Source organism: Loxodonta africana, chromosome 4, assembly GCF_030014295.1.
Source record: "Loxodonta africana isolate mLoxAfr1 chromosome 4, mLoxAfr1.hap2, whole genome shotgun sequence".
Classification (NCBI taxonomy): domain Eukaryota; kingdom Metazoa; phylum Chordata; class Mammalia; order Proboscidea; family Elephantidae; genus Loxodonta; species Loxodonta africana.
Genome location: NC_087345.1, coordinates 155235709 through 155370632, shown reverse-complemented (window position 1 = coordinate 155370632; position 134924 = coordinate 155235709). Strand labels below are relative to the sequence as shown.

At 41.0% G+C, this 134924-nt stretch overlaps 2 protein-coding genes and 1 non-coding gene across 7 annotated transcripts; 2 read left to right on the top strand and 1 right to left on the bottom strand.

Moving 5' to 3' along the window:
* The first annotated feature begins 16361 nt into the window (after positions 1 to 16361).
* On the top strand, positions 16362 to 90415 carry NMT2 (N-myristoyltransferase 2). Of its 2 annotated transcripts, XM_064284883.1 has the most exons (13): positions 16363 to 16505; positions 49570 to 49705; positions 50116 to 50158; positions 54260 to 54404; positions 58067 to 58185; positions 58282 to 58373; positions 58494 to 58610; positions 59952 to 60122; positions 61491 to 61599; positions 69693 to 69863; positions 85072 to 85239; positions 86457 to 86594; positions 86791 to 90415. In XM_064284883.1, exons 1-13 carry the CDS (start codon positions 16478 to 16480, stop codon positions 86809 to 86811), a joined length of 1458 nt encoding a protein of 485 aa, XP_064140953.1. In that variant the 5' UTR covers positions 16363 to 16477; the 3' UTR covers positions 86812 to 90415. The 2 variants fall into 2 exon arrangements, with proteins under 2 accessions (XP_064140952.1, XP_064140953.1); XM_064284882.1 differs by lacking the exon at positions 50116 to 50158 and having other exon boundaries at positions 16362 to 16505.
* RPP38 (ribonuclease P/MRP subunit p38) lies at positions 90091 to 96213 on the bottom strand. Of its 4 annotated transcripts, none has more exons than XM_010590707.3 (3): positions 96103 to 96213; positions 93648 to 93704; positions 90091 to 91030 (listed from the first exon to the last, which is right to left on the bottom strand). In XM_010590707.3, the coding sequence occupies exon 3, from the start codon at positions 91018 to 91020 to the stop codon at positions 90172 to 90174; it is 849 nt and encodes a 282-aa protein (XP_010589009.1). In that variant the 5' UTR covers positions 91021 to 91030; positions 93648 to 93704; positions 96103 to 96213; the 3' UTR covers positions 90091 to 90171. The 4 variants fall into 4 exon arrangements, with proteins under 4 accessions (XP_010589009.1, XP_010589008.1, XP_010589010.1 ...); XM_010590706.3 differs by having other exon boundaries at positions 95921 to 96196; XM_010590708.3 differs by lacking the exon at positions 96103 to 96213 and adding an exon at positions 94815 to 95914.
* A 35813-nt stretch (positions 96214 to 132026) lies between these two features.
* LOC111750879 (U6 spliceosomal RNA) lies at positions 132027 to 132130 on the top strand. Its single transcript, XR_002785936.1, has one exon. It is a non-coding gene; the product is annotated as a U6 spliceosomal RNA (small nuclear RNA).
* Positions 132131 to 134924: the final 2794 nt, after the last annotated feature.

Genomic DNA, 134924 nt, shown 5'->3' with positions numbered 1-134924 from the left:
ATAAAACAAGACCATTTGGGAAACGTTTAAAAGCTAGAAAACATAGCTGAAAGTGTTGAAAGTGGTTGCTTCTGAGGGAAAGGTCTAGAGAGATTGGGATGGGATAAGCAGGGCTTCAAACTGGTTCTTCACAGTTAAGTCATGGCCAAGGAGGCAACATTGGAACAGACCCAAATTTTTAAACAAATTTTAAAAATTTGGGTGACCCAGAACCATAGCCAGAGTGGGAAAAATTACAGGTCAAAGCCCTGCTGGAAACTTAATCTCCCTCTTAGAAAACAAGGGCAGTACAACCGTGACATAGCAACCAATTCTCTTGCCCACAGGATTCTGTGCAGAGTCAGAAACAGCAGTGCCTGGCTCAAAGACGGCAGCTGAGCAGGCTGCTTGAATGTGTCTTACTATTTTCAGTCCTGGCAATAATCCAGTCTCACTTATAGGGCTCCTGAAAGGGCTCACAATGCCTCTTCTGAGTCTCCCATTCCAGGGCTTCAACCCATAATTTTCCTATTCCAGTTATGCTTCCAGATCACCCAAATTTTAAAAATTACGGCCCCTTCCTGTTTCACTTCATCAGCCACGACTGAACTGGTTCGAAGCCCTGGTGATAAAGCAGGGAAAAACCTTTTTTTGTGTGTTTTTTTCTTTTTTGTTGTTGTTGTCATTGTTACTAGAAGCCTTTAGAGCTGTTTAACTTTTAAAATGATACCTATGTTTTAACAAAAACGAAAATTAATTAAAAAATGTTTTTAAAAGTCCATTTGGACGTTTGGTCTTCAACAAGGCTGAAAAACAAATAGAGATAAACTGTCAGTCTATTTCACTGAAAAGCTCGCTCTGCCATGCTTGGTATGGCACTGAGCCTACAATAATTCTATATACCTGTATTGTGCTTTAACGGGTCAAATACTCTTTCTTACACCACCTCTTGTATGAGCTGAACAGGCTCATAACAACCATATGATATAGGTATACCATGTCAATTGCCATTGAGTCGATTCTGACTCATGGTGATCCCATGTGTGTCAGAGTAGAACTGTGCTCCGTAGGGCTTTTAATGGCTGATTTTTTGAAAGTAGATTGTCCGGCCTTTCTTATGAGGAGCCTCTGGGTGAACTGGAACTGCCACAACCTTGCTTGCTGAAAGTGAAGAGGACTTGAAGCACTTACTGATGAAGATCAAGGACCACACTCTTCAGTATGGATTGCACCTCAACATAAAAAGAAAACAAAAATCCTCACAACTGGACCAATACACAACATCATGAGAAGTGGAGAAAAGGCTGAAGTTGTCAAGGATTTCATTTTACTTGGATCCACAATTAACACCGTTGGAAGCAGCAGTCAAGAAATCAAACAATATATTGCATTGGGCAAAGGTGTCACTTTGGTCTAAGATTCACCTGACCCAAGCCATTGTGTTTTCAATGGCCTCATATACATATGAAAGCTGGACCATGAGTAAGGAAGCCCTAAGAACTGACACCTTTGAATTATGGTGTTGGCAAAGAATATTGAATATACCATGGCCTGCCAAAAAAACAACAAATCTGTCTTGGAAGAAGTACTGCCAGAATGCTCCTTAGAAGCAAGGATGGTAAGACTTCGTCTCACACACTTGGACATGTGCAAGGACCCTGGGTCCAAAGGATGCACTCCTCTCCTGGTTTTTTTTTTTAATTGTGCTTTAAATGAAAGTTTACAATTCAAGTCAGTTTCCCATACAAAAACTTATACACACATTGTTATGTGACCTTAGTTGCCCTCCCTACAATGTGGTAGCAGCTCCTCCTCTCCACCTTGTATTTCCTGTGTCCATTCAACCAGCTTATGTGTCACTCTGCCTCCTCATCTCGCCTCCGGACAGGAGCTGCCCACATAGTTTCGTATGTCTACTTGAGCTAAGACGCATACTCCTCACCAGTATCATTTTATGTCTTATAGTCCAGTCTAATCTTTGTCTGAGGACTTGACTTCAGGAATGGTTTTAGTTTTGGGCTAACAGACAGTCCAGGGGCCATGTCCTCTGGGGTCCCTCCAGTCTCAGTCAGACCATTAAGTCTGGTCTTCTACTAGAATTTGAGTTCTGAATCCCACTTTTCTCCTGCTCCATCAGAGATTCTCTTTTGTGTTCCCTGTCAGGGCAGTCATTGGTGGTAGCTGGCCGCCATCTAGTTCTTCTAGTCTCAGGCTGATGGGAGTCTCTGGTTTATGTGGCCCTTTCTGTGTCTTGGGCTCATATTTTCCTTGTGTCTTTGGTGTTCTTCATCCCCCTTTTCTCCAGGTGGGTTGAGACCAATTGCTGCATCTTAGATGGCCACTTGCTAGCTTTTGAGACCCCAGATGCCACTGGGATGCAGAATGTTTTCTTAATACACTGTTACACCAGTTGATCTAGATGTCCCCTGAAACCCCCGCTCCTGCTACTCTGTCCCTGGAAGTGTTTGGTTGTATTCAGGAAACTTCTTAGCTTTTGGTTTAGTCCAGTTGTGCTGACTTCCCCTGTATTGTGTATTGTCCTTCCCTTCACCTAATTCTTCTTTACCACCTAATTAGTGAATACCCCTTTCCCTCCCTCCCCATCCTTGTAACCATCAAAGAATGTTTTCTTTTGTGTTTAAACCTTTTCTTGAGATCTTATAATAGTGGTCTCATATAATATTTGTCCTTTTGCGACTGATTTCACTCAGCATAATGCCTTCCATATTCATCCATGTTATGAGATGTTTCACTGATTCATCATTGTTCTTTATCATTGCATAGTATTCCATTGTTGAATATACCATAATCTGTTTATCCATTCATCTGTTGATGGGCACCTTGGTTGTTTCCATCTTTCCCTCCTGGTTCTTCACTCTGTCGTTCAAACAATATCGTAATGTACACCCTTGCACACATATCCCTGGGAGCTTTTAAGAGTATGTCCAGACGGTATATTTCTAGCATGAGATTGTATGATTAAGAGAGCGCATTTTATATTTTGATAAAAACCCCTTGCCATCCAGTTGATTCTGACTCATAGTGACCCTACGACAGGACAGAGCTGCCCCATAGCGTTTCCAAGGCTATAATCTTTACAGGAGCAGACTGCCACATCTTTTTCCTGTGGAGTGGTTTGTGGGTTCTAACTGCCACTTTTTGGTTAGCAACTGATCACTTAACCACTGTGCCACCAGGGCTCCTTTGTATTTTGATAGATTCTGTCAAATTGTTCTGCAGAAATAGCCCTGATTTATACTTCCGCCAGTAATGCAGGGAAGTATTCGTTTTCCTACATTCTCATCTGCACTACTTAGATGTTTTTCAAGCTTAAAACGTGAAACACAGCTTTGATTAGAAAGACCAGCTCACTGGTTGAAAGTCAAGATGAACGCACCATCCTAGACATTTAAAAGGGGCAAACACCAAACTTTTCTGTGTGTGTGAAGGTTGGGGGGAGGAAAGGAGAGGGAACAGAAGGGAAGAGAATAAGTGTGTTTGTAGGAACACACTTAGTAGGAACTATTACGCTAACTGCCTCATGGCCAGGATAAGACTGGAGCTCTGGGGCGTGCATCCTGAAATTAAACTTCTGTGGGTGAGGTAGAGAGCCAGCCACCAACTAAGGTGAAACCGAGAGCTCTAATCTTATCTTCAGTGATGATAATTAGCTTCAGAAATGGTGTTGGCACATAAGAGAGCAGAATGTTGTCTCCACACTGTTATTCTTATCTACCTAGATAAAAAAAGGCACCCTTTAAACAGATATGGGTTGATTCGGGATCTGTTACATCCTCCAAGTACCTGGGCATCTCCTGTAACTTCTCATTTCTGGAATCCTGTCCTGTGTCTTTATCGACTAACAATGTTCAATTCCCCAGGGTCCCCTCCCCTACGATCAAGCATCAGTAGTATCTGCAGGGGAGACTTGTACCTCTCTTTTCCAAGTGCTTTTATTTTCTCCCTACAGTGTTTCTTATTTTACACAAGTCCTTCAAAGAGACCATGAGGATATATTTGAACTTCTAGTCAGACTAAGCACTCTGATAACCATTCACTGTGTATACAAGGGTAAGCAGTCACTGGACTTGAAGGACATTTTCTCTCTCTCTCTCTATGCCTTTATTAGTCAGGGTTTTAGCTAAGAAACAGAACCAGCAGATACATGTGTGTCTGTTTATATACATGCGTGTGTGACACACATACACACACACACACAAACATATATATTGAGAGAGGGAGAGAGATTAACTGATTGCAAGGAACTGGCTTGCACAATTGTGAGGGCTGACAGCAGAGCAGCCTGTTAGGAAGGACAGCGAGGGCTGACACTGCAGTCTATAGGCAGGATTTTATCATCCTCAGGGAAGCCCTGGTTTTGCTCTTAAGGACTTTTAACTGATTGGATGAGGCCCACCCATATTATCCAGGATAATCTCTCTTACTTAAAGTCAACTAATTGTAGATACTAATAACATCTATAAAATACCTTCAGAGCAACACCTAGATTAGTGTTTGATTGAATAACTGGGTATGATACTGTAGCCAAATTGACCCATAAAACTAACCATCACACTGCCTTCTTTGGGCAAATTCTGAAATGATAGCTGATAAGGTCAGAGAATACTTTTCATGTGGTCTAGTGGACCCAGTTCATAAATTGGGCTGGTGGAACAAAAAGAAACAATCTTTGATGGTTACGAGGGAGGGGAGGGGTGGGAGGGAAAAACACTAAATAGACAATAGATAAGTAGTAACTCTGGTGAAGGGTAAGACAGGACACAGTACTGAGGAAGCCAGCACAACTTGTCCAAGGCCAGGTCATAAAAGCTTCATAGACACATCTAAACTCCCTGAGAGACTGAATTACTTGGCTGAGGGCTGTGGGGACCATGGTCTTGGGGAACATCTAGCTCAATTGGTATAACATAGTTTATAAAGAAAATGTTCTACATTCTACTTTGGTGAGTAGTGTCTGGGGTCTTAAAAGCTTGTGAGTGGCCATCTAAGATACTCCACCGATCTCACTCCATTGGGAGCAAAGGAGAATGAAGAAAACAAAGACACAAGGGAAAGATTAGCCCAAAGAACTAATGGACCAAAACTACCACAGCCTCCACCAGTTTGACCCCAGCACAGCTAGATGGTGTCCAGCTACCACCACTGACTGTTCTCACAGGGATAACAGAGAGCTCTGGACAGAGCTGGAGAAAACTATAGAGCAAAATTCTAATTTCAAAAAAAAGAAAAAGACCAGACTTACTGGTCTGACAGAGACTGGAGAAACTCCGAGTATATGGCCTCTCTCGACACCCTTATAGCTCAGTGATTAATTCATTCCTGAGATTCACCCTTTAGCCAAAAATGAGACAGACCCCTAAAACAAAGAGACTAAATGGGTACACCAGCCTGGGGGCAAGGACGAGAAGGCAGGAGGGAGCAGGAAAGCTGGTAATGGAAAACCTATGGTCGAGAAGGGTAGAGTGTTGACATGTCACGGGGCTGGCAACCAATGTCACAAAACAATATGTGTATTAATTGTTTAATGAGAAACTACTTTACTATGTAAACCTTCACCTAAAATAGAATAAATTTTTTTTTTTTTTTTTTAATGAATTGGCCTGGTTAGAGAGACTGCTGCGCTGAGAGGGTAAAAAATATGTCTGTTTTTGTTTTTTAATTTTCTGCATCTTTATTTTAGAAAAACACAAACAGTTTTTTGAAGAAGAGCAGGTCCCCACGTGTCTGTTTTTAATCTTAGGTAAGGGATATAACTTCTTCAGACTTAGTGTCTTCCCCTGTTAGAAGACATGTTAATAAAGGCATTAGCTGCATAGCAGAGGAGCTCTAAGAATAAAACAAAAAGAGGAAAAGTGCTTTGAAAAGAAAATAAAAAAGCAGAATACACCTATACTAATCGTATCGGCAAAGGGTTCCGCTTAGTAACTTTGAAAGGAACATCTTTCTTAGGACCCTTTAGAAAGCAAAACAGGAAAAGCCTGTAGGCTTTTAAAGACAGGCAGGCTTGGGTTTGAATACTATTTCAAGTATTTGCAGAGTGAGTTTGATAACTACTTAATTTCTCTTGCTCCCTGATTCCTCACTTTTCTGAAAATGGGGAAGAGTAAATCATATTTTTCAGGCTATCATTATTGTTGTTTTTGTTAGTTGCTGTTGAGTCATTTCTGACTCCTAGCAACCCTACGTACAACAGAGCAAAACATTACCCAGTCCTGCGCCATCCTCACAAATTGTTGTTATGCTTGAGCCCATTGCTGCAGCCACTGTGTCAGTCCATCTTGTTGAGGGTCTTCCTCTTTTTCACTGACCCTCTACTTTATCAAGCATGATGTCCCTTTCCTAATAACACGTCCAAAGTACATGGGATGACGTCTTGCCATATTCGCTCCTAAGGAGCATTCTGGCTGTACTTGAGGCTATCAAGAGGATTAAAAATAATATGTATAAAGTAGGTGTTTGACTCATCAGGAAAAAAATTGAATAATTGGTAGTTATTATTAAAAATAGAAAAGTTGGATATACAATCTCCTTTCTTTTTTAATTATCCTTCAGTTAGAACAATGCGCAGTTTAGCAAAAATTTGATTTTACAGGAATTCTTTATTATGAACAGGAAACGGTTGCTCATTCCAGATTTTGTGAGTAGTTGGTTTTAATGCAGATCGAATGAACCTACCCTTCCTAAATTACAGTTGACCTGCTCCCAGCAGTCTGCAACTGAAGCTCAGCCTAAGGGTTCTCAGTGGGGAACTTCCTCCTGGACCTTGGCCGAGCTTTCAGGCCTTCAGGAAGCTATACCCCATAAAGTCTGGGTTTGTACCTAGGCAGCATTAAGCATTTGTTAGCTTTAATTGCTGAAGTTTAGATAAAGGAGTTTATTTACTCCTCAGTGAGTTTAAGGTTTGATTAATTAAATTTTTTTTTTTTTTGCATTTTTGTTTTTTTTCTGCCTAACATTTTATGAGGACAATTTTCAACCACAGAGAAAAATTTAAATAATTGTGGAATGAAAACCCATATATCCACCCATTAGATTCTACAAGAAACATTTTTGATATATTTGCTTTATCACATATCTGTCCATCTGTCAGTCTTGGAAGAAGTATAGCCAGAATGCTCCTTAGAAGTGAGGATGGCAAGATTTCATCTCATTTACTTTGGACGTGTTATCAGGAAGAACCAGTCCCTGGAGAAGGACATCATGCTTAGTAAAGCTGAGGGTCAGTGAAAAAGAGGAAGGCCCTCAAGAAGATGGATTGATGGCTGCAACAATGGGCTCAAACATGGCAATGATTGTGAGGATAGTGCAGCATCAGGCAGTGTTTTGCTCTGTTGTACATCACAGAGTTGCTATGAGTCAGAACTGACTCGATGACACCTAACAACAAATCCATCACTCTGTTTACCCATGATTGATTGATTTTTATAACACGCAGCAGCAGCAGAGTGCTGTTAAATCTTTAACAACTGGGTGTCTCGGAGTTGGGGAAGCTCTAACTTGTAGCATCTGCCAATTTCTGTAGTGTAAATACTCCACTATGGCCCACATCAAACTACCAAAGTGATGTCACTGAACTCAAGAGAAGGGATACAAGCAATCAGCTCTCCTGAGTTTGTGTGTGCTGACTCCAGTTCACCATTGTAAAATGTTTTATGCTTTTTATTGTTTTACCATTCTTATTTTTACTGAGGTTAACACCTTAAAAAAGGACAGTTGAATGTCTGTCTTCCCCACTCCCTTAATGGTGTCCTTCACCTTTTTTCACCTTTACAACAATTGTCTGAGAAGAGCTGACAGTTCCACCTGTTCTTATCAACTTAGTTGAATTGCAGGCTCAGACTTCTCCCCAAGGGAACAATAAACTCAACCCCAAAGACAGTGTAGGGGACCTACCAAGATGGTATTGCTATCTTAAATAAAAATGGAAACTCCTAACAACAAGAAAACATTCTTTCCTCTTTTACTTTTTCACTAGGTTTCTGTCCTTTCCCCATCCCTGGCCTATTTGGGTTTTTAAGGAGTTGGAAGGAGAGTCAAGTGCTCACGTATGATTCCTGGGAGAGATTTCTGTTCCTTGAAGAAATAAGTTAAACTCAATCTCTTCTTCCTATTACTGTGCCTTAAGTTTGATGAAAATCTCTGGTAAAGGGAAATGTAGCCTGAATGCCTCTGCAAAGAGACGATTAAAATGTCTTGGGCTTGCATATAGAGAGAAATGAGGTATAAGGTACAGTCATCGATTCATTCATCAGCTTTCTATTAAGGGTCTTCTGTGTGACAGGCACTGTTTGGGTGATAGGGATATAGAAATGAGTAAATTAGGTATGATTCTTCAGGAGCTGACAGTCTAATTCTGGGATGATGGCAGGCATATAAACAGATTAATTACTGCATTGCTAACAGAGGCATGAGCAAAGGACTGTGGGAGCACAGGAAACTAAGCAGCTATCTGCCTGTCTGGGAAGCTTGGCAGGGAAGGGAACATGGACTGTGTCATAAACGGTGGTTGGGAGGAGGGGCAGAGGGACATTCTAGGCAGAGGGGCACCAAATGAAAGGCCCCAAGAGAGGCCTGGAGAGGGGAAACGGGCAGGAGTATGGAGCATGGGGAGGACTGGGGTGGGTGAGGTCAGAGGGAGGATGAGACTACTAGATGGCCTTGAATGCTAACCTAAGAAGCTCTGACACAACGCAGAAGGCAACTGAGAGCCACACAATCTCTAACTCAGGGGACGATGTGACCAGATTGCTACAGAAGGATCATTCAAGCAGCACTGCTGAGAGTGGTCTACAGGATAGAGACTGGGCGCAGGGAGACCACTCACCTGCGAGGCTCTTGCAGCCAATTCCTTCCACCTTCCTTGCTTCCCCTAGCCCCACTACCCTCCTTTCATTTTTCCTCCCTCTCTTGTTTCCTCTCTACCTCTTTCTCTCATACCTACTCTCTTCACTTTCTTTACCATTTCCTTTTTCTTCTATCCTTCCTTCCTGAAAGGACCAAGAAGCTCTAATCCTAGACAAGTTAAAACATATCTTTTTGCTTCCTCTAGTTATTTGTAGTAAAAATTTCTGATGATACCACGTGGTTCTGGAATACACTGTCTTTATTAATAAAATAAATAATGAACTTTGGCAATCCACTATGCAGTGATGCTCTGGTGATGCTATACCAAGCCTGTATATATTTAAGGAGTTTGGCAAGCAATGTGGTTTCAAGGTGGCCTTGCTTATGGAATTAAGGCAGCTTTTAGCTCCTAAACAATTGCGTGCCTCTATCTGCTACGTCACCATCTTGGGCCCCCTCCAGCATTTTCATCAGCATCACCCTCAAACCCCAGATTGTCCTACAGGGGCATGACAGACTCATCCACAGCATAAAACACTGGTCTGCAATATCTCCTGAGGCACCACCCTGCTGCTGTAAACAAGCATGAAAAGCTTTCAGCAGAATAATAAGCAGCAGAAAGGTGAAAATACACGGAGGGTGATCACAAGCAGTGCTTCCCAAATGCGCAATTCTAAAAGGTGCAGTATAGCCTCAAGGTCTATGACAGAACACTTTGTCCCTCAACAATTAGAAATGGAGTCACTTTTTTTTTTAAATAAGATTAAGACAAACACGAGTCTGAAGTAGACCGGCTCTCAGGAACAGTCCGTACAATACAAAGGTAACGGGCATTGTTTTGGGGAACACAAAGTAGAAAGTGCAAACTACAGGCTTGGCATGAGTCTTTTTCACATTTACACAAGTATACAGACGGTCGTCACAACTGATAGTAAGAAATGAATCAACCTCTAAGACTTGCTTTTTGGTCTTTGCTTTTCTGCAATGTATCAGCTATTGCTGCACAATTTGTTGTTAAGTGCCATTGAGTTGATTTTCAACTCATAGCAACCTCATTGATACAGGAGAATGACCCCATAGGTCTTCTAGGCTACAATCTCTACAGGAGCAGATCACCAGGTCTTTTTTCCCACGAAGCCACCGGGTGTGTTCGAACTGCCAACCTTTCAGTTAGCAGCTGAGAGCTTACCTGTTGGGTCACAATTAACAACTCCAAAACTTCATAGCTTAAAACATTACAAGGCTTAACACAACAACAATTTATTATTCCTTGCAAGTCTATGGGTCAGCTGGGCAGTTCTGCTGAGCTGTGTCAGACACTCACGTGTGTAGTCAGTTGACGGGTTGATGGAGAACTAGGGATTCAGGAAGCCTTGGCTGGCACAGCTCAGCTCTGCTCCATGTACGCCCAGCAGACTAATGCAGGCTTTGTAATGGTGGTGAGCGTAATGTTCCAAGAGGAAGAGGGTAAGCTCTCAAAGTCTCTCAAGGCTAGGCTCACTTTAGCATTTTCATCAGGGTACTGCCAAAGTTCATTGTTTCTTTTGCTAATAAAGATGATGTATTTCCGGCCAATGCACCTGATGCGAAGTCACCACCCACCTATCACTGGAGGCTTCCATGTTGCTATGATGCTGAACAGGTTTCAGGGAAGCTTCTGGACTAAAATGAACTAGGAAGAAAGGCCTAGTGATCTACTCATGAAAATCAGCTAAATGAAAACCCTGTGGATCACAATGGTTCAACCCGCAACCATTCCTGGGGCTGGCGCAGGACTGGGCAGTGTTTCATTCCGTTGTGCATGGGGTCACCACGAGTTGGGGACTGACTCTATGGCTGCTAACAACAATTCCAAATACACACCCCGTGTTATCAGAAACTTTTATTAAAAGCACTAGACAAGGCAAAAGGATATATTCTATGTGCTAGAACCGACACACTGTCACTTCCACTATATTTTATTGATCAGCCCAGAATCAAGTGGCAGGGAAATAAGTTCCATCTCTTGATGGGAGGAGCTACAAAGAGAGGAGGGCAGAACTGAGGCCATATTTTTGCAATCTACCAGTCTGCCCTTTGGCCACAATTATTCACACCCCTCCTATATGAAAACAAAAATCCGCACAACTGGACCAATAAGCAACATCACAATAAACAGAGAAAAGATTGAAGTTGTCAAGTCATTTACTTGGATCCACAATTAACACCCATGGAAGCACCAGTCAAGAAATCAAACGACACATTACATTGGGCAAATCTGCTGCAAAAGACCTCTTTAAAATGTTAAAAACAAAAAACAAAGATGTCACTTTGAGGACTGAGGTCTGACCCAAGCCATGGTATTTTCAATCGCCTCGTGTGCATGCAAAAGCTGGACAATGAATAAGGAAGACCGAAGAAGAATTGATGCCTTTGAATTATTGTGTTGGTGAAGGATGTTGAATATACCACGGACTGCCAAAAGAAGGAACGAATTTGTCTTGGAAGAAGTACAGGCAGAATGCTCCTTAGAAGTGAGAATGATGAGACTTTGTCTCACATACTGTGGTCATGTTATCTGGAGGAACCAGTCCCCGGAGAAGGACATTATGCTTGGTAAAGCAGACTGTCAGCAAAAAAAAAAGGAAGACCCTCAATGAGATGAACTGACACGGTGGCTACAACAACGGGCTCAAGCATTTGGTTTTGGGCATAACAAGCTGTTATGGGACAGCACCCTTTTGATTTCTCGAATCCCTTCTGTCTGTTTGGAAACCCTGGTGGCGTAGTGGTTAAGTGCTCTGGCTGCTAACCAAAGGGTCGGCAGTTCGAATCCACAAGCCGCTCCTTGGAAACTCTATGGGGCAGTTGTACTCTGTCCCACAGGGCCACTATGAGTCGGAATCGACTCAACGGCACTGGGTTTGGTTTTTTTGGTTTGGTTAGGCACCAAACTAATTCTTTCAGAGATCTTAAGAAATACAGTCTTGAGGTGATCTTCATCTTAGGTCTGGTTTTACTTTGATACTCTTTTACTGACTGAGAAGATTAAAGATGAGAAACAGCTTTGTCTTCCAACACAGGAAGTTCTGATCCCACTACACTCCCTCTTCACTTGCAAACTGGTCAGTCCTTTCCTTAGCTCATCTCTTTCTTGCTAAATCTTATCATACGTAGTAAGGAGCAACCAACTGACACTTTAAATATTCAGCCTGAAAGTCATCTTTCTCAATCTAAAAATATATTAGGCATGTTTTCTATCTTACAAGTTACCAAGTACAAGAGTTTTACCCAAATAATCAACACTACATAACATGGGGCACTTTTTCCCAACCTTTTATAGTTTCCTTACCATTTTTCCAGTTTCTGCCTCCTTCCTTACTGCAAAGTCAATTCCATACATTCAGTGTGGCAACATCCCACTTCAGTGTACTAATTTCTGTATCAGTTATCTATGGCTGCATAACAAACCACCCCAAAATTTAGTCCCTTAAGATAACCATTTACTCTTTCTCACAAGTCTATTAGTCAGCTGGGTGATTCTGCTGACTTAGGCTGAGCTTGGCTGATCTTGGCTGAGTTCATGTAACCCTCTACAGTATGATGGGGTTGGCTGGCCCTATAACAGCCTCGTCTAGAATGACCTGGCTCTGCTCCACACAGTCTCTTATCTTTCCAGCAGGCTATTCAGGCTTGTTTTTGTTGAAGTTGCAGGGTTCTGGTGGGGATCAAGGGGAGAGGGAAGGTAGGGGAAGAAACAGAAAAAGAAGCTACACAAGGCCTTTGAAGGCTGTGTATTCGGGCAAAACACACTATTACTTCCATCGCATCCTAATGGCCAAAACCAAGAAACCAAACCCCTTGCCATCAAGTTGATTCCAACTCATAGCGACACTACAGGACTGAGTAGAACTGCCCCATAGGGTTTTCAAGGAGCAGCTGTTGGATCCAAACTGCCAACTTTTTGGTTACCAGCAGAGCTCTTAATCACTGTGCCACTAGGTCTCCCTAATGGCCAAAGCAACTCAGAAAGCTAATCCAAATTCCAGGGCTCTTGATGGGAAGAGCTGCAAAGTCAGATTACAAAGGACATCGATACAGGCAGAAGTAGAGGACTGGGGTCATTTTCACAATCAATCTAACGAAATGCATCTAGATTTTAAAAAAAAAAAATTACCTTGCTCAGAACTTGGTACATTTTATAAATCTGAAGGTTCATGCTTTTAATTCTGTAAAATTCACTGCCATTATCTCTGGAAATACTGCCTTTTCCCCATTCTTTCCTCCTGGAACTCCTATTGGATGAGTGTTGAACCTTTCATTCTAACACTCATATCTCTTAACTTCTTCAAATTTTCTCTTTTTATTTTTCTGAACTGCATTCTGGGTCATTTCCTCAGATTCATCCTTCAGTTCACTAAGTCTCTTTTCAGGTGTATCTAATATTTGCTATCTTCTGAAAAAATGAAGAACAGTGGGTTGGGTCTACCATCTAATAGCCCTTCAAAATGACCCTTTATATTTCTGGCATAAATAACAGGAGCTTCTTTGGCCTTTCCTTTGGAGTCCTCCTGTCAAGTTCCCTTAACTGCTTCTTTCTGTAATCCTACCCCCTGGCCCCCACTTCTTCAGATCATAGTATTCAGAGATCAAAACAGGGGATATTCAAATGCGTGTTAAAGTACTACGTAGTATTACTTTATGCTAATGCATTAGACTCTTCTACAGGTAGACTGATTTATGTAAAAATTTTTATTATTGTAATTAAAAAAAAATTAAACCACCTCTAAATTTGTTACTCCATATTCTCTTATGGATTAACAGTAACTACCCCCAGTCTTTCCCCGCATTGTATGTGATTTTTAAATTTATTATTGTTTTGGCCTACCAAGTATACTTTATAAGCAGAAACAACAGTTATATATAACAGTCTAGTTATATCAAGAGCTTATAATACTTGAAATGAAACAAAACTAATTATACAACTATGGTCTTACATCTATAACAGGAGATGAGTCAGACAATATAGGAAATTCCAAAGGGACTCTTTTAACATACTGGGAACCACTCTATAATACTGTCTTCCTCCAAATAAACTTATATCTGAGATTCTAGAAGATGCCACTTGGTTCCAATTCCCCAAACTCTGGCATTAAACCAGGGAAAAAGCAAACAATTTTAGAAACATAGTGAGTTTCTACACATGACAACATTAAACCAAATCTGTTGCTGCTGAGTTGATTCTGACTCTTAACGACCCTATAGGAGAGAGCAGAATTGCCCCATAGGGTTTCCATGGAGCAGCTAGTGGATTTGAACGGCCAGCCTTTTGGTTAGCAGCCCTAGCTCTTAACTACTGCACCACCAAGGCTCCACACATGACAATAGGACTTAGGAATCCCCAGGGTCATCAGTAAACCTTTTCCTCCTTCAAAATATGAATGCTGAGAAACATTTGTATTATATAATACTTTAATTCAGTACTGTAGAGACGTCTGGGCCAACTTCTTTCCATTCTGGGGAACAGATGTTCTCTGTTTTTTCGTTGTTTTCTAGTGTTTAATTGGCTTTTAATGCCTTCATTTTACTTCTCCAGGATTGTTTTCTTATTCTTTTTTGGGAGGTTCATAGTCAAAGCTTCTTGAAAATCTAAATAAATATATGTCTGCTGAGTTTCCTTTGCTTTACTATTATTTTTTAAAAATGTTCAGAGAACCCTTCTGAAAGGTTATAGTGACTGATTTGATTGGCTTGCTCCTGGTCGGGATCCTATTGATTACCCAGGCACAATTGCCCAATTATTCATGTTCACAGGGATGAGCTTTAGGAAGACTTATCGATCCGTATTTGCCTTTATAAAACCAGAGGCCACATAAGTAACTTTCTGCCTCAAGAAACAGTGCAATTGTGAAAGATAGTATTGTGTTTCTTTCATGATTTGGCACCATTTTGCACTTCTTATAGAACCTGTAGCTGGCTCAACACCAGTCATAAACAGCTGATGGACTTTAAAATTGCTCTGCAGTTTCTCCTTTAGATACTTATATCTCATCACATCTTAAGGACATATTTTCCCTTGTATGTGTGTGGCGGGGTGGAGGTGGGGGTGGGAGCCACAAAATGTTCCCAATACCTTCTGCAAAAAAAATACCATACCAGAAATTTCAAGTGGCTTTTTAAAGTCTAGTTTTCTTCATTGAACAGTTTCTGATAATTATCTTTCCACTTTACTCTGCCTTTGTAAAAACACCGCTACTCTTCTTGTGGCTTGACAAGACCGTTGAACACTACCAATCACAGAAGAGCAGAGGAAAGGGCTGCTATGTAAAGATGGCAACAGCACTTGAGAGAGTCTGAACTTCACCTGCCTTTTACTTGGCACTTCCTTTGAATGACTTCCCCTGTTCTGTTCACTGGGACAGAGGAGGGTTTCAGTCCAAAAGGTGGTTCACATTTGCCTGGAGGTCTAGGTCATGACCTACATTTATTTGGGTGAAGCCAGAGAGTGGCCGACCTGAAACTATCCAATCCCCTAGCATCACGGACAATGTCCCCATTTTCCTCAAGATGTTCCTTCTGGTCTAAGCTGCCTGTGGTGTCCAGTGAAAACAGAGGTTGCTCCAGAATTTTTCTCTATGGAGTTTCAGCAGGGCTAGACTGGTTGGGAGCCCTGGTGGTGCAGTGCTTAAGAACACAAATGCTAAACAAAAAGGTTGGCAGTTCGAATCTACCACCAGCTCCTTGGAAACCCTATGAGGCAGTTCTACACTGTCCTACAGGGTCACTCTGAGTCAAAATCAACTGGTTTTTTTTTTTTTTCTTTTTTTGAGTCTGGTTGAAATGGGGAGGTGCAAGATTGGAAGCACTGTCTGACTTTGACTTTATATACGAACCAAAACCAAACCCATTGTCGTTGAGTCTATTCCGACTCATAGCGACCCTATAGGACAGAGTAGAACTGCCCCATAGGGTTTCCAAGGAGCGCCTGGTGGATATGAACTGCCGACCTCTTGGTTAGCTGCGTAGTTCTTGCCGACTTTATATATAGATACAGATGAAATATAATAATAATTAAGTGTGTGTAGGGGGGATATGGAAATCATTGGCCTTGGCAGGCCTTCCACTGAGTAAAAATCCTCGTAAAGGCTTAAAGTGTTCTCTAACATGTACAGATGTAAAAGCTGTGGCCTGTATTCCAAAAATAAAGACTCAGGATTTTGCAACCGCATGATCCCACCTTCAGAGACGAGCCCAGGACTGGCGCACGGCGTCGTCCTCGCATTCCGGACCTCGGCCCCTCCGGTTTGCCGCGGCTTCCAGTCACCCCCAACCCAGGGTCCTCCCGCGGCCGAAGTGGGCGGGCCCCAGCTCGGCGGGGCGGGCGCGGCGGCCCCCAGGTTCCTCGACGCGGAGGAGGACGGAGGGCGGCAGCTAGAGGGCGCTGCTCGCGCCGCTGCCGCCGCCGCCGCCGCCGCCGCTGCCGCCGCCGCGCCCGCCCCTCCACGCCCGCGACTTGGAGCGCCGGCCTCCTCTTTGGCTCGCGCACCGCCTCCCCCAGCCCGCGCCGCCGCGATGGCGGAGGACAGCGAGTCTGCGGCCAGCCAGCAGAGCCTGGAGCTGGACGACCAGGACACGTGCGGGATAGACGGGGACAATGAGGAGGAGACCGAGCACGCCAAAGGGTAGGAGGGCGGCAGCGGGCGCGACAGGCGCCGGGGCCACGCGCGCCCCGCGGCTCCCGCTCGGGCGCTGGGTCCTGCGGGCGCGGGTGGGGCCGCCGTGCGGCCGCTCCAGCCCCTCGGGCCCGGCCAGCCCACGCCGCGCTCTCGGGCCGCTCCGAGACTGGCCGGGCCGCCGGGCGAGGCGGCGGGTGACGGAACCGGCGTTAGTTTCGCCCCGATTCTCCGACCATTGTGAGATCCGGATCGCGCGGCTCGGATCGGAGACCGCGCGGTGGATGCGAGGCCCCGGGTGGGCGGGGAGGCGAGGGGCCCCCGCGGGGGACCGGCGACGTCGCTGTCGGGCGCCTGGCGCCCCCGGCCTCCCGGGAAGGTCACCTGCCGCTCGTCCCCGCCCACCCCTCGCCCCATCCCCGCCGGCCGACCCCAGCCTCGATCCCTTAGGTTTGATTCGTTGCGGTTCCCAGCGTGTGACTCTCTCCGTAGGAGCCGACAGGAGTCACGAAACCCTTCTCTTTATGGGCAGCCCCCATCTTCTGCCAGCCGCCCCGCTGCCCAGGCAGCCGTAGCACGTTTGTAGGAAGTCGTCCTCTGCTCCTTGTCATCCTCTCAAGTCTTTCAGATCCTCATCCTCTTCCTCCCACTCCCAGCCACAACAAAAAAGATACAAGACTAGCGGATGGTGGGGAGTGGCTTTGCAATGGGCCCGTGGTCGTTCGGTTGCTGCTTACTGTGAACTGCGGAAAGTTCTGCTTTTCTGGCAGCGGCCCCTGGCCCACCGCGTGCGGGACTAGGGGCGCGGAGGGAGGTGCAGCTCCCGCCCTGGGCCAAGCCCTCGGGCTCCAGCGCTGTCAGCATAAATGCCGAGTCGGGGACTGTCGCTCCTTGCGCAGCTTAGAGCCGAGGGTGGTGGAGGGGTCCCGGACTCGGCTTGCAATCGCTCGGCATGTCTGCGGAGGTATCTAGAGCAGGTCTGACCTCCTGAATTAAGCTCTCATAGGTTAGTCTTGAGGTGCAGGTCCTGCAGACCTGACCAGCTCCTGTTTGCAAAGGTGGTGTTTGATCTCCAAAGCAAAATGCACCAAGCATTTTAACACTTAATCAGGTTTCTTATCTTTTTTTACTTGTCCCTTTTTCTCCTCCGCAGACCCGATTTGCTCTTTTCCTCTTGGAGAAAAGATTGCTTCAGGTTAAGCGTGGTATTGAAGTTCTGTTTTTAGAGGCAGCAGGGGTCATTTTAATAAAGACTGGCATTCTTAAAAGGTAGTGTTTGCATTACCCCTTTACCCTGTTGGATTCAAAATATGCGCTGGCACAGAGGAGTTTATTGCCGCCTCTTAGAAGTGAGATTTTATGAACCATAGTGACTGATACTGAAATGGGTCAGCTGAAAAAATATGGTAGGGAGGCCTGAGTCACAGCTGGTTTATGTATTCAGTACGTGTAGAGGATTCTTTAAATGATCGATGATTTAAAGTGTAAAGTATATGCATTCTATTTAACGTCTGCTTTCAGATTTATTTAAGAAAAGAACTTTTACCGAGCCTTAATGTGTTATAAAATATGAAATGAGAGATCAAGAAACAGAAAAGCTGCCTAGATGTATCTCCCATTTGTGGGTTGCCTTTTTTATTTTTTCAGCGAGTAGTTCAGTGGCAGCTGCAAGTGCTGAATGTTATGATTCAAGTCTAGAATTTTTTTTTTTTAAGAGAGCAAAATGCCACAGAAATCTGAGACTTAGTTTGGTATACACAGTGATAGAAATTTAGGTAGCTAAATATAAATATGTTTCTGAAACAATAGCACTATTGCTAGAAATGGGCCCACATGGAAAGGTGATGGACTACCCAAATAACTTCAGGACCTGTCTTGTTACCTTCCAGGTGAGACTATGGAGTTCTCTTTGCTGTTAATTTCTGTTTTCTGTTCTTTGGTTGATTGGTACTCTGGGTTGGGGGTTTGTTTAGGACTTTTTACTCACACAAGAATATCCAGGGCACAAAGAATTACTTACCTTTGTTCCCATTGATCTTAACCTGTCCCCTGAAGCCTCACTGTCCTCTGTGTGAAATTCCCAGATTAGTACCTAAAGGCTTCACAATGCCCTCTTCAGAGGTTTTCAGTTTTGTACATCAGCACGTTAATTATATGTCAGCACAGTTAGTCAAAATGTAGAGATGCCCAATGGACTGAAATGTTTTAAACAAGAGCAGATGACGTGATAGCAGCTTCTAGTGGGAAAAGATTGCCGTAATAGATTTATCGTAGTCTAGGGATTTTTTATTTTTTTTTTTTTTAGGGAGATAAGTAAAAATCCAAGTTGCTGCTCTCATTGGATTGCCCTTTTGGATTTGCATTTAGACAATGTGTGCTATATTTTGGGGAGTAATTGTGGCTCTTGTACTGATGATAGTTCTAGGCAGAAACCTGGATTTCCCTTAAGTAGTTCAAGTTTGTAAATGTTAAAATTTGAAGGACTGTTCTTGTCTATTCTTGGCCTCTTCATTCTCCACCAGTTTAAATAAGTAACAAACAGTGAGCCTTTAGAGGAATAAGTGGGTGTACACCTAACCTCTTAAAGGTGAATTTTCACTTTGAGGTCACTAGTAGCGGTCAGAGCACAAGTCAGTAATTTGCTAAATGATACCCTTGTGACCTGAAAATTATGGTGTTGGTGAAGACTGTCGAATATACTGTGCACTGCCAGAGTGAACAAATCTGTCTTGGAAGAAGTACAGCCAAAACGCACCTTAGAAACAAGGATGGTGAGACTCTGTCTCACATATTTTGGACATGGTATCGGGAGGTATCAGTCCCTGGAGAAGGACATCATGCTTGGTAAAATAGAGGGTCAACAAAAAAGAAAGACCCTCAACAAAATGAATTGACACAGTGGCTGCAACAGTGGGCTCAAACATAGCAACGATTGCGAGGATGGTGGAAGACCACGTAGTGTTTCCCTCTGTTGTGTATGGGGTCAGAACCTACTCAACGGTACCTAACAACACCACCACCCTTGTGGCTAAAAATTAATTTACCTCTACAAGTTGTGTACAATGTATTTACTGATTCTTTAGACATCTTTAAGTTGAAACTAGAGCCTCTGATAAAGGGAAAATACTCAATTTAGATTCTTAATTTGCGCAGAAATTTAAATATTGTTCTGTGTGTGTGCGCTTTTCTTCTGTTTTCATGGAATTTTCTTTACTAAAAGGTTATTTCATTTTGTGGGTAATGCCCAGAATCCATGAATGTGATGTTTTATGTTTAATTAAGAGCAGTGGCTTTTATGCTTAATTAAAATCAATGGCTTAAGTATGATAAAGTACAGGTACTTGAGTCTCACTATTTTTATATCTTACTTTTTATGGGAAATGTGTTCTTTGTTTAATTTTGGCCCATCCAAGTTGGAACTGGCATACCACTAAAAAATTTAATGAATCAAAAAACATGGGGAAGGGGAGGGATTGCCAATTTTAATAAGTGAGACTACGTTAGGGAAAAAAAAAGTTAGTTTTATTGTTTTCAAACAATATACAGCAATCAGACCCACTGCCGTCGAGTCAATTCCGACTTATAGCAACCTTATAGGACAGGGTAGAACTGCCCCATAGGGTTTTCAAGGCTCTAAAACTTGATGAAGCCAACTGCCACAGCTTTATCCTGCCCAGTGATAATTGTAGTAATAAAACCCAGACCAAACCCATTGCCATCGAATGGATTCTGACTCAGAGTAAAACTGCCCCGTAAAGTTTCCAAGTTTGTAATTTTTGTGGAAGCCACGTCTTTCTCCAATAGAGTAGCTGATGCGTTCGAACCACAGACCTTTTGGTTAGCGGCTGAGCACTTTAACCACTGAGCCCCACACAGCAGTTAGAACTAGGCCAAGAACAGATTCTCCAGAAAGATCATGTAGAGAACTGGCTTCGACACTTGATTTACAATTGTTGTCGGGACACTTGATTTACAGTTGTTGTTGGATGCTGTACTGTTGATTCCGGCTTTACAATAAGGGTATCAATTGTACTATAAGTAGGTCTTTTAAGGGAGCTTGAAAACTTTCAAGCAATTTAAATGTTCTAAAGTAACCTTGTTTATACTGTTATTTGCTTATCAAAGACTTTCTGTATAGATAGAAGTTAACTTCATTTTAGCTTCCTATATGAATTATCAGAAATAATCGAAATTACTGAAAATGTCTATTGTCTTGTAAGTGGCAGCATTACTAAAGAGGTTACCCAAAGGGTATATGTCCCTATAGGATGACCTCCCTAGGGGCTTTCACAGGTTAGAGGGCGGTAGATTTTCGAGGATGTCTTATACTCCTCATGACCTTAGTGTGTTCCTTTGGCCAGATACATGCCTTCTGTTCATTTCTGAAGAGATTTAGGGAATTGCGGTGCAATGGATCGCTTTTGTGTGGCCTTTCTAGCCATGGTCGTGTAACTGCCACCCAAGTGATTGGGCATGACTGTGTGATAGGGTAATTGTGGCACACTAAAGGGATTTGTCAGTTTTGACATCTCACTGGGCTTGAAATGAGTCACCCCAGAGGCGGGAAAGAGAAGATCCCACCACCACCAAGGAAGAACAGCCAGGAGCCAGCATGTCCTTTGGACCCAGGATCCCTGCGCTGAGAAGCTCCCAGAAGAAGGAGACAGAGAGAGAAAGTGAGAGAGCTAGAGAAGCTGTGGCAGAGGAATGATGGCAGAATACCATGCAGTAGGCTTCCTGGCCTGCGGATTAAGAAAGCTGAGTGCCTAGGGTTCCTCTGGGGACTTATCAGCAGAGCTAAAAGAGCTTTGTAACACTTGCCAGAGTAGGGCAGAGGCTGAAGGCCAGAGAGATATGCCTGTGACCAGGCTGAGAAGACGCTGTCCTGATGGAAAAACTGTATCCTCAGCTTTCCTGAACCTGAATTGTAATCTGTTACTTCCTAATAAACCCCACCCATAACCCCATTGCCATCGAGTCAATTCCGGACATAGTGACCCTATAGGACAGAGTAGAACCACCCCTGTAGAGTTTCCAAGGAGCTCCTGGTAGATTTGAACTGCCAGCCTGTTGGTTAGCAGCCATAGCACTTAACCACTACACCATCAGGGTTTCCATAAACCCCATTATCGTGAATATTATCTGCGTTCTGTGTGGCCATTGCAATGAATTATGGAACCCAGCAGAGAAGTAGAGAGTGTCGTGGGAGGGACAGCTGGGGTCAGAATTGGTAAAGATGGCAGAGAGAGGAGGCACGTCTGACCTCCGCCTCATAGGGATCAGCCTTGAGCTGTTGATCTTGATTCTCCTTGCCCTTGTTAAGCTGGAGGAGGTCAGACACTGCCCTCATGTCATTTTTACAGGAATCCATTGAGGACAAGGCACATTGCCAGTTAAACTCTGTCTTCTGATCCTTGCCTCATTGATACGCATCTTCTCCACTTGCAAAATGCATTTCCTGGTGGCGCAGTGGTTAAGGGCTTGCCTGCTAACCAAAAGGTCAGTAGTTTGAATCCACCAGTCGTTCCTTGGAAACCTATGGGGCAGTTCTACTCTGTCCTGTAGGGTCGCTATGAGTTGGAATCAACTCAATGGCAACAGGTAGTAGTGACGGTCATTACCTCTTATTCAGCCTACCACTCCATGTTAAACATTGTTTTGTCCAATTTTGAAAACTTGAGTCACACAGTTGGCCTCAAAATTAGCATTTAAGTTGGTTGGAAAACCCAATCTCTTTCCTCACTTTACTAACACTGACCTTCAGAATACGTGTTTCTAGGACAAAGTGATTTTTTTCATCCCTTTTCCACTAAGAGAGCTTTTCTCAATATTCACCACCACAGGATAGAAGGCGGCTATTAAGAATATTTATATAGGGAATAAAGAAATGTGAAGTTGCCCTTGGCAGATAAATGATTAATTTAATCCCTGGGGTACATATTCAGTAGTTGCTGTATTTGAGGGTTATTCCCAGACATTCTTAAGAATTTTTTTTTTCCTTAGAAAAATTAAAGACCTGATATTTGGCAAAGACTTAAGAGTTCAGAGTTCTTTTAACAAAGACATGAACATAAACTCTCTTCCCCCATCCTCAATTTAGAAAAAAATATTGAAGTTATCCTCTTGTTTGGTATGTTACATTGTTACTTCTGCCTTGTCTGTGTCTTGTGGGGACTAGCTGTAGGAACTTCCCCTCAGTATGGAATCAGTGGGAAAATGTAAAAACTTATCATAGATTTTTCTCGTTACAGAAAAACTTACGGGTGCAGAACTGCCCTTTCTGAAATGTGATCTGTTAACAGCTGTAAAAATCTAAATGGAAAGATGCATTAAACAGCTTTTTCCAAGGGAACCTCCTCAGTTCAAGAAATGCATTTTGAAATTATCAAATAACGACTAAGATTTAAATTTGAGATGGCGATAACACTCGTTGGTCCAGAACAAACCTTTTCCAGAGCCTGGCTCCACTGTGTTATGGACTTTCAATAAAGAATAATTTGTTTGATGATGGTTTCAAGTTTATCTCCTGTAAGTCACAGATGACCAACCAGAGCACTTTTGGAGCCAAAATTTACCGGTGTCATGGGCACACTAAGTGTTAATAAATTTAAAAACACACGAATATATTTCCTTGTTTAAAAAATCTTGCAAATGGATTATAGAGAGCCCTTTTGAGTTTCTCTTTAGGTCTCTTAAACATAATTTAATTCAATATAATTTGCAATAAGATTTTTTTTTTTTGTATGCTTCTTTCAGGCAATACTTCTTTTGTGGTTGGAGTTCTACATTTATCCCATCTTTTTCCAGTGGGTCTCAAGTTGACTCCACCTGACTCATGGTGACCCTGTGTGTGTCAGAGTAGAGCTACTCTACAGAGTTTTCCGTGGCTGATTTTCCAAAGTAGATCACCAGACCTTTTATCCGAGGTACCTCTGAGTGAACTCAAATCCCCAGCCTTTTAGTTAGCAGCTAAGGGTTAGTGCATTAACTGAGTGCACTAACTGTTTGTGTCACCCAGGGATTCCTGTCCCACCTTTTGCCTCATGTGTATCAGCATTCCTTTCCCTTTTGCGTCCCCCTCCCCTAGCATTGCAATGATTCAGGATTCCACAAAGCCATTTTCCTGTAAGAAGCAAAAGGGGCCTCAGGCATCTGATACTGAACATGAGCAAGATCTCTGGGAAGATGGCGCCTCTAGGAGGAATCCACCTGAGCTCACCTGTATCCTACCCAGCGCTTCAGCCTGAGCCTGTTGAACACTTGAGATGGGTAGTGTGCTTCGTGGCTGCTTTAGGTTTCCTATAAGTTGGTGGCCTCTCAGCTTGAGGAGAAAACCCAATGTATAAGTTGCTTGGTGGGGATCACAAACTGAATTAGGATTTTAACTTCACAGTTTCTGTTTTGTTTAGCACACTGGGCTCTGTTACTGGCTTAAGCACACACACAAACCAGGGAAATAAGGGCTCATTTATTTCCACAGCTGCGCACACTGTGTTAGAGTTCCCGTAATACTTCCCAGAGAACGATGTTGATTTCAGTTAATATGATCTCCCATTGCTTTAGGAGATCATATTAAGTGATCTTTTTTTTTTTAATGGGAGGAGTGGATTTGCCCTTCTCTACTGATTGAGTATTTGTTAACATCTTAAAGAGAAGGAAGAACCCATGAAGGCAGAGTTTTTTTTTTCTTTTTCCAAATGAAGCTTTTTTTTTTTTTTTTAAATTGTTTTTGCGAAAGCATATTGTTTTCACTATAGAGCATTCAGAATATATTGTCAGGCAAAAAGGTTGTGCCTTCATACATACATTTTTCTGTTCATAATATATTTACAAAAATGCAGATATGCGATTCCTACTGACTTGTAAATTCCTTTTTTTTAATTAGATACGTCATGAACACATCATTGTGTAGTCTAGTCTTTTCCTGAGTGGTAAAATGGCTCACTATCCTACCATATGTCTCTGTGTAGAAGACCACCATTTATTTAATCCTCTTTTGCTGGATGTCTGTGGCTGAGACTACTAGTGGGCTTCCTTCTGAAGTAACACTTTTTCTTGACACATGGAATGTCTTCCCTCCCCTTGCCACTGGCTGGGATGTGGATGTAAAGATAAATCATCTTGGACCAGGTGAACAAAGGATAGTGGGGAACAAGATAGAAGGAACCTTGGCTATGCCATCTTCTTAGAGCAGAACTTCCCCACTAGCTGAGACTTTACAAGAGAGACAAGTGAGCTGTCTTATAAGCTGTGGTTATTTTGGGGCTGTATCCCACACCACTTAACCTATGTGCGAATGTAACACCTGTGTAGCTTTGGCTTTGTATGTTGTTGTCGTTAGGTGCCATTGAATCGGTTTCGATTCACAGCGACCCTATATACAACAGAACTAAACACTGCCTGGTCCTGCACCATCTTCACAGTCATTGCTTTGTTTGAGCCCATTGTCGCAGCCCCTGTGTCCATCTCATTAAGTGTCTTCCTCTTTTTTGCTGGCCATCTACTTTACCAAGCATGATGTCCTTCTCCAGGGACTGGTCCCTCTTGATAACATGTCCAGAATACATGAGAAAAAGTCTTGCCGTCCTTGCTTCCAAGGAGCATTCTGGCTGTACTTCTTCCTAGGCAGACTTGTTCATTCTTCTGGAAGCCCATGGTATATTCAATATTCTTTGCCAACACCATAATTCGAAGACATCAGTTCTTCTTCTGTCTTCCTTATTCATTGTCCAGTTTTCACATATATATGTGGCAACGGAAAACACTGTGGCTTGGGCCAGGTCCACCTTAGTCTTCAAGGTGACATCGTTGGTTTTCAACACTTTAAAGAGCCCTTAGCAGCAAAGTTGTCCAGTGCAGTATGTCGTTTGGTTTCTTGACTGCTGCTTCCATAGTTGTTGATCGTGTATCCAAGTAAAATGAAATCCTTGACAACTTCAGTATTTTCACTGTCTATCATGGTGTTGCTTATTGGTCCATTTATGAGGATTTTTGTTTTCTTTATGTTGAGCTGTAGTCCATACTGAAGGTTTTAGTATTTGATCTTCATCAGTGAGTACTTCAAGCCCTCTTTGCCTTTTGCAGGGAAGGTTGTGTCATCTGCATATTGCAGGTTGTTATTGAGTCTTCCTCCAATCCTGATGTCCCCTTCTTCATATAGTCCAGCTTCCTGAGTTATTTTCTTAGCATACAGATTGAATAAATATGGTGAAAGGGTGCAACCCTGTCACACACCTTTCCTGACTTTAAACCACACAGTATCCCCTTGTTCTGTCTGAACGACTGCCTCTTGGTCTAAGTACAGGTTCCTCAGGAGCACAACTAAGTGCTCTGAAATTCCCGTTCTTCGTAGTGTTATCCATAATTTGTTGTGATCCACACAGTTGATTGCCTTTGCATAGTCGATAGAACACAGGTGAACGTCTTTCTGGTATTCTCTGCTTTCAGCCAAGATCCATCTGACATCAGTAATGATATCCCTCGTTCCACATCCTCTTCTGAATCCAGCTTAAATTTCTAGCAGTTCCCTGTTCATGTACTGCTGCTACTGTTTTTTAATTATATTAAGCAGAATTTTATTTGTTTTTCGCCAATACCTTCAGTGCAGCTTGGACTTCTTCCTTCAGTACCATAGGTCCTTGATCATATGCTACCTCCTGAAATGGTTGAATGTCATCCAGGTCTTTGTGGTACAGTGACTCTGTGTATTCCTTCCATTTTCTTGTGATGCCTCTTGTGCTGTTCAATATTTTCCCCATAGAATCCTACAATATTGGAAGTCGAGGCTTGAATTTTTGTTTCAGTTCCTTTCAGCTTGAGAAATGCCAAGCGTGTACGTCCCTTTTGGTTTTCTATCTCCATGTCTTTGCACGTTTTACTTGACTTTGTCTTCTAGAGCCACCCTTTGAAATCTTGTGTTCAGATCTTTTATTTCATCATTTCTTCTGTTTGCTTTAGTTACTGTACGTTCAAGAGTAAGTTTCAGAGTCTCTTCTGACATTCATGTTGGTCTTTTCTTTTTGTTCCTGTCTTTTTAATGACTTTTTGCTTTCTTCGTGTATGATGTCCTTAATGTCATCCCACAACTCATCTGGTTTTCGGTCATTAGTGTTCAGTGTGTCAAATCTATTCTTGAGATGGTCTCTAAATTCAGGTGGTATATACTCAAGGTCGTACTCCGACTCTCGTAGACCTGTTGTAATTTTCTTCAGTTTCAACTTGAATTTGCATATGAGCAATTGATAGTCTATTCTGCAGTCAGCCCCTGGTCTTGCTCTGACTGATGATATTGAGCTTCTCCATTGTCTCTTTCCACAGATGTAGTTGATTTGATTCCAGCATATTCCATCTGGCATGATCCATGTGTATATTCACTGTTTATGTTGTTGAAAAAAAAATATATTTTCAATGAATAAGTCATTAGTCTTGCAAAATTCTGTAACTCAATCTCTAGCATCGAATAATCGTATTAACTGGTCTTCCTTGTTGGCACATGGATATTATCCTGTCATTGACAGCGACAGCGTTGTACTTCAAGATAAATCTTGAAATGATCTTTTTGACAGTGAATGCGACACCGTTCTTCTTCAATTTGTCATTCCTGGCAGCGTAGACCATATGATTGCCTGATTCAAAATGGCCAATAACAGTCCATTTCAGCTCAGTAGTGCTTAGGACATTGATCTTTATGGGTTCCATTTTGTTTTTAATGACTTCCAATTTTGCCAGATTTGTACTTTGTATATTCCAAGTTCCAATTATTAATGGATGTCTGCAGCTGTTTCTTATTTTGAGTTGTGCCATATCAGCAGATGAAGGTTCTGAAAGCTTTACCCCATCCCCATTGTTAAGGTCGTCTCTACTTTGAGGAGGGAGAGCTCTTCGCCTGTCGTATTTTGAGTGCCTTCTAACCCGAGGGGCTCATCTTCCAGCACTATATCAGACAAAAATCCACTGCTATTCATAAGATTTTCACTGGCCAATATTTTTTAGAAGTTGATTGCCAGGTCCTTCTTCCTAGTCTATCTTAGCCTGGAAGCTCTGCTGAAACCTTTCCACCATGGGTGACCCTGCTGGTATTTGAATACTAGTCACATAGCTTCCAGCATCACAGCAACACACAAGCTACCACAGTGCAACAAACTGATGGATGAATGGTAGTGGCTTTGTGTACATCTTAGTTTATTTTTATTAATTATTGTTTTCTTTCTTTTCAAAAAATTTTATGGTGGTAAAGTATATATAAACAAAAAGATTTGCCATTTTAACCGTTCTTATGAGTACAGCTCAGCAGCATTAATTACTATTAATTATATTCACCATGTTGTACAACTGTCATAGTATTTATCTCCGAAAGGTTTCATCACCCCAAACAGAAACTCAACACTCCTTAAGCAGGAACTCCCCACTTCCCCACTCCCTTTACCCTGTGTTAACCACTAAAATACTTTCATCTCTGTAGATTTGCCTGTTCTAGATATTTCATGAGTGAGATCATAAAACAATTCTTCTTTTGTGTCTGACTTATTTTACTTAGCATGATGTTTTCAAGATTCATCCATGTGATAGCATGTCTTTCAGACCGTCATTTCTCTTTATGACTGATTAATATCTAATTGCATGTATGTATCACATTTTGTTTATCCGTTCATCTCTTGATGGGTACTTGGGTTATTTCCATCTTTTCCTATTGTGAATAGTGCCACAGGGAACATTGGTGTACGAGTATCTATTTGCATTCCTGCTTTCAGTTCTTTTTGGTATATATGTAGGAGTGGAATTGCTGGGTCATATGGTAATTCTATGTTTAACTTTCTGAGGAACCACCAAAATATTTTTCCACAATAGCTGCACCATTTTACATTTCCATCGGTAGTGGATAAGAGTTCCAGTTTCTCCAGATCCTTGTCAACACTTGATATTTCATGTTTTTTTTTTTTTTGATAATAGCTATCCTAGAAGATGTGAAGTGGTATCTCATTGTAGTTTTGATTTGCATTTTGATGACTGATGAGTTTGAGCATCTTTTCATGTGCCAATGACCACTTGTGTATCTTCTTTTTTGAAATGTCTGTTTAAGTCCCTTGCCCACTTTTTAATTGAGTTTTTTTTTTTAATTGTAGGCGTTCTTTATATATTCTAGGAGCCTTGGTGATGCAGTGGTTAAGCACTCAGCTGCTAACCGAAAGGTTGATGGCTCGAACCCACCAGTGGCTCCATGGGAGAAAGATGTGGCAGTCTGCTTCCGTAAAGATTACAGCCTTGGGGCAGTTCTGCTTTGTCCTGTAGGGTTGCTATAAATCGGAATCAATTCAATGGCAATGGGTTTTATATATTCTGGATAGTAAACCCTTATCAGATACATGGTTACCACATATTTTCTCCCATTATGTAGGTTGTCTTTTCACTTTCTTGATAAAGTCTTTCTTTTGATGCACAAAAGTTTTTAATTTGATATAGTCCAATTTATCTATCTTGCCTTTTGTTGGTTGTACTTTTGATGTCATATTTAAGAATCTGTTGTCAAAAACAAGGGCTTGAAGCTTTACCCCTACATTTTGTTCTAAGAATTTTATTTGTTTAGTTCTTACATTTAGGTCATTGATCCCTTTTGAATTAATTTTCGTATATGATATTAAATATTGATCTAACTTCATTCTTTTCCTTGTGGAGATCTAGTTCTCCCAGTACCATTTATTGAAGAGACTGTTCTTTTCCTATTGAATGGACTTGGCACCCTTGTCAGAAAACAATTGGCCACAGTCGTATGGTTTATTTCTGGATTCTCAATTCTATTCCATTTGTCTATGTTTATCCTCATACCAGTACCAGAGTGTTTTGATTACTGTAGCTTGATTAGTTGTCACAATAACCGCAATGATGGACTCAAAAGTGCTGGCAATTGTGAGGATGATGAAGGACCTGGCAACATTTGTTACTTTGTGCATAAAGTCTCCACAAATCAGAGTCAACTCCACAGGAACTAACAACAACAGCACAGTATGTTTGAAACTGGGAAGTATGAGTCCTCTTATTTTGCTCATTTTTTAAGGTCGAATCGACTCAATGGCAACGGGTTTGGTTTCAGTGGGTTTTGCAATTCCATATAAATTTGAGGGTCAGCTTTTCATTTCTGTGAAAAAGTCCTGTTGGAATTTTTATAGGGACTGCATTGAATCTGTAGATCACTTTGGGTGCTATTGACACTTTAACAATACTGAGTCTTCTAATCTATTAACAAGAGATGTCTTTCCAATTATTTGTTGTTGTTGTTAGTTGCTGTCGAGTCAGTTCTGACTCATGGCGACCTCATGTGTACCTTTTGACCTTTTGAAAGCAGATTGCCAGGCCTTACTTCTGAGGTGCCTTTGGGTGGGTTCAAATGACCAACCTTTGGCTAATAGTCGAGTGCTTAATCATTTGTGCCACACTTTTTACTTCTTTCAGTAATATTTTATACTTCTCGGTATACAAGTCATTTCACCTCCCTTGGTAAAGCACTTGGCTGCCAACAAAAAGGTCAGCAGTTCGAACCTACCAGTGGCTCCGCAGTAGAACGATATGGCAACCTGCTTCTGCAACCGTTTACAGCCTTGGAGATCCAGGTGGGGCAGTTCTCCTCTGCCCTACAGGGTCGCTGTGAGTCTAAATCGACTCGACAGCAGTGAGTTTGGTTAAATTTATTCTGAATAGTTTATTCTTTTAGTTGCTATTATAAACAGAGTTGTTTCCTTAGTTTTCCTGTTCAAGCTGTTCATTGCTAATGTATAGAAACATAACTGATTTTTGCATTTTGTTCTTGTACCCTGTAATTTTGCTGAATTTGTTCATTAGCTTTAGTAGCTTTCTTATGGATTCTTTGGAATTTCCTATAGGGTCATGTCATCTGTGGATAGAGATAGTTTTACTTCTTCCATTCAGATATGGATGCTAATTTTTTAGTAGGTAACAAATATAAGCGCGTTACAAAATTGAAAAGGATATACAGTGAAAAGTAAGCCTCGTTCTTCCAGCACTGCGTTTCCTTCCCCATAGGCAGTTCCTATTACCAGTTCTGTGTATTTCCTCCAGTGTTATTCTAAACATATGCAATCATAAGAATGTGTGTGTACACACAACACATGTATACATGTATTTAACACAAATGCTAGCGTACCCTGCACTTCTACACCTTAATTTTTTTCATTTAACAGTGCGTTTTGTAGATTAAACAGTCATGTGCCACATAACTTCTGTTCAGGCAATGTCCGACCGCGTTATATCTGTGGTTCCATAAGGCTGTAATAGAGTTGAGAAATCCCGATCAGAGTCTGGAATGGAGCAGACATAACCAGGCATAATGAACACAACAGCTTCCTGCGTGCAACTCATGCATCTCATGTCTCTTGTATACCAGAGTGATGGTGCCGACAGGAATATAATGGTACAGTAAATATATAACCTATAACACATATGTCTTGATAGTTATAATAAATGCCTGTTAATGGCTTATATGTATGTACTGTACTTTCTATCATTATTTTAATGTGAGTTTTCCTTACTTACAAATAAAAGTTCACTGTGTTAGGCAGCAGCATCCAATTTCATATACTGTGCTTCTCTTGAGTGTCATAGTGTTATCTCTTTGTTTTTCTTTTGAAAATATTACCATGAAGTGCATCATGGCTCCCAAATGCAGCAAAACCAGTGCTAGTGATCGCAACAGCAAGCGCGAAAGGAGAAGTATCGATCTGAAAGTGAAACCAAAGGTATCCCATATAGCTTTGCTAAGCATATGGTGTTTGTACAACATCCAAATCATATAAGGTTCTATTTCACAGAATGTATCTGTGGACACTAAACAACACATGGCAGTGTACCAAAACACATAGCTGTAACCTCATTTTTTAAAAAGCTGTATGCTATGTCATTATATGGATGTAGCATTATAGCGGCACAGTGGTTAAGAGTTGGGCTGCTAACCAAAAGGCGAGCAGTTCAAATCCACCAGTCACTCCTTGGAAACCCAATGGGGCAGTTCAAATCTGCCCTTGTAGGGGTCGATGTGAGTCGGAATCAACTCGACAGCAACGGGCTTTAATGGGTGTCCCCTATTAATAGACAGTGAAGTTGTTTCCAGTTTTTCATGCTAATAAACAGTGCTAAAATTAGTATCTTTGTACATATATCCCTTGCCCTGAGTATTTCTTAATAAATATTTTTAGATCTTTTTCAGTTAACAAGTTTTAGGGGGACAGTGTGGTGACTGAAATGAGTATTAAACCAGGAATCAAAAAACTTCTGTCACTCACCCACTTTTGATACTGGACTAGTCAGTGAACCTCTGTAAGTATCAGTGCCTTCATATGTAAATTGAAGAGGCAACTTTAAATAATCCATTTTGGCTTTAACAAGGACCTGTGTTGTCCTGGGCTCAGTCCCTACCCTGTCCTGGGCTCAGTCCCTACCCTCAGGGAATAACAGAAGGCAGGGGAAAGAGCCTGGGCCTGAACAGTCCATCCACAAACCTGGGAGAGGTCTTAGACTGTCTGCATCAAGAGGGGTGCTCTCCTTCGATTAATTTTTGGGGGTCACTGACCAAGGGTAAGGGGAAAAAATAAATTTTGGCAAGAGAGAGATCCCGGTCCATGCTTCTCTCCTGGCTTGTGTCAGCTCTAAGCTGTCCCTTCTAGACACTACCAGTTCTTCCTTTCCTTTGAGGCAACTCCTCTGAGCGCTGGGGTGTTTCTGTGCTTTATTTATTGTCCTTTTTTCTTTCCTCTACCACCCCAAAGTGGACTTTTAGCTCCCTTCTGGATTTGGGTAGTGCATATCCTTTTGTGTTTGAGGGCTCCAAGTTCAGCTCTGTGATTTCTCGTGAAAAGGGCCATTTGTGCAGCCTCACTGACTTGGCCTGTGACCATTGACACCTTGTCCATAGAAATTGTGAGGCATTTTGTTTTTTTTCTCTCTGGCCTTTGCTCTTAGGCACATATCACAAATTCATCTCCCAACCTTTCTACCCTGGATCGAGCTATCTCATTTTCTCTATTTTGATGTTTTTCTGTTTGTTTTTTTTTTTTCTTCTTTAAAAACCATCTACAGCTGTACTCTTTCTGAGCCACCATCCTCTGAGTTCCATTAGCCCTCATAAACCATGGATCTGTTTCTATTCAGAAACTGACAATTACGTTATTATTATTCCACCCTCCTTGCTCTTCCTCTGAGCCCATGTGGTACAGTGGTTAAGAGCAATGGCTGCTAACCAAAAGGTTGGTAGTTTGAATCCACCAGCTGCTTCTTGGAAACCCTATCGGGCAGTTCTGCTCTGCCCTATAGAGTAGCTATGAATCGGAATCGACTCCATGCAACGGGTTTGGTTGGTTTGGTTGTTCTTCTTCATAGGTTTAACCCTGTAAGATGACAGTTTTCTTGCTACACCATACAGCCTTGCCCCTTCACAGAAATTCTCTGGAGGAAAAAAAAGCACACTGTTTGGCCATACCCTGTAACCACAAGGATTTCAGCCAAATACGGAACCATGAATCTAATGAAAGAATCGACTAGTTCCATGATCACCATTGGGATATGTAAAAGAGGAAGTAAAAAAATGAAAAACTGATACGCAAGGGAATTTAGAAATAGAAATATAATTTGGAAAAGCACCTCAAATTATTAACCTTGCTGACACACGTTAATATTGTTAACTATAACAGTGCTAATAAAATATTAAAATGAATCTCAGCTGGAAAAAAAATTTTTTCGTAATTATCTTCATTTGCTAAACTTTGAAAGGCCCAGAAATGGGGAAGAGTCATATGAGTCAGACCTAGTGTGTATCAAGCTAATCAGAATAGCACTTGTGTTCATGGATGACAGAAGACTGTAAGAAATAGAGTAATTTTCACCAATTTGTACTCTCATGGAGGATATACTCTGCCAGCTCCCTCAAGCCTTTTTTAAAAATTTGGTTTTTCTACTTATTTTGTTCATCATTTCATCTTTAGGAAGAGTTTTGCTTAAGATACACTAAAGAAAGCCTTAAAGAAATGTGTTGAATGGCTGAACAATTTGTATTTAGTCGTTCAATTATATATAATGATCTTAAAGACAGAAAATTTTTTTAGCATTTTAAATATTCCCTTCTTTATTCTGATCTCGGACTACCTGTAAACCATTTTTTACTTCACAACCTAAACTTCACACTGTGCTACCCATGAATATTGATAGCATTTTATTATATGTATAATTTAATATTAACTCTTATCAGAAGTGGGTTTTTATGTGAAGTAGGAACCAAAATTGTTTGATAATACTGAGGTAACTTTAGAAAGAGAAGACTAGTGAAATGAAAAAAAAGCCCATTACCATCTTGTCGATTCTGACTCATAGCAACGCTATAGGACGGAATAGAACTGCCCCATAAGGTTTCCAAGGAGTGCCTGATGGATTTGATGAAGGAAGACTTGGGGCCAGCCACCTGACTCAGCCGACTTCCCACAGCTCTGGGTGTGGGTGCTTTTCCATCACATAGTGCAGTGTGATGCATCTTTCAGTTACCTTTGCGGTTTTTCAGAAGCTGTACCAAAACCGCTTCATGTATTTTTCTCCCTTTTAGTACCTTTCCTTCTAGTAGAGTGATTCGGTGTTCAAACGGAACACACACGTGCACACAGAACACACATATACACACAATACTAAAGATCTCTTACAAATAATCAAGTAAGCTAATAACAAATGTTCAAAGATCACAAACAGGCAGTTCACAAAAGGAGCCATAAAAATTGCCAATAAGTAGCCAAAAAGATGTTCAGCTAGTAGAAATGCATAAATGAGAGGCAGTATAGCATAGTAATTACAGGAATTCTGGAGTCCAGCCCTGGCTTTGCCATTACTAACTGAGTGACCTTTGATGAGTTACATAACTTCTCTATATTGCAGTTTTGTATAAAATGGGAATAATAATAACAGGACTTAACCCCCCAAAAGAAGCCCTAGTGGCACAGATGTTAAGTGCTCGACTGCTAGCCAGCGGGTCCATGGCTCGAACCCAGCAGCTGCTCCTCAGGAGAAGGATGTGGCAGTCTGCTTGCATAAAGATTACAGCCCTGGAGATCCTGTGGGGGCAGTTCTGCTCTGTCCTGTAAGGTCGCTAAGAGTTGGAATTGACTCAATGGCTACGGGTTAACCTCTCAAAATTGTTTCAAGAATGAACAAGGTTGATATTTGTAAAGCACTTAGGAGAGTACCTGAAATGTTAGCTGTTATGATGATGATGACGATGACGAAGGCAATGATGACAGTGACTAGGATGACAATGATGACCACAGCGACACAATGCCAGATAGTTCTCCAGAGAGGTGGTACGTTTACATTTCACTACCTGTACAAGTAAATGAGACTTGTTTTTCCTCATATTGTTCAGATATTAGTAGACTTCAAAATGTTTGTTAAATCAATGGGTAAAAAGGTTACCTGAAAAAAAGAAAATAAAAAAAAATTATTTTTAAGGTATCTGAGGTTGTTTTAATTTTCGTTTTTCTCCTTGCTGGTGAGATTGAGCATCTTTTCATAAGTTATTAGATACTAGAGTCTCTTGTGAAGTGTTCACATCCTTATCCTGTTCTTCTGTCAGTCTTTTGTTTTTTTCTTATTGATTTCTCATTCATTCAGCAAATATTTATTGAGGACTTTTTATATGTCAGACACTGCTTTAGGCAGTGGAAATACAATAGAAAGCCCTGTCTTTTAGATCTTATGTTCTGATAAGAGGGAAAGCAACAAATACTATGATCATAATAGCTAACATTTGCTGAGTGATTTCTGTGTACCAAGTACTACACTGAATTCTTATCCTCACGTTTTTCTAATATTCTTAAAGAAAAACTTCATCCTTTTTCCAGATAGGGAAACTGAAGCACAGAGAGGTTAAGTGATGTACTCAGTCCGAATTCAAACCCAGGTAGTCAGACTCCAGCTAAAGCCTGTAATCCTGGCCAGGGTATTATGTTGCCTCTTTATACCATACTGGAGATAAAATGTGAAAGGGAAAAGAGCTTTTTATGTTTTCTGGCTACTAGTATTTCATTATGTGTGTTATAAATAAACCACTTGCAATGAAGTCAATTTCGACTTAAGGTGACCCCATGTGCATCAGAGTGGAACTGTGCTCCATGGGGTTGTCAATGGCTGATACTTTGGTGGTAGATCCCAGGCCTTTCTTTGAAGGTGTCTCTAGATGGACTTGAACTGCCAACTTTTTGGTTAGCTACCAGGTGCATTAACTGTTCGCACCACCTTGTGGCTCCTGGGTTACAAATATCTTATGCCTTTTTTTATTTAAAGATTTTGTTTATAAACACTCTGCCATAAAATATTTAATTTTGATGTAGTCAAAGTTATCACATTTTATCTTATGGCTTACACTTTTGGATCCTTATTTAAGAGATTCATCCCTAACTGACATTATGAAGTTGTTGTTTTATTCTTTGTTGTTCATTCAGCAGATATTTACTTGGCATCTACTGTATGCCAGACACTACTAGGCACCGCGCACATGTGAATTAAAGAGACAAGAATCACTGTTCTCAGTGTTAAGGTTTCATTTTCCAAGTTGGGGTCTTGAATGCATCTGGAATTTGTTTTTGTGTGTAATGGGAGGTAGCAAACTAACTCATTTTTCTTCCTATAAGAAAGAGTTTTTCTGATAACAATTTATTAAGAAGTTCATTCTTTCAGCACTGATTTATGATGACATCTTTAACATATATCAAGTTCCTGTATATCATGGGTTGTTAGTGGTCTATTTATCGATCTCGCCTGTTCCTGAGCTTCACGTATATTTCAATAATGCTTTAGTTACAAAGATATTGTGGTTATTATAGACAGCTTAGAAAATTCATACAAATACAAAGAAGATTAAAATCACTTATAACCCCACCATTTTCTCTGCAAGAATTTGGAAATCAAAGAGAAAATATTTGTAATATAATTATATTATCAAACTACTAAGGTGTTTTGATCTCACTGTGGGGGAAAGCTAAGTGATCTCGCTGGTGGTACCCTGTAAAATCTAAATTTTTTTTTTACCTTTGGAATTCACATACCATATGTTGAGTGCCTTCGATGTTTCTCTTAATTAATGTGTTAGTTAAGACTAAGTTGCTACTACAGCCAGACCCTAACTTGTAATGATTCAACAGGATGGAAGTGTCCTTCCTATTCATGTAACAGCCCAGAGCAGGTGTTCAGGCTAGGGGACTCTTCTTCATTCGTCAGTCAGACCAAAGGCCTCTCCATCTTGTGGCTCTCCCATCTCCTGTGTCTCATCCTCAGTCTGCATCCAGTCTGCACCACCAGCAGCGTATGAGCATTTCAGTTCCTCCACATTCTCACCAACACTTGTAATTATCTGTCTTTTTGATGATCGCTATCCTGGTGAGTGTGAAGTGGTATAATTGTCAGTTATTATTCCCAAATTCCAGTCTTCTTAAGACTTCTGGATATGGAAAAGTAGCTCTTCCTCATTCAAGGGTTGGGGAGTTCTGCCTCTTGCCACTATATGCTATCAGATAGGTCTGGGAGTGAGATCATGGAGAAGCACACACAAGAGGATGTGTGGCCAGCCTGGAAGTACCATAGATTGCTTCCACTCACATTACGTTGTCTAGAACTCAGGCCCCACTCACTGCAAGGAAGCTGGGAAATGTAGTCTACCTCTGAGTCTGAAGAAAGGGAGAGTGGATGTTTGTGGTTACCTAGCAGCCTCTGCCTCCGTTGTTTTTCCCAGAAAAAAAAACTGGATATTCTGTTAAATCCTGTCTGTAAATTCCGTGAGAACTTCTTGCAAGAGATTTTCTGAATGTGCTCATTAAATATTTAATATTTCCATGGCTGAGAAGGGGTTCTTTGATTTATACCTGGTACTTGCCAAAGATTCTCTCTAGTCACAGACTGAAGTATCCGTACTTTCTGAGGCAGTCAAATTGAGAACTTTTTGAATCTTCACAAGACAAAATTGTGAATCTTTCTTATGAAAGCTTAGGGAAGAGGGACACAGAACTTCCGTTCTTAAAGATCCAAGGGATCTTTTTAAAAGGGCTACATGATTTCCTTGGCTAAATTTTTATGAGTCAGTGATCAGCTTCAGGCATTGAGTGCCCGAATCAGTTTTTCTCCATTGGTTTTTCAAGAAGAGTCTCGAGCATGGGTTTCCTTTATTACCCTGAAGCCTTATCTGACATCTCTCCAACCCAGGTGATGAGACATCTCTTTCTGTCACACAGGTCTTCCTCCAGAGCACCTGGGTTCCGTCAGGAGGCAGACCATTAGCTAGGCAGCAGTAGCCGACGCCTGGTATACTCAGGTCTTAACACCATCTTATTCTCCCCGCCGCCCCAGGGATTTCACCTGTTGGATGTTTAACAGCTTTAGTGAGATGGAGTTCACACACCATACAGTGTACTTATTTAAAATGTACAATTCAGAGGCTTTTTAGTAAGTTCACGGAGTTGTACAATAATCACCACAACCAATTTTAGAATATTATCACCCCCCAAAAAAACCCATATTCCTTTGTTGTCACTCCCCCAGGCCTCCTATCCTCACACTCCCTAACAACCACTAATCATTTTCTTCTGTCTTTATAGATCTTCCTATTCTGGACTTTTTATATAATGGAGTCACACAATACATGTTTTTTTGTGATTGGCTTCTTTCACTGAACATAATGTTTTCAAGGTTCTTCCATGTAGTCAGTACTCCATTACTTTTTATTGCTGCATGACATTCCATTGTAGGTATAAGCCACGTTTTATTTATCCACTCATCAGTTGATGGACTGATGATGTGTGGCCAGCCTGGAAGTGGCGTGTATCACTTCCGTTTGTATTCCGATGTCTAGAACTCAGGCCCCACCTCACAGCCTTAGTTGGGTTGTTTCTACTTTTTGGTTATTATAAATAGCTGCTGTAAACATTCATGTACAAGTTTTTGGGTGGACATACATTTTCATTTCTCTTGAGTATATACCTAGGAGTGGAATTGCTGGGACATATGGTGACTTTATGTTTAGCCTTTTGAGGAATTGTCAGACTGTTTTCTAAAACAGCTGTGCCATTTTACATTCCCACAGCATATGAGGGTTCCAGTTTCTCCATGGCCTCACCAACACTTGTTATTATTTATCGTTTTTATTATAGCCATCCCAGTGGTTATGAAGTAGTGCAGTTGTCAGTTCTTATTCCCAAATTCCAGTCTCCTTAAGGCTTCTGGGAAATGAAACAGTAGCTCTTCGTCATTCAGGAGTTGGGGAGCTCTGCCTCTAACTACTATATAAATGTTGTTGTGTCCAAGCGAGTTGGATTATGTAAATATTATACCTGTAACAATGCCTGGTTAAAAATGTATCTCACTGTGTATTTGTTGGATGAGAAAAGGAGTATTCAGTAAGTAGGCATGTCAGTCTCCCTTATTACATTTGCTTGTTTTTGCACAGTACAATTTGAACTCTATAATAACATAGGGGCTCCATTATATTTATAATGTATTTTTGAAAAGTAGGGGCACATTACTTTGTGTTGTACACATTTTAATCCACATGGGTTAGAAAGCAGTTTTTTTTTTTTAAGCCATAAAAATAAAAGGGTAATTTTGTAATAGGGAAGGCCTTTCTAGATAAGATTTAAAAGCCAAAATGCTGCAAAGGAAAATTTTCAAATATTAGACTACATAGAAGTTTTAAACTTCTGTCCAGGAAAAGATACCATCAATAAAATGAAAACTAAACAAAATAAACGGGGTAAAGCGTTTCAGCATAAATAATAGATCACAAACTAGGCAGCGGTTTGGTGGTGTGGTTAAGAGCGTGGGCTCTGGATGTCCCATTTCAGATCCCAGCCCCACTGTTGGCTAACTCGGTGACCCAGGGCTTCAGTTTTTTCAGTGTGAAATACAAGGATAAAGTACATCCATCTCCTAGGGCTGTTGCAAGGACTAAATGAGATCAAGTATGCAAAGTAAATACTTAATAATAGCTGCTATCCATACTTTTATAAGACATGACCTGCTGCTGTTGAGTCCGTTCTGACTCATAGCGACCCCATAGGACAGAGTAGAACTGCCCCATAGGGTTTCCAAGGAGCGGCTGGTAGATTCGAATTGTCAGCTTCTTGGATAGCAGCTAAGCCCTTAACCATTTAGCCACTAGGGCTCCAAGAGTACCTACAAATCAATTTTTTTTAAATGGCTTTTAGAAAAAGGGTATGAATGAGCAATTCACAGAAAAAAATATAAGTGTCCAATAAGCATATGAAAAGATGTGTAGCCTCACTCCTGATTAAAGAAATGAAATCTACAGTGAAATTTTATTTATTTACAATGAGATTTATTTTCTACCTACCAGACTGCCAAGGATGAAAAAGAATATTTCAGTGCTGGCAAAAAAACGTAGGGAAACTGGCGCTCTGATTTACTGGTGGTGGGAGTGGAAATGTATCTAGGAAAGCAATCTGCATGATTTACTGAAACTAAAAATGCACATGCCTTCTGATCTAGTTTTCACCTTTGGACATACTTTGGGCGTAGCATGAATGCACAAAGATGTAGGTACTAGAATGTATCTTCTCTTTTTTTATTGTGCTTTAGGTGGAAGTTTACAGAGCAAATTAGATTCCCTTTCTGTAGTTTCAACATAGTGTTTCACAGCCCTTGACTTCATTCCTTGCAATGTGTCAGCACTCCCCATTTGGGCCTTGGGTTCTCCATTTCCTTTTTGTCCTGATTTTCTACCCCTTTCTGATTTCTCTTCTTTGCTTTTGCAAATACTGCCCTTTGGATCTCGTATAATTGGTTGTTATAAGGCGGATGTTCCTTGAGGGTGTTAGTGTTTATTTTATGGGCCTGTCTGTTGTTTGGCTGGAAGGTAGTCCCTGGGAATGGCTTCAGTTCCAGGTTAGAAAGGTGTCTTAGGACCATAGTCTTGGGGGTTCCTCCAGTCTCTGTCAGACCAGTAAGTCTGGTCATTTTGGTGAATTTGATTTTTTGTTCTACGTTTTTCTCCCTCTCTGTCTGGGACCCTCTGTTGTGATGCCCAGTCAGAGCAGTCAGAAATGGTATTGGGCATCACTTAGTTCTTCTAGTCTTGGAATCATATAGGCTGTGGTTCATGTGATCCGTTAGTCCTTTGGACTAATTGCTCCCTCGAGTCTGGAAGACAGACCAATAGTTGTATCCTAGATGACTGCTGGTAAGCTTTTAAGACCCCAGATGCTACTCACCAAAGTTGGATGTAGAACATTGTCGTTATGAACAATGTTGGGCCAGCAGATATAGATGTCCCTGAGCCTGTGGTCCTTTGCCTTTGAGCCCAGGAACTTTATCCTGTGAGGTGTTTGGTTATGTTTAAGAGGTTTCCCTGAGCATGCCCCTTGTGTGCTCTCTTAGCTATGTTAACGTATGAGGAGCACCTACAGTCAGGTATGTAGAAATATCCACCACCAAACCTGTATCCGCCAGTGAGTGTTCTCCCTTATGCACACGTCTTGGCGTATCTATCTACCTGTGTATCCATTTGCAAATTATTGTTTGTTAATACTGTTGATTCAGGATTGTCTATGCTATAGTAGTTACCCTGGCAGCGAAGTGGTGAAGAGCTACAGCTGCTGATGAAAAGGTCAGCAGTTCAAATCCACCAAGTGCTCCTTGAAAACCCTATGGGGCAGTCCTACCCTATCCTATAGGGTCGCTATGTGTTGGAATTGACTCGACGGTAATGGGTTTTTTTGTTTGTTTGTTATAGTAGTTACCGTAGTTGCCCTTTATTCTTGTGTTCCTCTCAGTGTCCTCTCTTGCCTTGGTCAAGGTGCACTGACTTCTCCCATATTGTGTATTGCCTTTCCCTTCACCAGTATTAACACGTGTCTGCTACCTATTTGGTAAATTTCCCTCCCTCTCCCTCTCATCCCTAGTAGCCATCAAGGAATTTTTTTTTTCTGTGTGTAAACCTTTCGTTGTTACTTTATAATAGTGGTCTCATACAGTATTTGTCCTTTTGTGATTGACTTATTTCACTCAGAATAATGCCCTCCAAATTCATCTGTGTTGTGAGATGTTTTTAGGGATTTATCATTGTTCTTTATTGTTATGTACCCTTCCATTGTGTGTATGTACCACAGTTTGTTAATCTGTTCGTCTGTCGGTGGGCTCTTGGGTTGTCTCCATCTTTTTGCAATTGTGAATAATGCTTCAATGAACATGGGTATGCATATGTCTATTTGTATGATGGCTCTTATTTCTTTAAGGTATATACCTGGGAGTGGGATTGCTGGATCATATGACATTTCTAACTTTTTAAGGAGGCACCATATCATTTTCCATACTGATTGTACCATTGTACCACCAGCGATGTATAAGAGTTCCAGTCTCCCCACAACCTCACCAGCATTTGTTTGTTTTTTGTTGTTTTGATTACTGCCAGTAATGTCAGGGTGAGATGGTATCTCATTGTAGTTTTGATTTGCATCTCCCTAATTGCTAATGATCACGAGCATTTCTTCATATGTTTGTTAGTAGCCTGAATAGTCTTCTTTGGTGAAATGTCTTTTCATATCCTTTGCCCATTTTTTAATTGGATTGTTCATCTTTTTTTTTTTTTTTTAAGATGTTGAAATTTTATATGAATTTTAGAGATTAGATCCTTGTTGGATATGTCATAGCCAATTTTTTTTTCCCAGTCTGTAGGTTCTGTTTTCACTCTTGGAGAAGTCTTTTGTTGAGCATAAATGTTTAATTTTTAGGAGGTCCCGTTTATCTAGTTTGTCTTATGCTATGTGTGCTTTTTTGGCTATGTTTGGTATTCTATTTAAGCCATATATTGGGGTGCCTAGCATTGTCCCTATTTTTTCCTTCATGATCTTTATAGATTGAAGTTTTATACTTAGGTCATTGATCCATTTTGAGTTAGTTTTTGTGTATGGGTCCCGTTTCATTTTTTTACAAACAGATGTCCAGTTTTGCCAGCACCATTTGTTGAGGAGACTGTCTCTTTCCTATTTAAGAGACTTTGGTCTTTTGTTGAAAATCAGCTGTCCATGCGTGGGTGGATTTATACTTGGGTTCTTGATTCAGTTCCATCAGTCTATATGTCTGTCATTGTACCAGTACCAGCATGTTTTGACTATTGTGGCTCTATAGTAGGTTCTGAGGTCAAGTAGTATGAGGCCTCTTACTTTGTTCTTCTTTAGTAATGTTTTACTTATTCCAGGCCTCCTTCCCTTCTATATAGAGTTAGTGATTAGTTTTTCCATGTCGTTGAAGAATGCTGTTGAGGTTTGGATTGAGATTGCGTTTTATCTATATATCAATTTGGGTAATATCGACATTTTCACCGTGTTAAGTCTTCCTATCCAAAAGCATCGTATGTTTTTCCATTTATGTAGGTCTCTTGGTTTCTTGCAGTAGTGCTTTGTATAAGTCTTTTAGGTCCCTAGTTAGATTTATTTCTAAGTATTTCGTCTTTGGGGGGGGCTATTGTAAATGGTATTGTTTTCTTGGTTTCCTTTTAAAAGTTCTCTTTGTTGATGTAAAGCAATCTAACTGATTTTTGTATGTTGGTCTTGTATCCTGCCATTTTGCTGAATTCTCCTATTAGTTCTAGTAGCTTTCTTGTGGAATCTTTGGGTTTTCTGTGTATAGGATATAATCTGTGAATACAGATAGTTTTACTTCTTCTTTACCAATTTGGATGCCGTTTGTTTCCTTTTCTTACCTTACTGCTGTCACTAGGACTTCAATACAATGTTGAATAAGAATGGTGATATAAGGCATTTTTCTGTGGTTCCTGCTCTCAAAGGGAATGCTTTTAGACTCTCTGTTGAGGATTATGTTGGCTGTTGGTTTTGTATAAATTCCCTTTATTGTGTTGAGGAAGTTACCTTCTATTCCTATTTTACTGAGAGTTTTATCAGGAATGTGTGTTGAACTTTATCAAGTGTCTTTTCTGTGATTGAGATGATCATGTGATTCTTTTCCTTTGCTTTATTTATGTGGTGGGTTGTGTTGATTGACTTTCTAATGTTGAACTATCCCTGCATGTCTGGTATGAATCCCACTTGTAAAGTATTATTTTTTTGATATGCTGTTGAATTCTGTTGGCTAAGATTTTATGAGAATTTTTACATCTATATTCATGAGGAATATTGGTCTGTAGTTTTCTTCTTTAGTGATGTGTTTGCCTGGCTTTGGTATCAGGGTTATGCTGACTTCATAGAATAAATTTAGGAGTATTCCTTCCTTTTCTATATTCTGGAATAGTATGAATAGAATTGGTGTTAACTCTTCTGTAAATGTTTGGTAGAATGCTCCAGTGAAGCTATCTGGGCCAGGACTTTTTGTTGGTGATGGGAGTTTTATTAATGACCTCTTCAGTTCCTTCTGTTGTAATGAATCTGTTCAGATTTTCTAGCTCAGTTTGTGTTAGTGTAGGTAGGTGGTATGTCCATTTCCTCTGCGTTTTAAAATTTGTTGAAGCAAGTTTTTCATAGTGTTCTGTAAGGATCCTTTTTTATTTCAGATGGTGCTGTTATAATGTTACCCATCTCATTTCTGGTTTGGATTATTTGTATCTTCTCCTGTTTTTTTTCTTTTTTTGTCACTTTGACCAGTGTTTTGTCAATTTTATTCATCTGTTCAAAGAACCAGCTTTTAGTCTTGTTGATTCTTTCTATTGTTTCTTCTGTTCTGTTTCATTTCCTTCTTTTTGGGGGGGGGTGCTTATTTCTGGACTGTCCATTCTGTTCCATGGGTCTATTTATCTTTTTTTTTTTTTTAATTGTGCTTTAGGTGAAAGTTGACAGCTCAGGTTAATGTTTCAGCACACTCCCCCTTTCCATGCCAGGTTCCCTGTGTCCATTTGTCCAATTCCTGTCCCTTTTTCCCTTCTCGTCCTGCTTTTGGACAGGGGCTGCCTATTCGGTCTCTTATATCTGATTGAAATAAGAAGCATGTTCCTCACGTGAGTTATTTTTTGTTTTATAGCTCTGTCTAATCTTTGAGGAGTGAGCTTTGGGAGTGGTTTCAGTTCTGTGTTAACAGAGTGCCCGGGGGCCATAGTTTTGGGGGTTCCTCTAGTCTCTGTCAGACTATTAAGTCTGGTCTTATTATGTGAATTTGAATTCTATTCTACATTTTTCTCCTACTCTGTCCAGGACTCTCTGTTGTGTTCCCTGTCAGGATAGTCACTGGTGGTAGCCAGGCACTATCTAGTTCTCCAGGTCTCAGGTTTCTTCTTTTACATTTTGTTGAGTGGATTTGTTAACTTTCTTTGTGGTTACCCTGAAATTTACTTTTATCATCCTAAGTTTAAAGCAGTCGTTTATTTCTTTATATTGCTTTGACTTCCTCTCCATAGGGAAGTTGTAAACCTGTACCCTTTATTCCACCTTGATGTTTTAAAGTGATCGTCACTTACAGATTGACGTCTCTGGTTCCCTGTTTTCTGTCTTCTAGCTTTATTTTATTTTTGAGAGTTCTTTATCTGGGTTGATATCTGGCTGATGTTGTCATGTGTTTTAATATCAAGTTGTTGTCTGGGGTTGTTAGTTTTCGGTCTGAAGGACACCCTGTAACATTTCTTATTAAGTTCATCTGGTTTTTACCAATTCCCTTAACTTCTGTTTATCTGGAAATGTCCTAATTTCATCATCATATTTGAGGGATATTTTTGCAGGATATAAAATTCTTGGCAGTTTTTCTCATAAAGTTTTATACATGTCATCCCATTGCCTTTGTGCCTGCATGGTTTCTGTCAAGTAATCAGAGTTTAGTCTTACTGATGCCCCTTTGTAGGTGATCTTTCGTTTTTCCCAAGCTGCTTTCAGGATTCTTTCTTTGTCTTTGGTTTTGGAAAGTCTGATAATGATATATCTCAGTGTTCTTTTGGGATCTATCCTGTATGGGGTTCGTTGTGCTTCTTGAATGGTTATCTTCTCGTCTTCCATGATATTAAGGAATTTTTTAAAGCAAATCTTCAACAATGCTTTCTGCTTTTTATTGTCTCCTCTTCTGGGATTCCAATCACAGATAAATTATACCTAACTCTTAAGCCTTCTTCATTTTTCTTCTTTTTTTGATCCTCGAACGGATTAATGTTAAAGAATTTGTCTTCTATTGTGCTGATCCTGTCTTCCATTGTTTCAATTCTACTCCTTTGACTTTCCATTGAGTTGTTAATTTCTGAAATTTTATTGTTAAGCTTCTGGATTTCTAATTGCTGTTTTTGTATGGTTTCCAATGATCTATTTTGTCATTTGTTCTTGTATTGTTTTCCTGAACTCCTATAGCATTTTGTCCGTGCTTTCCATGGTTTTTGTCTGTGTTTTCCGTAGTTTTGTCTGTGTTTTCCTTGATTCCTCTGAAGACTTTATACATAAGTCTTTTTAATTCCACATCAGGAAGCTCTATTACATTCTCTTCCTCAGGGAGATTTTCTGGTTCTTTATTTTGATCATTTGCTGGGGCCGTCTTGCCCTGCTTCTTTAGGTGGTTTGCTGTTATCTGTTGTCTTCAGAACATTAAGAGGTTACTGTTTTTATTTTTTAGTTGTATAAATGTTTCCTGGGTCCTGTTTCTTTTTTGTTTTGTTTTGATGATCCCTGGCAAGCGTGGCTGGTATGGTGGCCTGGTCACTGGACTGGCCATGCTGGAGTACTCCCTACCTGCCACCAGGCGAGTGAGGCAGTGGGTAGGAGTTAGAGCTCGGGTCTTCCAGGGTGGCTGAGGGTAGGTTGGTCAGGCTTTGGTCTGTGTCTTCGGTTCAGTGGTGCAGTTGTGGGGAGTAGTGCTTTCCTTGCAGGCAGAGCAGCCAGTGTACCAGGCGAGTGGAGGTAGGGTTATCACCTCTCACTGGTTGAAGGGGGAGTGGACAGTAGAGCGGGGCTGTGGGCAAAAGTGCACAGAGTCTAACTACCTCAGCCTACTCCTGGTTTGGGGGAGGGAGGAAGGAATAGCAGGTGGGTGTGCACTCAGTTGCTCTGCATCCACCTATCAGTGGGTGGGGTGAGTGAGGAAGATACAGCAGGTGAATGAGTGCACATTTACTCCATGTCCACCTTGTGGTGAGCGGGGGAGGGAGGAAATGCCTCATGAGGGATACATGTGAAGTTGCAGCTCCTCCACCCCCCTCTGGGCAGGTGAAGAGAGGGAATTGTGCCAGGTGGATGCGTACACAGTGATGCTGCCTCTGCCTCTGTCTTGTGCAGGGCTGAGGGAAGGAAGAAGAGGTGTCGGGTACACACGCAGCCACATCTCCTCCACTCCTTGCTGGTTGGGGGAAAGAAGGAAGGAGTGGCAGGTGGGCTCTTTCACTGTCTTGCTGCTGGTGCCCCCACTGGGCCCTTGGGGGGCTTGTAGGTGGCAGGTAGTGCACACACTGGAGCACACCTGGTATGACTCGTCAAATGGGCAAGGGGGGTAGTGAGCGGGGTTGTAGGGGGTAGGGGAAAGAAGAGAGGCTCATGTTATGGTCCCCTGGTCAGGCGAGGCGGTTGGGGTATGGGATCCACTACCACCTGTAATCAGGAGGATGGGGTGAGGGAGAGTGTATCTCCCTGGATGGATACATGGTTGCCGGGGGGCTTCGCATTCACTACAGCTAGCAAGTGGGACCTGTCCCCTCTCGAGTGTCAGGGAGGGGGGAACTCCCAGGGAGTTGGGTAGGAGAATTCTGCGGGTCTACTGCCCTCATGCGTGACACTCACCCCCAAGGCCAGGGACCACTGTTCCTGAGTATCTCCAGCTCTGGATCCTGGCTGCCTCCCTGCCTCTGCTTCTCTCCATGTGTGTCTATAGAGTTTCCCTGTCCCTTTTGGGAAAGTCGTGAAGTTGCCTTGCTGTTTGCTTCACCTGGAGTCACTGCTGGTTTTGTCCTAATATGGCCACAGCAGGCCAGGATGACTGGCTGAGCTTCTCCATTCCACGTTACTCCTCATTCTCTGCGTTCACTTACTTTTACCTTCTAGTTCAGTTCAGTTCTTAGACCTTTTTTTTTTTACTATTGTTTGACCAAGCAACTAAGCACCAGAGCCTAGCCAAGTTGACACGTAAAATTAACCACCACAAGGCCAGTTAGATCTCTGTCAGAAGCAGTTACGAGTCTACTTCTCAGAGATAGCTGTTGTTAATGTGCATATGCACATATATACAAATATACACACATGAACTTATATAAGTATACATACACGTATATATTCTCCTATATTTAAAATGGGATTATATATTATTGCATATACATTTTCCAGTATTTTTTCACTCAGTTGGATCGGGAACATTTTCCCAGGTCTGTGAATGTACTGCTATAAAACCATTTTAATGGCCATATTGTATTGGATATGGGCATTTTTTTTTCTTTTTTATTGAACTTAAGATGAAGATTTACAGAACAAAATAGTTCCTCATCAAACAATTAGTACACACATTGTTGTACGACATTGGTTAATGACCCCACGACATGTCAACACTCCCTTCTCAACCCTGGATTCCCTATTACTACCAGCTTTCCTGTTCTTCCTGCCTTCCAGTCCCTGCCCCAGGGCTGGTGTGCACCTTTAGTCTTGTTTTGTTCCATGGGCCTGTTCAGTCTTTGGCTGAAAGGTAACCTCAGGAGTAGACTCATTACTGAGCTGAAAGGGTGTCCAGGGGCCATACTCTCAGGATTTCCTTTCTTCTGAAGCATCTCTGAGTAAACGTAAACCTCCAGCCTTTGGGTTAGCAGGCTAGTGTGTTAACCGTTTGTACCACCTAGGGACTCCAGTTTTAATAAAGGAATGGCTAAACAATATATGATGTATTTACACAGTGAAATGCTATCAGAAAAAAGTCGATTCTGGCTCATAGTGACATTATAGGACAGAGTAGAACTGCCCCATAGGGTTTCCAAGGAGCTCCTGGTGGATTCAAACTGCCGACCTTTTGGTTAGCAGCTGTAGCACTTAACCACTACACCACCAGTGTTTTAAGCCACCAGTTAGAGTGCTATACAACTGCTAAAAAGAAATCAGCCCAGCATATCCTGACATGAAAATATACTCAAGGTACATTAAGTAGAGGGAAGAAAAGCAAGTTGATAAATAGTATGTTGAAGATTCCATTTTTATTTAAAAATCACTCAGAGTAAAAACAAGGAAATGCTTTAAAAAATCAGTTTGAGAAGAATCTATACCAGAAAAACTGTCGGTAGCTTTTGAAGGACAGTATTATAAAAGATGTTAATATATATTGTTGATATTTATATCTTGTATGATGAACATGTGTTTTATAATTAGGAAAAAATTAGGAAGAGAAAATTGGTGGGGACACAGATCTGACTGACTTAGAATAATCTAATGGGATTGGTTATAGTAGTTTGGCCTACCTCAGGCAATAATAATCTCTGACTCTGAATTTTAATTTACTTCCTGAGAATTTTTGTGGGAGAGTAAGCCCAAGTAAATGAAAAATTTAAATCTCCTTATGGTGTTTTTTTGGTGTGTCTTTTTGCTTTCTCAGAGTATAACAGTCGTAAGATGACAAGGATTCCGAACTGAAATGTTCTAACAGTTAATATTATTTTTACGTAGAGTTTTTTGTTAGTCCTGCTAGTAAAAAATCTTTATCAGAAAAATATCTCCCTCTCAAGAGGGGCAGTTTCTTTAGTTCTGTTGCAGCAAGATTGATGGTTTGTTATACCCAAGAGACGTTTTACAGTGGAGTTTTTTACAAGATATAAAGCCTCCCTTACGAGACTGACTGAAACGTAGATTAGTGAGGTAGTGATATCCTAACTGTGAAAGTCGTTTGACTTCAGTTATAAAATATGGTTTATATTACAGGCTTCCTGCATAAATGACATCTAAGCATCCTGCAGTGTGACTGAACGTGGACTAACATTCTCTTCCATTGTCTGTCTGTCAATTTCTTCATCCGACCAAGTTTCATCTTCCACTCACATCCTCACATAGTGTTTCCACTCTGTGTAACATGTGTTTTTCTGAATGATTACTTTAAGATATTTTATATAACAGTTACTTGTTGTTCTTGTTTACCCCTTTGAATTTCCTGACAGAAGTCCTGGAGGGGATTTGGGAGCCAAAAAGAAAAAGAAGAAACAAAAGAGAAAAAAGGAGAAGCCAAATTCTGGAGGCACCAAGTCAGATTCTGCATCTGATTCCCAGGAGATTAAAATGCAACAGCCTTCAAAAGTGAGAGCCTTGTCTTTATTTTAACCTCTGTGGTTTCTCATGCATGTGAGAGTGGGTTTATATAGCCTAACACTCGCTGAGTCAGGTGTGTAGTTAGGGTTTCTGTTGTGACTGCGCGTTGAATGGCACTGGTGAAAGGAGGGTATTTACGGCCTTCCTAAAACTGCCTTCGGCACTCGAATAACCAGTAGGTACAAACTGAGCTTTTGTGTGTCTGTGGGTTCCTCCCGTTCTTCTCCTCTTTCTCAGTGAGTTAGTATTTAGACTGTAGCCACAGAAGAAATCTCAATGTAAGCGTGTTAGGTTTTTTTGGTTTTGTTTTTTAAGTTTCACTTAATATTTGATGACTTTTAGTTCAGAAGATATTCACATTTTAATTTCTCTGGGTGTCTGTCTAATTACCTGAATAGCACAACACCATCTGGCAGCAGATTTCAGCCGGAGCAGCCATGGGTAAGTCTTATATTGACTTTGAATCAGGCCAGTCTTCGGTGGCCATTCTTAATTATATTTGCCAAGGGTGGGACATATATCTTCACATTCCTCCTGAAGAAACACACGTTTTAGGCCAAAGTAGCAGTTATCCAGCTGGGTTCTGTGTTGGCAGATTGCCAGCAGGCAGAGGGTTGGTTTGTGTCCCTTGGGCATCTGTAGTACAGACGGCAGCCACCCATTTTTTGGAGCTAATCCCCAGTCATCCTTGTGTGCTGGGAAGCACAAAGCCCTCTTGATGCAGGAAGCTTCAAGGTGAAAAGGGGCAAGATCACAAGTACAACAAGATAGAGATTATTTTGATAATTGACTGTAGGTCGGAGTACGTGGTTTACTGGAAATAGCCCAGGAGGTAGAAACCTTGGGTTTAGTCCTGGCTTTATTACTCACAGGCTGCGTGCCTTTGGATAAGTTACTGACCATCATTAAGCCAGTTTCCTTATTTGTAAAATGAGGATGATACTTTCACCCCAACTCACAGGGTTGTTGTGAGGTTAAAATAAGATAGTTTTTATGAAATGATTTTTTTATATCGTAAAGCACTGTGTAAGGAACCCTAATGGTGCAGTGGTTAAAGCACTCAGCTGCCAACCAAAAGGTCAGCAGTTAGAACCCACCAGGCGCTCTGTGACAGGAAGATGTGGCAGTGGAAACCGTATGGGGCAGCTCTATTCTGTCCTGTAGGGTCACTGTGAGTCAGAATTGACTCGATGTTCATGGGTTTAAAGCGCTGTGTATATTGCAGTTATTGCCATCATGCAAGTTTTGTGGGGTTTAAAATCTTTTGTATAAAGCTTATATTGCATCCCCTGAGATGAGTCTTGCAGGTGCTTATTCCTACTACATCTGCAGTCTCTGAGAAATGAAATGATTTGCCCCAGTTTTTCCCTGACTGACTTTGTGGCTTGAGGAGGAAATGGAGCCTTCCTCCTTAGCTGTTCCACTTGGTTCTCATGTAATGAATATTCTACCAACTAGACGTAATTTGCAAGGTAACTCATAATGAGGACGCTGCTATAAGCTTGCAAAATATTTCTCTCGTTTCTGAACCTTGCTTCATCAGGTAAATGTGGTGTTAGCTCATACGCAGTTCGTGGACATCTCCTTATTGCTTCTGCCATCTCCATCAGCTTCTTCCCATCCTCTGTCCCTCTGATGATTCTGATCCTTACTCCACCTCTGGTCGCTTGTGAGAAACTAGAGCCAACCAGGGCAGGAGGAACTGTTAGCATTAGATGGTAGAGAATTACACATTTTTTTTTTCTAGTTCAAACCAAGTCAAAATTATTTCAATGTGAGCTTTTCTCCACTGCATTTTTAAAAAACCGAGGCTCCTTCTCCTTAAACTGATGTCCACTGTAGATAATACCATGAAGTACAGTAGACTGTGTTTGGAGCATATTCTGGGCTATACTCATGAACCAAAATAAAAATGATATTTGTTTGTGGATTCTTGTATACTTCTTAGTGGTAGATGACTTGACCTTTTTTTCCAAGATGGCGAATTTGGAGAGTGTTGAATAAACAGTATAGTTGCTGTTTAGTGTTCCACAAGGTACAAGTATGGAGGAGAAGGGGGGTGCCTTACTCTTCCATAGGAGTATAATAAAACCAAAACCACTGCCGTCGAGTTGATTCCGACTCATAGTGACCCTACAGGACAGAGTATAATAAAAAAAATAATAGTGCGAGCTAATTCAGGGTCAGTGTACATTCTCACCCTTCCTAACACTAATTCATTTCTCCCCAGGTGGTGCAACTACGGAAGTTGTTTAATGGAACGGATAGGTTTAAGAATTTATGTAGCTTAGTTTTCCTTACCGCTTTGTCTCTATGGATTTGAAAATTGTGCTTACTTAAATCTTCTTAAAGGATGAATTTAAATAGTGAGCATTGAGATATAAATATTTCATGAATAGCCATTTCATGTAGACAGTGTTGGTTGACTTGATGAAGCTTATTATAGGTGGGATATAAGCCACTCTGAGGTCTTCTTCATGGAGCTGGGATATCATTGGCTCCTTTGGAACAGAGATGCTGAGTCACACGTTTTTGAGTTTGATACATTAGTGTTAAAGATCCTTGGGAGATACAAGCAGTTTGCCATTGGCTACTAACCCGAAGATTGGCAGTTTGAACCCACCCAGCGCACTGCGAAAGAAAGGCTTGACAATCTTCTTCCATAAAGATTACAACCAAGAAAACCCTATGGGGCAGTTCCACTCTGTAACACGTGGGTTGCTGTGAGTTGGAATCGACTTTGGCAACAGTTACATTAGTGATAGAGGATTTAACTCAAATATCTCAAAAGAAAAATTGCCATAACAAATTGGGTACAGACACTATGGATACATTTTTGTAAGACTGAGTTTTTTTTTTTTGCCTTTTTAAGATAAATGATACGTGTGCAAGTATTTTATTAGTTGATTATGCTGAGATCTCAGTTGCTATTTAAGTTGTAGATTATATTGTTGGGGTTAAAATAGATATAAATTTCATTTTGCTAGAAATCAAGTATTTTTACGTTGGAAGTTCACGAGAGACTTGAACAAGAGAAATAATTAAAAAATACAATACATTAGGAGAGTCGCAGTAGTATTTTGTTAAATTGGCTTCTGTGATTAAGACATGAGCCTTAGGATTTTGATCTCAATGAAAATATAAGATAAGCAGTCTCATAACATTGTGGTAAGTCTGGGCTGTGGTATTAGACTTATAAGTAGAGACAGCAAGCCTGCTTCCAGCTAGACTTCAGCACTTTGTTTCCTTAAACCATCTTAGTTGCAAGAATTGTAAGGAAACCCAGTGAGTAGAGCAATCACAGCAAGTTCTATATTAAATAAATCCAATTTTGTGCTGTGTCAACTGGGTCAGCTTCCCAAGTTAAGTTGCTGGCTCCAGACCTCAGACTTAAGATTCAAAGTTGAACAAAAGTCCAAGGCTGCTGTTTGTAAGCCATGGAAGATCGAGTGTACCTTTCCTTGGGCTTCATGGTGTATCCAGGAAAACTGAAGGGCTCTGAAGTTTTTTCTAACCACTTCTGAATTAGGGCTAAGAGCAATCTCTGTATGGTATCAAAATTCTAAAAATTGTCTATTATTTTGTGTATTTAAAACACACACAGGTTTTCATTTTAAATCCCATGTCCTGCCTTCTCATTTCAAGTACGGTCTCATTTCCCATGTATCATTACCTTATTTGAGGGATTTTAAAAAAGGGGAGGCTGGGAAATCTTTAGAGATGACAAAAATACGGGCTTTGAGGAAGCAACTTTAGAATGTAAAGGTATTGTCAAGTTTATAGACTGAAAATATATTTTACTGAAAAAGGAGGCTGTGTTGCAGCACTTGGGTTGGGGAGAGCAGGCTGTGGTTGCCAAGGATCAGATTTGTAGAGGAGACAGCTTGTCCTTCCTGGAAGGTCTCTCTCTCTCTCGAGGAGCGTCAGCTTTAGGAGAAGGGCAGGGCCAAGTCCGGAAGAGGAGGAGTCATTGACGTTTCCTTCCTTGATGATCACTTCCTTCCCAGCTCAGCCCTAAATTCAGATTTCATTTTGTTTCTTCTTCTTTTTTTTTTTAATGAACTAAAATTTCCCTTTTCTGCCTAGTTTCTATTCTGGAAGTTATTTGCCTTGTCGCCCCGTTGCTATTCCCAAGCATTAACCCTAACAGTGAAACCCCCATAGTGGCTGAGACTGGCTGCCCTGGGATAGTAATGCACGTGTTGCATGTCCCTCCTTTTCCTGCCCCTCCTGGACGAGTCCCGGTGAAGAGCGTTTGCAGATGGCTAGGAAACTGCAGCGACGGGTGGAGTGATTGACTTGAGTTTCCCCAAACTGCCACAGAGCCCCATTAAACTATAGAACCGTTGTTATCTTTAACGTCATACATTTGCTTATACTTGGATCTGGTAACATAGTTGAGCCCAGTACCTTGACCAGGCTTAGATGAGAATGACTAGTTTCCAGGTGTCATAGTCTCCAAGGCAGAGACGTGTGTGCCCTAGGTGTGAAGGCAGTGGCAGTGTCCTCATATTCTGTGTCTGTATGTCTTTGCTATTATAGAATCCCACCATTCCAATGCAGAAGTTGCAGGATATTCAGAGAGCAATGGAGCTGTTATCCGCGTGCCAGGGCCCAGCCAGGAACATTGATGAGGCTGCGAAACACAGATACCAGTTTTGGGACACGCAGCCAGTACCCAAACTAAGTAAGTGCTTCTGCTTTTTTCCACAAACAATACTGGATAAACAACAAAAGAGGCTCGACTTATATAACCTGTTTTATACCTCATGTTAGAAATTAACTTAAAAGTAACTTTTTTTTCCATAAATTATTGTATTTTTTGGTAGTGATGTTGACTTTAAATAATACAATTTTAGTCTAATTACTGTCCCTCTAAAATATCCCATTTGTCCACACCTGAAACGTTAGTGTATTAAAAAAAAATGTATATGTAAAAGAGGGAGTCTCTCTCCCCCCTTCCTACTTTTTTTTTTTTGCTTGCTTCTGAACATCATAGAGTTCATTGTTTTGCCTGTGCATAAATTTTTCATAGTTTTCTGCCTCAGTTGTTCCAAAAGACACAGAGAATTTGCTGTATTAAATATTACTGAAATGAAAAATTTTGTACTGTTTAATAAGACGATTCTGAACACTCACCAGTGGTGTTAATTAGTATCAATTCAATAATATGACAGTATAATAAGGGAATCGGGACACCTCGTGAAGGCCTTTGTAAGGGGTTTTGGTTTATGTTAGAAATTACCTGTAAGTAGGCCTTCTTCCCTTGGTGCTTGTGCCTACTTCATCAGATTTGTGAGACCACTTAGACTTTTACAAGTTAAGCTGCCATAACATAATTTAATTGTTCCTCTTTTTGCATTACGCTAAAAAGATAAGTCCCATAAGAGTTTCTAAAAATGTATTATAACCTAAACCAGCTTTATCTTATACGTATATGAAGATAGATTGCCATATAATTATTTGTTTTTTTCTTTTTTGATTGATTAGGTTCCAGAATCTGTATAATATAAAGGGGTTAATTGCCGTGCAAGCTTTTAAACAGCCCAGCTATGCACAAATAAAGGAGCCCTGGTGGCACAATGGTTAAGTGCTCAGCTGCTAATCAAAAGGTTGGCAGTTTGAACCTACCCAGTGCCTCTGCAGTAGAAAGACCTGGTGATCTGCTCCCATAAGGATTACTGCCTAGAAAACCCCGTGGGGCGGTTCTACCCTGTCACACTGGGTAACTATGAGTCGAAGATCGCCTCAACAGTGCCTACCAACAACACCATGTACAAATCATCAGTTTTATCAAATATAAATAAGAACGACCCTTTTCTGTGCCTTGGAATAGTGGTTTTCAAACTTTTTAAAGCTCCCGCTCCTCTTCCACCCAGCCCTACCCAAGTAAATTAAAAAGAATGAGCTTCAGTGTTGAAAGAAAGAAAAAAGGGAAAAAAGGAAGGAGTTATCTTAGCTTGCCTTTTTTGTTTCAGATGCTAGATACGTATTTACTGGAAACCCTAGGAAGACTCTAAATGAATTTCTGGGATTTTAAATGACATTGAACTGAGTTACCAAGCCAAAACCAAACCACCCATTGCCGTCGAGTCGATTGCAACTCATAGCAATCCTGCAGGGCAGAGTAGAACTGCCACATAGGGTTTCCAAGGCTGTGAATCTTTACCGCAGCAGACTGCCACATTTTTCTCCGGTGGAGCAGCTGGCAAGTTCAAACCATTGACCTTTTGGTTAGGAGCCGAGCGCTTAACCGCTGTACCACCAGGGCTCCTACCATCAGCTAAAGGAATCTAAATTTGTTGATCTCAATGTATTGGGTTTAGCAGACTCTAGTTCTTTGAGCTGCTGGAAGCTGTTAGGTCACTAATGATAAAAACACTTCCTTCTGGCACCCAACTCCAGGGTACTCTTTGAGAAGATGGCTCAAGTGTTCACCACATTTTGGTCCTTATTCTAATCCTTGCATGATTCTCCAGTTTCTAGAACTCTTGGTATGACCTCAGTTCAGGCAAAGGCCAGAGCAGAGGGGACAGGTACACCGACTCCATCCTGGGTGCCTGCCCTCCTCCTGCTCAGGTGGGAGAAACCTCTTCATGTCCCACTTGGTTGGGGAAGAGTAATTCTGAGCCCTGGGACAGCACTGGAAAATCAGGGAGACTGCTTGGCTCCAGTTCTGTGTATCCAGAGTAATGTCTCGGCTCAGTCTAAACACACTCATCTCTTTAGAATTGCTTGAATCAGGTTGTCCTGTGGATGTTCTGTGAACACCCAGGCCCTATGCAGTCACTCAGAAGGGACTTTATGGAGCCACTGAGAATTTGGCCAGTTGGGCTGACCAGGAGAACCTAAGGTCTTCATATGGAGTTCTGGGGAGATGGGCTGACAAACAGAGATAAGAGTAAAGTTAGGGGTTAGAAAGAAGAGGAAATGAGATCCTTAGAGCTCCTTGGAGCTGGTACAAACCCTGTGCCTTCTACCTGGAGAAACATTCTATGATGTTAAGAATCAGTACAAGAGGGTCATTTGTCCAGTAGATGTTTGTTGAGTGTCCAATACGGAATGACAGGCACTGGGGTGCATACTGGGAGTCCTTGGTGGTTTGAAAAGGTTGGTGATTCGAATCCACCCAGAGGCGCCTCAGAAGAAAGACCTGGTGATCTACTTCCAAAAGGTCACAGCCACTGAAAACCCCGTACAGCTCAGTTCTACTCTGAAACACATGAGTCGCCACGATTCGGAATCTGTTTGATGGCAACTGTTCTGGGTTTTTTGGGTGAGAGTACGTTCTGAGCAAATAGCGGTAGAAAGAGTAGGGTAAATGGCGGCCAGGCAGCAGGGTAGAGAGGGCATACTTTAGGTAGGTAAAAACTTTAGTCCTGGAAAGATGCTGTGAGGAAGGGACGTGTAACCTTGTGTCTGGAAAAATGGAAGCGGCCAGCTCCATCGACAGCAGAGGAGAGGGCCTCCAGCCAGAGGAGAAGCACCAGCGCAGGTTCTGAGATGGGGCCAGCCTGAGGGAGGCCGGTGTGGCTAAAGCTGGATGCAAGGGGCAGGCCGAAGGCGCGGGAGGAGGGCAGGGGCAGGCCCAAGGCGCCGAGGGCGAGGGCAGGGGCAGGCCGAAGGCGCGGGAGGAGGGCAGGGGCAGGCCGAAGGCGCGGGAGGAGGGCAGGGGCAGGCCGAAGGCGCCGAGGGCAGGGGCAGGCCGAAGGCGCCGAGGGCAGGGGCAGGCAGCGATCGCGGTAGGAGCCTGGATTTTATTCTGACCACATTGGGAAGCTCTGCAGAAAACGGAAGCAGACATCTTTGGAGAAAGGCTGGAGACTGTGATGACTTGGACTAGAGTTCTGGCACTAGCAATGGAGAGGAGTAAACAGATTTGAAACTGACTTTAGATTTTGCTAGAAGGGGTCGCAGGTCTCTGCAGCCCTTTTATCATCCTCCCACTACCCCCCATTTTGTTGAAATGCAGCGCAGAAAGAAATCTCTAAAGCTTGCCACATCAAACCTATGTTGCATGTAATGGTGCTTCATGATAAATATGTTATCTAGGGGTTGAGGCTGAAAAATCATTGTTTTATGACATCAGTTGTTTCGCTTGATGACCAGGGATTTCTACTTTTATTTAATTGGTGAAACAGCAGTTGTTCCTCACCACACCTAACTACCCTGTTTTACTCCAGAGATAGATGAAATAATAGCGTATTTTTAAAGATTACGTTGTACCCAAGGGTCCCAAATATGACTTTGTTTATGTAACTGGACAGTTTGGGTTGTTAGGATACTTTGTAACTTAATGTTCTGTCTTTTTTGACTTCTCTCTCTGCTTCATTTTCCCTCCCTCTCCAGATGAAGTGATAACATCTCATGGTGCAATTGAGCCGGATAAAGACAATGTACGTCAAGAACCGTATTCCTTGCCACAGGGTTTTATGTGGGACACTCTAGATTTGAGCAGCGCTGAAGTGGTGAGTCAGACTCTATAATCCAACACCCGTGTTCACACCAGTTGCTTCTGAGTTGGTTCTGAGCACCATAAATAGGACACTTGTTTCATCTTGTAGCTCAAGGAGTTATACACGTTGTTAAATGAGAATTATGTAGAAGATGATGACAACATGTTCCGGTTTGACTATTCACCCGAGTTCCTGTTGTGGTAAGCCTCAGCCTGGCGTGATGCTGTGGATGGTGTTGGTTGGGTTGGGATGGCTCGTGTCCGTTGCTGTGTCAGTGGACACTAACTGGCTCCTGTTTCTCTCGTCTGCACTGACTGCAGGGCTCTGCGTCCCCCGGGCTGGCTCCCTCAGTGGCACTGTGGAGTCAGAGTGTCTTCAAATAAAAAGCTTGTAGGGTTCATAAGTGCCATCCCCGCAAACATTCGGATTTATGACAGGTACGTACTAAAGCTGGTTGGTTTTTATGTGTTTCTTTTCCTTCTTCTTTGTCCTTTCTTCCATCATCTTGCCAGCAGGACTTCCCTAGGAAAGTATAAGAACACAGGTCAAACCAGAGCAGGAAGGCACAGTGTCACTTTACTTGCCTTGGGGATGTGTGGGGACCGTTAGGAGTTGGTTCGGAATATATGAGCTTCCAGCTCTCTTTGTCAGTACCTTCTAGGGCTGCCTCCCCAGCTGTTCATGGGTCAGCAACACTGTTCACCAGTGTGGCAATTGAAGAAAATATGAACCTTTTTTTAGAATTGCAATTATAATGAGCTTTTAAGGATTACTTAAAATGTTTTAGGAGGGATAAAAATGTTCTATTCCCAGGGTAAGCTTGATGCATTTTTGCTCTGGGTCTCCAGTCCTAAAAGTCTAGCATAATAGGTCTGTTTGCCTGCAAGTATATTAGGTTAGCTTATTTACTGCTAAACACATTTATCTCAAGGAATATTGTATTTCAGACACAGCGGATCTTCTAGGTACTCTCCCAGGAATGCAATTAATTACCACAGTATGCAAGAGAAATGCCTGCATACCTGGAGCCAGAGGATCGAGCTGGCTTTGAAGCTCCAGAAGGCTTATTCTAGCTCAAAAACTGCCACCACACAGAGAACCTGTGGATTTGTATCATATTTCAAAGTAACATCTTACCAGATTCTGGAGCACACATGATCCAGTTATTGCCATAGTTGTATTCATTACGGGAAAAACAGATACAGAAACTTTAAGAGATGTCTGATCCATTTTTTCAGCTGAAATGTTATAAAAGGCCAATGTCCTAAAATGTATTTAGAACAAGGAGGTTTGAGTCTCCATGGCCTACACTTACAATTATTTTGTCCAATTCTGTAACGCGTGGGATTGCCATGAGTTGGAATCAACTTGATGGCAACTGGTTTGAACCACTGGGTGGCACAAACAGTTAAGCAGTCAACCACTAACTGAAAGGTTGGTGGCTCTAACCCAGAGATGCCTCGGAAGAAAGGCCTGGTGGTCTGCTTCCAAAGGTTTGCACCCTTGAAAACGCTGTGGAGCGCAGTTCTATTCTGATGCACGCGAGGTCACTGTAAGTCAGAGTCAACTCGGTGGCAACTGGTGGTGGTGGTGGCATGGGGACTAGTGTATTAATCTGAATTTGTATGATATCTGAATGACTGAACATTTTCTTAAAGACTGTCATGAAGGAGGCCTTTTTCATTTTTTCACTCTTGGAAATTTTATGGGTATTGTCTTATTTAGAAAAAATGTTTTCATCTTATGTTTGCTTTAATTTTGACAACCTTATTTCTTAGTGTGAAGAAGATGGTAGAAATCAACTTTCTTTGCGTTCACAAGAAATTGAGATCAAAACGGGTCGCCCCAGTGTTAATTCGAGAAATAACCAGAAGAGTGAACCTGGAAGGGATTTTTCAGGCCGTTTATACTGCTGGGGTAGTTCTTCCTAAGCCAGTGGCCACATGCAGGTAATAGCACCGTATTCTTACCTTGCACCTTACATACACGAGGCATGCTGAGCCTTACTACCAGCCTGGTGGCATAGTGGTTAAGAGCTGTGGCTGCTAACCAAAAGGTTGGCAGTTCGAATCCACCAGGCACTTCTTAGAAACCACATAGGGCAGTTCTACTGTGTTCTGTAGGGTTGCTATGAGTTGAAATTGACTCGATGGCAATGGGTTTGGTTTTATTATTCTCATGTGTAACCAAGAAAATGAAGGCTCAGGGATTTTGGCTTGCTCGTGATTATGTGGTTTGTTGAGAGCAGGCACGGAGACTAGAACCTAGAGTTACTGAGTCCAGTATGCTTTGCAGTATACCCCGCACCACACTGCTGCTTGGCAATTAAAAAGTTTTTTTAACGTTTTCCTGCTGATGATGCTGGATCTATATTTCTATTTCTATTCCCCTTGAAAGACTTGTGTCATATACCATGGAGAAACCCAGGGCATTGTGATCCCGAAATACCATTTCCTTTTCACCCTACCCCACTGGTTGTATACCATGCTTTGCAGCCCTGTCAGGGACTGTTCCAGAAGCTTGATAAACACCAGTTAGAAGGCCCCAGACATACGTGTTTTCTAAGAGTAAGAAGAAGGCCTGTACTCTGCTTTTGTGACTTCATCTGCTCTTACCAAGCTTTCAAAAGTTATTCCAGTGAGAAAAATTTGTTTATCAGAATGTCACTTGACTAAATTTTCTCTAAAGCATCAGAAAGAGCTTATCTCCCTCTACTATTTTTATGGACTCAAATCAAGCTGAAACTTCAAGTAAAGATAGTATAAAAGGTAAAACTGTAAAATTACTATAGAATCTTCAATTACTACATTCATAACTAAACAGAGTAAAAGACTTCAAAGGTGCATTTGTAACACCCACAATAGAGCATCCCAGCGCCTAAGCTGGCATCACTTGAAAAATTCAGGCTCTTTTCTCAAAAAGTTATTTTCTTTGGTGTGCATTATATAGAAGTGAAGGCTAGTGCTGTGAGAGAAATATTTTCATGTTTTTAAACTTCATGGCTTGCCTTTTGTAGAATCAGTGATGGGAACTAAATACTTACAAACCAGGCATTATTAACATTTCTTTTGCAGCTTGAAGACTTCTCTGTATTGAAAGAGATGAAAGGTCACAAGCTCTAAGGGACCATAACTAGCAATGCAGGACATATTAGGAGAGGTTAAAAAAAAAAAACAAACTGATTAAATTGTTGCCTAAGAAGAGGGCTAGTGTCCAGCATTCATGTTCAGTAAATGCTTACATAGTAGCTCAGCTGAGACAGAGTGAAACCTTGTAGAATTAGAAATGAATTAGATTTTAAAACCATTGTGTTGCAGATACTGGCATCGATCACTAAACCCCAGAAAACTGGTAGAAGTGAAATTTTCTCACTTGAGTCGAAATATGACTTTACAGAGAACAATGAAGCTCTACAGACTTCCAGACGTAAGTAAGAATGATTTGTAGTTTTTCGAAGCTGTAACAACTGAAGTTTTAATGCAGAAAAGAATTATCTGCAGGTCTGAAAACTGGCTCACGTATCTGAGAAAGTGACTGTGTAGCTAGAACGACCCATAGAACTAAGGGGCTAGGAAAAGCAGGGGCACTCATTTAAAAATACTATGCTTTTCTTTCTTTCTTTCTTTTTTAAGGCTTTTTAGATTCTTTGGTTTGTAGTCGAATGGGATTGAACTCAAGATGTGTAAGTTTTGCAATTTCGAGTATCATAAGCTGTCGAGTAAGAGGTAAGATATGTTTAGGCTTCTGACGATATCAGCATAATGGAACTAAGGAATAAAGTTTAGACAAAAGACCTGGGGAGAAGAAATAATGTTTCATTAAATTACCATACTTTTAAACTAGCAAATTCTCAGTATGAAAAGTTGTTTGTCTTAAAAGGGAAAAGTGTAAATATGCTTGCCAATATTGGCTTTATAACAATATTGGCTACATAACAAGTTACCACAAACTCAGCTGCTTAAAAACACTCACATTCATAATCTTATAGGTCCTTTGGGTCAGGAATCCAGATGTAGCGTAGCTGAGTCCTCTGCCTCAGGGTCTCTCAGGAAGCTGCCATCAAGGTGTTGGCCAGGGCTGGGGTCTCACCTGAAAATGTGACTAGGAAGGATCTGCTTGCAAGCTCCGGTGGTTGTTGACAAGATTCAGTTCCTTGCTGGCTGCCAGAGACCACCTTCAGTCCATGCTAATGAGCTCTTCCATAGGGCAGCTCACAACATGGAAGCTTCTTCATCAAAGGCAACAAGAAAGGGTCTATAGAGAGGAGGTGCTAGCAAGGTGAAAGTCAGAATCCTATGTAATCTATTCATGGACGTGATACCCAGTCACTGTTGGCGTATTTTTTTGGTTAGAAGCAAGCCATGGGTCCCATTCACGCTTAAAGGGAGCAGATTACACAAGGGCGTGAATCCAACAAGTATGGGAGTCTTTGGGTCCCTCTTTGAGTCTTTACCACAGATGGATCTTCTGATTGGAGTTTCAGTTTTGTCAGAGGTACTCTTTCTTTTGTGTTATTACAAAGTAATTTAGTAAATATTTAAACTTGATTGAAGGATTCATGTGGAACGTAGCCATGTTTCTCTAGGACACTGTGAGGACTTCACTTGTGATAGCCTTTCTCGGTACAGTAGACTATGGTGCCTTTTGTCTTGTGTCCAGTTTTGTGTTTACCAGATAGATGTAATCAGTAGCTGTAAAAATGGTATGGCAGGGTGTCTGACCTCCTCTAACTTCACATGGAGGAAGGAGAGTCAAGATCAGCAGCCCAAGACTGATTCCTGTGAGGTCAAACGTGCCTCTATCTCCAGCCTTTTTACCAGTTCGGACACCAGCTGTCCCTCTCATGGCACTCTCTGCTGCTCTGCTGGGTTTGATAATTCATTGCAGTGGCCACACAGAGCTCACAGACAATACTCACAATTACTGGATTTATTAGAGAAGAAACAGGTTGCAGTTCAGCTTCAGGAACACTCAGGATATAGTTCTTCAATCAGGACAGGTTCTTCTCAGCCGTGCTCACAGGCACACCTTTCTTTGGCCCCTCTGCCTCTGCCCTGCTCGGGCAAGTGTTACAAAGCTCTTTTAGCTCTGCTGCTAAGTACCTGGAGGCACCCAACTTGGCCAGGAAGCCCCTCCCCAAAGGCACCCTGTTATCTCACTCCAAGGGTCAGCACCCCCACCTTAACCATCTTGCTCCGGGGGCCAGGAAGCCCACTGCATTGTCTCCTGCTGGTCTCCTGGTTTGGCTGCCTCTGCTGCTCCCATTTCTCTGCTACTGCTTATCGCCATCTCTTGTTATCGCCGATATTAAAACTCTCTCTCTCTCCTGGGTCAAAGAGATCTCAGCATAGGGATCCTTTTCTAGCTCTTCTTTCTTGTTGGTAGTAGGTACTGTCTGCTCTGGATTGTCTGCTCATTTAAGCCTAGCAAGATGGCAAAACTGACCAATCCCTTTGTTAGAGTTCCATATACCTTATTTGTATGGTCCATCTGCACTAGGGTGCCATGCCTCTTATTTATATTATTAGCAACCTATCCAATCCCCTTGATGGGCCACAAGTACCTCATTTGCATAGTCCTCACCCAGCCATCTGTTGGGAGTTACAAAGACTATGGCTGGAAGGGCCATATTAAGTAACTCACTGCACCGCAGAGCTATTTATCTGATGACATAAAAGAATCAAATAATTTCTGACTTTAGGCAGAATTTCACAAGGAGAGAAGTGGAGGTGAAGGGAGCCAAATAGTTGGAAATGTTAATATTGTTCTTGGGCTTCGTAACCTGGCAGAGGATTGGAGGGCATGTTCCTCCCGTCTGTTTTATCTGTCGTTGCGGACAGTGAGGGCTTGAACCAATGAACTGACTGCCTCCGTGGGAGGCCAGTGAGGGAGGGAGAACATATCCAAACAGGTGAAAATAAAAACCATAGGTGAGATGACACACGACCTGGGGAAGGAGCAGGCCCCTCGGGCTAGGGTGACGGAAATGATGGTAAGCACATCAGAGGTGTCTGCCCCGAAATAGAGAAATAGGAAAATATTCAGCGAGGCCACACTAGCCACACTCTTGCTATTACAGTTCATATTTACTAGTCAGTTTTCTTTGGAAACAAGAAACAATTTGCGTAATGGCCAAGACTCAAAGAGATTGAGAGGGACGGAGTCACACAGAAGCACAAATGCAGCGAGAAAAAGGCCACAGAACACAGCTAAGGTGAAATGCACCCTTGTTAAGGTGCCATCCTTCTGAATATCCTCCTTGCCAGGTTTTAAATACTTTGCTGTATGCAAACTGAAATAAAAACATCAAGCATGCCTGCTTTTTTTGCTGGGGGGTAAAGTATTTTTTGACTTGACTTTGTCCGTCAGCCTTTACACGTTTGCACAAGAATCGGTCGATTCATAGATAATAGAGTTTTGACAAGTTGGTAATAAATCACTGGTCAGGCATTGGTTGTAAAACCAAATGCTGGCATCTTAATTACAGTTAAACTAGATTCCCTGTATACCCTCAAAAAAGTCATTGCTGTCAAGTCAATTCCGACTCATGGTGACCCTATAGGAGAGAGTAGAACTGCCCGACAGGGTTTCCAGGGAGCAGCTGGTAGATTGGAACTGCCAACCTTTTGGTTAACAGCCGTAGCTGTTATTCCTTGTGTAGAGCGGTCCTGTTCCAGCCATGTTGTTTATCATAGCTACTGTCTTCTTTTTTTCAGTGACTTGAAGTGCGTGAAGTGCTTTCATGTGCATTATCCACTTTACCCTCACAATGACCTTTTGAAGTTGGTACTTCTTAATATCCCCATTTTACAGATGAAAAACTGAGGCTTATGAAGGTGACACTCAGCCAAGGGCATATCACTAATAAGGGGAGGACTTCAGATGCCTTTGCTTCTGCTGTCGCCTCTCACGCATTCCCTGCAGGGGGACACCATGACCCAGTCCCACCAAGTGTCTCGCTATGCAGTCATTAGTGCATAGGTTAAGACAGGAAAGGACAGTGGCCACAACTCCAGACAGCTCTCAGTGACCTGTCCCAGTCTCCCTTTCCCATTTTTAAGTCATAGGGATGGAGAGGAAAGGAGTAAATTAATGGTAAAAAAAAAAAGGATAGAAGCGATGTAAGTACAGATATTGGAGAACTGGAAGGTGGCTACAGCAGTGGGCTGGGTGTCTCTGTCTTGAGTTAGGAGCTGGACAGTAAAGCGTGTGCCAGACCATCTCTCTCTTTCACGTGGGTCCGGGTGGGTGACCACGCGGCTAGCAGTTGCATCATATAAGAACATTTTTGTACTGTTAAACAAAAAAAAGAAGACCCTTATTGAATATCAGTTTTGCTGTATTATGGATCCAGTCTCGTTTCCTGATGGATCATATTGTTTCTACTTACCATGCCTGCATTATGGACTTCTGAATATAATATAAGAGGTAACATTTATTGTGGCCGGCATTGTGCTTGACATTTCACGTTCATAATCTCATTAGCTATTCATAAAAAGTACATAGGAGGGCTGGTTCTGACGTCTTGCTCTCCCCATTTCACAGAAGAGGACACTGAAACAAGATTAATTTGCCCAGAGCCGAATAGTCAGTATCAGAGCAATCCCAGAGCACACATTGCTAGCTATTAGCATCTAAAATACTAAGATTTTCCCAAGATTGACACATTTATGTATTCTTTAAATGTTCGTTGGTTTTTTAATTTGGTGTTCAGGATTTACAAGCAAAGTTGAGATTTTTTTTTTTTTCCTCAATGCTCTTAAAGGTGAAGGAATTTGATGCAGATGAAAAGCAGGAGTCAGAAATTAATCTACCAAGGTTTTAGCGTTATGTTCCAAGAAGGCTACGCTTGCTAAGACATATCCTAAGCCCCCTAAGATTTTCTGTGTTTAGTAGCACTAGGTGCTCTTTTTTTTTTAAGTGTTCAGTGTCCTGCTACTCTTTTTTTTTTTTTTTTTCAATCAAATAAATAGCTGTAATCATTGCTTATATCTCTACTCTGAAATCTTGGCTCTAAAACAGTTCAAGCCACATAGTTTGGCAGACACCCACAGTACTTCTGTTTTTTAGTAGAGCTGTGAACTTTATTTCCTTATGTACTTATTAGCAGATTTTAATAGACATAGGTTCCAACAAGTAATGGACATGAGTTGGCCATGATTCAGATATAGAGCTTACTTTATGAAACATAATATTTTCTCGATTACTGGAAATGTTTCTTTGCTTTTTATTGGACTCTTAGAAAACACTACCACTTCACTGTTGGATATTACTAAAGCTTACCGTTTTCATTCAGTTCTTCCCACGTCTTCCTGAAAATAGCAGCTATAATGAGTGTTTATTTTGCATTTTTAAATTTATTTCATTCTTCCTGAGATTTTTTGGAGAGTATGTGACTTCATGATGTTAGACAGAAGCAACTTTAGGCTCTGAGAGACATGTACTGTTGTTAGTCAGCAGAAGTCAAAGTTCTTCCCATGTTTTCTGGGCCTTACATTTTGAGAAGCTGATAAACCCTGATGTTCTCTTCTGCATTAATGCTCCTGTGAAAACATGGTTGATGTGCTTACAAATTGCCAAGTTTATGATTTCTCCTTTCACCCAAACATACTGTTTCACTGAGTCTTCCTCATCTAAATTCTACTACCCATTTTTCTGACCTTAAAGGATGTAAGACAGTGGTTCTGAAAGTGTGGTCCAGGGAACCCCTGGAAGTCCCCAGACCCTTTCAGAAAAGAGGACCTGTGAAATCAGCACTATTTTAATAATAACACTAAAACATTATTTGAATTTTTCACTTTCATTCTCTTGCGAGTATACAGCAGAGTTTTCTAAAGGCTATATGGAATGTGTGCCTATACATTGTATTTTAAAGCTTTCTCAGTTTTAATTCCTAATGTGATAAGTATGGATAGTTACGGCCCTCGCAGTACAGTGGTTAAGAGTTCAGCTGCCAACCAAAAGGAGGTTGACAGTTCAAATCCACCGGTCACTCCTTGGAAACCCTGTGGGGCAGTTCTGTTCTGTTCTGTAGGGTTGCTGTGAGTTAGAACCGACTCGACGGCAGTGGGTTTGGTGTTTTTTTTGTTTTTTTTTTTTTTTGGTTTTATAGCCCACATAAACAAAGCACTTTGGAGTTGAGGTAGTCAGTAATTTTTGAGAGTGTAAAGGGGTCCTGAGACCAAACAAATTGAGAATTGTTGCTTTCAAGTTGTCAGCTAGGCAAAAAGGTATGTTGATTTTAGTGATTTCACAGTATGATTGTTCAGTGAATTAGAATTATGCTCCAGAAGAATATTTTACTCTAGAAAAACGTTGATCAATTTTTTTCTCATTTCTGAATATTCTGTGTTAACAGATATTATGTATCCTGGTGCTTTTCCTTAGTCTAATATTGTTGATAGTTACTGAATCAGTAGCTGCAGGAAAAAAAAAATTGATATTGAAAAAGGCCATCTAAACTTAATTAAGGTCTTCCTCATAAGAGAAAGGGTTTTTTAAAACAACTGCAGTATATATTTCATATGACTTTGGTCTTCCTACTATCGTTTAGAAATATATATTTATTTTAGTTAACAGTATTTGGAATTACATAGGTTCCCATGGCTTGCATTGTAGAAATGCCTTCAAATACTAAAATTGGCTTAGGGAGAAAGAAATAAAAGAAAAATACAGTTTTCATGCCTGGCTTGCACATAAAGGCCAGGCCATAGAAATGTCAGCATTGACGGTGGATTTTTTTTTTTTTTCTCCCTGTCCACAGGCCTTACCTCAGCTTCCTGGGTAAATGATTTTCATATAAAACATGGGGATATTCATTCATTCAACAAATATTCAGGCTATTATTATTCTGCTTGTTTGAAGGTCTTGGATCAAAGTTGGGACCTGGATATTTCTGAGGCTTTGAAATCCACAAAAAGACTAAAAACATAAGTTTTCTATTAAATGCTTGGAAACCCTGATGGCATAGTGGTTAAGCATGATAGCTGCTAACCAGAAGGTCATTAGTTCGAATCCATCGGGTGCTCCTTGGAAACTCTGGAGCAGTTCTACCCTTTCTGGTACAGTCGCTATGAGTCAGAATTGACTCGATGGCAGTGGGTTGGGTTATTTAAATGAAATGCTAAGGACTTAAATTCTCTGGGTTTAGATAATTAAACTGTATTTTAGGTTACATTACTGTATCTTTATAGAGTACATAAATCATAGTTGAGTGGCACATAGTAAACACAGCTGAGAACTTTTGGGTCCGAATACAAAGCATGAGTTCTCACTTCTCCCCCAGCCCTCACTCATCAATAATCCGTCAGCACTCTTTATCACTGAACCGTAGAAATCTCAGCACAGGACTTCAAGCAGTCAATTGCAGTTGATCAGAACTGACACCCAAGAAACAAACCTATTTTCTGCCTTGGGATTCTACCATATTACTAGCCTACAGGCATGTAGGAATTGTAACGATCTAATTCTACAGGGAGTTTTTTATTTAAGAATATTTAAAATAATCTGGGGCAGAAAAGGCAGAGTAGCAATATTTATATATGGGTTATTCATCTCTCAGAATTTATCCAGTATACCTCCAAGAAAAAAAAAAATCAACTTTATTGGAAAAATGAAATCGTATTTCTAAGTTTTTTTGTATGCTTGTTTGTATATATAAAAAAAAAAAAATGGAATAGGCTTTCTTACTTCTAGTCATAAGTACACTAGTGTCGGTCCTAAAAAGCCAAGTAGTGTCTGGAGAGTTCTTGAGGACAAGTAGTTGAACAAATTCCCGTGGGGACCTGTTCTGACCTTTTTATTCCTGTAGTCTAATTTAAAAATTGTGGAGTTCTAGCGTGGTTTCTGGGTAGAGTGGTGGATGCCAGTGCCTGCCCCAGGTAAGTCATGATCACGTGAGAAGCCAGGTGCAGTAATTGGTAGCCATTAGCTTTTTGAAAATACTTGGCTACCAAAATGCTTGCCTTCCCATCCTGACAGATATGATTTACTTTTATATAATTTTTGATGTGCCGTAGAACAAAATCACTACATCGTTTTCATGGGATATGCAATAAAACGAGTTTCTAAACTGTACATTTAACTCTTTTCAAAATGTCAGACTTAGCAGGATTAAAACATGATACTCCAGAATGCATGCTAAATTCTTTGTGCCCTACCGTGTAGATTGTTAAAATTCTTCGCATCGGCCTGTATCAACTTGTACTGAGTGTTCCCTTTGATTTTATTTGGGTCACCAGTAATATTGATCAAAGACCTGCCACACAGACATAAGACTGAGACAACACATTGTCTAGCGTGTATTCTAACCAGTGCTTCTTAAACGTGAATGTGTATACGAGTCATCACGGGATCTTGCTGAACTGCAGGTTCTGATTCAGTAGGCCTGATGTGGAGCCAAGGTTCTGCCTCTCTAACAAGCTGTGATACTGGTCTAAGGACCACACTTTGACTAGCGAAGTAGTTGTACTCTTCTCATGTTTAAATTTCTGAATTTGTTTTGTTTTCACTCTAACAAGGTTACAAAGACTTCAGGTTTGAGACCAATGGAACCAAAAGACATCAAAGCGGTTCAAGAATTAATCAACGGTTACCTGAAGCAGTTTCATCTAGCACCGGTGATGGATGAAGAGGAAGTAGCCCACTGGTTCCTTCCCCAGGACCACATTATTGATACATTTGTAGTAGAGGTAAAGATAAGGTGATAAGATAGTACAGAGAAGTATGAAAATACTGTACAATGAAGTTTATTTTCTGGAAAGATCATATAGTGTCCATTTCTTTTCTCTTCATGACTTAACTGCCTTCATACCAGATTTCCGTTCATCACGATACAGCCAGATTTTCTTCTTACAGTTTCCATTTCTGGATAAGAGCACATTTTTACCGCTTATTAATGGAAAATTAGGATACTTTTCTGTGTCATTAATTGCCTTTCTTATTTTTGAAAATGGCCAATTTGAATGACCTCATTAGAGGTGGAGAAATCCCAAAGTTTATTATTCCTTTCGTTTTGTGAAACTGGGTGGAACTGAATTGCCTTCAGCTGAGAAGGCATAAATCATCTCCCTTAGCTCAACTCTTGTTCAAGGGGTGGAAGAAAAAGAGTAGATTTCCTGAGTATTGGTTAGATGAATTTAACATAGTGGCTTTTAAGCCCTTTTCTTATTAAATCTTGGAATTTGTTGTTCAGATGACATCTCACTTGGAAGCTCTTTTGGTTGAAACGGGATGGGTTGAGAAGTTAGGATTTAATCTGGTAAATACCTGGAGGACAGAAAAGAGCTAGGGCGACCCTATAGAATCTACTATAATGGCCCACTCACCATTCAGTCGTAAGCACTGAGCTGAACGTGTATACCAAGCACTGTCATGTGTTGTCTAGATATAGGATTACAAGCTAAACTAGGACAGTAATGGTGGGAGTGAGCAGGGTGAATTGAAAGGATATTTCTGAAGAACAATCGAGTAGTCTTTGTTTCTAAATTGCTATTTCAAAAACAATGCTAAGGTGGACATTTTTGTACACACATCTTAATGCACATTGTCAGTCTCCCCAAGGCAGGAGTTCTCAAACTTTTTGATCTCGGGACTCCTTTACTTCCTTAAGAATTATTAAGGACCACAAAGAGCTTTTATTTTTGTGGATTATTTCTGTAGATATTTACAATATTCAAAATTAAAAATTTAAGAAGATTTATTATTTTAGTTAATAATGATATACCTATAATAAATCAATTATATGTCACCTAAATAATATTTTTTAATTGTGGTAAAAATATATGTAACAAAACATACGACATCTTAACAGTTTCTGCACGTACAATTCAGTGACATTGATGACATTCTTCAAGTTGCACAACCATTCTCGCTATCCTCTCCCAAATTATTCTACCACCATTAACGTAAGCAAAAACTCCCCCTTTTCCACCTCCATCCCACCCCTGGTAACCACTAATAATCTTTGGTTTTGTATATTTGCTTATTTCGTATCCATGAGACATACAGATTTGCCCTTTCGTGACTGATTTATTTTACTCAGAATGATTTCAAGGTTCATCCATGTTGTGGCATACATCAGGACTTCATTTCTCATTATGGCTGGGTAGTTGTTATGGATTGAATTGTGTCCCCAAAAATATGTTGTAAATCCTAACCTCTATGCCTGTGATTATAATCCCGTTTGGGAATGGGTTGACTTTGTTATATTAATAAGGCATAATCAGTGTAGGCTATATCTTGAGTCAGTCTCTATTGAGATATAAAGAAGATTAAATGTAAGCTAGCAGAGAGAGACAGGAGAAGAGACATACCAGGCCACATGAAGATCACCGAGGAACCAGGACCTTCCCCCAGAGCCAACAGAGAAAGCCTTCCCTTAGAGCTGGCAGTGTGAATTTGGACTTCTAGCTTCCTAAACTGTGAAAAAATAAATTTGTTTGTTCAAGCCACCCACTTGCGGTATTTCTGTTAGAGCAGCACTAGACAACTAAGACAGAATCTGGTACTGAGAAGTGGGGGTGCTGCTCTAACAGATACCTACTATGTGGAAGTGGTTTTGGAATTGGGCAATGGGTAGAGGCTAGAAAAGTTTTAAGGTGCCTGTAGGGTCGCTGTGAGTCGGAATCGACTTGATGGCAATGGGTTTGAATAGTAAAAGCCTAGATTGCCTTGAATTATGGTAGAATTATGGATGTCAAAGGCAGTTCTGGTGAGGGCTCAAAAGGAAGTGAGGAGAGCTATAGAGAAAGTCTCTGTCATCTTAGAGAATACATACGGCACCAGCAACATAACATTGCTAGAAATGTGGACGTTAAATGTGCTTCTGGTGAGGCTTTAAAAGAAAATAACGAATGTGGGATTGGACAGTGGTGGAAGGGTGATGTTTTTCATGCAGTTGCAGAAAACTTGTCTGAAGTACGTTCCAACGTTTGGTGGAAGGTAAAACTTGTAAGTGATGAACTTGGAAATTTGGCTGAGGAGATTTCTAAACAAGATCTTGAAGGGGCTGTGTGGTTTCTCCTTGCCGCTTATAGTAAAATTTGAGACGAAACAGATGAACTTAAAAATGAAAAAATAACTTAAAGATTTGGAAAATTCTATTTGTACAAACTAAGGACACGTGTCCTAGAATTTTCACCAAGGACATGGCTGTACAATCTTTTGTTAAAGAGACTAAGTCTGTGACTAATGGATCTAACCAACTACCACAGCAGAAAACCCATCTGCTTAGACGAAGGGAACAGAGAAAGAACAGGAAGGAAAGAATACTGTCTGTCTCTTGGAATCCTACAGCCAGGAAACAGGCCAAAGGAGCTACATCTCTTTTCCTCCAAGAAAAGAAAAGGATCATCCCTGGAGCAGCTCGGAAATCAGCAGAACTGTTGGAAGGAGTATGGAAGCAGGGCTGCATCGGTTTCAGAGGCCGTAATCACGGTTTCCTTAGTTTGAGTCAGGTCTTCACCAGCTCAGCTTTGGAGTGTAGAGCTGCAGTTCCTGAGTGCTAGGGGGATTGGGCTGCTGCCCAAAGCTGAGGGGGCAGAGCTGTCATGCCCAAGGGTCAGAAGAACAGGGCCTGCCAGAGCCGAGGAAGTGGGGTCGCCAGTCAGATGTGCTAGGAGCATGGGGCCGCCAAAGCTGAGGGAACAAGAGTTTCCTTCCCAGTAGGCCTAGAAGGTGGAGCTGAAGCTCAGGGCCAAGGGGCCTCCACCCAGAATCCAGAGAGCATAGCCAACATTCAGAGTCTGGAGGGCGGGTCCCTTGCCCAGATGGTCCCAAAGAACAGAATTATTTTTAAGCCTTGAGAGCTAATATAAATTTTCTGCTGGATTTTGGGCTTGCTTGGTGCTCGTTATTCCTTATTTCCCTCCAGTTTCTCCCGTTTGTAATGGAAATGCCTATCTTATGCCTGTCCCATGGAGGTACTTTGGAAACAGATAATTTGTAGTCTAGATTTTGCAAGTTCACAGATGAAGAGGAATTTTACTCCAGGATGTCCATACCAAAACCCATTGCCATCAAGTTGATTCTAACTCATAGCTACCCTATAGTACAGAGTAGAACTGCCCCCATAGAGTTTCCAAGGAGCACCTTGTGGATTTGAACTCCAACCCTTTGGTTAGCAGCCGTAGCACTTAACCATTATGCCACCAGGGTTTCCAGGATGTAATACACCTAAAGTCTCACTCATACTTGATTTAGATGTTTCAGAAGATAAGATTTTGGACTTGGAGTTGATATAAGACTTTTGGGATGATATAATGGGGTGAAAGTGTTTTTGCCTGTGGCAGAGAATGAATTTGGGAGTGCCAAAGGGTGGAATGTTGTGGATTGAATTATGTCCTCAAAAAATATGTGTCACAAATCCTAACCTGTATGTCTGTGTTTGTGATCCCATTTGGGAATGGGTTGTCTTTGTTTAATGAGACAGAATCAGGGTTGGGTGTTTCTTGAATCAATCTCTTTTGAGACATAAAAGAGACTAAACAAAGCAAAGGAGAGAAGCAGAGACGGGAGAAGATAGATGACATGGCACATGAAGATCACCAAGGAACAGAGCCAACAAAGAGAGAAAGCTTTCGCCTAGAGCTAGTGCCATGGATTTGGACTTCTAGCCTCCTAAACTGGGAAAAAATAAATTTCTGTTTGTTAAAGCCACCCACTTGTGATATTTCTGTTATAGCAGCACTAAGTAACTAAACCCATCGTAACTAAGTAACTGAGATAGTAGTATTTCATTGTTTTGTTTATTTATTCATCTGTTGATGAACAGTTTGGTTGTTTCCACCTTTTGGCTGTTATGAAAAGTACTGCAATGATCATTGGTGTACAGGTTTCTGTTTGTGTTCCAGCCTTCACTTCTTCTGGGTTTATATCTAGGATTGGAATTCCTAGGTATTATGGTAGTTCTATGTTCAGCTTTTTGAGGAACTGCCAAAATGCTTTTCCACAGTTTTTGTACCATTTTACATCCCACCAGCAATGGCTGGGGGTTCCAGTTTCTCCACAATCTGAACATCACCTATTACTTTCTGTTTTGTTGTTGTTTTTGATCATTGCCATTCTAATAGGAGGAAGGTAGTATCTCATTGCAGTTTTGATTTGCATCTCTCTAGGGTTTTCTGGGTTAATGACTAATGAGTATCTTTTCACGTGCTTTTTGGTCACTTGCCTATCTTCTTTGGTGAAATGTCTGTTTAAGTCCTTTGCCTAATTTTTGATTGTCTTTTTGTTAAGTATCAGTAACATTTTTTATGAAAAATAACTTTTCTGAAACAACAAAGCTAGTGAAAAAATGGTTTTGTTTTACATTTTTGCAAATTTCTTTAATGTCTGGCTTAGTAGAAGACAGCTGGATTCTCATACACCTTCTCCTCATTTATCAACATGGTTAAGTTCCTAAGACCAAGTCATTATGCAAAATAAGCATTATGCAAAAATGGAGGATGACCACATCAGATCACAAAATGGAGAATGACTACATTATTACAAAAAAAAAACAAAACCCACTGCCGTCGAGTCGATTCCAACTCAAAGCGACCCTATAGGACAGAGTAGAACTGCCCCATAGGGTTTCCAAGGATCGCCTGGTGGATTCGAACTGCCAACCTCTTGGTTAGCAGCTGCAGCACTTAACCACTACACCGCCAGGGTTTCTACATCATTACATAACTGCCAAATTACATTATTACATAACTGCCAAACCACTGAGAACCTTGGCCCAGCCAAGTTGGCAAACAACCTTAACCATCACAGCTAGCATCACTCTTGCCTTGCACCTTAGTGCTTGTTACTGCCAGACTTATGTTGTTAATGTGCAAAATAATTGGATAGTAGATTTTTGACTATTGTCGTAAATGCTAAATGTCAGATAATGAGATAGTCGACAACTGAGGAGAAGGTGTTAGCTTTTGCATTCAATCTGTTGTGATATTGTTTTAGTTGAAGCATGTGAAGAAAATGTCCCCTCTCATGAATATGGAAAAGGAGTATTTTAGTAGCCTTTTCAGGTAATTGTGGATATTCTTTTATCTGAAATCATATCAACGAACTGTACTCTTTGGCATTAAAATCAATTGGTCTGTCTTGTCCTTTGAATGAATCTTTTACCCATGTATGATTTTGTAACATCATACATTGGTCTTTGGAAAATAACAATTTAGTAAGTTACATAGAGCTTCCAAATATTGACATTTCATTATACAATATCCAAAAAATTGGATTCATTAATATCACCACCGCTCTCATCAGAAAAGTATATAACAAAGCTACAGTATAGTAGTGGATATAGATTTTCTAAAACTTTATCTTGCACCTGAAAGCTCAAGTTTTATCATTGGCCATAGGTCCTGTCACTTGTTTTTCTTGAAGTGACAGGCTTAGGTCTTTCATTTTTAAGAAAATATGCCAGATACTCAAGTCTGAATGACCGTAGTTTGTCATTCAGACTTTGAGGTAAAAGTGGTGTTCCAGGAAAGTCTCACAACTCAATCACACAGGTGCTTCTCCTTAAAACAGCCTTTATATCCCAGTATGCAACAGATATGCTTTACATGGTGTCATGGATTGAATTGTGTTCCCCCAAAATGTGTGTCAATGTGGCTGGACCATGATTCCCAGTATTGTGTGATTGTCCTCCATTTTGTGATTGATATGATTTTCATGTGTGTTGTAAATCCTAATCTCTGCCTGTGGCTAATGAGGCAAGATTGAGTTATGTTGAAGAGGATTAGGGTGGGATATAATACCCTTTCTCAGATCATATCCCTGAACCAATGTAAAGGGAGTTTCCCTGGGATGTGACCTGTATCACCTTTTATCTTACAAGAGATGAAAGAAGCAAGCAGAGAGTTGGGGGACTTCATACTACCAACAAAGCAGCACAAGGAGAAGAGTGTGTCCTTTGGACCCGAGGTTCCTGCACGAAGAAGCTCCTAGACCAGGGGAAGATTGATGGCAAGGGCCTTCCTCCAGAACCTACAGAGAAAGACTTCCCCTAGAGCTGAGTCCCTGAATTCAGACTTGTAGCCTGCTAGACTGTGAGAGAACATACTTCTGTTTGTTGAAGCCATCCACTTGTGGTATTTCTGTCACAGCAAGCACTAGATAACTAAGACACTTGTAGTTCCCATTTCATCACACAGAATTTAAAAAGATGGGTACTTGATAACCAAATTAATAATTCTTAATGCTTTACCAAGGACATGCTTAAATGAAACTGACCTTTTTTTTTTAACTGTGAAGTTGTGGTTGAAGAACATAATGACGAGTAGTATGGTTTGGTGCCACTGCCCTGTTTTGTGTTAAGGCATCAGCAATTTTATCTGCCACTGCTTTTGCATCATCAGTGCAGATGTCAGCACAGTGAACAAGTCAGATAACTTATTATTATGAAAGGATCCCTAGGTGGTGCAAACAGTTAATGTGCTCAGCCACTAACTGAAAGGTTAGAGGTTCGAGTCCACCCAGAGATGCCTCAACAGAAAGGCCTGGAGATCTACTTTGAAACAATTAGCCATTGAAAACCCTATGGAGCACAGTTCTACCCTGACACACATGGGTAGACCCATGAGTCAGAATCCACCTGAGAGCAACTGTTTTTTGTTTTGTTTTTTAATGAAAATCGTTTTGCCTTCATAGGTTCCCCAAAAGGGTCTTAGGTATCCATAGGGGTTCATGCGCTACACTTTGAAAACTGTTGCCGTAGAGCATGTACTTAGAAGTAGAGCTTCTGAGTCAAAAGGTCAGACGCGTACCTTTGACATTACTAGAGATTGCCAAATATCTCACCAAAGTAGCTCATTAGCAGCATGAGTGTTTCTGTGTCCTCACATCCTCACCAACACTTGTTATTATCAGACTTTAAATTTAGACCTGTCTGAAGGGCATGAAATGGTATCCTGTTTTTAATTCACATTCCCTCATTTCCAATGAATTTGACATGTTCTTATACATCTATTAACCATTTTTCTTTCTTAAATGAGTTGGATTTTTTTTTTTTTGGCTATAATCTTTTTGTTAATTTGTATATTTTTTGTATATTTTGATTACCAATACTTTGTTAATTGTATGTATTATAGATTCCTTCTCCTAGTCTGTGGGTTGCCATTTAGTTTTATGTTGTCTTTTATCGTATATTTTGAGTGTTAATTTTATCAAATGTGAAATCTTCTCCCATATGGTTAAAGCTTTCCTTCCTTCACTTGGCCTAATATCCTTGGAATTTATTTTTATATATGGCTTGAGGTAGCAATCTAGTATTTTTTCTATACGTATAGTCAGTTGTCTTAGCACTCTTAATAACTAGTCCTTTCCCCACACATTTGTGGTGCCTCCTTGTTATCATATACCAAGTTCCCATATATAAATAGGTTTGCTTCCGAGCTCTATTCTGTTCCATTGTTTTATATGTCTGTCACTCCACAGTGCTGATTTTTGTTTTGTTTTCTTTTAAATGAGAGCACTTGCTTCTCATTTTTTTCTTTAAAAACTTCTTGGATCTTATACCCTTCTATAGACATTTTAGGATCTGCTGTCGAGGTCCACAAAACTATTAGGATTTTGACTGGAAATGGGTTGAGTTTATATATTGATTTGGAAAGATTTAACATCTTTAAAATAATGAGTCTTTCCATCAATAAACATGGAATATTACTTCCTTATTTAGGTTTTCCTTTATGTCCTTTAATGATGTTTATAATTTCTTTTATTTATTGAGCACCTGCTCTTAGCCAGCCACTCTTTTAGGCCTTAAGGAAGGCTAAAAACAGTAAATAATCATGCAACTTACCTTCTATTAGTTTGTTCCCTAAAAGTCTTCCATATTCTTTAATTGAAATTTTTATTGAGCTAACTGTAGATTCACGTGCAGCCACAAAAAATAACCAGAGAGCTCTCGTGTACCCATTACTCCATTTGCTCCAAGGGTAACATCTGGCAAAAGTATAGTACAATATTATAATTTTGATATTGATACAATGTCCTTCTCAAAGTCGTATTTTCATATTTTTTTACTTGTACTCGTTTCTGTGTGTGTGAGTATATTTAGTTCTTTACAATTTTATCCCATGTGTAGGCTTGTGTACCCATCACCACTTTCAAGATACAAAACAGTTCATCACAAGGGTCCTTCATGTTTCCCTTTTATAAGCTGCTGGTAACTGCTAATCTATTGCTACTTTTAAATTTTTGTCATTTCAAGAATACTAAATATAGTATATAAGTGGAATCATAAAGTTTGTAACCTTTTGGGATTGGCTCTTTTCACTCACCAGAGATTGTTCAGATAAAGGAAATCTTACTGACTTGTCCTCAAGTTCACTGATTCTGTCCTCTCTCATCTGCGCTCTTATTTACTATTGACCCCATCTAGTGAGTTTTTTTGATTATCTGTTATTGTCTTTTCGATTCTATAGATGCCATGTGTTTGCTCTAACTTCTGTTTATTTATTTGTTTCTGGAGAGTTTGTAATCAACTGTTTAAGCATTTTGTGATGGCTGCTTTATAATTTTGTCTTTATAGTTTGTTGTTGAGAATATAAATAGGAAAAGGTACACTAATTCAGCAGTTTCTACATGAACAATTCAGTGACATTGATTACATTCTTCCAGTCGTGCAAATTATTCTCACCCTCCTTTTCTGAGCTGTTCTACCCTAATTAACATAAATTCAGTGCCCCCTAAGGTTCCTATCTAATCTTTCGAATCGATGTTGTCAATTCGATCCCGTATAGATAGTTTTTAAAAGAGCGTAATGCTCAAGACAGACCATTTTTACTATGTAACCTAAACTACTGTTCAGTTTTAAGATGATTTCAGGGGATATTTTGGGTTTAAGGCTTAAAGATTATCTCAGGGCAATAGTTTCAGCGGTTCGTCCACCCTAATGGCTTCAGAAAGTCTAGGGTACATGAGAATTTGAAATTCTCTTCTGCATTTTATCCCTTTTGGTCAGAATTCTTCTATGGAATCTTTGATCAAAATGTTCAGTAATGGTAGCTAGGCACCATTCAGTTCTTGTCTCATAGCAAAGAAGGCAGTTGTTCATGGAGATGATTAGCCACACATTCCGTATCTTCCTCCTATTCCAGACTCTCCTTTCTCTGTTGCTGCAGGTGAATAGCAACCAATTGTGCCTTGGTTGGGCACTTACAAGCTTTTAAGACCTCAGGTGCTGTGCAACAAACTAGAAGGTAGAACAGAAGCACTAAACATGTTAGTAGGCCAGTTAACTGGGATGTCCCATGAAGCCATGACCTTAAACCTCCAAAAAGAAGAACCAAAACCCATGAGGTGTTTGAAGCTTCAGCAGCTACTCTGTTTTGTTTGTTTTTGTATTTTTTTTGCTTTTGCTATTATATTAGATAATCCATTGTTAAAAGGTAAACCTGACAGCATTGCCTCTGCTTGTTCTTCTCAGAATTTTGTGGTTTTAATTTGCACATTTAGGTCCATAATCCATTTTGAACTTGTTTTTGTGTATGTATGGTATGAGGCATGGATCCTGTTTCATTTTTCTGCATGTGGAAATCCAGTTTTCCCAGCACCATTTACTGAAGCAACTTTTCTTTTCCCATCAAATGGATTTAGCATCCTTGTCAAAAATCAGTTGACCATAAACGTGTGGGTTTATGTCTGGACTCTCAGTTCTGTTCCATTGGTCTGTGCATCTATTGTTACACCAGTACCTAACTATTTTGATTACTGTAGCTATATAATATGTTTTAAAATCAGGAAATGTGAGTCCTCCTACTTTGTTCTTCTCTCTCAGTGTTGTTTTAGCTATTCAGAGCCTCTTGCCATTCCATATAAAGCTGAGGGTTGATTTTTCTGTATCTGTAAAGAAAGCTGTTGGAATTTTGATCGGGATTATGTCAAATCTGTAGATCACTTTGGGTAGTATTGACATCTTAACAATATTAAGTCTTCCAATCCATGAACATGGAACATCTTTCCATTTATTTAAGTCTTCTTTAATCTCTTTCAGCAGTGTCTTATAGTTTTCATTGTATAAGTTCTCACATCCCTGGTTAGATTTATTCCTAGGTATTTTATTCTCTTAGATGCTATTGTAAATGGAATTGTTTCCCTAATTTCCCTCTCAGATTTCTCATTGCTTGTGTATAGGACTCAACGGATTTTGGCTTGTTAAACCTTGTACCCTGCAACTTTGCTAAATTCCTCTATTAGCTCTAGAAGTTTTCTTGAGGACTCTTTGGGATGTTGTATATGTAAGATCATATCATCTACAAATAGAGATCATTTTACTTCTTTTCCAGTCTGAATAACTTTTATTCTTTTTCTTGTCTTACTGCTCTTGCTAGGACTTCTAATACAATATTGAATAGAAGTGGTAAGAGCGGGCACCCTTGTCTTGTTCTTCATTAAGTATAATGTTGGCTATTGGCTTTTCATATATGCCCTGAATCATATTGAGGAATTTCCCTTCTATTCCAATCATCTTTAGGGTTTTCATCAAGAAAAGGTGTTGGATTTTATCAAATACTTTCTCTGTATCCATAGAGGTGATCATGTGGTTCTTTTACTTTGTTCTGTTGATGTGGTGTGTTACATTGATTTTCTGATGTCAAACCATGCCTGCATTCCTGGAATAAATCTTACTTGGTCATGGCATACGACTCTCTTAATATGCGATTGGATTCTGTTCGCTAGTATTTTTTTGACGATTTTTGCATCTGTATTCATAAGAGATATTGCCAGTAGTTTTCTTTTCTTGTGTGTTTGTCTAGTTTTGGTATCAGAGTTATGTTTGCTTCATACAGTGAATTTGGGAGTATTCCTTTCTTCTCTATCTTTTGGAAGAGTTTAAACAGTATTGGTGTCAGTTCTTCTCTAAATGTTTTGTAGAATTCCCCAGAGAAGCCATCTGGTCCAGGACTTTTTTTTTATTGGGAAGTTTTTGATTACTGGTTTGATCTCTCCAGTTGTTATGGATCTCTTGAGACTTTCTGTTTCCTCTTGAGCCAGTTTGCGTAGTTTGTGTGCTTCTAAGAATTTGTCCATTTCATCTAGGTTATCCAGTTTGTTGCCATACAGTTGTTGCTGTACAATTCTTGTCAGCTAACTCCAACATTTGATTTATCTCAGTGTTGGCATCGGTCGATTGTCCTTTCCCACTGAAGTTGTGATTTTCCTGGTTGTTGGAATGACAGGTAATTTTCACTTGTATCCTGGACATCTTGCCTATTATGTTAGGAAACTCCAGGTCCTATTTAAATATTTAGTAGTCACCTTGTTTAGATTTAGCGCGCAGGTCCTGGTCCATTTTTGTTGCCTGATGTTCCAATGACAGTTTAGTTTTCAGAGCTTTTGCAGTGTCAGTTTATCTGGTGCCTCTGGGACTCCCACCCATCTGTGCTTATACTGTCAGAGTGATTAGAGGAGGTTTTCTCAGGCTGGGCTACTTGGTGTCTACTGGTGGGGGAGGGGAGTCACAAGTTTGGGGCATCAGAGGGACTTCGGGACACCAAAGGGACTTCACTGGCCAGGCACTTTTGGTGGGATTCCCCTGCCTAAAGAGTATGGAGCACACTTCCCAGGCTGTGCTTATTGAGGCAGGATCCCCTCTGCCAGTGCCCCTTGGCCACCCTGGAGTCTCTGCCTAGAGGGGTAGAGAGAGGAGAGTCTTAGGTACTAGGAGAAAAATAGGCTTCTGGGATTGAGAGTTTTTAATCATGAATTGATGTTGACTTTTATTCCATGCTTTTTCTGCACCTGTTGAAATACGTTTAAACTGTTTGCCAAATGGAACTATTTTTACATCTGTGCTTTAAGCCCTACTGAGTCATGGTATATTTTATTTATACACATACACACACATTAGATTTAGTTTCCTAATATTTAGGATTTTTTCTTCTATACTCATGATTGAGGTCAGACTGTAATTTCCCTTTTGTACCCTGTCCTTGTCCTATTTTGTTATCAAAGTTAGACTAGGTAATGAGTTGAAGAGCTTTCCCTCTATTTCTTTTTTTCCTGGAATAGTTTATATAATGTAGGAGTTATCTGTTTGTAGGAGATCGGGTAGAACTTATGTATAAACCACCAAGTCATTGTGCTGTTTGTGGGTAGATTTTTTTTTAAGTCAAGCAGTCTTTACAATTAATTGGCTATGAAGGACTGTGGGAGGAACCAAAGGAGATGATTACTCCACTCTTCCTCAAAAGTCAGATAATAATTCTAGTAACGTTTTAGCACCAAAGAAGGAAAGAGTCATTTTATCGTTGATGTGACTATGAAGAATCAGTTCTTTAGAAAGCAGATAATGATAATTGGGAGGGAGGCAGAGCTAATCAGGTTCTAAAGCTGCCCTGAGTGATCACAGTGTATGTGCCTGTAAAATACAGCATCGATAAATTCATAGGAGAATGTAAAATCCTCATTAAAGCTGAATGTTTAGGTCTTTAATTCATCTCTAGTACTGAGATGCTAATGTAGAGCAATAGAAAATCACTTTAGTTTAATCCCTCTAATTTCTTCATGTCTGGAAAAAAGTCTAATGAACCAGAAGCGCTCAAAAATCAGATAAACCATCTCTTTGGAATTTTCTGCTGGAAAAACTAGCAATGGCATGCATGTGGTCCAGCTTCTTTAGCCATATAATTCAAGCATATCATATTCCAAAATGCGGCAAAGCCACCGTATCCGATCAAAACAACCCCAACAGTACTGGCTAGTTTCCTTTTATTAGAAGTTATGCCAGTGATGCTGAAATAAACCCCATTGATTACCTTCTGTTTTATTTTTGATAGTTGCAGATTTCTCAGATAGTCACATGTGTGTGTTTTGGTACAGAACCAATACCTTTCACAAACTTCTGAAGAATAGCTTCCAAACTCAATATTTCACTTCACTTTAAGCTGATAAAATTCTTGCTCTGGGCTAAGCTGGTGTTAGATATTATATTGTATCTTTTAGCTGGAGAAGAAGGTAGCCTTCTAATCCTTAGAGCTATTATTTCTGCAAAAACAATAAATCTGCTTTTATCACTCATTAGTCAACTGGAGGGAAGCTTTTCTTTTTAGGATACTCTCCTTCCTAAGAACTTTATCTCCCATGCATCTGTCAGTTTGTCGTATTGTGGGGGATCGCGTGTTGCTATGATGCTGGAAGCTATGCCACCGGTATTCGAATACCAGCAGGGTCACCCATGGCGGACAGGTTTCAGCTGAGCTTCCAGACTAAGAGAAATAACATTGTGGATAATGGGAATTCCAGAACAATTAATTGTGCTCATGAGGAATCTCTACATGGATCAAGAGGCAGTCGTTCGAACAGAACAAGGGGATACTGCATGGTGTAAAGTCAGGAAAGGTGTGCATCAGGTTGTATCCTCTCATCATACGTATTCAATCTGTATGCTGAGCAGATAATCCGAGAAGCTGAACTATATGAAGAAGAGCAGGGCATCAGGATTGGAGGAAGACTCATTAACAACCTGCAATATACAGATGATACAACCTTGCTTGCTAAAAGCGAAGAGGACTTGAAGCACTTACTGATGAAGATCAAAGACCACAGCCTTCAATATGTATTACACTTCCACATAAAGGAAATAAAAATCCTCACAGCTGAACCAATAAGCAACATCGTGATAAACAGAGAAAAGATTGAAGTTGTCAAGGATTTCATTTTACTTGGATCCACAATCAGCAACCATAGAAGCAGCAGTCAAAAAATCAAACAACGCATCGCATTGGGCAAATCAGCTGCAAAAGACCTCTTTAAGTGTTGAAAAGCAAAGATGACATCTTGAGGTCTAAAGTGCACCTGACTTAAGCCACGGTGTTTTCAGTTGCCTCATGTCCAGGCGAAAGCTGGACAACGAATAACAAAGACCAAAAAAGAATTGACACCTTTGAATTGTGGTGCTGGAGAATATTGAATGTACCATGGACTGCCAAAAGAATGAACAAATCTGTTTTGGAAGAAGTACAACCAGAATGCTCCTTAGAAGCAAGAATGGCGAGACTACATCTGACATACTTAGGACACGTTATCAGTCCTGGAGAAGGATGTCATGCTTGGTAGAGGGTCAGCAAAAAAGAGGAAGACCCTCAACAGGATGGATTGACATAGTGGCTGCAACAGCAGGCTTAAGCATAGCAACAATTGTGAGGATGGCACATGATCGGGCAGTGTTTCGTTCTGTTGTACATTGGATTGCTATGAGTTGGAACCAGCTCGACGGCACCTAATAACAACAACAAGAACTTTATGCAAGTAGCCAGCTAGCACTTAGGCTAAGATAGCTCCATGCTCTTCCAGGCTTTTACCCAACATAGCGTACCAGTTGCATTTGAGTTGATTCCAGTTCATGGTGACTCCATGTGTTACAGAGTAGAACTGTGCTCCATAGGGTTTTCAAGGTTGTCTTCTGAGATGCCTCTGGGTGAGGTTGAACTGCCAACCTTTCAGTTAGTAGTAGCCCAACCCTTAACCAATTGCACCACCCAGGGACTTCCAACATACTGTTTTTAAAAAAAAAAAAAAAAAAAACCCATTGCCTTCCAGCCGATTCTGACTGATAGCGACCCTATAGGACAGAGTAGAACTGCCCCATTGGGTTTCCAAGGCTGTGTAATCTTTATGGAAGCAGACTGCCACATCTTTTTCCTGCAGAGCAGCTGGTAGTTTTGAACCACCAACCTTTCAGTTAGCAGCTGAACACTTAACCACTGCACCACCAGGGCTCCTCAACATACTCAACATACTATAAGGGGCTTCAAATCAGACTACCAAGAAGGAAGTATGAGGTGTTATTGCTTAGCATCCTCACAGAAAGTTATGATGCAAGTCAAAGATCAAAAAGTTAGTTTAAATGTGTGGATTAAACTTTTTCAAGGAAGTATTGACCTGACATCACCTTTGTTCTTATAGAGCTCAAGTGGTAAATTAACTGACTTCCTGAGCTTCTACACACTCCCTTCAACAGTCATGCATCACCCTGTCCATAAGAGCCTCAAAGCTGCGTACTCCTTCTACAACGTTCACACGGAGACACCCCTCTTAGACCTCATGAATGACGCGCTCATTATAGCCAAGTTGGTAAGCAACTCATTGCTTCTTTGTGCCATTTTCTGAAAATACTATGTCAGGACATATAAAACATCTCACTGTATTTTTTCCACACTGGTGGAATTCATTCCAGATATTTTTTACTGTTGACTATCATTCAAAGGAATAATTTTGATAAGAGTTTCTTTTAAAATTTTAGTGGCTATTTTTGTCATTAATTCTTTTGCCAACTTAAAAAACAAGAAGATATTTTGTACTTATCAGATACATCTAACACTTCTATAATAATATATAAAGCCCATAATGTAAGGAAAATACATGAGAGTTACAGTGTATAATTAGCAGCAATAAATTTTTTGTTTCAATTTAGTCTCTGAATTTTAAAATGAAAGGAATTCAATTCAAAATATACCTTACTATACTGTGCTACTTTTCTCTTTCCTCTGTGTAGAAGTTGGGATAATTGTCAGATTCTTGCTACAAATGATTTTTTCTTTAAAAAAGAAATTGAAATCAGCATTTTGATGTAATTATTGAATGTGAGAAAATATTGCTTGTAAGACATTGAGAAGAGCACAAGAAAAGCATCTTCCTAGTATTTGATAAGACGTTTTAAAAGCTGTCTTACTTAGGGATCCAGAAATCAACATTACCCTCAGATTCTTTGGTCCTGTTGCCCATTTTCAGCTGTTTCACAAAAAAGGCCAGTAATCATTTAAGGCAAAACCCCCAAGAAACTTCACCTGCACCACATTTTACATGTTATCTTATCATTGTCTAATATATTAAAGAAATTTGATTTTAACTATGAAAATTTTACTGAAATTAATTCTCAGTATCAACCCAAGACAAAACATACTATTTAAAGTCTTTACAACTTTGATTCCTTGCTGTAGCTTCAGCTAAGTCAAAAATTAGAACGTTCAATAACTAACAGTCTCTGGAGATGGAGCCCCCTTAGTTCCTCTAAAACAGGTACAAAATATTTTTGAAATCTTAATAATTGTTTTACTATGTCAGAGTTAGCCCTCACACCAGATTTTTTGATTCAGCATTTCTGGATTATCTTGGTGACTCCACCAAATTCACTATTAGTTTAGCAAGAGTTTTGAACTGAATTCTTAAACTACACTGTATATTGCAGGCATCAATATTTGAGCTTTTAATAATTAAATGTTATACCAAAATGCATAATGTAGAAAGCACTCTAGTCCTTTGGTATTTTTAAATTCTTTTTACATTGGCAGAAAGGATTTGATGTATTCAATGCACTAGATTTGATGGAAAATAAGACATTCTTGGAAAAACTCAAGTTTGGTATAGGAGATGGCAATTTGCAATATTACTTATACAACTGGAGGTGTCCAGGAACAGATTCTGAAAAGGTAAGTGACATGGACACAGAGTTTGTACAGAGAAGAAATACATTTACCTAGAAAACCCCATGCTTACTTCCCTTAGGATTTTTAAGAGGTTTTGTTTTTTGGGGTTTTTTTTTAAATACAGATCTATTGTAATTCATTATCATTTAAATTTTCTTGATTACTTGTTCTCACTATTCCATTTCTTCCCTTCCTGTAGGTTGGACTCGTATTACAGTAGTTGGATAGTTTTATTTCTAGAACTCTGACATCATCATTTGTTAATATTCTATTTAATGATTCCTGGAACTGCCATTCCAAAGAAGAATAAAAGCACAACTTAAGTGAAATTGAAGCAGTTGATAACAATCAGAAAAGATGAAAAAACATCCGTATGTGACCAATGCTGACACTTCTAGCTAGAACATAAAATTTCATCCTTTTTGCACTGTTTAGCCATTTGTGGGAGGGATGAAAGGGTATAAAGAGCACATTCCTCTAACTTTCAGTTTTTTGGTTGTCTCTTGATGAAGAGAAGGTATTTTTCCACTCTGTAGCAAAGGGGCTGTTTTTGTATGGACTGCAAAGAAGTTATGGAATCACGTAAGAAATTCTTTGCTATTGTGTGAAGATAGACTGCTGCATTTCTATTTATTAAGTGGTGGTATACTTGTCAGTCTAAGAGAATCAAGGATCCATTCTGAAAATTTTTACTTACATTGCCTCACATGATAATTGTAAGGAAAATTTATGGAATCAACACTTTCATAACACAATGACAAGTGGTGAATATTTAAGCGTGGAGCAATATCAAAGTGTGCTGGTGACTGGTACGTTTATTTCTCCATAAGCAAAGTTGCCAAATCAATAAAGACACAAATTTCTACTTTGATCTTTACAGATCAGTGAACCTGGTTCAAAAGCAAAGTTTTGTGCAAACATTAAGTGTGCTCTCTGAAAGAGTATACACCCATGACTGACTAGACTTTTCTGCTGCTGCTCAAACTCGTTTCTTCTCAGCAACATCAAGGTTATGTGAGGAAAAGAAAATAAAAGCTCTAAAGTCAAAAGAAATGCCCAGTGGAATTTATTAGTACTATCAGGACATTGAGAGTTTGAATATTTTTATTGCTTATGCACAATTGCACATATTCCTTTAAGCTGACTTTATCATGAACGCTGCCATGCTAATGGAAAATGTCTTATTTGTAAATAAGTATTCATAATTTTGTTACTGATGGTGTTTTTATCTAGAATTTGAAAAAGCCTCACAGTGTACATATTTATGTATATATTGCCAATAGTCCAAGGAGGAAAAAAGATGCTAAATGAGGCCACACAGATTGGCCTTGACTCAGATACCACAAAAGTAGATATACTTTTTCCTGCCTTTACTGTACCAGTGCCTAGGCTGTTCAGTCCAGAAAAAATTAATTTTTTAGACAACATAATAGCATTTCTTCATGTTATCAGTAGTCTTGTGAAGCCAGTCAATACCAGGGGTCAGTAAACCATGGCCCCTGGGAAAATCTGGCTAAGGAATGGTTTTTACCTTTTTGAATGGTTGGGGGCTGGGGCAAAAGGGTAACATTTTGTGACATGTCAAATTTCAGGGTCCATAAAGTTTTTTGAGAACACAGCTATATTCATTTATATATTGCCTTTTGGCTTTACACAACAAATATAGTTGAATTGCTGCAACAGACTAGCCAACAAGCCTAAAATCTATACTATCTGGCCCTTTACAGAAGTTTGTTGACCTCTGAGTTACATTAGGCCTCGAGTTGAAAGCTTTCTACATCTCGCCCTTATCCTAATGACTACCCCACAGCTTGTGGGATCCCTAGGACTACCACTAGAGGGGACACCTGGGCCACAGAGTAGTGCATAGTTAGGACTAGCACTGTTCACTTTATTGAAGATGCAGTGGAAGACTTCCTATTTACCAAAAACCAAACCTGTTGCCATTGAGTCGATTCCGACTCATAGAACTGCCCCACAGAGTTTCCAAGGAGCACCTGGTGGATTTAAACTGCTGGCCTTTTTTTAGCAGCCATAGCACTTAAGCACTACACAACCAGGATTTCCAACTTCCTATTTAGGACGGCTCAAACCCAGTTGCATTACCATTCTTTAATAGGGATAAAGGTTTCAAGAAGCAAAACAAACTTTTTGAGACACCAGCATTAAGTAAAGGTGATTTTAACTTAATTTGGAGTCAAGGCTTTTGTTGGGAACTGTGTCCCACTCATTTTTATAGCAGTCTCATACGAAGTAGGTTTTCAAATAATTGCAGAATTGCCAGTTTGTCATGAGCTTACCTCATAATGAAACTGTTCCTTTGAAGAGTCATTTACAGGGTTCCAATTGTTTTAGAATTCTTAAACAGAGTTATCTTAAAATTATTAATGATAGATTTGTCTTGCTGTCATTTAAGCAGATTACCAATGAACTTTTAAAATAGAGAACTGGTAGAACTGCTTGTTTATAACGTAGCTATTAAAACATTCAATTTAAATGTAATATATAATGTCTTACAGATTCAAAAGACCTTGTTCTGCATTCTATAACCAAAATAGTCTATGAAGTATTCTTCCTTTTTTTCCCCCCCAAGATGGCACTAAGTGAAAAATGTTAATGAACTAAAGTACCATAATCTATAATACAACCAGAATTTACGATGAAAATTAATTTTGGCAAACCCACAGCTTCCCCCTGAATTACAGACGGTAACTTAGGCTCCACGGTGCTCCATTTCCTGACGTGAAGGGCACTCTATAATTGCCCAGGCCCACCTCTTTGCCATAGTTCACCTGAAAAAAAAAACGAAAACCCTTGCCGTCAAGTCGATTCTGACCCATAGCAACCCTGTAGCACTGAGTAGGACTGTCCCATATGGTTTCCAAGGAGCGTCTGGTGGATTCAAACTGCTGACTTTTCTTGGTTAGCAGCCAAGCTCTTAACCACTGTGATACTTCATCTAACTACCATAACACTTTTTATACACGTTAGGTACACCTAAGAAAATAAGTCAACCATGTGAAGGGGTGAATTCTAACTGGCTGAAAGACCTTGTCTGACCTTTTCTGCAGATATTAAGTCCTTCTCCCAAGCCTGTGCCATCCTACAAAGAAAGGCAAATTGACATGAAGTAAAAAAAAGATGTTTCTGAAGACAGCATATTTAGCATCTAGTAACTCCCTTAAAACTAATAATGCATCTCCAATCCAGTTTCACTTACCCTGCTAACTAGAACCAGGTTGACTGTGGCACATTTTTCAAGTTTGATAGAAAACATGAAGTGTTACAGGATACAGATGTTCTTGGTGACATCGTACCAGCCTTTTTAAAAAGTAAATTTACATAAGCACGGACATTAGTGTCAATAAACGTTGGTTTTGATATTCACACTTTTGAATATTTTCTGCAGTTAGCATTTTTAAAGCTCAGCGTATCTGTGCTATACAGAGTCTTACATGTTTGAAAGGAACATTAGCAAACAGTACCCTAAGAACACAGGTAAGAGTAGCTCATTTTATTAGTTCCAAGGTTTCTTTACAGGTGTCAGTTTACAAATTCTGTAAAATAAGTTTTTTCAAGGTTACTTTGAAGTAGTTTTTTTACTTTTGGGTGGTTTTCTTATCTTATTAGGGTTTGGAATTATTTTCTTTATTTTCAGGGGTTGTAACACTACAGCAGAACCCTGCTGACCTTCAACCAGCTTCCGCTTATGTTTAGAGAGGTCTTCAGATGAAGTTTCCAAAATCTCTTTGTCTTGCCTTCCCAAAAATTCAGTCTCTTGATTTTCCCTCGAGTCTTCAATTCTGTCTGGAAGCCATGGTACATTTAAACTGGGTACTCTGGGAATTATAGCTTTTATTTCATCAACAAAGTCAGCGGTATTCTTTTTGAACCCCAAGGCTAGGACACATTTCAAGCCAATGACAGGTGCAATTCTCTCACTGAGGCGGGGAACCTGGCAAGCAGGCACAGCTCTGCATAAGCTTAACTGAATCAAGTGTGAGGTGATGATGGCAGGCTTGACTGACTTACACACCAGGACTAAAAGCAGGTCGTTCCTCTCCAGCGCTCTGGTCACTTCATTGACTCCAATGGCAAGCTGCTTCCTGACGTGCACGGGAGTCCACCCTGACACTTGTTGGTTATCATCTGGCTTTTTCTCTTTCAGATCTTCACTAATATCGACATCTATGTTACATTTTTCTCTGCTTTGCTTTTGGAAAGAAGGCTGTTTTTTCCTTTTCTTATCCTCAATCTTCCGAAGTCCAATATACTGAAATCTGTCTTCAAGTGTCTGTAATATGAAGTGCATATCCTCTCTCTCTAGAGAACTCCAGCAGATAGTATATGGATTGTTCAATGATGTCTTTACAACTAAAGGTCTTGTCTTCCGAACAGATCCCCTCCCAGCTTGAGGAGCTGCAGCCATTCTGAAAATCCTTCATAGAGAAGCAAAATGACAAAGGAAAATTAATGTTAATTAGAAATGCATGTCCTAAGAGTATCGTGGTTGTACTTTCTGATTCTTGACCAGCTATAGCAAGCCTAATTATATAGGTCCAATTATGTGAGCATACACTTAACCTCTCTTTTAAGGTTAAGTAATTTTACTTTCCTCCATTTTCTCGTATTGACTTTGTCTTTTATTCATATGTAGGTAGTATGTTTTACATTATTGAAATCAGACTGAAATTCTATTTGTTCATTTCACTTATTAAAAATGTTCCATGTTTCTACTTGTTCACAATTATCCTTTTGGCGGCTGTATGGCATTAATCTTAAAGATTTGTTATCACTTTCTAAATTGCTCTCTAGTTGGATTTTCATTCATTCAACAACTACTCAATGAGTGCCTGCGAAGGGAAGGCAACACTGTAGATACTTTCAGTGGCGAACAAGTCACTGTCTGCACAGAGCTCACAATCTGAGGACCACAGAGACCTTTGTTGTTGTTACATGCCGTCGAGTCAACTTCAACTCATACTGCCCCATGTGACAGAGTAGAACTGCCTCATAGAGTTTTCTAGGCTGTAGTCTTCATGGAGGAGCCCTGGTGGCACAGTGGTTAAGTGCTGAGCTGCTAACCAAAAGGTTGGTAATTCAAACGCACCAGCCACTCTGGGGGAGAAAAATGTGGCAGTCTGCTTCTGTGAAGATTTACAGCCTTAGAAACCCTATGGAGCAGTTCTGTTCTATAGGGTTGCCATGAGTTGGAATCAGCTCAACAGCAGTGGGTTTGGAATCTTCACAGGAGCAAATTGCCAGGTCTTTCTCCTATGGAGCTGCTAGATAGGAATGAACTGCCCTTCTTTCAGTTAGCGGCTAAGCACTTAACCGCTTGGGGCACCAGGACTCCTGAAGACCCTTTGCCATTCATAATTACCAGGTGTGACTGTTTAAGACACTGGGACAGTAATACACGTACACAATTAAAAATCCAAACACTCTCATTCTGTGCCCTTGTTATTACAAATCTCTTCCTCCCTGGACCCCAGGCCACCTCCACAAGTGCATCACTGTTTCTTGTATATCCTTCCCAAAACACTGAGACAGATGGACATGTCCTTCTTTCCTATGCTTATTCCAAGCTCATTGTTCTGCCTGGCAGTTGACTAAACTAGGGAAACTTCATAATAAAATTTTAAAGATAGTAATCCATTAAGAAAAAATAAGAGTAATAATAAAAGGGATCCTTATGGGAGAAAATGTTATTAACCACTGGTCTAGGGAGTGTGTCCTGTTTATCTATCCCAGAGGCAACTGCATAGACCATTTTCTTTCCTGAATTTTCTTCCTCTCCTTCCAGGGACTTGGCTGAGAACCAGAGGGGCGCACTTGGCAGAACTAAAGGAATTTAAACAAGCTGACCTGGAAAAGTCTAGAGTGTGGGGAACAGTCCCTGTTTTCTTGGAACCAGATGACTGATGGTCCCTCGTTCCAGGTCATTATCCCACCTAGGCCTGCCCTCCCCTAAGTACCCCATGCAGGATTAAGTCCTCTCCAGTTAAATTTCCACTTACCAGGCTGGATACTGAGGTTGAAGAACAAGTGCCTGTGGAGTGAGCCAGAATTTATAAGGCACTTTCCCCACGTACTATTTGACTCTCACAGAATTCTTACAGAATCCTCAATGTGCGGGTGAGGAAACAGTCTCAGGTTAAATATCTTGCCCAAAGTGACTAGTTTTCCAAATACAAATTTTATGCTCTTTCAACACTAACTGCACCTCAAAAATCATTTGTGGCTTTTAAAAGCAAACAGATAGCTGGTCCTCACCCCAGATCCACTGAATTGCCATCTCTCGGGGATGGGGCCAGGGTATCTGTACTTGTAAAAATGCTTCCCAAGTGAACTTGAGAACCATAATTAGGAGTCACTGGTGTCGGACAGGCTACCTTTTCCCCATGTGACAGCCCTGAGAAATGGTCACCCCACCTCTACTGGTCTCCGATGTTCCTCCTAGTTACTTTCTCACAGAAAACCAAAATTCAGCTCCTTAGGGTTAGAAATGAAACCTCATTTGTGTCAGTATTACCCGCTGAATTTGATTCCAGGCCAGTGCACCTCAAGTACAGCCACTGCCATCTGTTGACGGAGGCTTGTGTATTGCTCGTATGCTGAACAAGTTTCAGCATAGCTTCCAGACTAAGATGAACAAGGAAGAAAGGCCTGCTGATCTGAAAACTAGCCAGTGAAAACCCTGTGGATCTCATCCCATTGTGTATGGGGTCACTGTGAGTCGGGGGCCAACCTGAACGGCAACTAACAATAACAGGCACCCAGTATCTCTGCTGCCTTCACACCAGCCTAACTGTACAGTCCTCCCCATTCTCCCCACCTCTACTCCCTGCTCCCCCTCAAGCTCAGAGAATCAGGAAGAAAAGTAGCTCATCCAAAGCCAATATACTGGTTGGCAGAGGCTGGCATCACATTGAAGATGGTCAAGAACAGGGAAATAAATGACTGAGTGGCCAGACACATGTAAATATAGCTCCTGCCAAACTGCAGGTCAGTTAATACATCTCAGCATTCGAACAACACGGGGTCGGTACTTACAGTCTTGTGCTCTGGAGGGATAGCAAGATATATATTAACTCCTCCTGTCTTCAAAATCTAGTGTGGAGACAAAGAGAGCCAGGTTGTTAGAATAATAAGAGTCTCATACAACATAATCCAAGAACAAAGCACAGGTAGTCCTTGACTTATGACAGGGTTCCATTCCTACAACTCTGGTAAATCAGTTCTGGCTTAAGTTAAATACCTCTGTTTTTTTCATTATTACCGCCTTTTATCATCAGTATCTTTATAATTCCAATCTACAACACTGTATGTAGTACGTATTACTAATGATTAAAAAAATAAGACGGTCATAAGTGCAGTTTGTCATAACTTGAATACATTATAAGCTGGGGACACCTGTACTGATAAAGTAACAGCTTTGGAGAAAGGGAGTGAAATGGGAAAGCCTCCCTCAGGTGTCTTTTGAGCTATGTTTTGGAGGTCTCTTATAGGATCAACTACAAACTCCTTAAGGTGATGTTCAAGGCCCTCCACACTCTGGCCCTGTCTCCCCACCAGCTTTTCTCCGTATGTCCCACCATGCACATTACACCCCAACACTGAATCACACACTATTTAATGAGGCCAGGAGTTTCTCACAACCATGCCTTTATTTGAATTATCCCCTCTGCCGGGAATAGCACTCCCATCCTCACCCCAGTGACCGCTTTCTTAAACATTTATAGATTATCCACAATGCACCAGGCCATAAACTATTAAACAGGTAAGTACAGGCACTGACCTCACTGAGCTTAGAGTCTATGAAGAAGACATGTCAAACAGGTAATAATAAATTAGGGAACAACAGAAGGCTAAAAGAACGTGTAACAGGCCTAACTTAACTTGCTAGTCCCTGGGTGGCACAAGCAGTTAAGCGCCTAATTACAAACCTAAAGGATGGTGGTTGAAAGCCACCCAGAGACAACACAGAAGACAGTCCTGGTGAGCTGCTTCCAAAAAGTCACAGCCTTGAATATCCTACATAACACAGTTCTACTCTGCACACATGGGGTCGTCAAGCCAGCAACTAACAACTTACTTTAGGGGGTCAGAAGTGACCTTTTACCCTATATCTGAAGAATACCTGCCAAAGGGAGTAAAAAAAAAAAAAACCAAAGGGAGTGAAAAAAAAAAAAACCAAAGGGAGTAAAAAAAAAAACTTACTTTAGGGGGTCAGAAGTGACATTTTACCCTATATCTGAAGAATACCTGCCAAAGGGAGTAAAAAAAAAAAAACGGAGTAGGAAGTAGAAAATGGTTTTCCAGGGAACAGCATTAAAGGAAATGAAACCACATCACTGTAGCAGAGAAGGTGGAGAAAGTGGTGAGGTATTAGGTAAGGCAGGTAAGAACAGATGGTGAGGACCCCTGCAAGCCTTGCAGTAGGAAGCGACTGTCACGTTTAAAGCAGAGGAACAGCATGACTAGAACGGTGTTACAAGGAGACTTCTGTGATTCAGGGCAAAGGACAGCCTGGAAGCGTGCAAGACTAGAAGCAGCAAAGAGGCTATGGGAGTAGGCCAGGTAAGAAATAGGGATGGTGGCCTGCACTGGAGCTGCCGCAGAGTGAATGGTGAGAAATACATGCTAGTTGAAATACGGGGTAAAACCTACTCAACCTACTGATCTACTAAGGAAGGACATAACTCTAACTGAAGGGATGATGGCAGCAGTTCTCCATCGCTGAATTCCTAAGAGTTGATCCTCCCGAGTATATGCCGCCACTGTACCTGGTACCTTCCTACTTTATTTGTTGTCGTGGTGTACCGTGGAGCCCATTCCGACTCATAGCGACCCCTGCAGGACAGCGCAGAACTGCCCCATAGAGTTTCCAAGACTACTCTTTATGGAAGGCCACTGCCCCATCTTTCTCCTGCAGAACGAGAGAGGCTGGTGGGTTCGAACTGCTGACCTTTCGGCTAGCAGCCCAGCGCTTAGCCACTGCGCCACCAGGGCTCCTTACTTTACCACTTAGCATAAGGAACTGTAATTATTTTTTTTGTCGTCTCTATTTCCAAACTGTGTAGGACTGAAAGGCTAGGGTCGCGTTTTATCTTTCCATTCCTAGTATCCAACAGATCCTCCACACAGGTTTGGGGGGAGATATTCCAGGCAGAGTGAGGATAGCTCGTCCCGGGCGAGAGCAGCCAGTCCGGGAAGGCGGGCGGGCGCAGCGGCGGCGCGACGGGCGTCCGGGAAAGCCGTAGACACTTTGTGTGTCAGGTGGGGGTGGGCACAGGCCCGATCCCACCCTGGACCGGCCCTCTTACCTCCTCTCCGTGCCCCTTCCCCAGCGCCAAATCAAGATGGCGACTGCGCGGCCACCGGCTCGCGAGGGCTGCGGCTACAAACTGGCCGCGATGCGTGTGCACAAAGCCCTCGCCTTTTCTCAGGCCCCGCCTTACAAATGGGGCGCTGCAGAATCGCTAAAATAATCTTTCAATTTCATTACCCTGAGTTAAACCACTCCCAATGGGGAAAGTAGGTCCAAAGAGCAGCGTGACGCGGAAGCGACAAAGCGAAAGCCAGCCTACAAACGCCTGAGAGTCGGCCCGGCGGTGAAACCTCCCGGCCGTGCCCTGAGCCGGCAGTGCGCAGGCGCGATATTTGTCTCGCGATACCTTCCGGTTGCTACGGTAACGTAATCGCCGTCTCGACTGCTCTGTGGCTTTTGAGCGAATGTTTTTATGGGTGAAAGTCCCTCAGGGCATCTTTTGTCGCCTTGGCACCTTCTTTGTTCTAACCCAAGTTCTACCTGAAACCCAGTGCCGTCGAGTCGATTCCGACTCATAGCGACCCTATAGAACAGAGTAGACCTGCCCCATAGAGTTTCCAGGGAGCGCCTGGCAGATTCGAACTTTACAGCGCCCATAAATCTGAGCGCACTATCTCTTCTCGCTTTTCTGTATTTGTCTTGCCTAGGCTTGCCTCAGAGACGGAGGGTAGCCCTGGTGACTCAGTGGTTAAAGCCGTAGGCTGCTCCAGGGGAGAAAGATATGGCCATCTGCTTTGGTAAATAAAGATTACAGCCTTGCAAGCCCTATGAGACTTCTGTCCGACAGGATCAATATAGGGTCGCTTTTTTATGAATAGGTGGGTTTATGAATAGGAATCAACTCGATGGCAACGGGTTTGTTTTTGCAAGAGATGTGATGAGTCCTGGTGGCGCAGTAGTTAAGCGCTCTGCGGCTATTGGCGGTTCCAACCCACCAGAGCCCATCAGCCTCTGGAGGAGAAAGATGTAACAGTCTGCTGCGGTAAAGATTTACAGCCTGGAAAACCCTATCGGGCAGTTCTACTCTGTCCTGTAGGGTCGCTATGAGTGGGAATGGACGCGACACCCAAAACCCCAGTCCTTGCCTGTCCCACTGAGCCAGTCTCCATCGAATCCCTGCCTAATCCCTGTGAACAAGAAAAGCAAGATAAATTGAGGAGGTGGTTTACAGATAACAATGTGGAGAATCTTGAGCCACCTTAAAGAGAGAAGGATAAGGGCTGCTCTGAGTAATTGAAAGGCAGTTCAGAATATTCCTCCCAATGTTCACTGTGGCTGCTCCAACCAACAGAGAACTCAGCGGTCAGGAATGGAGTCGCTGGGAAGTCAGGAATTGGTAAAACAGCTGATTAACACTTTAAAGGTCAGTGATCAGAACCTCTTGATCTACCCTTCGCTAGAACGTAGAAGACAGTAGGTTGCTTCTGGCCTAAAAAGCTTCTATACCCCTTCTTTTTCTGTTCCGCTCTAATTTGGGCCCCTTCCTTTTCCTGTTCTATATATCCTGCTCCTTTCTTCAATCTCTTTGTCGCAGGGCAAGGTTTCCCAGCTTGGAACCAAGTCCTGCCTAGGTTCTTGCCTTCTACTGACCGTGAGTGACCAGGAGAGGCTCAGAGGTTCCACATGAATAAAGGTTTATTAGTGACAGAAAGCAGAGGCTCGCAAGCGAGGGGCAGAGAGGAGCTTCTGCCTATGCTAGCCTCCAGTCTCTCCGTGAACGGAGGTTTTCCTGGAGTTATAAAGGGCTTTAGGCAGAAAGGAGCTCATGTTTTATTCATTGCTTTGGGGGGAAAAGGTGGGGCTTTCTGAGAAATAACCCAAACCCAGTGCGGTTGAGCGACCCTCTAGGACAAATAGGTTAAGAAATTAGGTGGGTGCGCATCTGGAATCCACGGTGGAGTCAGTTTGGACGATGTCACATCACCACTGCACAGTCTCGGTGGCCACTTGACAAGGCTGTAAGGTTGTACCCATTTTCACTGTGCATGCCCTGGGGATTGGCTGATTCTGTTCATCTTTGGAAAACAGTTTGTAGGGAAGGTACGTAGAACTTCATGAGAGTCCCGGAAGTGGGTTATCTTGTAACATCATCCCCTATAGTAAACCTGTTGCTATCGAGTAGATACCGACTCATAGCAACCCTAAAGGACAGAGTAGAACTGACCCGTAGGGTTTCCAAGGAGTGCCTGGTGGATTCGAACTGCCAACCTTTTGGTTAGCAGCTGTACGTCTTAACCACTATACCACCCTATGGTAGAGTCCTGAAAAACTTACAAGAGTGATATGCAGGATGCCACTCCTATGTTGGGGTCCTGAAAAACAATTTGAGAGAGAGATGTAAGATGCCACCCCTATAGTGGGGTCTTGAAAAACGAGAGAGATATGTAAGACTTTGTGCGTCACGGGCTGCATGTGTAGGTTCTCTTGTAACATCACCCACAGGATAGAGTCCCAGATCAACGGGCCTGTTATTCTGGTCTTGAGGCTCTCCAGCCTTCTGTCCCTGTCTCATCTTCACTACTCTTTTTTGGTCTAGTTTCTATATTTTTAATTCTCACAACCCCCATAGTAAAATGGAGCCCTCACAACACAGTGGTTAAAAGCCTGGCTACTGATGACAAAGGGCTGCAGTTCCACCACCAGCAGCTCCTTGGAAACCCTATGGGGTAGTTCTACTCTATCCTATAGGGTCACTTTGAGTCAGAATCCACTCCCTTGCAATGGGTTAGGAAGGTTTTTTGTTTGTTTGTTTTTTGGTTTACATAGTACTTGGAGTCCCTAGGTGGTGCAAACGGTTAATGAAAGAAGAACACCCCCATATCTACTTCCAAAGAAAATAAATCAGCCATTGAAAACCCAAAGGAGTACAGTTCTCTTCTAACTCACGTGGAATGGCCATGAGTCAGAGTGAACTTGAACTTGATGGCAGCTAGGTTTTTTTTATGTAGTACGTAACTGGCCATAAAGTAAACAGAAAAATAAAACCAAAACTTGTGTTGCCTTTGGTCAAAGATTATTGCAGGATACACAGGGTAGAGTACAATGTGATTTTTAACACAATTAGATCGAAAAGATCAAAGTTACAAGTTTGAGCATAACAACAGGCTTTTGTTCCATAAAGTGACTCATGTTAGTTCATTGTTATGATAAACTACAAACATCATGCAGTTCTAAAGTAGCCTCAGCTTTTAAACTGTAAGACAAGTAGAGATGCAGAGATCTAATTGGAATGTTAGCGTAATAGGAAGGAAATAGGTATGCAGTTATCCCCCTTAAGGTTCCAGACTGATAGTTTATCATCTCAGTTTACAGTTGCTCCATGAAGATCACCTGTTGCTGCTGAGTCGATCCTGACTCACAGCAACCCTATAGGACAAAGTAGAACTGCCCCCATAGGGTTTCCAAGGCTATATATACTCTTTACAGGAGTAGACTGCCACATCTTCCCCCCGCCCCACCCCGCCAGAGTGGCTGGTGGGTTTGAACTGCTGACCTTTCAGTTATCAGCCAAGTGCTTAACTATTTGAGCCACCCAGGGACTGTTTTAAATCTTACTGGCCTTTTAAATCCAAAAGTTTGGTAGCTACTGCATGGCACTGCCCCTACTGTGAGCCATTGAAAGAAGCTACAGAAAGGCGTACAGATCTTCCCCCTCCTCTGTGTTAAGATCTTACTGCCTTAATACACAGTGTGGTGGTTAACCATGCAGACCCCAGAGGCAGACTGCATCGGGTCAGATTCTGGCCCTGTCACTGGGCCCAGCCACAGTCTCTGATTCAGTACGTCAGGAGTGGAGCCAAGGCTGCGTTAGATGCTGCTGCTGCTGCTGGGTCCAGGATCACATTTTGAGAACTGCCCCATAGAGTTCCCACAGCTGTAAATCTTTACAGAAGCAGACTGTTACGTCTTTCTCCCGCGGAGTGGCTGGTGGGTTCAAACTGCAGACCTTTTGGTTAGCAGCGGAGTGCTTAACCACTGCACTACTAGGGCTCCTTCCATGAAAATTACCAGCTCTTGTATTCCATGGCTCTGGAGCTAGCCTGCCTAGGCTGAAATCCTGACTTCATCACTGACTAGGCATATGACCCTAGGCAAATTAATTAACCTCCTCTGTGAAGTGATAAAAATAATACGTGCTGTGAGGATTAGAAGAGGTAATTTATGTAAGATCCTTAGCACGGCTCCTGGAAGTGTTCCTGCTTGATATATACAGCTGTGACGATGAATCCAGTGACAACCTTCCAAGAATTCAGTCAATAAAAAATTCACTATGGCTTCTCTGCTTTTATTGCTTGTCTATTTTAAGACTGGCAATAAAGTTAACTAAAGTGAACAGTTATAATTCAGATAATATTTTCTACCATTTGTAGTGTACAAACATTACAACAAAAAAGTTTTATCTTTAAACTCTCACATGATTCAATCACCTCAAAACACATTTTCTTTCAGTGTTCCCTTCTAGTTGATTTCACATTTATGTGTTTTTACAGTCTTAATATAGATTAAAGTTTATGTTATTTTTCTTTCTATATAACGTTTTCCATGATTCTCAAAATAGTCTTTAAAGTATCACTTCAGGGAATGCAAACTGGTACAACCATTTGGAAAATGATATGGCACTTCCTTAAAAAGTTAGAGATAGAAATATAATATGGTCCAGCAATGCCACTCCTAGGAATATATCCTAGAGAAATAAGAGCCGTCACACCAATAGATATATGCACACCCATGTTCATTGCAGCATTATTCACAATAGCAAAAAGATGGAAACAACCTAAGCGCTCATCAAGGAATGGATAAACAAACTATGCTACATACACACAATGGAATACTAGGCAACGGTAAAGAACAACGATGAATCTGTGAAACATCTCACAACATGGATGAATCTAGAGGGCATTATGCTGAATGAAATAAGTCAATCACAAAAGGAGAAATATTATATGAGATTACTATAAAACTCATGAAAGAGTTTACACACAGAAAGAAACAATCTTTGATGGTTGTGAGGGGTTGTGATGGGTGAGGAGGGGAAAACACTAAATAGGTAAGTGGCAACTTTGATGAAGGGTAAGACGGTACACGATACTGGGGAAGCCAGCACAACTTGACCAAGGCAAGGTTATAGAAGTGTCGTAGACACATCCAAACTCTGAGGGGCCAAATTACTGGGCTGAGTCCTGGGGGCCATGGTCTTGGGGAACATCTAGCTCAATTGCCATAACATAGTTTATAAAGAAGATGTCCTACATCCTACTTTGGTGAGTAGCATCTGGGGTCTTAAAAGCTTGTGAGTGGCCATCTAAGATATTCCACTGGTCCCACCCCATCTGGAGCAAGGGAGAATGAAGAAAACCAAAGACACGAGGAAAAGATTAGTCTAAAGGACTAATGGGCCTCAACCACCACCACCTCCACCAGACTGAGTCCAGAACAACTAGATGGTGCCCGGCTACCACCACGGACTGCTCTGACAGGGATCATGGTAGAGGGTCCCGGACAGAGCTGGAGAAAAATGTAGAACAAAATTCTAATTCACAAAGAAAAACAAGACCAGACTTACTGGTCTGACAGAACCTGGAGAAACCCTGAGAGTATGGCCACTGGACACCCTTTTAACTCAGTACTGACGTCATTCCGAGGTTCACCCTTCAGCCAAAGATTAGACAGGTCCGGAAAACAAGACTAACTGGGCACACCAACCCAGGGGCAAGGGCAAGAAGGCAGGAGGGGACAGGAAAGCTGGCAATGGAGAACCTAAGGTCAAGAAAGAGAGTGTTGACACGTCATGAGGCTGGCAACCAGTGTTACAAAATAGCATGTATATTAATTGTTTAATGAGAAACTAATTTGTTCTATAAACCTTCATCTAAAGCACAGTAAATATAAAATAAAATAAATTATTACTTTAACACATATTTAGTATCCTATGCTGAATGATGTATGGCAATGGGCATGCTGAATTATCAGTTTTTACTTTTTAATATCAGCTCTTTCCATTATTTTATCTTGCAAAACCTCGGTTTCATCTTTGCTTTCTTCTTTTATTAATTATACAATTGGACTGTTGTTAGCTTTATTTGCTTTCTGTGATGAAACAGTGCTCTAAGATGCTTGCTGGGTGACAAGTTATGTCATTGGCTGTAATTCTTTTATGAACTAAGTTAAAGTTCCAACAAGAAAGTTTGTCAATAGAAGAATGTAAGAGAACCACCAGATTATTCTTTTCTTTTATTGCATTCTGACCTTTGCTGTGTGTGTGACTGTTAAAAAGGAGCCCTGGTGGCATAATGGTTAAGCACGTGGCTGCTAACTGAAAGGTCAGCAGTTCGAAACCACCAGCCCTTCCATGGGAGAACGATGTGGCAGTCTGCTTCTGTAAGGCAGTTCTACTCTGTCTTAGACAGTTACTCTGAGTCGGAATTGACTGGACAGCAACCATACGATTGTTAAAACAGCAATAAGTTATCATAACTCTAAATCAGTTACTAAAAATAAACTTTTAATAATTCGCTACAAAATCAAAAACAGGCTTTGAGTCTGTGCTATCAGAAGCCCTGCTAGTTAGGACTATGTAACGTTTCAAAAGGTATCTGTTTCCATAGAGGCAATGTCACTGTGAGGAGCTTCAGGAGTTGCACCGTCCCCCTAAGCAGCAGCATGGTGGCAGTTGCTAGTCTGGCTCCCCACAATTCCATAGATATGGCCGGTAAGGAGACAAAGGGCCTAACTATTTATTACTTACAAGGCAGCAAAAGCAAGAAAGAATGTCAACTTCCTGCATCCCTAGTTCCATGAGACAATATCCCTAGTCCCAGAGGCCAGATGACAGGTGGTACAAGTGGTGGGTCACTCTGCCGTTGAAGAACCAAATTTAAACTTCAGCCAAGCAATTCTTAGAATTACACAGAAGCCTGCAGCTATACCCTAAGGTGGGGAGGGAGGATGAGGGAGAAAGCACTAGACTCACCTGACACTAGGGAGATGGATGAGAAACACCCTTGTGGGGGTCTCCTATAAGATAAGGAGGCCACGCTCATGGAGGAATTGTGGGGCATTCCACCAAAACTCGGGTCAGACTGTACCCAAGCCTTGGCTACCTGGCCATGTGGAAATGTGCAAGGTCTTCAGATCCTCAGCAGAGCTATTCCCTATTAAAAACAAAAAACAAAACAAAAAAAAAAAAACAAGAGAAATTTGGAAGACCTTAAATCAGATCATCAGAGGCTAGTCTGGTATGTTCTTTTTTGAGGGAAGAGGCTTCGCATAATGCTAGACGGTTTCAATTTTCCTTAGGTCCTACAGAGCCAGTACCAATTCTAGCAATAAAGTATATACATGATAGAAAATGGTCTGCAAGTGACTGTACAGAATATGCCATAATGGTACATAAACAGGCCCTAAATTTTAGAATTATTTAAGGTATAGATATTTACATAAATTAGGTTATCATCAAATTCTTGCTGAAGCAACATGAGCAGAGCAAATGATGGGGAAGCACTTTTAAGATAGAAACATGTACATATGACTGTGTATATATATGGTGCAAAAATATAAATAACCTTCTACTTTGTTAACAATATTTATTACCGATTTTTATGTGCCAGGCAGTGTGTTAGATGCTGGATATATAAGAATGAAAAAAACATTTATTTTTCTTCCTTTTTTCAAAAGGTACAGAGTTTATTGAATTCTAATGTTTGGGATAAAGCATTGAACAAAACAAGTTCTAATGGGCGAGACAGACACTAACAAAAAGTAAAGTATATAGTACGTCAGATGATTACAAGTATATGGGGAAAAAAAATAAAGCAGGAAGGGGAGAAAAGAGCTGCTGGGATGGAGTGATAAAAGAAGGCCTTACTGAGAAGGTGACATTTGAGCAAAGACCCGAAGGAGGTGAAGGAACGAGCCATGCAGATACCTGGGAGAAGAGTGTTCCAGTACAAAAGCCCTAAGGCAGGAGTGTGCTTGACCTGTGAGAACAGGCGGAGGCCCTGTGCCCTGTTGCCCTTGAAAGAAGGTGAACACAGGAAGAGAGGAAAGGTGAGGTGGCTAGAGGCCAGGCCATATGGTATCTTATAGACCAGACTAAAGATACTTCTCCTGAAGACTTCCTGGAGGAGGTGCCATGTAGGAAATATGAGTTGGCTGGTTAAGGAGGTAGGGTGAGGGCATTCCACAGTGGAGCAGCAGCATTATGTAATCCTGGAGAAATGAGAACTTAAAGTAGTCCCCTTTAAGTTAAGGAGTAGAGTATGCCTATTTGTGGGGAAGGAGAGCAGTGAGAGATAAAGTTGGAAAGGTCAGAAGGACTTGATCGTGAGGGACCACATATGTTATTCACAGGCTGTACTGAAAAGGGGAGCTAAGTTATCATTTCAAACAATGGATCTTAACTTTAACTTTTGCTACATCATTCCTGATGCTTAGGCGGTACCCTGTTGTTGCCGTGCGCTGTCAAGTCTATTCTGACTCACAGTGACCCTATAGGACAGAGTAGAACTGCCCGTAGGATTTACTAGGCTGGTTTTTTTTTTTTTTTTAATCTTTATGGGAGCAGATCACCAGGTCTTTTAACCCGTGAAGCGGCTGGTGGATTTGGACCTTTGACCTTTTGTTTAGCAGCTGAGCATTTAACTACTGCGCCACCAGGGCTTCTTGGGCCCTACCCTACAGCTGTTAAATCGGAATCTCTGGTGATGGGAAGCAGGCATCGGGTTTTTGTTTTTTCTTCCATGTAGGTGAATGTGCAGCCAGGGTTGGGAAGTGCTCACCTGTGGTCTCCTGTATGCAAGTCCCTCACCAGACGAGAGGCCTTGGGCCCTGGGCTAGACCACAGTAAAGACCTCACTGGCCTAAAATGAGAGTGCAGAACACTCAGCTGTTGTACAAGAACATGTTTATTCTTCATACACACACATACCATTTGCATAAATTATATAGTCTAAAGATGCTCGCATTTTAATCCAATTTCAGGGACAATAACCCCTTCAGTTGGCAGGTAACAAAACGTGTTGCTAAAAGTGGTTTAATCAAAAGGAGTTTATTACCTAACTGTCATTGAAGCATGGAGGTTGGCAGTTCCAGGACTACCTCATTTGGTAGCACATAAGTTCATCAAAAACCTAGTCTTTCTATCTTTCCCTTTTGCTTGCTTAGAATGTTGAAATTTACCCTCAAGTCTGTCCCCTCAAGGCCACAGTTTAGCAGTCACAGCTCCAGTCATCACATCCTACAAAATCACATCTAAAGGCAGTACATTTTCTCTCATGTGTTTCTTTTTCATCAGAAAGAAAATCTCAGAAGCCCCAAAATACTTCCCCTTGTGGCTCATTGGCCTGAACTGGGTCACATCATGCCCACACCTAATCCAATCACTTGCAAAGGAGAATGAGTCAAACCAGACTGAGTTAGGTCAATTACAATTCTTCTCTTGAAGTTGGACCCACCTTCCCTGAACACATTATGGCTCCATAACTGAATAAAATTAGGGTTCTTTGGCAAAAAAAAAGAAGAAGAAGGGGGAAATACCTGCATGTTAGGCATTTTGTTTGGCAGAGTTCAGTTTCGGAATATGTTAACTGAACATTGTTAATATGTAAGATGTGTTTATAAGCACTGTCATGAATTGAATTGTGTTATTCCAAAATATCTGTCAATTTGGCTAGGTCATGATTCCCAGTATTGTATGATTGTCTACCATTTTGTCATCTGATGTGATTTTCCTATGTGTTATAAATCCTGTCTCTATGATGTTGATGAGATGGGATTAGCAGCAGTTATGTAAACTCGATCCACAAGAGTAATCTACAATCTAAGCCAATCTCCTGAGATATAAAAGAGAGAAGCGAGCAGAGAGACAGAGGGATGTTGTACCACCAAGAAAGCAGTGCTGGGAGCAGAGCGTGTCCTTTGGACCCGAGGTTCCTGTGCAGAGAAGCTACTAGACCAAGGGGAGATTGATGACAAGGACCTTCCTCCAGAGCCAACAGAGAGAGAAAGCCTTTCCCAGAAGCTGATACCCTGAATTTGGACTTCTAGCCTACTAGACTGTGAGAGAATAAACTTCTCTTTCATAAAGCCACCCAGTTATGGTACTTCTGTTATAGCAGCACTAGATAACTAAGACAAGCAGTATGTAATTTAATTGAGCCCAGCTACATATTATAATTGAAACCAAAGGCTACAAACTTCACAAGTTTAATGAGGAACATTAAACAAATGGGAGACTGCTGAGAGTGGTGCTCTGAGAAGACAAATCTAGCCATTATAACTTGCTAGGTTGGGTAAAAGCTGGAAGCTATTTATGAGACCTCTCTTTTGAAGACTAAAAATATAAACATTAAGCCAAATTGGGATGAGAGCGCCTCTCATGAGATATATACTGCTTCTAAATTTGTTACAATGAAATTATCCTAGTTTATTTTGTTGCAAGAAGACCCCTTGAGACATCGTGACCTTAAAATAATGCCAACTGTAACCCTTAGTCTCCAGGCTATGCTTACTTAGTTATCTGTTATGGGGAATTATATTAGTTGTCTGTTGTTTCTTTCAGTAAATTTTATTTATTAGATGTGCTCATTGTAGGAAATTGTTTATTCACCTAAATTTATAATCTACACCCAGCACCGTAATCATTAATTCACTGTCTCTGACATCACTGACTTTGTCTTATAACTTGACTTAGAAAGCATTAAGACACCTTGTTTTTACTTTCTCCCACCAGGCCTGTTTGTAATGACTCCTGTAGCACTAGCAGATTCATTTCTTGTAAACAGCACCAGCATGAGTCACGCTCTGGCACTGACTACCGTTCTTACACTCTTGTGAATATTCGTCATAGACAGATGTCAGACCAATCAAACCCTAAACAATTTCAACTAGCCGCACAAAACCAACTATCAGAAGTGGATAGCCGGATCACAGTAGTTAATGTAGTTAATTCATACAACCATTTTAAACTACTTAGGTTAAGGAAAAAGCTAATCCTTCTGATTAACCAAACTCATTGCCATCGAGTCAATTCCAACTCATAGCAACACTATAGGACAGAGTAGAACTGCCCCACAGGGTTTCCAAGGAGTGGCTGGTGGATTCAAACTGCCGACTTTTTGGTTAGCAGCCTGAGCTCTTGACCACTGTGTCACCAGGGCCCCGATAGTAACTAATAAATAAAAAATAAAATTTCAGTGACAGAAATGTCACAAAACAGGAAAAAATATAACATGGACTAAAAATACTAATCTATGTTTTTAAAAACCTGACCTTGGAAGAATGCAGCTTGCTTCATATATAACTTTTACGGAGGGTTTTTCTAGCTCTAGAGCAACTTCTGATGCCATACAGTTTGGAGTGTATCATAAGAAATGAGGTGTCATTGAAATGTATAAGCAGAGAGAGTGAATAATGATAGTTGCATTATAGAACACTCACTGGCTGGAAGTTGAAGAATAGATGGGATAAAGAGTTCAGCTCCCTGTGTACTTTTAAAGTGGGCTTTACCCCCAGGGACTGGAAGTGAAGGAGGCAGCAACGGGAAAAATCAGCTCAGATGTCATTATCTGTGTGACCTTCTCTCGTTTGTAATTATTTCACTCCTATATAACTCATCCCGGAGTACAGGAAAGGGAGGATGTTTCCCCAACTCATGCTAGCCTGACAGTAACACTAAAAACCAAAAAGAAGAGTTTGAGAGAAGGAAATTGCAAACTAGCCTTACCCATAAACATGAGTACAAAAAAGTCTAAAGTATTAGCAAACAGTATTCAGCAATATGTTAAGAAATATTCCATCAAGACTAAGTTGGGATTAATGAAGAATGCAAGGTCTAATTAACAGGTTAAAATCAATTAATATAAACTATTCCTTTAAAAGATTAAAGAAGAAAAAATTATATGATCATTTTAGTAGAAGCATAAAAATAAAGCTTTTGATGACGTTCAATATCCATTCATGATAAAAAATAATCTTAGTGAACTAGAAATTGGAGAGAGGTTCCTTGGGAGTAAAACACACACACACACACACACACACACACACATATATATATATATACACACACACACACATACTTTGGAAACCCTGGTTGCATAGTGGTTAAGAGCTGCAGCTGCTAACCAAAAGGTCAGCAGTTCCAATCCACCGGGCGCTTCTTGGAAACTCTATGGGGCAGTTCTACTCTGTCCTATAGGGTCTCTATGATTTGGAATTGACTTGATGACAACAGGTTTGGTTTGATTTATATATATATATATGAATAAAACCACTGCAGTAAACATCACACTTGATGGTGAAACACTGAACTTACTACATTTAAGGAACAAGTTAAGGGTGTCCAGTGCTACTACTTCTATTCATTGTTATATTGGAGATCCCAGATAAAGCAGAAAATGAAGCAAAGAAAACGTGTGAGAATTGGAAAGTGTGATGGTTAAGATAGTGTGTCAACTTGACCGGACCACACTTCTCGGTGTTTATATGTGATCACCCCCATGATGGGATCTGCTGTGAATAGCCAATCAGCTAAAAGGAAGTTTCCTTGGGTGCCTTTTTTACATCTGAATATAAGTGGACATTCTGGCTTTTGCCTGTGCTGGACATTCTGGCTTTTGCCTGCATTGGATCCTGTAGCTGCATCCTATTCATCTGACCTCTGATTCTTGGGACTTGAGTTTACCTGCCTATCTTGGGACTCATTGATCTTCAGAGCCTGCGAACAAAAGCATTACTCTCTGACCTGCCAATCTTGCGTTCGCCAGCTCCTGTGGCTACGTGAATCAGGAGAAGCCTCTATCCTGATCCACGGACCTGGGACATAAAATTCCAGCCTCTACAATTGTGTGAGCAGTTTTCTTGATATAAATCTCTCTCTATATATATTTATATGCTTTACTGGTTTTGCTTCTCTAGAGAACCCAGCCTAAGACAGAAGGCAATAAATAAAACTGCCACAGACTATATATTTGCTACAGAGAAAACTCAAAATAATTTACTGAAAAATAATTGCAATTAAAAGGAGATTTTGCTAAGGTTGATGGATAAAGAATCAGTATTTATTTAAAGAAAGGAAAAAAGTCAATTTCCTTTCACACCAGTAGCAAGCAAATAAAAGACGAAAAATTTAAATGCTCAGTTTACAACAGCATCAAAAATTATAGTCGCTTAGAAATAAATCTATAAAAGATGTAGAAAGACTTCCTGCAGGGAAAATTAGAAAACTTTATTTGAAGACATTAAATGAGATAGCTAGCTGGAAAAGATCTATGAGATACATAAGCAGTAGAACTGTATCACAAAAATGTCGGCTCCCCCATTGATAGTTTCCATTCAATTCCAAGAAAAATTCAAGATTTTTCTTTCATTTAACTTGACACATGAATGCTAAAATTTATATGGAACAGCAAAAGGCCAAAACTAGCCCTTTCTGAAAAAGAACAAAATAGTGAATAAGACGGTGTGGAAGACAAACAGACAAATGGAACCCAGTAGAGAGCCCCAAAACAGACCCATAGTTGTATAGAATCTTCACTTATAACTGAGCTGGCATTTGAAGATGAATGGGGGAAACGAGGGACTTTTCAATATATTATGCTGGGACACTGGCTATCCATTTGGAAAAAATAATAATAAAATTGGTTCCTTAGCTTGCTGCATTAAAAAAAAAAAATCAATTCCAGGTGGGTTAAAGACTTAAATGCGAAAGTCCAAACTGTGAAACTTTTAGAAAACAATATACGAGAATGTCTTTATGACCTCAGTGTATGGACGTGTTTCCTAAACAAGATATTAAAAGTGCAAACTATAAAAGAAAAAAATGATTAATTCAATTGTATTGAAATTCAGAACTTCTGTTCATCAAAAGATACCATAAGAAGGTAAAAAGACAAGCCACAAACTAGAAAAAGATATTTGCAGTATATATAACTGCCAAAGGTTTAGTATTCAGAATTTATAAAGAACCCAACAAAAAAAAAACAATAAATAAAGATAACCAGTTACCAAAAATAGCCAAAAGATATGAACTGGCACTTAACAGAAGAGGAAACTCCAATGGCCCATAAGCATTTAAATATGCTCAACCTCACTGATAATCAGAGAAATGCAAATAAAAACTATGATGATGTATCATTTCACATTCCCCAGATTGGTGAAAAAATTAATATTGGTCAATATTAAGTGTTGGCTAGGGTGTGAAACAACAGAAAATCCAATATGCTGCTGATTGTAATGTAAATTGGCGAAAACACCTTGGAGAATAATTTAGGTTATCTTGTTAAAGTTCTATCACCTAGTTACGTATTTTTCAAACTGTGGGTTTAGTGGGTCATGGCCAACATTTTATTAAATGAAATAAAATAGAAAGTATCAGTATTTAGTATCTCCTAGCAATCAGTGAGGACCAGTATTGTTTGGTGAAAATTTTGTTGCAGTTCTGTAGTGTGTGTGTGTGTGTTTACTGAGTCACCATGTAATCATTTCCTACTACAGGTGCAAGTCAGCAAAGTTTGAGAAAATACTTGAGAAACTCTTTCACATGTGCACTGAGACACGTACAGGAATGTTCACAGAAACACACTGTAATCATTTCCTACTACAGGTGCAAGTCAGCAAAGTTTGAGAAAATACTTGAGAAACTCTTTCACATGTGCACTGAGACACGTACAGGAATGTTCACAGAAACACACTGTAATTGCAAAAAGTGTTAAAAAGCCAAATATTTATCAACTGTGAAATAGATCAATAACTTATAGTGTATTCATACAGTGGAATGTTATACAGAAGTGAACATAAATGATGCATAAATACATCAGTATGTATAAACCTCAGGACTATACCATTGATGAGATTTTTTAAAAAAAGGAAATTTATAGAATAATGCATATAAATATAATTTTATTCATGTAAGGATGAATAACATGAAACACTAGACCATGTATTATATACAGATACAGAAATGTGATAAGCCTATAAAAAAAAAAAAGGAAGAATGATAAATAAAACTTCACTGTAATAGTTACCCTTGGGGAATGCTACTTCCATATGTTCAGCCCCTCCATCTCTTATCCCAACTCCAGCAATCCCTTGATGCATCTCCCCAGAACCCCCAATTCACTGATTCCACTACCTTGTCACTACCCCCATGTCTTTAATGTCCTCTCTTTCCTCTTTACCCAACTCAAATTCATGGTCAGTCATTATGCATAGACCTTTTGCTCCCCTGCTTCTCTCATTTCATTGTCCTCACTTGGCCAAACTATATCCTACTCATAGTGACCCTATAGGACAGAGTAGAACTGACCCATAGGGTTTCCAAGGCTGTGAATCTTTATAGAACCAAACTGCCACATTTCTCCCACGGAGTGGCCGGTGGGTTCAAACTACTGACCTTTCAGTTAGCAGCCGAGCACTTAACCACTGTGCCACCAGGGCTGCCAACCCTGTTTGTATCAAACCCTGTACCCACAAATTCCATGTAGCTGAAGAAAAATTTAACAACCATACTGGCTGACCTCACTTAATCCATCACCATTGACTTCGATGGGCTCTTAATGCTGCCCAGCAATCATCTATGTCCTCAGTCTGTTCACTTTCTCTTTCCTAGGGGACCATGTTACACACTCTCTTTGCTCCTCATACCTCAAACAGCTCTCCTGCATCCTCACCCTCTGGTGATGATCTTGCTTTCCAATTCACTAAAAGAACCAAACTTCCAGACTGCCACCTCTGCCCACCAACCAATGGCTGTACCTAGGTACCCTACCTTCCCTCCTGTTGTTACAGATGAACTATTCCTTGCTCCTTTCCTAAGTGAGTTCCTCAGCTTTTACACCATTTCCCGCTTCCTCATACTTTCTCAGGTTCACTGTCCCAGCAATTCCCTCTTCTCTCTCTAACATCATCATTTTATTACTCTACTGAAATTTTCCTATCAAAAAATAGACATGCTTTTAAGCCTTTTGATTCCACTTCACCTGCTAGCTACCACCACGATTCTCTACTTTCATTTTCAGCAAAACTTCTAAAAAATTGTTGTAATTGCTCTCTCTGGTTTTTTTTCTCTCATTCTCTCTTAAACCTATTCTAATCGGATTTTGCCCACCACCTCTGTATTAAAACTTGTCAGCCTCACCAGTGGTCTCTACATTGCTAATTCAAAATTTCGGCCCTCATCTTACTTGACATATGTTTTCATCTGATGTGTTTTCTTGACTTGGTTTCTGGGATACCATGTACTCTTGGTTTTTTTCCTACCTCAATGATCCTTTCTTCTCAATTGCCTTTGCTAGTTCCTTCTCTTCTCCCTAACTCTGTAATGTTGGAGTCCTCTGAAGCTCATCTCTAGGCTCATCCAATATCAAGATTCTCAATACCATCCTGACGTTCATAACTCCCAAGTCTATATATTCAGCCCAGACTTAGCTATCCAATTGCCTATTGACATCTCCACTTTGATGGCTGATATCTCAAATGAAACATGTCCAAAACCGAGTGTCAGCTATTTTCCATCAACCAAACTTATTCTACCTATGGTCCTTCTAATTGTTCAGGTCAAAAGTCTTGGAGTTGTCCTGGATTATTTCCTTAGCACCTCTTGTAGAATCCATCAGGGCCTCTTGTTGACTCTACCTTCACAATGAATCCAGAATCTGAACTACTTCTCACCACCTCCACTCTTACCACTTGAGTCTGAGACACCCTTAGTCCTTTTCTGGATTATTATTACAATAAGGATCTTGCATCCATCCTTGTCTCCCTATAGTCTATTTTCAACACAGTACAAGTGGTGATCTTTTAAAACGTAGACCAAATCATGTCAGCCCTCCACTAAAAATCCTTCACAGGTTTTGTTTCACTCCCACTAAAAGGCAAAGGACTTGGACAAGACTTTCCATGATCTGCCTGGTCTTCCTCTCCTGCTCTCTGACCTCTTCTCCCACTACACGCTCCAGCCATACTGTCCTCCTTGCTGTTCCTCATACCTGCCAGGGGAGCTCCATCCTTAGGGCATTTGCACTGGATACTACCTTGGCTGGGGAAGGCTCTTCCCTTAGAGATCTGCCTGGCCAGTTTTCTCGCCTCCTTCAGGTTTTTACTCATGTGTCATTTGAAAGAGACCTATCCTGACCACCCTATTTGCAATTGCAATTCACCTCATCCATTCCCCACATACCCAAGACTGTCCTTCCCTTTTACTCTATCTTTTTTTAAATAACACTTACTACCTAACATCTCCCCTTACTAAAATGCAACACAAGAATAAAGTTTTGTCTTGTTGACTTGGTATTTCTCAAAAACCTAGAACAGTGAGACGCTAATAAATATTTGAATGGATGAATGAATGTGGAGGATAGGATGGATTGAAACCAGGAGGGTCACAGGAGGCTTCAAAGGTGAAGGCAATATTCTATTTCTTAAGCTGGCTGGTAGGTTGATAAATAGAGCCTTTTATATTTTAAATAAATGTGTGTATGTGTATGTACACACACACACACACGCACATTAAGAAAAAGCCCTGGTGGTGCGATGGTTAAGTGCTTGGCTGCTAACCAAAATGTTGATAGTTTGAACTGACCCAGTGGCACTATGGGAAAAAGACCTGGCAGTCTGCTTCCATAAAGATTACAGCCAAGAAAACCCTATGGGGCAGTTCTACTCTGTCACATGGGGTTGCTATGAGTCAAAAATTAACTTGATGGGACCTAACAACAACAACAAATATATATATAATCTCCCCACATTGGTTTGTCCTATTTGGGGGCTTGGGTATTCCTGAGATGCTGGAAGCTACGCCGCCAGTCTTAAGATACCAGCAGGGTCTTCCACGGCAGGCAGGTTTCAGCTGAGCTTCCAGACTAAGACTGACTAGGAAGAAGGACGTGGCAGGCTACTTCTGAAAAAAAATTAGCCCGTGAAAATCTTATGAATAGCGCTGAAACATTGCCTGATACAGTGCTAGAAGATGAGCTCCCAGGTTGGAAGGCACTCAAAAGATGACTGGGGAAGAGCTGCATCCTCAAAGTAGAGTCAATATTAATGACATGGAAGGCTTTTGGGACCTTCATTTGCTGATGTGGCACAACTCAAAATGAGAACAGCTGCAAACATCCATTAATAATTGGAATATGGAATGTACGAAGTATGAATCTAGGAAAATTCGAAATCATCAAAAATGAAATGGAATGCATAACCATTGAGATCCTAGGCATTAGTGAGCTGAAATGGACTGGGATTGCCCATTTTGAATAGTTAGGAATGACAACTTGAAGAGGAATGTTGTTTCATTCACGGCCAAAAAGAACATTTCAAGATCTATCCTGAAGTACAATGCTGTCGGTGATGGGATAATATCCATATGCCTACAAAGAAGACCAGTTACTACAACTATTATTCAGATTTATGCACCAACCACTAGGACCAAAGATGAAGAAACTAAAGATTTTTACCAGCTTCCGCAGACTGAAATTGATTGAACATGCAATCAGGATGCATTGATAATTACTGGTGACTGGACTGTGAAAGTTGGAAACAAAGAAGAAGGATTGGTAGTTGGAAAATATGGCCTTGGGGATAGAAACGATGCCAGAGATCGAATGATAGAATTTTGCACGACCAACAACTTCTTCACGGCAAATACCTTTTTTTGCCAACATAAACGACAACTATACACATGGACCTCGCCAGACGGAATACACAGGAATCGAATCAACTACATCTGTGGAGAAAAATGATGGAAAAGCTCAATATCATCAGTAAGAACAAGGCCAGGATCCAACTCTGGAACAGACCATCAATTGCTCATATGTACATTCAAGCTGAAACTGAAAAAAATTAGAACAAGTCCATAAGAGCCAAAGTGCAACCTTGAGTATATCCCACCTGAATTTAAAGACCATCTCAAGAATAGATTTCACGTCTTGAACACTGATGACTGAAGACCAGAAGAGTTGTGGAATGACATCAAGGACATCATACATGAAGAAAGCAAGAGATCATTAAAAAGACAGGAAAGAGGAGGACCCGGGGCCAAGATGGCGGACTAGATGGGCGCTACCGCGGATCCCTCTTGCAACAAAGACTCGGAAAAACAAGGGAATCGATCACATACATAACAATCTACGAACTCTGAACAACAAGCACAGACTTAGAGACGGAAAATGAACAAATACGGGCAGACAGCGACTGTTTTCAAAACCAGGAGCCAGCGCACCAGGCAGGTGACCTTCGGAGCCCGATCTGGGGCAGAGCCCAGGGGGGCAGACGGCACAGAAAGGGGGCCCACCCCTTCCCCCCCGAACCCATCCCGGGAGGAAGTCTAGCGGGTTGGCGCAGGCGGCGTAGAGGCGCAGCCGGAGGGAGAAGCACCCAGCAGGCAGTGACTGATCTGGGAGGGGGGAGAACAGCATCCCAGCTGGGGTGCCGTCGCGGCGGGAGTTAGGCGAGAAGCCGACGGGGCGCGAGTGGGGTTGGGGTCAACTATATTTCCCTAAAGTGACCCCAGGGCGGGGCCTACACATTCGTGCGGGAGGACGCACACCCAGTCCGCGCGTGTGGCGCGGCACACCAGAGGGAGAAATCCCCGGAAGTGTCTGGTCTCAAAGCAGGGAAAGCAGCATCCCAGACGGGGAGCCATTCCGCTGGGATCTGGGTGCGTACGCGGGCGGGGCATGAGCGCGGGGTCCATTTTTATTACCCTGAATTGACCCAGGTGGCGGGCCCACCTGGTCGTGCGAGTGACGCCCTCCCAGTTTGCACGAGAGGTGTGGCACACCGGAGGGAGAAGCCCCCGGGAGGAAGTGATTGGTCCCGAAGCGGGGAAAGTAGCGTCCCAGACGGGGTGCCATCCTGCTGGGACTTGGGGCGCGCACGAGCGGGGCGTGAGCGCGGGGTCCATTTTTATTACCCTGAATTGACCCAGGGGGCGGGCCCACCTGGCCGTGCAGCTGACGCCAACCCAGTTCGCACGAGAGGTGTGGCGCACCGGAAGGAGAAGTCCCCGGGAGGAAGTGACTGGTTCCGGAACGGGGAAAGCAGCGTCTCAACCCGGAAGTCATCCCGCTGGGATCTGGGTGCGCTCACGGGCGGGGCGTGACCGCGGGACCCAATTATAATCGCCTGAATAGACCCTGGGGGCGGGCCCACCCGTTCGTGCGGGGAAACGCCCACCCAGTGCCCACGAGTGGTGCTGTGCACCGGAGGAAGCCCTCAGGAGGAAGTGACTGGTTTCCGAGCAAGGAAAGCAGTGTCCTAACCAGGGACCCGTCCAGCCCGGATTTTGGCGAACTGGGGCGGAGCGCAAACGTGGTGTTCAGCTCTATTTTTCTGTGGTGCTACACTCCTAGCTCTCAGATCCCTCCCCCACCCTCCCCAGGCGACCCCATTAACATCCGAATACCCGGAGCCAGAGGGAGAATTCAGATAGGGATCTGACTGCATTTTTTTTTAGCCGACTACTTGGAAAATCTAGTTTCCCAGTGATGGCTCGGAGACAGCAGTCCATATCAAACCACATAAAGAAACAGACCATGACAGCTTCTCCAACCCCCCAAACAAAAGAATCAAAATCTTTCCCAAATGAAGATACAATCCTGGAATTATCAGATACAGAATATAAAAAACTAATTTACAGAATGCTTAAAGATATCACAAATGAAATTAGGATAAATGCAGAAAAAGCCAAGGAACACACTGATAAAACTGTTGAAGAACTCAAAAAGATTATTCAAGAACATAGTGGAAAAATTAACAAGTTGCAAGAATCCATAGAGAGACAGCATGTAGAAATCCAAAAGATTAACAATAAAATTACAGAATTTGACAACGCAATAGAAAGTCAGAGGAGCAGACTCGAGCAATTAGAATGTAGACTGGGACATCTGGAGGACCAGGGAAACAACACTAACATAGCTGAAAAAAAATCAGATAAAAGAATTAAAAAAAATGAAGAAACCCTAAGAATCATGTGGGACTCTATCACGAAGGATAACTTGTGAGTGATTGGAGTCCCAGAACAGGGAGGGGGGACAGAAAACACAGAGAAAATAGTTGAAGAACTCCTGACACAAAACTTCCCTGACATCATGAAAGACAAAAGGATATCTATCCAAGATGCTCATCGAACGCCATTTAAGATTGATCCAAAAAGAAAAACACCAAGACATATTATCATCAAACTTGCCAAAACCAAAGACAAACAGAAAATTTTAAAAGCAGCCAGGGAGAAAAGAAAGGTTTCCTTCAAGGGAGAATCAATAAGAATAAGTTCAGACTACTCAGCAGAAACCATGCAGGCAAGAAGGGAATGGGATGACGTATACAGAGCACTGAAGGAGAAAAACTGCCAACCAAGGATCATATATCCAGCAAAACTCTCTCTGAAATATGAAGGAGAAATTAAGATATTTACAGATAAACACAAGTTTAGAGAATTTGCAAAAACTAAACCAAGACTGCAAGAAATGCTAAAGGAGATTGTTTGGCCGGATGACCAATCAGGTACCAGCACAATACAAGGTCACAAAACAGAACGTCCTGATATCAACGCAACTCAAATAGGGAAAGCACAAAAACAAACAAATTAAGACTAATGCTAAAAAATAAATAAACAAAATAATACACACAACAGGAAATCATGGAAATCAATAGATAAATGATCACAATAATCAAAAAGAGGGACTAAATATAGGAGGCATTGAACTGCCAGATGGAGAGTGATACAAGGCGAAATAGAAGGATACAAGTTAGGTTTTTACTTAGAAAAATAGGGGTAAATAAAAAGGTAACCACAAAAAGGAATATCAATCCCATAACTCAAGAAAAAAGCCAAGAAAAACGTAACGACTCAATAAACACAAAGTTAAACATTATGAAAATGAGGATCTCACAAGCTACTAAGAAAAACATCTCAGCACAAAAAAGCATGTGGAAAAATGAAATGGCCAACAACACACATGAAAAGGCATCAAAATGACAGCACTAAAACCTTACTTATCTATAATTACGCCGAATGTAAATGGACTAAATGCACCAATAAAGAGACAGAGAGTCTCGGACTGGATAAAAAAACACGATCCATCTATATGCTGCCTACAAGAGACACACCTTAGACTTAGAGACACAAACAAACTAAAACTCAAAGGATGGAAAAAAATATATCAAGCAAACAATAAGCAAAAAAGAAGAGGAGTAGCAATATTAATTTCTGACAAAATAGACTTTAGACTTAAATCCGCCACAAAGGATAAAGAAGGACACTATATAATGATAAAAGGGACAATTGATCAGGAAGACATAACCATATTAAATATTTACGCACCTAATGACAGGGCTGCAAGATACATAAATCAAATTTTAACAGAATTGAAAAGTGAGATAGACACCTCCACATATATAGTAGGAGACTTCAACACACCACTTTCGGAGAAGGACAGAACATCCAGTAAGAAGCTCAATAGAGACACGGAAGACCTACTTACAACAATCAACCAACTTGACCTCATTGACTTATACAGAACTCTCCACCCAACTGCTGCAAAATATACTTTTTTTTCTAGCGCACATGGAACATTCTCTAGAATAGACCACATATTAGGTCACAAAACAAATCTTGGTAGAATCCAAAACATCGAAATATTACAAAGCATCTTCTCAGACCACAAGGCGATGAAGCTAGAAATCAATAACAGAAAAACTAGGGAAAAGAAATCAAATACTTGGAAAATGAACAATACCCTCCTGAAAAAAGACTGGGTTATAGAAGACATCAAGGAGGGAATAAGGAAATTCTTAGAAAGCAACGAGAATGAAAATACTTCCTATCAAAACCTCTGGGACACAGCAAAAGCAGTGCTCAGAGGCCAATTTATATCGATAAATGCACACATACAAAAAGAAGAAAGAGCCAAAATCAGAGAACTGTCCCTACAACTTGAACAAATAGAAACTGAGCAACAAAAGAATCCATCAGGCACCCGAAGAAAACAAATAATAAAAATTAGAGCTGAACTAAATGAATCAGAGAACAGAAAAACAATTGAAAGAATTAACAAAGCCAAAAGCTGGTTCTTTGAAAAAATTAACAAAATTGATAAACCACTGGCTAGGCTGACTAAAGAAAAACAGGAAAGGAAACAAATAACCCGAATAAGAAACGAGAAGGACCACATCACAACAGAACCAAATGAAATCAAAAGAATCATATCAGATTACTACATAAAATTGTACTCTAACAAATTTGAAAACCTAGAAGAAATGGATAAATTCTTGGAACAATACTACTTACCTAAACTAACACATTCAGAAGTAGAACAACTAAATAGACCCATAACAAAAAAAGAGATTGAAACGGTAATCAAAAAACTCCCAACAAAAAAAAGTCCTGGCCCAGATGGCTTCACTGCAGAGTTCTACCAAACCTTCAGAGAAGACTTAACACCATTACTATTGAAGGTATTTCAAAGTATAGAAAAAGACAGAATACTACCCAACTCATTCTATGAAGCTACCATCTCCCTGATACCAAAACCAGGTAAAGACATTACAAAAAAAGAAAATTTTAGACCTATATCCCTCATGAACATAGATGCAAAAATCCTCAACAAAATTCTAGCCAATAGAATCCAACAACACATCAAAAAAATAATACACCCTGATCAAGTGGGATTTATACCAGGTATGCAAGGCTGGTTTAATATCAGAAAAACCATTAATGTAATCCATCACATAAATAAAACAAAAGATAAAAACCACATGATCTTATCAATAGATGCAGAAAAGGCATTTGACAAAGTTCAACACCCATTTATGATAAAAACTCTAACCAAAATAGGAATTGAAGGAAAATTCCTCAACATAATAAAGGGCATATATGCAAAGCCAACGGCCAATATCACTCTAAATGGAGAGAACCTGAAAGCATTTCCCTTGAGAACGGGAACCAGACAAGGATGCCCTTTATCACCGCTCTTCGTACTTGAAGTCCTAGCCAGGGCAATTAGGCTAGACAAAGAAATAATGGGTATCCAGATTGGTAAGGAGGAAGTAAAGCTATCACTATTTGCAGATGACATGATCGTACACATGGAAAACCCTAAGAAATCCTCCAGAAAACTACTGAAACTAATAGAAGAGTTTGGAAGAGTCTCAGGATATAAAATAAACATACAAAAATCACTTGGATTCCTCTACATCAACAAAAAGAACACCGAAGAGGAAATAACCAAATCAATACCATTCACAGTAACCCCCAAGAAGATAAAATACTTAGGAATAAATCTTACCAAGCATGTAAAAGACCTATACAAAGAAAACTATAAAACTCTGCTACAAGAAATTCAAAAGGACACACTTAAGTGGAAAAACATACCCTGCTCATGGATAGGAAGACTTAACATAGTAAAAATGTCTATTCTACCAAAAGCCATTTATACATATAACGCACTTCCAATCCAAATACCAATGTCATACTTTAAGGGAATAGAGAAACAAATCACTAATTTCATATGGAAAGGAAAGAACCCCCGGATAAGCAAAACATTACTGAAAAAGAAGAAAGTGGGACGCCTCACCCTACCTGATTTCAGAACCTATTATATAGCTACAGTAGTCAAAACAGCCTGGTACTGGTACAACAACAGGCACATAGACCAATGGAACAGAATTGAGAATCCAGATATAAATCCATCCATGTATGAGCAGCTGATATTTGACAAAGGACCAGTGTCAGTCAACTGGGGAAATAATAGTCTTTTTAACAAATGGTGCTGGCATACCTGGATATCCATTTGCAAAAGAATGAAACAGGACCCATACCTCACACCATGCACAAAAACTAATTCCAAGTGGATCAAAGACCTAAACATAAAGACTAAAATGATAAAAATCATGGAAGAAAAAATAGGATCTACCCTAGGAGCCCTAATACAGGGCATAAACAGAATACAAAACATTACCAAAAATGATGAAGAGAAACCAGATAACTGGGAGCTCCTAAAAATCAAACACCTATGCTCATCTAAAGACTTCACCAAAAGAGTAAAAAGACCACCTACAGACTGGGAAAGAATATTCAGCTATGACATCTCAGACCAGCGCCTGATCTCTAAAATCTACATGATTCTGTCAAAACTCAACCACAAAAAGACAAACAACCCAATCAAGAAGTGGGCAAAGGATATGAACACACATTTCACTAAGGAAGATATTCAGGCAGCCAACAGACACATGAGAAAATGCTCTCGATCATTAGCCATTAGAGAAATGCAAATTAAAACTACGATGAGATTCCATCTGACACCAACTAGACTGGCATTAATTCAAAAAACACAAAATAATAAATGTTGGAGAGGCTGCGGAGAGATTGGAACTCTCATACATTGCTGGTGGGATTGTAAAATGGTACAACCACTTTGGAAATCCATCTGGCGTTATCTTAAACAGTTAGAAATAGAACTACCATACAACCCAGAAATCCCACTCCTCGGAATATACCCTAAAGATACAAGAGCCTTCACACAAACAGATATATGCACACCCATGTTTATTGCAGCTCTGTTTACAATAGCAAAAAGCTGGAAGCAACCAAGATGTCCATCAACGGACGAATGGGTAAATAAATTGTGGTATATTCACACAATGGAATACTACGCATCGATAAAGAACAATGACGAATCTCTGAAACATTTCATAACATGGAGGAATCTGGAAGGCATTATGCTGAGCGAAATGAGTCAGTTGCAAAAGGACAAATATTGTATAAGACCACTATTATAAGATCTTGAGAAATAGAAAAAACGGAGAAGAACACATACTTATGTGGTTACAAAGGGGGGAGGGAGGGAGAGGGCTTTTTATTGATCAATCTGTAGATGGGAACTGCTTTGGGTGAAGGGAAGACAACACTCAAAACAAGGAAGGTCAGCCTAATTGGACTGGATTAAAAGTAAAGAGGTTTCCGAGATAAAATGAAAGCTTCAAAGGTCAGCGAAGCAGGGGCTGGGGTCTGGGGAACTTGGTTTGAGGGGACTTCTAAGTCAATGGGCAAAACAATTCTATTATGAAAACACTCTGCATCCCACTTTGAATTGTGGCGCCTGGGGTCCTAAATGCCAACAAGCGGCCATCTAAAATACATTAATTGGTCTCAACCCACCCGGAGGAAAGGCAAAGGAAAAACACCAAGGTCACATGACAACTAAGAACCCAAGAGACAGAAAGGGCCACTTGAACCATAGACCTACATTATCCTGAGACCAGAAGAACTAGTTGGTGCCCGGCCACAATCGATGTCTGCCCTGTCAGGGAACACAACAGACAACTCCTGAGGGAGCAGGAGACCAATGGGATACAGACCCCAAATTCTCATTAAAAGACCACACCTAATGGTATGATTGCGACTAGAGGAATCCCAGAGACAATGCTCCCCAGAACTTCTGATGGCACAGGACAGGAACCAACCCCAAAGACAAATCATCAGGCATGAAAAGGACTGGTCAGTGGGGGGGAGAGAGATACTGATGAAGAGTGAGCTAATTAAATCAGGTGGACACGGGAGAGTGTGTTGGCAACTCTTGACTGGAGCGGGGATGGGAAGATAGAGAGAGAGGGAAGATGGTAAAATTGGCACGAAACGAGAGACTGTAAGGGCTGACTCAATAGGGGGAGAGCAGGTGGGAGAAGGGAGTAAGATGTATGTAAACCTACATGTGACAGACTGATTGGAATGGTAAATGTTCACTTGAAGCTTAATTAAAAAAAAAAAAAAAAGACAGGAAAGAAAAGACCAAAATGGATGTCAAAAGAGACTCTGAAACTTGTTCTTGAACATCCAGCAGCTAAAGCAGAAGGAAGAAGTGATGAAGTAAAAGAGTTGAACAGAAGATTTCAAAGGCCAGCTAGAGAAGACAAAGTAAAGTATTATAATGACATGTGCAAAGACCTAGAAATAGAAAACCAAAAGGGAAGAACACGCTTGGTATTTCTCAAGCTGAAAGAACTGAACAAAAATTCAAGCCTTGAGTTGCAATAGTGAAGGATTCTATGGGGAAAATACTGAACGATGCAGGCAGCATCAAAAGCAGATGGAAGGAATACACAGTGTCATTATACCAAAAAGAATTTGGTCGATGTTCAACCATTTCAAGAGGTGGCATATGATCAGGAACTGATAGTACTGAAGGGAGAATTCCAAGCTGCACTGAAGGCATTGGTGAAAAACAAGGCTCCAGGAATGAACAGAATACCAACTGAGATGTTTCAACAAATGGATGCAGTGCTGGAAGTGCTCACTCGTCTATTCCAAGAAATTTGGAAGACAGCTACCTGGCCAACTGACAGGAAGAGATCCATTATTTATGCCCATTCCAAAGAAAGGTGATCCAACTGAATGCAGCATTATCAAACAATATCATTTATATCACACACAAGCAAAATTTTGCTAAAGATAATTCAAGAGCAGCTGCAACAGTATATTGACAGGGAACTGCCAGAAATTCAGGCCGGATTCAAGAGAAGACGTGGAACCAGGGATATCACTGCTGATGTCAGATGGATCCTGGCTGAAAGCAGAGAATACCAGAAGGATGTTTATCCATGTTTTATTGACTATGCAAAGGCATTTGACTGTGTGGATCATAACAAACTATGGATAACATTATGAAGAATGGGAATTCCAGAACACTTAATTGTGCTCATGAGCAACCTGTATATAGATCAAGCAGCAGTCGTTTGAACAGAACAAGGGAATACTCTGTGGTTTAAAGTCAGGAAAGGCGTGCAACAAGTTTACATTATTTCATCATACGTATTCACTCTGTTACTGAGCGAATAAACGGAGATGCTGGATTATATGGAGAAGAAGACAGCATCACAATTAGAGGAACACTCACTAACAACCTGCAGTATGCAGATGACACAACCTTGCTTGCTGAAAGTTAAGAAGACCTGAAGAACTTACTGATGAAGATTAAAAACCACAGCGTTAAGTGTGGATTACACCTCAACATAAAGAAAACAAAAATCCTCACAACTGGACAAATAAGCAACATCATAATAAACAAGAGAAAAGATTGAAGTTGTCAAGGATTTCATTTTACTCAGATCCACAGTCAACACCCATGGAAGCAGCAGTCATGAAGTCAAAAGACGCATTGCATTGGGCAAATCGGCTGCAAAGGACCTTTTCAAGGTGTTGAAAAGCAAAGATGTCACCTTGAAGACTAAGGTGCACCTGACCCAAGCCATGATATTTTCAGTCCTATCATATGCGTGTGAAAGCTGGATAATGAATAAGGAAGATCGAAGAAGAATTGATGCCTTTGGATTGTGGCGTTGGTGAAGAATACTGAATATACTATGGACTGCCAAACAAATCTGTCTTGGAAGAAGTACAACCAGAATGCTCCTTAGAAGCAAGGATGGTGAGACTGTGTCTTACATACTTTGGACATGTTGTCAGGAGGGATTGGTTCCTGGAGACAGACATCATGCAGGGTCAGTGGAAAAGAGAAAGACCCTCAACGAGATGGATTGACACAGATGCTGCAACAATGGGGTCAAGCATAGCAAAGATTGTGAGCATGGCACAGGACCAGGCAGTGTTTTGTTCTGTGGTACACAGGTGCTATGAATTGGAAGTGACTCGATGTCACCTAACAAGAACATACACAACATACATATATATATAGTTGTTGGGTGCCAGTCGAGTCAATTCTGACTCATAGCCACCCTATAGGACAGAGTAGAAATGCCCCACTGGGTTTCCAAGGAGTGGTTGGTGGATTTGAACTCTGACATTTTGGTTAGCAGCTGAACTCTTAACCATTAAGCCACCAGGGCTCTCTCTGTTTATAATCAATATTTAATAAAACAGTAAAAAAAAAAAACAAAACAACAACTCCATTGTCCAAATTGATTCATGCCCTAAACGTTCCACTGAATTTTCACTGTATCTAGTATATTATTATCAATGGGCCAAGGACATCAGTGTTTTCATTGACTCTTCTTTCCTCTTGCTCCCTGAGACTAGACAGCCACGAGTGTGGCTTTGAAAAGAGGTCTTAAAAGAACATTCTAGACTTCAAGAATAAAACAGAGCACTTTGTATCTTCCCTCTCTCCTCCTAGTTTCTTATGACTATGGTGCCAAAATGTCTCAACTGGAGATACAGCCTGGTATTGGACCTCAGTGTAGTATTTGCCTGATTAAACACTGATAGACAGGGCTCTCCCCAGCAGCCACTGCTAGGCCCAACAAGGCACTCACTGTTCTGAAGCTGCCTTTGGCCTGTGCATTTCCCATTGTCTAGAAGTTTTAAAGCTCCTTCCCAGCACACTTTCCCAACATTTGCTTTTTGTCCTTTACTTGGAAATACATTGCTATCGCCACGAAAATAATTTCGAGGAAAAAACAAGAGGTTTCATACAGTAAAAAGTAGCAAATATTTTTAACTCCTCATATGACCGGGAAATCTGGTTCCATTTCTTTGGCAATTTAATACAATGTTAATCACAACTCCGTTCTGTGTGTCTGCAGACTGGGAGTGACATTGAGTTTGTTCTGCTGGAGATGTGCGTCAAACTGATAGGCCTTGCAGTCCTGTGCCCTCGCCATAGTTACAAAGAAGATGGTTGCAGAACGTGTTCAGAATTTAAGAGTTTTGCTTTATAAAGAGAAGAAAAGACCCAAACTACAAGCCTCTTCTCATTCCTGATGAACAGTGCCTACGGACTCGGATAAGGAGACTTGAGAAGTCTGAATAAAGGCTGTCTAAAAAAAATACAGTGCAGGTTTCGAGGAATTATGAAGAGAAGAGAGGTATACATAAAAAAGGAATCCCAAGTGGGGTCGGTGCCGTGGGGAGACCTCTCTGGTTTCCCTGCAAACAACCTCTTGAGAAAGAACAGGGGAGCCAGCCAAGCAGCGAGAGGAACTCATTTAAACGCCCTTCCTTAGCCTTTGCAGTTTCTAGCAGGGCGAGAGCGCGGCCGCGCGGCTCTGAGGACCACGCCCCGCCCCGCCCCGCCCCCTGGTGTCCGCGCCCAATGAGAGCAGGGCGGGCCGCGCTGCGCGGCCAATGGGAGCCAGTTGGCAGTGGTCAGCAGCCCTAAAGAAGTAGCGGCGGGGAGCGTGGGGACCTGAGCGCAGCGCGGGGTCCAGCCGCTGCCTGGACGCCGCTACTGTGTCCCTGCAGGTAACCGAGAGGGTGAGAGCCCGCGCGGGAGGCGGGAAGTCAGAGGTGATGGGACCGACAGGGGAGGGCTCAGGTGGGGCTGGGAGAGGTGGCGCCAGCTTGAGCCGCTGTGACACTCTCGATGCTGCGCGGCGCAGGCGGGAGAGACCCGCGGGCAGCTGTGCGTCTCCGATCCAGCGCTTGGGGCAGCTGCTGCCGATCTTCCTCGCCCCATCGCAGAGGACACTCGATCCTACCCCTTCCCAAGCGCCTCCTTACTGCAAGTGTAGACCTCATCGGTGCCATCTGTTGACGACGACCCGGGGCTCCCTATGGCAACTTCTCTTAACCCCAGGGATTGGCTAAACTACCGCGAGAGGAAAAGTAGGCTCAGGCGCCAGGGAGGGCGGCACAGGGTTGCATCTACCCTTCTTTCTCTCTGTCTTGGAGAGGCAGGTGAGATCCACCCACCAAAGCCTTATGGGAGGGAGCACGCCCTGAGCCCGGTTCGTACGTCCAGGGGCTCTCTTCGGTGTGTTTTTCTGAACAGCAGAGATCTGTAAAAGTTCTGTTTTGAAATAATGTTTTTCTGATAAATGAAAATGTATATGTTCGGAGTCAAAAAATTCGGAAAACAGAACAAATAGGAAGTAAATAAAAACCATCAGAAATAACTTGATGCAATGATAAACCCTGCTAACACGTTTACTTCTACGTATGTTTTAGTTTTACTCCTATAGGGTCGCTATGAGTCGGAATCGACTCGACGGCACTGGGTTCTGGGTATGTTTTTTTCCATCTGTGAGTATGGGCTTGTGCATATGTATGTGCGTGCGCGCACCCACACACGCACACACTACCACACACCGCTACACGCACCCACACACCCCTATACGCACATACACGCACCTACACGCACGCACGCTCGCACGCACCATTATGCTATTATGTATACAGAGTTTTGTTCCCGCACTGAACACTATATTGTGAGCATTTTCTCGTGGTTAGATATTCTTCTAAAATGTGGCTTTTCTGGAAGGCATAAGGTTTCATGGGATGAGCAGGCTACCTTCTTTAAGCATTTCTTCAAGCACTATGTTATCTTGGGTAAGGACGCATGCTCCAGAATCAGCTGGGCTCAAACCCCTTCTTAGCCTGTGACATAGTTACTTAACCTGTGTCTCAGTTTCCTCGTTTAAAAATGAAGGAGAGTACTGTTAAGATCAAATGAGCTAAACATTTAAAACCGTGCCTAGCATGTAGTAAGTGTCCAATAAAGATAAGCTTGTCACTGAAAATTTAGATAGAGAACTTAATTTTTCTCTTACGTATGACTTACGTAGTTCATCTTTTACTTTCCCCCAAATAATCAAGTTTCAATGTCAAAACTTGCTTCAAATTAAAAGATCTGAAAATTCCTTATAAAAGTATTCTTGGTTATGTGTTTAAATTGAAAAAAATATTTTCAATCAGGATGTAAAAGTTGAGGGATAATACAAGAAAGCAATATATGCTAAGAAATACCAATAACAATCACTAGATGATGTTATTTATTAACAAACCATTTGAGTGTTTGGAATATTGGTGGGAAAGAGCTTTTTAAGAAGGCAACAACCAGTTACTGCCTGGCTTATATTTAGATTCTTAATTCTCTATAACTTAACTGGCCTGCGTAGGCATTGTATTGGTACTTAAGTTTCATTAAGATGCTCCCAATGGCTCACTTAGTTGAGTGGAAGAAAGTTCAAGTAGGCGAGGGTAGTTTTCTCTTTATACTCTAAGAAGTAGTACTGACAGACTCTCATGGAGGTAGTAATACAAATGGAATTTCTAATTCAGTTGTCACCTCCAAATCCTATTTTAAAAGAACAATACGTTTACTTTCTCTGCAAAGTTTTTAGGAAAGCTAACAGTCATCTAAACTGGACATATTTCTTTCCTGTATGATAAAGCTAAAAGGGAGACTGCTCTTTCAAGAAAAAAAAAATGCATCTTTTGGGACCTAGGGGATTCATGATCTTACAATCAGCAGATAACGAAATCTCTTCCCCTGCCCTCCCCCCGCCATGTTTGGATGGCCTAAGAACCATTCAGTTTTTTGAGTTTGAAAGTTTATGATCTTCCTAGTTCAGTTCCTCCATGGGAAAGAATTGCTCAAAAAGGCATTGTCAGCCCTGTATATGGGATAACCATGCCCTTTGGCTGCAGAAAGGAAAGTTAGACTTAGAGGCGCGTCAGCCTCAGAAGCTGCCTTCAGCCATGGTAAAATTGGGGAAGGTAAATTTACACAGAAGACAGGGACAGGGTAGTCAGTACGATTAGGTGTTAAGACGTCGATTCCTCTCCAGAAGGGGAGGATGCTTCTCATTTCAGTGTCAGTGGTGACAGTGGTGACAGTGGTGACACTGCTACTAGAGGTGGGGCCAGGGTGTAGTGTGGCTAAACATGAACTGGAGAGGCCGTAGTAGCATTAAGGCCGTTTGTTCTGAAGAATCGCAAGCACATTCGAGAGGGAAATGATGAACAAGCTTTCAACCAGGATGCTAAGGAGCCCAGCCTCACAGTAGCATAGGAACACTACCAAACTGTGATCCCTTTTGCTCACGATCCTTTGGACATCATGTTAAGTTGTACATTTAAAAGCTGTCTCTCACCTAGTATAAATTTCTGACTAGTATTCACTAAGAGTCCCTGGGTGGTGCAAACAGTTAAGCGCCTGGCTGCTAACCAAAAGGTGAGAGGTTCACGTCTACCCAGAAGTACTTTGGAAGAAAGGCCTGGTGATCTTTTTTCCGAAAAAGCAGCCATCAAAAATTTTATGGAGCACAGTTCTACTCTGACACACATGGGGTCGCTATGAGTCGGAGTCAACTCAACAGCAACTGGAAAGAAAATATATATATATATATATACATTCACTTACTAATTCATTCAGCTAGTACTAACTGGGCTTCGACCAGGCTCATACCACCTGCTAGACCCCTGTAAGGCACTGCTGCTTCAACAAAGGTGAATATTTATGCCTGCACTTTACCACGGATATGTGGGGGAACAAATGAAATCCTTCCCCTACTTTGCTGTTGAGCCCTAATAAATGCTGTCCATGCTACCTGCAACACCTTTCCTTGCTTCTATTCACCGCCAAACACTTCCTGATCCCCCAAGTTCATCTCAAACACCACCTATTCAGGAAGGCTTCCTTCATACCCTGCTTTCCTCATCCCCAGATTCCACCCCCTCCACTGGTTCCCAGAGCACCTGGCCACTCCCCTCTACAGCAAGCATCTCATGCCTGTTGTGGGCCTGCTCATCCCCACTAGGCTCTCAGCTCCTTTAGAGCAACTGCCCTTTTCATCCCTGCCTGCGTAGCAAAGGCCTGGCACCTCAGAAGTGTTCAGTAAATCGATTAAATAGCAGGATACATGTGATGAGCTCCGCAAGGCAGAATTGACAGAACCAAATCGGATTTAATCTTAACGCCATCCCTCTGAGACTGGTATTTTCTTCTTTTGGCTGCAGCTGAACCTCCAAGGGGCTTTGTTACTTGCACTGAGTCCCACAGCAGTGTGTCTCAAAGCTAGACTTCAAGCCCTAGCAGCCTGACACAAGGCCAATGTGCTTTCCACTAGCACAGATCATGGTCAGGATGGGAGAGGTCTTGGGGAGGAGGGTACATCTGAACAACCCCTTAAAGCAGGGGTGGGAAAGTGTCAGGCACCAGGAAAGTGTATGTTGGGCAGAAAGGATGATCCCGCACTCTGCTGTAGAACAGGATTTTCTACCTGGCATGGGAAGAAGCATGGGAACCCCTGAAATCGTGTGTAAAATGGTGTCAGGGGCTGCACTCTTGTGGAGAGGATCCAGGGCTTTCACTGGATTTTCAAATGGTTCCATACCTCCCAAAATGTGAAGAACAGTGTTCCAGAAGCTCTTTCCTGACAGGCCATAGACTATTTAGCAGACCATGGCCCAGGACCTAGCATGGTTTTTTAAAAGACTTAAAATTCTAATCAAGCCTTGGCTTATCAAAACGAATTGAGTTGCTATCATTGGAAAGTGGCAGGAGATTTTACAGCAGACAGTACACCTGAGATACCTGATACACCTGATGCCTAATATACTTCTCTCTTAATTGCCGTGCCCTTGGTCTTGCCCTTAGGAAGCCCTGGACACTGATGTAATAGTTTAATTTTTATCTTATTTATAAACACAACACATGCACATTATTGAAAATTTGAAAAACATAGAAAGTATTTAAAAATCAGAAACCTTATCAATAATCAGAGGTAATTTACTCTTTACATATTTTAGTATATTTCTTTTTAGTCTTTAATTTTTTTCTACACACTTTTACAAAGCTGAGCATATAAAAACAAATTTGTAACCTTTGTTAAATCATCAACCAAAGAAGTATTTTTACTGTCCTGCTTCAGAGTAATTTTGTTCAATTTTTTCTAGAATTAGCTTTTTTTCTTCAGAGACTTTTAATACAAATAATAAATAATACAATTTAAAAATCCATTGTCATTGTGTCAATTCTGACTCATAGTGACCCTATAGAATAGAACAGAACTGCTCCACAGGGTTTGCAAGGAGTGGCTGGTGGATTCGCAGCTTTTGGTTAGCAGCTGAGCTCTTAAGCACTACGCCACCAGGGCTCCAACAGCCAACCTTTACTGAGCACTCCCCATGTTCTAGGCACCGTTTTAAGTGCTTTACATTTGTTAACTTTTTAAATTCTCCTAAAGACTTTATGCACAAGTATTGTTATTGCCCCATATTTCAGATGAAGAAACAATACAGAGAGGTTAAGTAACTTGCTCAAGGTCACACAGCTCTTAAGTGATGAAGCCAATGCAGTCTAGCTCCAGAGCCTGTGTTCTTAACCATGACATTATGTATAAAGCAGCTGACACCTCCTAGAAAGACATTCGGAAAGGTAAGGGGCTCACCCCTTGTCACACGCACCCATGCTCTCAGACCCCTGTAGGGATTGATTAGAAGGCTGGGTCATTTTCAAGGTTGTTTAAGTAAGCGACCTTGGTCTCCAATTTCCGGGTGATTTTTCTTCACCACGAAACAGCTGTTCTAGTTGTGCTACTGTCCTGTCTTTGGGGCTGAGTGGAAACTTTATACAGCAATTCTGTTGAGATCACCAGGGTTCTGGAGTTACAGCAGTGCTATCCACTTTCTCTACTAGGTCTTTGGGTCTTTGGATCGAAAGAGGCCTCTGGGCATTGGAGAAAACAATATGAGGGGATGAGGATAGAATGCCTCATTTAGCTTCCTTTGTTTGATACCCGGGCTATTCACAACCCCTGTTTATCTCCAGTTTAGGCAGATAACACGAAATAAAATTCAGTTTATTAAAAAAAGAAAAAGATTAGAAAAATTGTAACAAGAAAAATAATCACAAAAGCCCTTTGTATAGCAACCATGAAGAGATTAACTGGGGGAAGGGGTGACGTGTCTAGGAGTGCTCAGGCTACAGAGGAAGCAGAGCAGGGCTTCTTCCCTGTGTGGAATATTCCAAGGGGATAGTGCTGGCTGAGCCACGGGTTGAGAGCCGGGCCAGTTCGCAGGGCATTGGGAAGCAAGAAGGTCAGGGTTTTCAGAGTAAGTCGGGGACAGGGCAGACAAGGTTTACTACTCAGCATATTTGCATACAGGAATATTGGTGGTTCAGTGGGAGAACTTTTTTGCCTGCCGTGCCTGTTTAGCAGACCGTGGCCCAGGACCCGGCAGCATTTATTTCTGCCCCATAAATCAAGGGCAGCTAACAAGAACAACGATGTTTGCATACAGAATTTCCAGGAAGCCAGTTGGCTAAACAACTTTTCTTTTCTGGAAATTAGTTGAAATAAGCCTTATAATTTTTGGTTCAGTGTATAAAGGAATCTATACAAGCAATTTACTAATCAGAAATATTGCCCTCATGCTTGCTTCGGCAGCACATTTACTAAAATTGGAACCATACAGAGATTAGCGTGACTCCTGCACAAGGATGACATGCAAATTCGTGAAGTGTTCCATATTTTTAGCCCAGGACAGAAACCATTCCCAAAGCCACCTCCTCAGACATGGATTGGACTGGACAATGGCTTGGAGATGGATGCTGGTGAGGAGTGAGCTTCTTGGATCAGGAGGACACTTGAGACTATGTTGGCATCTCCTCCCTGGAGAGGAGATGAGAGGGTAGAGGGGGTTAGAAGCTGGTGGAATGGAGAGTGGAGGGAGGGAGCGGGCATTAGGGGGAGAGCAATTGGGAGCATGTAGCAAGGTGTATATAAGTTTTTGTGTGAGAGACTGACTTGATTTGTAAACTTTCACTTAAAACACAATAAAAAAATTTTTTAAAAGCTAGAAATACTGCCCTCAGAAACTAGCTCATTGCCTAACCAGGTGCCTTGGAGTCAATTCTGATTTGTGGTGACCCCATGTAGGTCATATACAGTTTTCAGTCTCTGATCTTTCAGAAGTAGATCGTCAGGCCTTTTTTCTGAGGCACCTCTGGGTGGACTCGAACTTTCGACCTTTCTGTTAGCAGCCCAGTCTGTTAACTGTTAGACTGATGTTGAAGAATGTGAGCAAGTAGGCACTGGAAATAAATGCCCTGGCCAAAGACATGAACTGGTAGCAAAACTTCGTTTAGCAAAGTATGGATTTGGGAAGATGAGGAAGGAAATGTTCCTGAGGGTGATCAACAAAGCTACTTTGAGTATAATGCCCTTTTTCTTTTTTATACAATCATGTATATAAGTTTCTAGTGTTAAGAATTTTTAGTTCCCCGTATTTTGTCTATATTTCAGTAAGTACCAGGAGAGGTGTCCACAAGTTAAAATAAATTAAGATATTTGGTGGGAAGGAGAGCAGGAGTAGTCCATTTCTATTTGAGACCTTCCTCCTCCGCTCTGAGTTTCCGTTGCTTGGTGGTAAATAGTCCAGATTATAATGGCTCTGGCTAAAGTGAGCGAAAACACTGTGTGCGCTGGCTTTTTTTTTTTTTTTTTTTTTTTTGCTTTTGCTTTAGGCTGATTTTGATAGGGCTGCGGAAGACGTGAGGAAGCTGAAGGCGAGACCGGATGATGAGAACCTGAAAGAACTCTATGGGCTCTACAAACAGTCTGTAATTGGAGACATCGATATTGGTATTATAGCAGCATTTTAAAAACAATATAATGTTTCATTTGAACAATGTTTATAGAAACATACAGAGAGACATAAACTTGAAACGGTGTCTTCCTTCTTTTGGCAGAAAGGCCGGGTACGTTAGATTTAAAAGGCAAGGCTAAATGGGAAGCCTGGAACCTCCAAAAAGGTTTTTAATTCTTAAACAAGTTAAAACAAATTTTCTTACTTTCCTGATACACCAAACAATGAAATAATCTATTTTTCTCTTTCTAGGGCTATTGAAGGAAGATGCTATGAGAGCCTATATTTCTAAAGCCAAAGAACTGATAGAAAAAGATGGAATCTAGAATTCAGCATATGAGAAACTTTTCTCATGGAAGCCTTCAGAATGTGATGATAACCCAACATGTAGGGGAGAAATGCACTGTTAACGCTTCATGTCTCGTGTTTATTTCAGATACTTAACATGAGCTGTAATACCTAATTAGAAGTATGCTGAAATGACATCTGAATAAATTTTACTTGCTTAAGTGGAGTGATTTTTAAAGTTCTTTGGAAAAAATTATGGCTCTGGTAGTATGTACACAAAAACATTAGCAATTGTTTATTCTTTTGGTTTATCTGTTTTTCTGTAATGACTTAGTATTGCCACTGTAATAAAAATAGTTTAAGAACCAATAGCAAGACCTTTGCTCTCTGATACCTTGTGTCTCCAGGGTTCACGGCAAAGCAGGGACTTTGGAATAATATTCCTTATTCAAGTTCTCATTCTGTGATTTACATGCTAGGTGACCTGGGACAAGCCACAGCTGTAGAATAGGGAAAATGATATCAGTCGCACAGGATTGCTAGAAAAGTTGAATAAGGTAACTGTTATTATCCTATCCTTATTTTAAAGCAAATACTACATAAAACATAAGAACGAATATGCTGAAAATGTTAAAAAACAAAAACTTGTGAGTCTATAGCTCTTCAAAGAAAGAAGAAAGTCATCAGGGAAACATCTACTGTTTTTCTCTAATTTTTACATTTAAGACATAAATTAAAAAATCAAATTAAAATATAATATCTAGTGATATCAGAGTGAAAATGTGAAGTCTGGAAATCACATTAGTCTAATACTCAGTCTTGCCAATACATAAACTCCCTGAAAGAAGACTCTCATTTTCACAGTTCTAAAACCTATTTGAGATCCCATAGGATAAATATCCCCCCAAAATGTTGTACCAAATTTAAAAAAAAATAGAGAGAGAGAAAAAAAAAAATGAGAACGAGGACAAACAGTATACCTTTAGTCTCTGCACAGTTCAGGTTTGGTATGGTATGACCGGAGGGGCAGATTGAGTTCATGTTACTTAAAAAAAAAAAAACCTAGGTGAATTTCTAATCTGGGAATGTTTGAAAAGTGTGGATCATTCCCGTCTTTACCAAGTTTTGCCTAAGGTAACCTGGAGCCTTCCACAGTGAAGCCCAGGCCCTGATCCCACAAGGCGAAGGCATCAGCAGAGGTAGTCCTGGACCCTTCCAGCTGAGGGCTTGGAAACTCAGGGCTCTTCCTACATGGACTTCACCTCTGCCAGGTGGAGAGATAAGAGGAAAAGTCCACCCCAAAAGCCTGGCGTCAACTACACCCTGAGATCTCTTTGTGGACTATATTGAGCAAAACATTTTCAAATTAATCATCATGAATCCTTCAGTAAGG

Excerpts from the sequence above, each read along its gene's own strand:
- RPP38 (XM_010590707.3), bottom strand. The coding sequence starts at position 91,020 with ATGGCTGCAGCTCCTCAAGCTGGGAGGGGATCTGTTCGGAAGACAAGA.
- NMT2 (XM_064284882.1), top strand. The coding sequence starts at position 16,396 with ATGGCGGAGGACAGCGAGTCTGCGGCCAGCCAGCAGAGCCTGGAGCTG. Across the intron at positions 61,600-69,692 it reads AGCTCTACAGACTTCCAGAC|GTTACAAAGACTTCAGGTTT; the intron begins GTAAGTAAGAAT and ends CACTCTAACAAG. Across the intron at positions 85,240-86,456 it reads CGCTCATTATAGCCAAGTTG|AAAGGATTTGATGTATTCAA; the intron begins GTAAGCAACTCA and ends TTACATTGGCAG.